Source organism: Lonchura striata, chromosome 4 (assembly GCF_050655825.1).
Source record: "Lonchura striata isolate lonStrDom1 chromosome 4, ASM5065582v1, whole genome shotgun sequence".
Taxonomy (NCBI): domain Eukaryota; kingdom Metazoa; phylum Chordata; class Aves; order Passeriformes; family Estrildidae; genus Lonchura; species Lonchura striata.
The window spans coordinates 1,828,334-1,950,229 of NC_140706.1; the positions used below are offsets into that span (position 1 = coordinate 1,828,334).

At 58.0% G+C, this 121,896-nt stretch overlaps 4 protein-coding genes across 13 annotated transcripts; 3 read left to right on the forward strand and 1 right to left on the reverse strand.

Moving 5' to 3' along the window:
* The first annotated feature begins 5,301 nt into the window (after positions 1-5,301).
* Positions 5,302-29,276, forward strand: SIGLEC1 (sialic acid binding Ig like lectin 1). 8 transcript variants are annotated; one of them, XM_085577389.1, is made up of 23 exons: positions 5,302-5,503; positions 6,242-6,541; positions 7,701-7,842; positions 8,301-8,660; positions 8,744-9,040; positions 9,274-9,537; positions 11,297-11,557; positions 12,161-12,460; positions 13,190-13,444; positions 14,040-14,342; positions 16,142-16,396; positions 17,398-17,691; positions 19,148-19,402; positions 20,058-20,360; positions 22,447-22,701; positions 23,584-23,889; positions 24,054-24,293; positions 24,496-24,795; positions 24,883-25,137; positions 26,388-26,684; positions 27,010-27,098; positions 28,045-28,117; positions 28,827-29,276. In XM_085577389.1, exons 1-23 carry the CDS (start codon positions 5,456-5,458, stop codon positions 29,189-29,191), a joined length of 5,817 nt encoding a protein of 1,938 aa, XP_085433515.1. In that variant the 5' UTR covers positions 5,302-5,455; the 3' UTR covers positions 29,192-29,276. The 8 variants fall into 8 exon arrangements, with proteins under 8 accessions (XP_085433515.1, XP_085433509.1, XP_085433513.1 ...); XM_085577383.1 differs by having other exon boundaries at positions 5,321-5,503; positions 7,752-7,842; XM_085577386.1 differs by having other exon boundaries at positions 5,322-5,503; positions 27,010-27,109; positions 28,827-29,069.
* Positions 29,277-42,729: 13,453 nt separating this feature from the next.
* On the forward strand, positions 42,730-71,453 carry VAX2 (ventral anterior homeobox 2). Of its 2 annotated transcripts, XM_021526802.3 has the most exons (4): positions 42,730-42,882; positions 43,323-43,595; positions 50,598-50,785; positions 68,837-71,453. In XM_021526802.3, exons 2-4 carry the CDS (start codon positions 43,325-43,327, stop codon positions 69,335-69,337), a joined length of 960 nt encoding a protein of 319 aa, XP_021382477.3. In that variant the 5' UTR covers positions 42,730-42,882; positions 43,323-43,324; the 3' UTR covers positions 69,338-71,453. The 2 variants fall into 2 exon arrangements, with proteins under 2 accessions (XP_021382477.3, XP_031360465.3); XM_031504605.3 differs by lacking the exon at positions 42,730-42,882 and having other exon boundaries at positions 43,210-43,595.
* Positions 71,454-73,959: 2,506 nt separating this feature from the next.
* Positions 73,960-104,286, forward strand: ATP6V1B1 (ATPase H+ transporting V1 subunit B1). Of its 2 annotated transcripts, XR_014954583.1 has the most exons (15): positions 73,960-74,300; positions 85,945-86,000; positions 88,567-88,665; positions 90,722-90,815; positions 95,182-95,259; positions 96,512-96,651; positions 97,602-97,703; positions 97,798-97,895; positions 98,709-98,832; positions 100,092-100,242; positions 101,620-101,702; positions 101,855-101,959; positions 103,317-103,446; positions 103,532-103,769; positions 104,262-104,286. XR_014954583.1 is itself a non-coding variant. In XM_021526847.3 (14 exons), the coding sequence occupies exons 1-14, from the start codon at positions 74,201-74,203 to the stop codon at positions 103,687-103,689; spliced, it is 1,518 nt and encodes a 505-aa protein (XP_021382522.1). In that variant the 5' UTR covers positions 73,960-74,200; the 3' UTR covers positions 103,690-103,864. The 2 variants fall into 2 exon arrangements, 1 of the variants encoding a protein (XP_021382522.1); XM_021526847.3 differs by lacking the exon at positions 104,262-104,286 and having other exon boundaries at positions 103,532-103,864.
* A 5,070-nt stretch (positions 104,287-109,356) lies between these two features.
* On the reverse strand, positions 109,357-121,622 carry TEX261 (testis expressed 261). Its single transcript, XM_077782672.2, has 6 exons — positions 121,466-121,622; positions 119,735-119,814; positions 116,406-116,556; positions 113,873-113,940; positions 112,287-112,389; positions 109,357-110,574 (listed from the first exon to the last, which is right to left on the reverse strand). Exons 1-6 carry the CDS (start codon positions 121,533-121,535, stop codon positions 110,459-110,461), a joined length of 588 nt encoding a protein of 195 aa, XP_077638798.1. The 5' UTR covers positions 121,536-121,622; the 3' UTR covers positions 109,357-110,458.
* Between the last annotated feature and the right edge of the window lie 274 nt (positions 121,623-121,896).

Below are 121,896 nucleotides of genomic sequence, written 5' to 3' on the forward strand. Positions count from 1 at the left end.
CTCAGGAAAGTTCTCATTCCCAGGTGGATGCTGATCCCAGGAGGATGCTGGTCCTCAGGAAAGTTCTCATTCCCAGGAAGGTTCTTGTTCCCAGGTGAATGCTGGTCCCAGGAGAATGGTGGTTCCCAGGAAAGTCCTCATTCCCAGGAAGGTTCTCATTCCCAGGAAAATTGTGGTCCTCAGGAAAGTTCTCATTCCCAGGTGGATGCTGGTCCCAGGAAGATGCTGGTCCTCAGGAAAGTTCTCATTCCCAGGAAAATGCTGATCCCAGGAGGATGCTGGTCCTCAGGAAAGTTCTCATTCCCAGGTGGATGCTGGTCCCACGAGAATGGTGGTTCCCAGGAAAGCTTTCATTCCCAGGAAGTTTCTCATTCCCAGAAAGATCCTGGTCCTCAGGACCATGCTGGCCCCAGGAGGGATCTGATCCCCAGGCTATGGCACAGCCATCCCTCCCTCCGCAGGAGGCACCCACGTGGTTTTCCATCCCTGTGTGACTTTTCCCCGATATTCCATTGATTTTAGCTTCCCTTTTCCTGCTGGTCCCACCCAGGTCCTGGAAAGAGGAACTGGACAGGGCCGTGCACAGCCCAGGGCTGGAGAGCTCCAGAAGCTCCCGAGCTTTTCTGGAGCTGGGACAATGTGGGCTGTCAACCTGGCATGGGATGAGACTCTGGGATGTCCTGGAAAGGGGTGCAGGTATCCAAGGAAAGGGACGGGGATGAGCCTTTCTCCATCTGGATCCCACTGCTGCCCACCACGGGAATGCCAGGAGATCCAGGGGTCCCATCCGGCTGGCAGCACCCAGAGCTCCAGGGAGGGCAACCGCAGGCCCCCGACTGTGCCAGGGCACCGCGGGCACGAGGAAGGGAAGGGGAGGCTCTAGAAGCGGGGGCAGAGAGCGGCTGGAGCTGGGTCAGGCTGCCCCAGCCCTTCCTGCCCAGGGCTGGGCATGGCCCCGGCGTGGATGGCACGGAGCTCTGCTGGTGCCAGGGCAGTGCACGGGGCTCCTGGCACAGGGACGGCACAGCTCCCAAATCCCGGAGCCCACCAGCGTTGGAACAGGTCCCAAATCCCAGAGCACACCAGCGTTGGAACAGGCCCCAAATCCCAGAGCCCACCAGCGTTGGAACAGGTCCCAAATCCCAGAGCCCACCAGCGTTGGCACAGCTCCCAAATCCAGGAGCACTGGGACTGACACAGTTCCCAAATCCAGGAGCCCACCAGGACTGGCACAGCTCCCAAATCCAACAATCCACCGTGACTGGCACATCTCCCAAATCCATGAGCCCACCAGTGTTGGCACAACTCCCAAATCCAGGATCCCTCAGACCTGGCACAGCTCCCAAATACAGGATCCCTCAGACCTGGCACAGTTCCCAAATCCAGGATCCTCCAGGTGTGGCACAATTCCCTAATCCAGGATCCCTCACACCTGGCACAGCTCCCAAATCCAGGACCCCTCAAACCTGGCACAGCTCCCAAATCCAGGATCCACCAGACCTGGCACAGCTCCCAAATCCAGGATCCCCCAGGTGTGGCACAGCTCCCAAATCCAGGATCCACAGTCATGGAACAGTTCCCAAATCCAGGATCCCTCAGACCTGGCACATCTCCCAAATCCAGGATCCCCAGGCGTGGCACAGCTCCCAAATCCAGGATCCCTCAGACCTGGCACAGCTCCCAAATCCAGGATCCCTCAGATCTGGCACAACTCCCAAATCCAGGATCCGCCAGACCTGGCACAACTCCCAAATCCAGGATCCCTCAGACCTGGCACAGTTCCCAAATCCAGGATCCCCCAGGCGTGGCACAGCTCCCAAATCCAGGATCCCTCAGACCTGGCACAGTTCCCAAATCCAGGATCCCCCAGACCTGGCACAGCTCCCAAATCCAGGATCCCCCAGGTGTGGCACAGCTCCCAAATCCAGGATCCACAGTCATGGAACAGTTCCCAAATCCAGGATCCCTCAGACCTGGCACAACTCCCAAATCCAGGATCCCCAGGCGTGGCACAGCTCCCAAATCCAGGATCCCTCAAACCTGGCACAGCTCCCAAATCCAGGATCCCTCAAACCTGGCACAGCTCCCAAATCCAGGATACCTCAGACCTGGCACAGCTCCCAAATCCAGGATCCCTCAAACCTGGCACAGCTCCCAAATCCAGGATCCCTCAGACCTGGCACAGCTCCCAAATCCAGGATCCCTCAAACCTGGCACAGCTCCCAAATCCAGGATCCCTCAGACCTGGCACAACTCCCAAATCCAGGATCCCCAGGCGTGGCACAGCTCCCAAATCCAGGATCCCTCAGACCTGGCACAGCTCCCAAATCCAGAATCCCTCAAACCTGGCACAGCTCCCAAATCCAGGATCCCCAGGTGTGGCACAGCTCCCAAATCCAGGATCCCCAGACCTGGCACAGCTCCCAAATCCAGGATCCCCCAGGTGTGGCACAGCTCCCAAATCCAGGATCCCCCAGGTGTGGCACAGCTCCCAAATCCAGGATCTCCCAGGCGTGGCACAGTTCCCAAATCCAGGATCACTCAGACCTGGCACAGCTCCCAAATCCAGGATCCCCCAGGTGTGGCACAGCTCCCAAATCCAGGATCCCCCAGACCTGGCACAGCCCCCAAATCCAGGATCCCCCAGAACTGGCACAGCCCCCAAATCCAGGATCCCTCACACCTGGCACAGCTCCCAAATCCAGGATCCCCAGGCGTGGCACAGCTCCCAAATCCAGGATCCCTCAGACCTGGCACAGCTCCCAAATCCAGGATCCCCCAGGTGTGGCACAGCTCCCAAATCCAGGATCCACAGTCATGGAACAGTTCCCAAATCCAGGATCCCTCAGACCTGGCACATCTCCCAAATCCAGGATCCCTCACACCTGGCACAACTCCCAAATCCAGGATCCCCCAGGCGTGGCACAGCTCCCAAATCCAGGATCCCTCACACCTGGCACAACTCCCAAATCCAGGATCCCCCAGGCGTGGCACAGCTCCCAAATCCAGGATCCCTCACACCTGGCACAGCTCCCAAATCCAGGACCCCTCAAACCTGGCACAGCTCCCAAATCCCAGAGCCCACCAGCGTTGGCACAGCTCCCAAATCCAGGATCCCCCAGGTGTGGCACAGCTCCCAAATCCAGGATCCCCCAGGTGTGGCACAGCTCCCAAATCCTGGATCCCCCAGACCTGGCACAGCTCCCAAATCCAGGATCCCTCAGACCTGGCACAGCTCCCACATCCATGATCCCTCACACCTGGCACAGCTCCCAAATCCAGGATCCCTCAAACCTGGCACAGCTCCCAAATCCAGGATCCCCACACCTGGCACAGCTCCCAAATGCAGGATCCCTCAGACCTGGCACAGTTCCCAAATCCAGGATCCCCCAGGTGTGGCACAGCTCCCAAATCCTGGATCCCCCAGACCTGGCACAGCTCCCAAATCCAGGATCCCTCAGACCTGGCACAGCTCCCAAATCCAGGATCCCCACACCTGGCACAGCTCCCAAATCCAGGATCCCTCAGACCTGGCACAACTCCCAAATCCAGGATCCCCACACCTGGCACAGCTCCCAAATCCAGGATCCCTCAAACCTGGCACAGCTCCCAAATCCAGGATCCCCAGGTGTGGCACAGCTCCCAAATCCAGGATCCCTCAGACCTGGCACAGCTCCCAAATCCAGGATCCCTCAAACCTGGCACAGCTCCCAAATCCAGGATCCCCAGGTGTGGCACAGCTCCCAAATCCAGGATCCCTCAGACCTGGCACAACTCCCAAATCCAGGATCCCTCAGACCTGGCACAACTCCCAAATCCAGGATCCCTCAAACCTGGCACAGCTCCCAAATCCAGGATCCCCAGGTGTGGCACAACTCCCAAATCCAGGATCCCCACACCTGGCACAGCTCCCAAATCCAGGATCCCTCAAACCTGGCACAACTCCCAAATCCAGGATCCCCAGGCGTGGCACAGCTCCCAAATCCAGGATCCCTCAGACCTGGCACAGCTCCCAAATCCAGGATCCCCCAGGTGTGGCACAGCTCCCAAATCCAGGATCTCCCAGGCGTGGCACAGTTCCCAAATCCAGGATCACTCAGACCTGGCACAGCTCCCAAATCCAGGATCCCCCAGGCCTGGCACAGTTCCCAAATCCAGGATCCCTCAGACCTGGCACAGCTCCCAAATCCAGGATCCCCAGGTGTGGCACAGTTCCCAAATCCAGGATCCCTCAGACCTGGCACAGCTCCCAAATCCAGGATCCCCAGGCGTGGCACAGCCCCACACCAGTGTTCCCAGTGGGGTCTGGCACCGTTTCCCGGTGGGCGGCGCAGCCGGGGGGGCACCGGGGGGCCGTGGGCATCTCCCTGCTGACTCAGCACCCCGCTGGCACGGCCGGGAGGGGCCGAGGTCCGGCCGGGCACTTTCCCACACTCCCGGGGCACAAGGTCGGGCGTTGACCCCGAGTGGTCACCACGGGCCACCAGTGCCACCACCCGGGTGTCTTTAGGTGGCAGAGCTTAGATCCGGATCAGCCTCTGCATCCCCAGAGCCGCGGTGTCCAGCTGAGAATTCCTTCGGGATTTCCGCTGGCAGAGATCTCTCCTGACTTTGGGGACACCTTCTACCACCCCAGGTGGATCCAACCCCGATGTCCAACCTGGCCTTGGGCACTGCCAGGGATCCAGGGGCAGCCACAGCAAATCTGGGAATTCCAGCCCAGCCAGGAATTCCCTGCCAAGATCCCAGCCCAAGCTCCCCTTTCCCAGTGGGAGCCATTCCCTGGCTCCTGTCCCTCTGTCCCTTGTCCCCAGTCCCTCTCCAGCTCTCCTGGAGTCCCTGCAGGCACTCTGAGCATTCCCTGGATTTTCCCTTCTCCAGGGGAACATTCCCAGCTCTCCCAGAGCTGAGGTGCTCCAGCATTCAGCATTCAGCATTCCCAGGACAACCAGGATCCATTTTGGTGATCCAGGGGACAAACACCATCACTCCAAACATTCCCCTTTCCTTCTTTTCCCATTTATCCTGGAGCCCCACGATCCAGGATATCCTGGGGGTGGGTTGGGATTGGTTTTCCCAGCCGTGTCACCCCCAATTCCCGTTACAACCCCAACCCCTTCCTGGCAGGGTGAGAGCAGAGCCGCCCTCAATTCCATCCAAGCCACAACAAAAAACATTCCCGAGTTATCAGCACAAATCCCAAACCGTTCCCAGAGGGAACAACACCAACCCTGCCCCAGCCCCACCAGCAGGACCCTAAACCCGGAGACCTTGGCGTGCTCCAAACCCACCCTGGCCCCAAAAACACGGAATTAGGGAAAAGCTGCCGCCGTCGCCACTTCCCAAAAATGAGAGCAGGGACACCGAAGGGGAAGTTCTGCGGTTTGGGGCTCCTCACCCTCCTCCCCCAGCCCATAAAGGGACGTCCCTGAGCACGGGGACAGGCGGCTTCCCGATGCCACCGCTCCCGAGGTGGCACTGCCGGAGCCGCCACCACCGCCAGGTACCGCCGTGGTTCTCCAGGGATGGGAAAGGACGGGAATTCTGGGGACAGGGGGTGAGGTCTGGGATGAGGGGTGGGGGTGGCTCGTGGGGGATCCCTTTGGGATGAGCCTCGTTCATCTCCTGCCAGGAGCCAGGGAAGTGCCTGGAATTCCAGGAATCAGATGCAGGCTTGGAGGGGGGGTCACATCCATCCCTTATCCCAAGGAATGGTGTCCCACCCCCCCACACCCCCCCACCATGGTCCCTGTTTCTCTGTTTTTTGGGATGTGATGGAGCTGAAGGGTCCCACACTGGGAATGTCCCCTCCCCGTGCTCATTCCTGCGCCAAAAAAAGTGACTTTTGAACTGCAGGGATAGGTGGGAGATGGGGAAAAAAATTCCTCCCTCTGAGGGTGGGATGGTCCTGGAATGGAATTCCCAGATTTGCTGTGGCTGCCCCATTCCTGGAAATGTCCAAGGCCAGGCTGGACAGGGTTTGGAGCCACCTCGGATAGAGGGAGATGTCCCTGCCCATGGGAATGAGATGAGATTTCAACCCCTCCCATCCCAACCCATTCCTTAAATCCCATTTAGGGACACCAGGGACACATCCCCATCCCAGGTGGCCCCAAGCCCCATCCAGCCCCACACCAAAAGTGTTTTCCTAGAAATCCTTGCAACCCTTGGAATTCCGAGCAGCAGGGCCCCACCACGGGCCGCTGTTCCTGCTGGGTTCCCATCCCGAGGGATCCCTCAGGGGCCCTCGGGAATCGAAACCGGGAGAAACCCGGAGAAGAAACGAAACTTGGCACCAGCACGAGTCGGGGCCTGGATCCCGGCTCTTCCTTCCTCTTCCGGCACAAATCCCGTGACAATCTGTGGCCTCACATCGTCCCCCCCCTTCCAAGCATCGACACCCAGGAGCCATCCCGGCCATCCTCTGTGCTCACAGTCTGGGAAAAAAAAAAAAATCCCAAGTAAAGCTCTCCGGAGCGGGAAATCCACCCCGAAATCCAAGGAGCAGCGAGGAAATTGGATACAGATGTGGGAAAAGGAGGTATGGGAGAAGGAGGGAATGGTGGAGAGGGAAAGGCCGGAGAGGGGGCTGGGAGAGGCCTCGCTCCTCAGGGAGAGACCCAGCAGGGCGCAGAGGAGGACGGAGCTCAGGCAATCCCGTCGCTGATTTTCGGGATATCGGGGAAAAGTTCAGGGCGAAATTATTCGGGTTTGTCATGGAGCGACGAGGGACGAAACGGAAAGGAATGTCAGGAGTTTGCCTGGAGCTGCAAAAAGCCGTAAAATGTTTTCAATAATTCTCTGTTTATTCTTTGTTTTCCTCTTCTTTTTTTTCTTGGTTTATTTTTCTTTTTTCCTTTTCCTTTTCCTTTTCCTTTTCCTTTTCCTTTTCCTTTTCCTTTTCCTTTTCCTTTTCCTTTTCCTTTTTCTTTTCCTTTTTCTTTTCCTTTTTCTTTTTCTTTTTCTTTTTCTTTTTCTTTTTCTTTTTCTTTTTCTTTTTCTTTTTCTTTTTCTTTTTCTTTTTCTTTTTCTTTTTCTTTTTCTTTTTCTTTTTCTCTTTCTTTTTCTTTTTCTTTTTCTTTTTCTTTTTTCTTCTTTTTTGACTTCTTTTTCTTCTCCTTTTTCTTCTTCTTTTTCTTCTTTTTCTTCTTCTTTTTCTTCTTCTCTTTTTCTTCTTCTTTTCCTCTTTTTCTCTTTTCTTTTTATATTTCCTTTTTTCTTTGTTTTTCTTTTTTTCCTTTTTCTTTATTTCCTCTTGCATCTTCCTTCCTTCCTTCCTTCCTTCCTTCCTTCCTTCCTTCCTTCCTTCCTTCCTTCCTTCCCTCCTTCCTTCCTCCTTCCCTCCTTCCATCCTTCCTTCCCTCCTTCCTTCCCTCCTTCCATCCTTCCTTCCCTCCTTCCTTCCTTCCTTCCTTCCTTCCTTCCTTCCTTCCTTCCTTCCTTCCCTCCTTCCTTCCTTCCTTCCTTCCTTCCTTCCTTCCTTCCTTCCTTCCCTCCTTCCTTCCTTCCTTCCTTCCTTCCCTCCTTCCCTCCTTCCTTCCTTCCTTCCTTCCTTCCTTCCTCCTTCCTTCCTTCCTTCCTTCCTTCCTTCCTTCCCTCCTTCCTTCCCTCCTTCCTTCCTCCTTCCCCTCCCTTTTCCCTTCCTGTTTTCCCCCCCCGTGTTGAGGCCTGTCCCGATTCCAGCAGGATTCTTCCCGCAGGGATCCATCCCACCAATTCCGAGGCCCTCAGCCACCTCCTCCTGTCCCCAGGGTTGTGACCCCGCGTCCCCGGTGTCCCCCAGCAGTGCCACCATGCGCCTGCCCCGCTGCCTCGTGCTCCTGGCCAGCCTCGTCCCGCCAGGTATGGGGACAGTGACACCCTGGGGCTTGTCCCCTCTGCGACTGGAGGCCGGGACTGGCCCCAGTGGGTGGGAGCAGGAGCCAGGCGGGAATTCGGGGGATCCCAAGGCTGCTCCTGGGGGGTTTGCCACGATCCCACACTCCTGACGGGCAGGGATGGGGTGACAAAGGGACAGCCAGGCCATGGGAGCAAGGACAAGGCGCCGGTGTGAGAAAATAAATTAGGGAGGCCAGGAGGTCGCCTTCCCTTTCTCCTCGTTATTTAGGCCCAAAAGATCCAGCTTTTCCCAGTTATCTCCCTCTTCTCCACCCCAGAACCTCCTTTTTGGGTGGGGGGTTCATCCCAAATCCCGCCTCCTCTCCCACCTTCCCCACCAAGCACAGGTGACGCGTCCCCAGCGTGTCCTGGGGGAAGCGGGGACACTTCTGGCTCCCTGATCCCGATTTTCCCTGGCACAGCCCTCGGCTCCTGGGGGGTCTCCTACCCCGAGTCGCTGCAGGCCAGCGGCGGGTCCTGCCTGGTTGTCCCCTGCACCTTCAGCTACCCCGCGGATGTGACAACCGCCGACGGCATCGTGGCCATCTGGTACAAGGACTACGACGGCCAGCGGACGCTGGTGTTCCACTCCGCCAGCCCCCAGGATGTGGATCCGCATTTTGGGGGTCGTGCCCAGCTCCTGGGGGACCCCATGGCCCGGAATTGCACCCTGCTGCTGCAGGGGGTGACGCCAGGGGACAGTGGCCTCTACAGGTTCCGCTTCGAGATCATCAATGGCGACCGCTGGTCGGCGTCGCGGGATGTGACCCTGAGCGTTTCGGGTGGGTAAAACACCGAAATTCCCCAAAAAATTCCCTTCTTGCCCATTCCGTGCGGTCATCCTGCCCTCCGCTCTCCATCCCAGAGGATCTGGAGCGTCCCAGTGTCACCGGCAGCGACGAGCAGACCGAGGGACAAAGGTCCGCCTTGGAGTGCTCCACGCCCTACGTTTGTCCCAGGGGTGACACCGTCCTGCGCTGGGAGGGCTACGACCCTCAGGTGTCCGAAGTGTCCAGCCACGTCCAGCTGGACACCAGCGGGGTCAGCCACCAGGTGACCCTGACCAGCTCCTTCACCTGGAAGGACCATTCCAAGAAGCTGCTCTGCGAGGTTTCCGACGGATCCAAGCGGGCGAGCACGGAGGTGGTGCTGCGGGTCAGGCGTACGTGGGGTGGGGACAGAGGACACCTCTGTCACGGCCACCGCAGCCAGGTTCCACTCCTGCCACCCCCCTCCTTCCCTGCAGCATTTTCCTCCCGCTTCTCCCTCCTTTTCCTGCTCCCTGGCCACATCTGTCCCTTAGGTGCCACCTCCTGTCACGCACCTCCCCTTTTCCGTGCCCCCGGGGTGGTGACAGCCCCCTGCGCCCACCACGTCCCTCTGTGTCCCCCGCAGACGCCCCCAAGGACACGCAGGCGTCGCTGAGCCCTTCCTCGGGGAACATCGGCGTGGGTGACACGGTGACCCTGAGCTGCCAGGTGGGCAGCAGCCACCCCCCGGTCTCGGGCTACCGCTGGTACAAGGACGGGGTGGCCGTGGCCACCGAGCGGGTGCTGGCCCTGCGGGGCGTGCGCCGTGAGGACCACGGGCGGTACCACTGCGAGGCCCAGAATGCCCTCGGCACCGGCGTGTCACCTCCTGTCACCCTCCACGTGTTCTGTAAGTGCCACAGGAGCTCCGCCGGGGTGGGACATCGCTGAGTGTCCCAGGCTGGGGTGGTGTGGATTGGGATGGAGGTGGCCAGTGCTGCTGGAGGTTTGGGAATTGGACTGGGATGGAGGTTGCCAGTGCTGCTGGAGGTTTGGGAATTGGACTGGGATGGAGGTTGCCAGTGCTGCTGGAGGTTTGGGAATTGGACGGGGATGGAGGTGGCCAGTGCTGCTGGAGGTTTGGGAATTGGACCGGGATGGAAGTGGCCAGTGCTGCTGGAGGTCTGGGAATTGGACTGGGATGGAGGTGGCCAGTGCTGCAGGAGGTCCGGGAATTGGACCGGGATGGAGGTGGCCAGTGCTGCTGGAGGTCCGGGAATTGGACCGGGATGGAGGTGGCCAGTGCTGCTGGAGGTTTGGGAATTGGACTGGGATGGAGGTGGCCAGTGCTGCTGGAGGTTCAGGAATTGGACTGGGATGGAGGTGGCCAGTGCTGCTGGAGGTTTGGGAATTGGACCGGGACGGAGGTGGCCAGTGCTGCTGGAGGTCCGGGAATTGGACTGGGATGGAGGTGGCCAGTGCTGCTGGAGGTCCGGGAATTGGACTGGGATGGAGGTGGCCAGTGCTGCTGGAGGTCCGGGAATTGGACTGGGATGGAGGTGGCCAGTGCTGCTGGAGGTTCGGGAATTGGACCGGGTTGGAGGTGGCCAGTGCTGCTGGAGGTTCAGGAATTGGACTGGGATGGAGGTGGACAGTGCTGCTGGAGGTTCAGGAATTGGACTGGGGTGGAGGTGGCCAGTGCTGCTGGAGGTTTGGGAATTGGACTGGGTTGGAGGTGGCCAGTGCTGCTGGAGGTCCGGGAATTGGACCAGGATGGAGGTGGCCATTGCTGCTGGAGGTTTGGGAATTGGACTGGGATGGAAGTGGCCAGTGCTGCTGGAGGTCCAGGAATTGGACCAGGATGGAGGTGGCCAGTGCTGCTGGAGGTCCGGGAATTGGACTGGGATGGAGGTGGCCAGTGCTGCTGGAGGTTTGGGAATTGGACCGGGATGGAGGTGGCCAGTGCTGCTGGAGGTTCGGGAATTGGACTGGGATGGAGGTGGCCAGTGCTGCTGAAGGTTCGGGAATTGGGGTGTCCATGCAGGAGGAGGGTGGTGGCCCCGTTGTGCCACACCTCTGTCCCTTGTCTCTGCGATCCCAGAAAACAGGGAGGGATTTCCAGCCAAGGACAGGCAGCAGAGCTGGGAAGGGGTTGGGAGCTCGTGGAGATCCAGAGCCATGGTGGGACAGGACCTTAGGGATCATTCCCACCCTTGCCATGGGCAGGGGCACTTCCCGCTATCCCAGGTGGATCCAGGCCATGTCCATCCTGGCCTGGGGCACTTCCAGGGATCCCAGCTTCTCTGGGAATTCCAGCCCAGCCCCTTCCCACCAGCTCCCGCAGCCAAGACAAATCCCAGCCTTCCCTGCCTGAGCTGGAGCCCCACAGGGAGCATCTCCCCCCAGATGGGTCCCTGTTCTCCCCCCAGATTCCCCCTGATCTCACCCTGAGGGGTGAAAGACCCTTCCCCACCCACCATGAGTTTGGCCCTCGGGGCTTTGCTCTAAATCCAGGTGTCCCCAGCTGGTGGCAGGGGACAAACCCAAATGTACCCCAGCTCTGTCGCTGGGGCTTCCATCTTCTCCCAGGCTCTGCAACGGGGGATTTGGGGCGGGCGCTCAGTTCTCCCGTCCCCAGGGCCATCCCGAACGTGCCCCTTGTCCCTCAGCTGCAGAGATCTCGGCCAGCCCCGCGGCCGAGGTGCGCGAGGGGACAGCCACCACCTTGTCCTGCGACGTGCCCGGGCGGGAGGGACATCCCGAGGAGCTGACCTACACCTGGTACAAGAACGGCGCCTGGCTCAAGGAGGGCCCGGCCCACACCCTCCTCTTCCCCGCGGTGGCCGCCGCTGACGCCGGCTACTACTCCTGCCAAGTGACCAACAGCCAGGGCAGCGACACGGCCCAGGCCATCAGCCTCAGCGTGACGTGTGAGTGCCACCAGCTCCTGCCACACGGGGCCGTGCAAACCCCCCAAAATCCAGGGGATCCCCCCAAAAAATTCATGGCAAAGCCTCTTTCTGAGCACCCCAAGGGTAGATGAGGGGGGGGTCAACCCTGCTGGTTAAATTTTATGGGAATACAACAAATTTTGGCCATGAGGCAAGTGTGAAGGTGACATTAAGTGACATTTGGGATGTGTCCATGGCAGCATCTCCCACTAATCCCCTCCATTCCGTAAGATCTGGGGAGGTTTTTCATGGAGAATCCAGCAGAATAAGAACACCTCAGGAGGTTTTCGGGGGGGGAAATAACCCAGCCACGGGTTGGTTGTGACAATTTTGGGGTAAGTCTGACCCGGTGACACACGGGACAAGCAGATTGCGACATCCAGGCTGAGTGGGAGGACATTTCCCATCCTTGGAAGTGCTCAGGGCCAGGTTGGATGGGGCTGGGAGCCACCTGGGCTAGTAGAAGGTGCTCATGGCACCAGCTGGGATTCAATGTCCCCTCCAACTCAAAGCGCTCCGGGATTGTCCCCGTGACCACAGCACGAGGACATCCCAACCTCAGCACCCTCTCCCATCCCACAGATCCACCCCGAATTCCCACCCTCACGCTCTTCCAGGAGACCCAGGGTGGCCGGCTGGTCATTGTCCGCTGCACTGTGGACAGCCACCCTCCGGCCACCTTGGCCATCGGCCGCGATGGCACCGTGCTGGCCACCAGCGGGGCGCAGGTGGCCCTGGGCCAGCGCCTCGGTGTCACCGCCTCCCGCAATTCCCTGCGGCTGGAAATCCGGGATGCAGGACCCCGGGACGGCGGGAAGTACGGCTGCACCGCCACCAATGTCCACGGCAACGCCAGCGCCACCAAGGTCCTGGTGACCCGCGGTGAGTCCCGTGGTGACACGGCTGCTCCTGGGGTCAGGGTGGCGATGAACCCCCCAAAATCTGGGGGACACGCAGCCCACAGAGCTGCGGGACCCCTGTGGTGGCACTGGGGGACATCGGTGTCCTGGGGGCTGTGTGGTGCCCCTTCCTTAGCAGGGTCAGAGCTGCTTTGGGAGCTGGAAAGGCTCCCGGGTTTTGTTTCCCAAAATGCCAAAGATCAGTAAATTTATGCAAATTTTTCTGCACCCATCTGTCCCCACCAGTCGCTGTCCCCTGCCCCCCAAGTCTGGATTGTTTGGGGTGACAGAGGCAGCAGAAGGAGAGAAAAGATCCACATTCAAGAGGAAAATCCTTTAGGATCCCAAAAAAAAAAAAGCCCAAAAGAGACACCAAAGTCCAATTCCAGAGAAACCAAACCTGTATTTGTGTGTCCCAGTGGGGAGCTGGCAGTCAGACAAGGCCCAGCCAGTGAGAAAAGGGGACAGGGTCTGTCCTGGGAAAAAGTCACCTGGATGAACCTGGCACTTGGAAAAAATGGGAAAAGGTCAGGAAAGGCCCCGTTTGCCTGTGCAGTGTTCCCAGGGAATGTCATTCCCCAAAAACCCACAGACCCCACGGGCTCCGGTGAGGAAGAGGACTCAAGGAAGCCCAGCAAGGAATTGTATCTGGATGGATCCATGGGAAGGATTTCCCTCCTTCCCTGAAATCCCTCTCCCACCTCTCCTCCAGCTGCAGGGCTCCTGGTCCAGCCCTCGGCGGAGGTGACGGAAGGGACCGCGGTCACCCTGACCTGCGTGGGGACAGGGGACATGGAGGAGGAGCTGCTCTACACCTGGTACAGGAACGGCCGGAGGCTCCAGGAGAGCTCATTCCCGACCTTGGAATTCCCGTCCGTCCGCGGGGACGACGCCGGCGCCTTCCAGTGCCAGGTCCGGGGCAGGAACGGCAGCGACACGTCAGAGGCTGTCCCGCTCCGAGTGCTCTGTGAGTGTCCCGTGGGAATTCCAAAGGGTCCTGAGCTGGGGGTGCTCCCACCCTGAGGTTTCCCCCATCCCCACCAGCCACAGCCAAGGAGCTCTTGGGCGGGAATGTGGGGAGGGTGAAAAATTCCCTCTGGCGGGTAAATCTGGGTGCTTTGTGGGAGGAGGAATTTGGAGAATTCCCACCTTCCCAAGAATTTCAAGAACAATAGGTGGTCAGAGAACCATGAATGGTTTGGGCTTGGGGGTCCTCATAACCCATCTCGTTCTGACCCCTCTGCCATGGGCAGGGCACCTCCCACTAGACCAGGTCCAACGTGGATGTCCGAGAGTTTCTCAGGCAGCATTGGGAGCATCGATCCCTTGGATTCCGAGGGTTTTCCCAATGGATCCAGTGGTGTTTTGTCCCCGGATTGGGTTGGGAGGGACCTCAAAGCCCTTCTCATTCCAAGCCCTCTTCCCTTGGCAGGGACACCTCCCACTGTCCCAGGTTCTTCCAAACTCCATCCAACCTGGATGATCAGGCAGTGCTGGAAGCATCAATCCCTTGGATTCTGGGAATTTTCCCAACCTCACGGATCCATTTTTTTCCCCCACAGACCCCCCGAGGCAGCCGGTGCTGAGCTCATTCCTGCAGAGCCAGGGTGGGCGCCTGGGCATCATCCAGTGCTCCGTAGAGAGCGATCCCGAGTCCAACCTCACCCTCCGGAGAGGGGACGATGCCATCGCCTGCACCCAGGGCTGTCCCCAAGCCACCAGCCCCAGAGTCCTCGTCACCAGGTCCTACAACAGCCTGAAGGTGGAAATCCGGGACGTGGTGGTGGAGGATGAGGGGATTTACGTGTGCCAGGCTGGGAATTCCCAAGGAAGCGCCAGCGCCACTGTGGATTTCAAGGCGGACAGTGAGTGGGGACAGGGGACAGGGGACGGGATTGTGGCACCTGGGAATGTTCTGAGGGAGGGGAGCGCGGGAAGGGAATGCTGGGGAAGGAGGCGAGCTCAGGAGATGGTGGCAGGAGGGGCAGAAATGTCACATGGAAATGCCACATGTCCGTGAAATCCAGACGTGGCAATGCCATGTGTCCATGAAATCCAGACATGGAAATGTCACATGTCCATGAAATCCAGATATGGAAGTGCCACATGGAAATGACACACATTCATGAAATCCAGACATGGAAATGTCACATGGAAATGACACACATTCATGAAATCCAGACATGGCAATGCCACATGTCCGTGAAATCCAGACGTGGCAATGCCACGTGTCCATGAAATCCAGACATGGAAATGTCACATGTCCATGAAATCCAGATATGGAAGTGCCACATGGAAATGATACACATTCATGAAATCCATACATGGAAATGCCACCTGTCCATGAAATCCAGACATGGAAATGCCACGTGTCCATGAAATCCAGATGTGGCAATGCCACGTGTCTGTGAAATCCAGACATGGAAATGCCATGTGTCCATGAAATCCAGACATGGAAATGTCACATGTCCATGAAATCCAGATATGGAAGTGCCACATGGAAATGATACACATTCATGAAATCCATACACGGAAATGCCACCTGTCCATGAAATCCAGACATGGCAATGCCACATGGCAATGTCACATGTCCATGAAATCCAGACATGGAAATGTCACATGGAAATGACACACATTCATGAAATCCACACATGGCAATGCCACATGTCCGTGAAATCCAGACATGGAAATGACACGTGTCCATGAAATCCAGACATGGAAGTGCCACATGGAAATGACACACATTCATGAAATCCAGACATGGAAATGCCACATGTCCATGAAATCTAGACATGGAAATGTCACATGTCCATGAAATTCAGACATGGAAATGTTGCATGGAAATGCCACATGTCCATGAAATCCATACATGGAAATGACACGTGTCCATGAAATCCAGATATGGAAGTGCCACATGGAAATGGCACACATTCATGATATCCATACATGGCAATGCCACATGGAAATTCCACATGTCCATGAAACTCAGACATGGAAATGCCACATGTCCATGAAATCCAGACACGGAAATGTCACATGTCCATGAAATCCAGACATGGAAATGTTGCATGTCCATGAAACTCAGACATGGAAATGCCACATGTCCATGAAATCCATACATGGAAATGACACGTGTCCATGAAATCCAGATATGGAAGTGCCACATGGAAATGACACACATTCATGATATCCATACATGGCAATGCCACATGGAAATGCCACATGTCCATGAAACTCAGACATGGAAATGCCACATGTTCATGAAATCCAGACACGGAAATGTCACATGTCCATGAAATCCAGACATGGAAATGTTGCATGGAAATGCCACATGTCCATGAATCTCAGACATGGCAATGCCACATGTCCACAAAACCCAGACATGGAAATGTCACATGTCCACAAAACCCAGACATGGTGGCTCCCCCATGACATTCCAGCCCCTGGTGGGGATTCCCTGGCTCTGTGTGACAGGAACACCGAGCAAAACGTGGCCAAGGGATGTCCCTGGGCTGGTGGCAGTTCCAGCCTCAGAGCTGTCCCCACCACGGCACTGTGGGATCAGCTGCAATTTGCCCGCTGCGGTAGCCACGCTGTCCTTTGGTGGCTTTGAGGGGTTGTCACCCCACCGTTGACACCAGACCCCATTTCCTCCTGCCCACAGCTGCCAATGTCACCGTGTCCCCCTCCCGCCACGTGCTGGAGGGTGACAATGCCACCCTCACCTGTCACCTGAGCAGCGGCTCCATGGCTGTCCCCAATGTCACCTGGTACCACAACGGGCAGCAGATCTCCACGGGCTCGGCCACGTCGCTGGAGCTGCGGCCGGTGCGCAGCAGGGACACCGGGCTGTACCGGTGCCAGGCCAGCACCGCCAGTGGCAGCCGGAGCTCTCCCGACGTCCTCCTGGACGTGCTCTGTGCGTCCCCTTCCTTTCCCCTTTCCCTTCTCTTCCCCTTCTCCACTTCTCCCCTTTTTCCTTTCCCTTCCCTTTCAATTTCCCCTTTTCCCTCCCCCCTTCCCTTCTGTTTCCTTTTTAACTTTCCATTCTCCCATTTTCCTTTCAATTTCCTCATTTTCCTTTTCCTTTCCCTTTTCTGTTTCCCATTCTCTTTCCCTTCACCATCCCCTTCTGTTTCCCTTTTCCCATTTCCTTTTCCCTTTCCCTTCCCCTTCTCCTTCCCTCTCTTCTTCTCCTTCTTTTCCCTTTTCTCTTTTCCCTTTTCCCCTTTCCCTTTTCCTTTTTCCTTTTCCCTTTTCTCTTTTCCCTTTTCCCTTTCCCTTTTCCATTTTTGCTTTCCATTTTCCCTTTTCCCCTTTCCCTTTTCCTTTTTCCTTTTCCCTTTTCTCTTTTCCCTTTTCCCCTTTCCCTTTTCCTTTTTCCTTTTCCCTTTTCCCTTTTCTCTTTTCCCTTTTCCTTCTTCCTTTCCACTTCCCTTTTCCCCTTCCCCCTTCCCCCTTCCCTTTTCCCTTTCCCTTTTCCCCCTTCCCTTTTCCCCCTTCCATTTTCCCTTTTTCCCTTTTCCCTTTTCCCTTTTCCCTTTTCCCTTTTCCCTTTTCCCTTTTCCCTTTTCCCTGTTCCCTTTTCCCCTTTTCCCTTTTCCCTTTTCCCTTCTCCCTTTTCCCTTTTCCCTTTTCTCTTTTCCCTTTTCCCCTTTCCCTTTTCCTTTTTCCCTTTCCCTTTTCCCTTTTCCCTTTTCCCTTTTCCCTTTTCCCTTTTCCCTTTTCCCCTTCCCTTTTCCCTTTTCCCCTTCCCTTTTCCCTGTTCCCTTTTCCCTTTTCCCTTTTCCCTTTTCCCCTTCCCCTTCCCTTTTCCCTTTCCCTCTCCCCCCACCCTTCCCAGACCCCCAGAGCAGTGACCCCTCCCCAGGACCCCTCTCCCGGTGGTGTTCCCGGCCTCTCACCCCATTCCCCCCACAGACCCCCCTCGGGACCCTCTCCTGGCGGCTTTCCTGGAGGCCGAGCAGGGCTCCCTGGCCATCTTCCAGTGCTCCGTGGCCAGCAACCCCCCGGCCCGGCTGGCCCTGCTCCGCGACCAGGAGCTGGTGGCCACCAGCGCCGGCGGGAGCAGCCCGCGGGTCAGCGTCTCCGCTGTCCCCAACTCGCTGCGGGTGGAGATGCGGGAGGTGACGCCAGCCGACGACGGCAGCTACCGGTGCACGGCCGCCAACGCGCACGGCTCCGCGGAGCGACGGCTCTACCTGCGCGTGCAAGGTGGGGAGACCGGGATTCGGGGATCTGAGCGGTCCATCCCATGGGAATGACCACGTGTCTGTGCTCCCAGTGCCACCAGATCCCACCCAGGGATCGGAGCGTCCCTTCCCATGGGAATGACCACGTGTCTGTGCTCCCAATGCCACCAGATCCCACCCAGGGATCGGAGCGTCCCTTCCCATGGGAATGACCACGTGTCTGTGCTCCCAATGCCACCAGATCCCTCCCAGTGCCACCAGATCCCACCCAAAGATCAGAGCAACCCATCCCATGGGAATGACACTGTGTCTGCAATCCCAAGGCCACCAGATCCCACCCAGGGATCAGAGCAGCCCATCCCATGGGAATGACCACATGTCTGTGCTCCCAGTGCCACCAGATCCCTTCTAGGGATCAGAGCGTCCCTTCCCATAGGAATGACCACGTGTCTGCACTCCCAATGCCACCAGATCCCACCCAGGGATCGGAGCGTCCCTTCCCATGGGAATGACCACATGTCTGCACTCCCAGTGCCACCAGATCCCACCCAGGGATCGGAGCGTCCCTTCCCATGGGAATGACCACGTGTCTGTGCTCCCAGTACCACCAGATCCCTCCCAGTGACACCAGATCTCCCCCAGTGCCACCAGATCCCACTCAGAGATCAGAACAACCCATCCCATGGGAATGACCACGTGTCTGTGCTCCCAGTGCCACCAGATCCCTTCTAGGGATCAGAGCGTCCCTTCCTGTGGGAATGACCACGTGTCTGTGCTCCCAGTGCCACCAGATCCCTCCCAGTGACACCAGATCTCCCCCAGTGCCACCAGATCCCACTCAGAGATCAGAACAACCCATCCCATGGGAATGACCACGTGTCTGTGCTCCCAGTGCCACCAGATCCCTTCTAGGGATCAGAGCGTCCCTTCCTGTGGGAATGACCACGTGTCTGTGCTCCCAGTGCCACCAGATCTATCCCAGTGCCACCAGATCCCTCCCAAGGTCACCAGATCCCTCCCAGGGATCGGAGCGTCCCTTCCCATGGGAATGACCACGTGTCTGTGCTCCCAATGCCACCAGATTCCTCCTAGGGATCAGAGAGCAACCCATCCCATGGGAATGACACTGTGTCCATGCTCCCAGTGCCACCAGATCCCTCCCAAGGCCACCAGATCCCACCCAGGGATCGGAGCGTCCTTTCCCATGGGAATGACCACGTCTGCACTCCCAGTGCCACCAGATCCCCCCTCCCAGTGCCACCCCCTGCCCATATTCCAACACCTCAGCCCTGGGCATCTCGAGGAGGAGCTGGGGACACCCTAAGGGGACAGGGAGCCCCAATATTGCATCGGAGCTGTCCCAAATCCTTGGACAGAGTGGGAATATCGCACCCCACAGGTCACGGAAGTGACGAGGGGACACCGGCAGTGCCGAGCTCTGCCCTGTCCCCTCTGAGCTGGCGCTGTCCCCACTCCAGCCGCCCGAGTCCTGATCTCACCGTCCTCGGAGGTGCTGGAAGGTGACAACGTGTCCCTGATGTGCCAGGTGGCCGGAGAGCCACCGGGTGACACCGTCTACTCCTGGTACAAGGACAGCAAGTGGCTCCAGGAGGGTCCCGACAGCGTCCTCGTGCTGTCCCCTGCCACCAGCGCTGCCACCGGGCTCTACCACTGCCGGGCCCGGGGCTCCGCGGGGACCAGTGTGTCCCCCGCTGTCACCCTGCGCGTCTGCTGTGAGCGGGACCCGCCAGGGGACGGGACGGGACGGGACGGGATGGGATGGGATGGGATGGGATGGGATATGATGGATGGATGGATGGAACAGAATTGGGATGGGAGGACTTGGGATTGATTTGGGATGGGATGGAATTGGGATGAAACGGGGTGGAACAAAATGAGATGGGGAGGAAATGCAATGGAATGGGACGGGACGGGACGGGATGGGACGGGACGGGACGGGACGGGATGGGACGGGACGGGACGGGACGGGACGGGACGGGATGGGATGGGATGGGATGGGATCCATGGGATGGGATCCATGGGATGGGATGGGATGGGATGGGATGGGACGGGACGGGACGGGACGGGACGGGACGGGACGGGACGGGACGGGACGGGATGGGATGGGATGGGATGGGATCCATGGGATGGGATGGGATGGGATCCATGGGATGGGATGGGATGGGATGGTGCCAATGGGATGGTGACGATGGGATGATACCGACGGGATGGTGCTGATGGGACGGGATCATATCACTGGAATGATGCCATTGGGATGGTGCCAAGTGGATGGTACCACTGGAACGGTGCCACTGGAATGGCACTGATGGGATGGCACCTCGCTGGGTGCCGGGGGTCTCTGGGTGCATCTCCCACCCTCCCTGGCAGACCCCCCACGGGTGCCGGTGCTCAGCACCTTCCTGGAGCCCCCGTCGGGCCAGCGCGGGATCCTGGAGTGCTCCGTGGACAGCTTCCCACCGGCACAGCTGGCCCTCTTCAAGGACGGGGCCCTGGTGGCCTCCACGGCGCTGTCACCTCCTGTCCCCCGGCCACGGCTCAGTGTCACCTCGGCCACCAACGCGCTGCGTGTCCTCGTCCGCCCCGTGCTGCTGCAGGACGAGGGCGAGTACCGGTGTGTGGCCACCAACGCCCACGGCAACGCCAGTGCCGCCGGGAACTTCTCCGGAGGAGGTGGGTCACTGGGATGGGATGGGATCCATGGGATGGGATCCATGGAATGGGATCCATGGGATGGGATCCATGGGACGGGATGGGATCCATGGGGTGGGATGGGATCCTTGGGATGGGATCCATGGAATGGGATGGGATCCATGGGGTGGGATCCATGGGATGGGATGGGATCCTTGGGATGGGATCCATGGAATGGGATCCATGGGGTGGGATCCATGGGATGGGATGGGATCCATGGAATGGGATCCATGGGGTGGGATGGGATCCATGGGATGGGATGGGATCTATGGGGTGGGATGGGATCCTTGGGATGGGATGGGATCCATGGAATGGGATCCATGGGATGGGATCCATGGGGTGGGATCCATGGGATGGGATGGGATCCATGGAATGGGATCCATGGGATGGGATCCATGGGGTGGGATCCATGGGATGGGATGGGATCCATGGAGTGGGATCCATGGGATGGGATCCATGGAATGGGATCCATGGAATGGGATGCGATCCATGGGGTGGGATCCATGGGATGGGATGGGATCCATGGGGTGGGATGGGATCCTTGGGATGGGATCCATGGGATGGGATGGGATCCATGGGGTGGGATGGGACCCTTGGGATGGGATGGGATGGGATGGGATGGGATGGGATGGGATGGGATGGGATGGGATGGGATGGGATGGGATGGGATGGGATGGGATGGGATGGGATGGGATGGGATGGGGTGGGATCCATGGGATAGGATAGGATCCGTGGAATGGGATGGTATGGGGTGGAGCAGGATCCATGGGATGGGATGGGGTGGGATGGGATCCATGGGATAGAAATGGGAATAGGGTGGGAAGGGGATGGAGAGCTGCAGGCAGCAGATGGAATGATGGGATTTGGGTTATGGTGATGAGGTGAAGGAATGGGGGAGAGAGTGTGGAGAGCAGCTGGAAAAGGATGGATAGGATGAAAACGGGGAATAAAAATGTGGAAAATCCATGTTTATGGGGATGGAGGTATTCCCAGAGAGCTGCAGGTGTCCCAGGCATGTGGCAAAGGGACACGGCTCCACTTGGATGTGGTTCTGGGAGCTGGCTTTGCTGTGTCCATCCATGGCACCGCCCTGCTGCCATCATCCCGGGAATCATGAAACCATGGAATGTTTGGGTTTGGAGAGACCTCAAATCCCATCAATCCCACCCCTGCCATGGGCAGGAACACCTTCCACTATCCCAAGCTGCTCCAAGCCCCATCCAACCTGACCTTGGACACTTCCAGGGATGGAGCACCCCAACAAATCCATGGGAACACCACGGGAATGGTGTCACCTGGGGGTTGTGGTGGCCGTTCCCCCTTTTTACTGCCCTGCAACTCCATGACTTTCCCACTCTGGAAAGTGAGGGATCTCCACTTTTTTCCCTGGAATTGAGGCATCCCCACTTTTTCCTGGAAAGTGAGAGATCACCACTTTTTTCTGGAAGTGAGGGATTGCCACTTTTCCCTGGAAGTGAGGGATCATTTTTTCCCTGGAAGTGAGGGATCCCCACTTTTTCCTGGAAGTAAGAGATCACTTTTTTCCCTGGAAGTGAGAGATCACCAATTTTTCTTGGAAGTGAGGGATCCCCACTTTTTCCTGGAAGTAAGAGATCACTTTTTTCCCTGAAAGTGAGAGATCACCAATTTTTCTTGGAAGTGAGGGATCCCCACTTTTTCCTGGAAGTAAGAGATCACTTTTTTCCCTGGAAGTGAGGGATCCCCACTCTTTCCTGGAAGTGAGGGATCCCCACTTTTTCCTGGAAGTGAGGGATCACTTTTTTTCCTGGAAGTGAGGGATCCCCACTCTTTCCTGGAAGTGAGGGATCACTTTTTTTCCTGGAAGTGAGGGATCCCCACTTTTCCCTGGAAGTGAGGGATCACTTTTTTTCCTGGAAGTGAGGGATCCCCACTTTTTCCTGGAAGTGAGGGATCACTTTTTTTCCTGGAAGTGAGGGATCCCCACTCTTTCCTGGAAGTGAGGGATCACTTTTTTTCCTGGAAGTGAGTGATCCCCACTCTTTCCTGGAAGTGAGGGATCCCCACTCTTTCCTCCCCTGCCGTGCAGCCGCCCGGGTCTGGATCTGGCCGTCCCCAGACGTGCGGGAAGGGGACACTGCCACCGTCACCTGCGCGGTGGCAGGAGGGGACCGGGACGTGCTGAGCTACACCTGGTACCGGAACCAGGTGTGGCTGGGCACCGGCTCTTCCCAAAATCTCACCTTCCCCGGGGTCACCACCTCCGACGCCGGCTCCTACCAGTGCTCCGTACGGACTCCGGCCCGGAACCACAGTGCCACTCCTGCCACCCTCAACGTCCTCTGTGAGTCCCCAGGTGACAGCTTCGTGTCACTTGGTGTCACTTGGTGTCACCCCTCGGTCGGTTCCCGTGGCTGGAGAGATGGGGCAGTAAGGCCTGGTTTAATCGGCGGGGATTAATTAATTAGGGGAGCTCAGAAAATGTATTCCAGAGGATCATTAAGCTCAGCTTCATACCCCAGACCTGCCTGGAGACCCCAAAACCTTCTCCAAGTTTCCCTGTGCTCCACACCAAACCCAGCAGGAAAATCCTTGGCTTTAATACTGGATTTAGGACTTTTTTGTTTTTATCCCTAACTGGGAAAATTAAAACCAGACTTTGCTTTAAAAAAAAAAAAAAGAAAAAGAGGGGAAAAAATGTCGTTGCAAATCAGAACATGAGGGGGGTTTTCCCCAGTTTTTTATGTGAAAAAAATGGTGTTAATTTATAAATTATAAATATTAGTGATGAATGTGAGGTGGAAGCTCTGGAGCATGAGGAATCCCTGGCATGAAGGGCTTGGAGCTCCAGGAGGGCTGAAGGAGCTGGGAAGGGGCTCAGCGTGGAGAAAAGGGGGATCAGGGGGGACCTTGTGGCTCTGCACAGCTCCTGCCAGGAGGGGACAGCCGGGGGGGGATGGGGAACGAGGGGCGGGACAAAGGGACGCAGCCTCAAGCTGTGCCAGGAGCGGTTTTGCTTGGATATTGGGAATTTTGGAGTTTTTCCCACCTGGAAAGTCCAGCGGTGGAGTTCCATCCTCAGGATGTGGCGCTCGGGGACGCGCTCAGCGGTGGCCTGGGTCAGCGCTGTGGGACCCTTGGACTCCGTGAGCTCCAAGGGCTTTCCCAACCCAACCAATTCCACGATTATCCCTAAAAATATCCCCATATTTTTCCCGTCCCACAGACCCCCCCAGGAACCTGCGGCTGCAATCCTTCGTGGAGAGCAGCCAGGGGACGGCCACCATCCTGCTGTGCGCCGTGGACAGCCACCCCCCGGCCCAGCTCACCCTGCTCAAGGGGGGACACCCGGTGGCCTCCAGCCCCCCCAGAGGAGGTGACACCCCCCGGCAGAGCATCCGTGTGTCCCCCTCTCCCAACGCGCTGCGCTTGGAATTCCGGGAAGCCTCCGAGGAGGATGAGGGTGAATACGAGTGCCAGGCACGGAGCGCCCTCGGTGACACCCACGCGTCCCTCACGCTCCGGGTGCAAGGTGAGGAGGGGGACAAGGGGCTTGGGGACACTGCCAGGGGCGGCGTTGAAGGGTGCAGGATTTGGGCTACCCAACTTTGGAGAGGCTGGAGGTTGGGGACACCAACTTGGGGCTGGGGGGCTTCAAAGGGAGAACGTGACCAAAATCCTCTCCGCTCCCCGCAGCCACCAGGGTGCTGGTGCGACCCTCGGCCGAGGTGGCGGAGGGGACAGAGGTGACCCTGACGTGCCAGGCCCCTCGCGCGCAGCCGGGGACCCTCTACACGTGGTTCAAGAACGGGCGGTGGGCGACAGAGGGACCCGAGCCCTCGCTGGGGCTCCGTGGCCACCGCTCCGACGCGGGGCTCTACGGCTGCCGGGCGGGCCGGGGGCCCCGCGCCACCCCCGTGGGCCTCGCCGTGCTCTGTGAGTGGGGGGCGACATCTCCGGGCTGGGGTGGGGGGACAGCAGGGGACACCAGGACACGCCGCCCCCGCGGGGACAGCGCTGCCCGGTCTGTGTCGACACGCGGCCACAGCGCAGCCCCTCCTCGGGGGGAAGGGGACACAAGGTGGGGGACACAAGGGGGGACACAAGAAGGGGACAAGGGCTGTCCTTGTCGCCGCAGATGCCCCGCAGGAGCCCAGCTTCGTGGCGCTGGTGGAGCCCCGCGGGGGGCGACAGGCGGTGCTGCTCTGCTCCGCCGACGGTGTCCCCCCGCCGGACATCTCCGTGAGCAGGGGACAAGGCCACCCACCCCTGGCCACCAGCCACGGCTCCCCTGACCCCCGCTTCGAGGTCCGGGCCACCCCCACGTCGCTGCGGGTGGCGATGGCGGGGCTGGAGCCCGGCGACGCGGGGCTCTACCTGTGCTCGGCCACCAACAGCCGCGGCTCGGCCACCGCGGCCCTGCGGCTGGAAGTGCCAGGTGAGGTGTCCCCGAGTCCCCAAGTGGCCGAGGTGTGGGGCTGTGACCTTCCCGGCCGCTCCTGGAGTCGCCAATGTCCCTCCTCAGGGGTGACGCTGGCGGTGGAGCCCTCGCAAGAAGTCCTCGAGGGCACCCGGGCCACCATGAGCTGCTCGGCCACCGCGTGGGGGGACAAAGGTGTCAACTACACGTGGTACCGCGACGGGCGGTGGCTTTGGGAGGGACCGAGCGGCTCCTTCGTCCTCGGCCGCGTGTCCAGCGCCGACGCCGGCTCCTACCGGTGCCAGGCCAGCGGGACATGGGGCACGGCCACCTCTGTCCCCCTCAGCCTCAGTGTCCTCTGTGAGTGTCCAAGCCGCGTGTCCCCATTCCCTGTCGCTTGTGTCACCTCCGCTAGGCCGAGGAGAGTTTCCTCCTCTTCCTCTTCCCGCCCTGCTTCCCTCCCTTTGGGGATTTTTGGGGATTTTTTAAAAGGCAGATTTGGGGCCAAAATGCTCCAAAATGGAGAAATTCTCTGGCTGGGTGTGGAATGAGGGGCTGAGGAACATGGGAAGCCACCAGGGCTTGCATGGATGGGGATGATCCACAATGGAGAAGGGATGAGTTAGAAAGCTCTTGGTGACCTGGGGAAGGGGATTTGGGTTTTTTTTAAAATGCAGATTTGGGGCCAAAATGCTCCAAAATTGAGAAATTCTCTCTCTGGGTGTGGAATGAGGGGCTGAGGAACATGGGAAGCCACCAAGGTGGAGATGGATGGGGTGGGGATGAACCAGGATGGAGAAGGGATGAGTTAGGAAGTTCTTGGTGACCTGGGGAAGGGGATTTGGGGTTTTTATAAATGCAGATTTGGGGCCAAAATGCACCAAAATGGAGGAATTCTCTGGCTGGGTGTGGAATGAGGGGCTGAGGAACATGGGAAGCCACCAGGGTGGAGATGGATGGGGTGGGGATGATCCAGGATGGAGAAGGGATGAGTTAGGAAGCTCTTGGTGACCTGGGGAAGGGGATTTGGGGCTTTTTTAATGCAGATTTGGGGCCAAAATGCTCCAAAACAGAGGAATTCTCTCTCTGGGTGTGGAATGAGGAGATGGACAACACGGGAAGCCACCAGGGCTTGGATGGATGGGGATGGTGCAGGATGGAGAAGGGATGAGTTAGGAAGTTCTTGGTGACCTGGGGAAGGGGATTTTGGGTTTTTTTAGGATTAATCCTTCAGAAGTTGGCTTTGGAGCCAAAAAGCTCTAGGCTGAGGGGTTCTGCAGCTGGAGGTGGAGCAAAGGGCTGGAGAGGGTGTGACGGTGATCCAGGCGGGAGGAGGGATGCGTTAGGACACTTTTGGGAAAGGGATTTGGGGTTTTTTTAGGATTGCCCCTCAAAAATCAGATTTGGAGCCCAGAAGCTCCAAATCAGGAAGATTCTCCAGCTTGGGGGTGGCACGACAAACACCAGAGAGGGTTTGAATCCCCCGGCTCCGGGACGAGCGGAGTGGGACAAATCCAGGGCCACTTTAAACCACTTCTGGTGGCCACCCAGGCCAGCTGGGGGCTGTCCCCGCCCGTGTCCCCACTGCCACCCTGGCTGTCCCCTCACAGACCCTCCTCGGGCCGTCTCGGTGAGCACCTTCCTGGAGAACCAGAACGGGCGCGGGGCCATCGTGCTGTGCACGGCCCAGAGCCACCCGCCCTCCTGGCTGGCCCTGCACCACCGCGGCCACCTCCTGGCCACCAGCCTGTCCCCCGCTGTCACCCCCGGGGTCCGGGCCACCCCCTCGCACAACGCCCTGCGCGTGGAGCTGGTGGCCGCGGGGACGGGGGCCGGGGGACGCTACGTCTGCGTGGCCACCAACGCGCTGGGCAACGCCACGGCCAGCGCTGACCTCGACGTCCACAGTGAGTGGGGCCGGACCTTCAACGGGGGCGTGGAAATCCTAAAAAAATTCCCTGGAAGTGGGGAAGGGGATGGGACAATGGAATGGGTCAGAGGGCAAAATAGGAGGGTGGCACTGGTGGCTGTGTTGGGGACATCTCCTGCCCACAACAGGGTGGCCTTTAGGACGGGGGACAGTGGCAGCTGTGACTTGCCCCCACGTGTGTCTTCACCCCAAATGCTGCCTGCCTGTCCCCCATTTTGTCACCCCAGGGTCCCCTTCACCCCTTTCGGGGCGCCCCGAGGTCTGGGGGGTCCTGCTGGCACTGACCCCACCTCTGTCCCCAGTTCTCAGCCACCTGTGGACCTTTCGTGTCCTGTCCGGGCTCCTCGTGGCCATCGTGGCCATCGCCATCGTGGCCCTGCTGGCCGTGAAGGTGTGGCCCAGGTGACGTCCTGGATGGGGCAGCGTGGGGGGACAGGGACACCAGGGTGGCACAGGGACCCCAGGGTGGCAGAGGGACCCCAGGGTGGCACAGGGACCCTGGGATGGTGGTCAGGGACACCAGGGTGGCACAGGGACCCTGGCATGGGGGACAGGGACACCAAGATGGCACAGGGACCCTGGGATGGGGGACAGGGACACCACGATGGCACAGGGACCCTGGGATGGGGGACAGGGACACCAAGATGGCACAGGGACCCTGGGGTGGGTGGACAGGGACCCCAGAGGGGGACAGGGACCCCAGGGTGGCATAGGGACCACAGGATCAGGGGACAGGGACACTGAGATGGTGGCACAAGGACCCTGGGGTGGGGGGACAGGGACCCCAGGGGAGGACAGGGACCATGGGGTCAAGGGACAAGGACCCTGGCATCAGGACAAGGGTCTTGGTGTAGGGACAGGGACCCCAGGGTGGGAGGACAGGGACCGCAAGGTGGTGGGACAGTGACCCCAATGTCATGGAAAGGACCCCAAGGGTGGCACAGGGATCCCAGAGTCAGGGGACAGTGACCCCATGGTGGGACAGGGACTCTGGGATGGAGGGACAAGGACCCCAGGTGGCACAAGGACCCTGGCACAGTGACAAGGACCCCGGGGTGGTGGGACGGTGACCCTGGCACGGTGACAAGGACCCCGGGGTGGTGGGACGGTGACCCTGGCACGGTGACAGGGACCTCGGGGTGGTGGGACGGTGACCCTGGCATGGTGACAAGGACACCTCGGTGGTGGGAAGGTGACCCCAGCACGGTGACAGGGACCTCGGGGTGGTGGGACGGTGACCCTGGCACGGTGACAAGGACTCCAGGGTGGTGGGACGGTGACCCTGGCACAGTGACAAGGACCCCGGGGAGGTGGCAGCTCCCTGTGCTCCCTGCCAGGATCAGGAAGTTCCGGAGCTGGTCCCGTGCCGAGGACACCCTGGAGCTGAGGAGCAAACAGGACCTGCCACAGGTGGGGACATCAGTGGGGACAGCCCTGGGGTCCCCTGGGCTCTCGGGGGGTCCTTTCCCCGCTGTGGGAATGGGATGTGGATTCGGGATCCGGCCCGGCCTGGTGGCCCCGTGGTGCCACCACTGCCATGGCTGTCACTGTCACAGGGACAGGAGGGACAGAGCCACGTGGGGACCCAAAATTCCCACCCAGCCTCATTCCAGAGGGGCTCCATGGCACAGAGGGATGGCAGCCCCTCCCGGGATGTCCTCTGTCCCCATGGAGTGTCCCCAGCCGTGGGCAGGGTGTCCCCAGACACAGACAAGGTGTCCCCAGCCATGGACAGAATGTCCCCAGCCATGGGCAGGGTGTCCCCAGCCATGGACAGAATGTCCTCACAGATAAGGTGTCCCCAGACACAGACAGGATGTCCCCAGCCATGGACAGAATGTCCCCAGAGACAGACAGGGTGGCCCCAGACACTGACAGAATGTCCCTAGACACAGATAGAGTGTCCCCAGCCATGGACAGAATGTCCCCAACCATGGGCAGGGTGTCCCCAGCCATGGACAGAATGTCCCCAGACACAGGCATGGTGTCCCCAGACACGGACATAATGTCCTCAGACACAGACAAAGTGTCCCCAACCATGGACAGAATGTCCCCAGACATGGGCAGGGTGTCCCCAGACACGGACAGGATGTCCCCAGCCTCTCCCACCCTTTTCCAGATGGATGGAGCATCCTGACCCGCTGGCTCTTGGACGCCAGGCCGGCTGTGGCCGCTGGAATTTCCCATTCCTGGCTGGATCCAGGGACTCCCCCGGGGATCCCCCAGCCCCATTCCAGCCCTTTGTCCCTTCCCGATGGACCCTTGTCACCACCTCACGTGCCAGGCGCCACCAGTGACACCTCCGGGCTGGGAAATCCCGGGACAAGAATAAAATCCAACCTCCCGGTGCTGGGAACGTCCTGTTTGTCACCAGCTGTCCCTTTTCCCTGCCATCCATCCCGGTGTCCCCTTGGAGAGGGGGACACAGGGGTCCCGATCCACTCGTGTCCCAAGCCACCCGTGTCCCCTCGGTGCCTGGAGTGAGGGGACCTGGGGCTGGGGACTCTGCTTGATGGTGGCAGCTGGCGGTGTCCCCTCTGGCCGTGTCCCCTCTGGCCGTGTCCCCGCTGCCATTAGAGGTCACTCTGCGGCCACCTTGCCACCAGACCTGGCCACGGCCGCGGGGATGGGGCTTTGGGATGTGGAGCTGGAGCTTCCCGGGAATGGGGCGGTTTTGGGATCGGGGGTCCCGTGGGTGTTTAATCCCCCACTGAAGCAGGGTGCTGGGCTGTCCCCATCCTTGTCACTGGTCCCTGTCCTTGTCCCCAGTCCTGCTCCCGTGTCAGCACTGGTGTCTGTCCCCATCCCCATTTCCAGCCCCAGGCGCCACCTCCGGTCCCATCCCTGTCCCCATCCCTGTCCCCATCCCCATCCGTGTCCCCATCCCTGTCCTCACCCTTGTCCCCATCCTTTTCTCCAGTCCCATCTCTGTCCCCATTGTTGTCCCCATTCCTGCCCTCATCCTTGTCCCCATCCTCATCTCCTGTCCCATCCTTGTCCCCACCCGTGTCCCCTCCTCTCATCATCCCCACCCGTGTCCCCATCCCTGTCCCCATTCCTGTCCCCTCTTCTCTCATTGTCCCTGTCCCTGTCCCCATCCCTGTCCCCATCCTCTTCTCCAGTCCCATCACTGTCCCCTCTTCTTTCATTGTCCCCACCTGTGTCCCCATCCCTGTCCCCATCCCTGTCCCCTCTTCTCTCATTGTCCCCATTCCTGTCCCCATCCCTGTCTCCATTGCTGTCCTCTCTTCTCTCATTGTCCCTGTCCCTGTCCCCATCCCTGTCCCCATCTCTGTCCCATCCCTGTCCCCTCTTCTCTCATTGTCCCCATCCCTGTCCCTGTCCCTGTCCCCATCCCTGTCCCTGTCCCTGTCCCCATCCCTGTCCCCATTCCTGTCCCCTCTTCTCTCATTGTCCCCATCCCTGTCCCCATCCCTGTCCTCTTTTCTCTCATTGTCCCCACCTGTGTCCCCATCCCTGTCCTCACCCATGTCCCCTCTTCTCTCATTGTCCCCACCCATGTCTCCTCTTTTGTCATTGTCCCCATCCCTGTCCCCATCTCTGTCCCCGTCCCTGTCTTTTCTCTCATTGTCCCCACCCGTGTCCCCATCATTGTCCCCGTCCCTGTCCCCACCCGTGTCCCCATCCCTGTCCCCACTCCGCCCACGGCCAGCAGCAGGGTGGTGGCAGGGTCACGAGCAGGGTGGCGGGGTGGTGGCAGCTCTCTGGCAGGGTGGTGACAGCACGGAGGCGACAGGGTGGTGTCACCAACCCTCCCCCCCGCGCCAGCGCCGCCTCCCCGCCGCCGTCCCCGCGAGCACCGAGGGGCAGCGGGGTCAGACTCGGTCACCTGCGCCCGCCCGGTGACACGGTGACCCGGCCGCTCCCCGCCCCGGGCTGGCGGTCACCTTTCCAGGGACCCTCCGCTGCGGAGCCACCGCCGCCAGCGCCACCACCGCGCGTCCTCCTCGGCCACCTGCGCCCGCCGAGCCCCGGCGCGGGGCCCGGCCCTCCTCCTCCTCCTCCTCCTCCTCCTCCTCCTCCTCCTCCTTCTCCTTCTCCTTCTCCTCCTCTTCTTCTCCTCCTCCTCCTCCTCCTTCTCCTTCTCCTTCTCCTTCTCCTTCTCCTTCTCCTTCTCCTTCTCCTTCTCCTTCTCCTTCTCCTTCTCCTTCTCCACCTCCTCCTCCTCCTCCTCCATCTCCTTCTCCTCCTCCATCTCCTCCTCCTTCTCCTTCTCCTCTTCCTCCTCCTGCTCCTCCTCCTCCTCTTCCTCCTCCTCATCCTCATCCTCCTTCTCCTTCTCCTTCTCCTTCTCCTTCTCCTTCTCCTTCTCCTTCTCCTTCTCCTTCTCCTTCTCCTTCTCCTTCTCCTTCTCCTTCTCCTTCTCCTTCTCCTTCTCCACCTCCTCCTCCTCCTCCTCCATCTCCTTCTCCTCCTCCATCTCCTCCTCCTTCTCCTTCTCCTCTTCCTCCTCCTGCTCCTCCTCCTCCTCTTCCTCCTCCTCATCCTCATCCTCCTTCTCATTCTGCTTCTCCTCCTCATCATCCTCCTCCTCATCCTCCTTCTCCTCCTCTTCCTCCTTCTCCTCTTCCTCCTCCTCCTCCCCCTCCTCCTCCTCTTTCTCCTCTTCTTTCTCCTTCTCTTCTTCCTCCTCCTCCTCATCCTCCTCTTCCTTCTCCTCTTCTCCTCCTCCTCTTCTTTCTCCCCCTCCTCCTCCTCTTCCCCCCTCTCCTTCTCCTCTTCCTCCCGCTTTCCTGGCTCGGGAATTCCAACCTGGATCCCTAATGGAGAAGGCTGGGGATTGGGATTGGGATTGGGATTGGGATTGGGATTGGGATTGGGATTAGTATTGGGAGTGGGGTTGGGAGTGGGAGTGGGAGTGGGATTGGGGTTGGGATCAGGAGCAGGATCGGAATTGGGATCATGGTCGGGATCCAGAGCAGGAGCAGGATTGGGACTGGGAGCGGGATTGAGATTGGGATTGGGATCGGGGTCAGGATTCAGGTCGAGATCCGGATTTGGATCAGGACCAGGATTGGGAACGGGATTGGGGTGGGGAGCAGGATGGGGAGTGGGGTTGGGATCGGGATCGCGATCGGGATAAGTATCGGGATTGGGGCGGGGAGCAGGATTGGGATTGGGATCAGGAGTGGGGTCGGGATCGGGAGTGGGATTGGGATCGGGGTCAGGATCAGGATCGGGATTGGGATTGGGATTGGTATTGGGATTTGGATTGGAATCAGGATTGGGATCGGGATTGGGATCGGGATTGGGATCGGGATTGGGATTGGGATTGGGATTGGGATTGGGATTGGGATCAGGATTGGGATCGGGAGTGGGGTCGGGATCGGGAGTGGCAGTGGGATTGGGATCGCGATTGCGATCGGGATCGGTATCGGGGCGGGGAGCAGTATTGGGATTGGGATCAGGATCAGGATCGGGATCAGGGTCAGGACTGAGATTGGGATTGGGAGTGGGATCGGGAGTGGGATCGGGATCAGGATCGGGATCGGGAGTGGGATCTGGATCAGGATCGGGATCAGGAGTGGGAGTGGGAGTGGGATCGGGATCGGGATCGGGATCGGGATTGGGATCGGGATCAGGGTCAGGATTGGGATCGGGATCGGGATCGGGATCGGGATCAGGGTCAGGATCGGGATCGGGATCGGGGCGGCTGCTGGGGGCTGCCGAGCCGGCCCCGGGAGCGGGAGGAGATCCCGGCTGTTCCCGGAGCGCGGGGGGATCCCGGGGTTTGGGGGGCTCAGGGAAGCGGCTTGGGGTGATCCCGGCGGGTCTGGGGTCTCCATCCGGCCTGGAGCTGCTCTAACCCGTGCCAGCCTGCAGGAATTGCAGTGCCAGGCTGCTTTAACCCGTGCCAGCCCTGCAGGAATTGCGGTGCCAGGCTGCTCTAACCCGTGCCAGCCCTGCGGGAATTGCGGTGCCCGGGTGTTTTATCCCGTGCCAGCCCTTCAGGAACTGAGGTGCCCACGTGGTTTAACCCGTGCCAGCCCTGCAGGAACTGAGGTGCCCGGGTGGTCTAACCCGTGCCAGCCCTGCGGGAATTGCGGTGCCCGGGTGTTTTATCCCGTGCCAGCCCTGCAGGAACTGCGGTGCCCGCGTGGTTTAACCCGTGCCAGCCCTTCAGGAACTGAAGTGCCCGGGTGGTTTAACCCGTGCCAGCCCTGCAGGAGCCGGGTTTCCCGGCTGCTTTAATCCGTGCCAGCCTGCAGGAATTGCGGTGCCAGGCTGCTTTAACCCGTGCCAGCCCTGCAGGAATAGCGGTGCCCGGGTGCTTTAACCCGTGCCAGCCCTTCAGGAACTGAGTTGCCCGCGTGGTTTAACCCGTGCCAGCCCTGCAAGAACTGAAGTGGCCGGGCGGTTTAACCCGTGCCAGCCCTGCAGGAATTGCGGTGCCAGGCTGCTTTAACCCGTGCCAGCCCTGCAGGAATTGCGGTGCCCGGCTGCTTTATCCCGTGCCAGCCCTGCAGGAGCCGGGTTCCCCGGCTGCTTTAACCCGTGCCAGCCCTGCAGGAGCCGGGTTCCCCGGCTGCTTTGACCCGTGCCAGCCCTGCGGCGGGCACGGTGCCAGCGGTTACCTCCGGGCGCTCTCTGAGCCGCGCTGAGCCAAATCCCCCGGTCACATGGAGCCCCGCGGGGCCGCGGCACCGGGGGTGAACCGGAGGCCACGGATTTGCCACCGGCGCCGGGAACGTGCTCGGCCCCGCCCGGTGCAGCGGGGCCGGGATTTGCCGCCCGCCCCTAATCCCGGACGGGCGGCGGGGGGGACAGGAGGGGACAGGAGGGGACAGCGGAGCTGGTGGCTCCTGGCGGGGCCGCTGCGCGTGTGGTGGTCCCATGGAGGGTGACAGCCGTGTCAGAGGGTCACGGTGTCCCCATGGAGGTGTGGCCCACTGTGAGTGGTGTCACAGTGTCCCCATGCAGGGTGAAGGATGTCACGGTGTCCCCACGCAGGTGTGACCCCCTGTGAGCAGTGTCACATTGTCCCCATGGAGGGTGACCTCTCTTTGAGCAGTGTCACAGTGTTCCCATGTAGGGTGACACACTGAGAGCACTGTCACATTGTCCCCATGCAGATGTGACCACCCGTGAGCAGTGTCACATTGTCCCCGTGCAGGTGTGACCTGCTTTGAGCAGTGTCACATTGTCCCCACACAGGTGTGACCCCCTGTGAGCGGTGTCACACTGTCCCCATGCAGGTGTGACCTGCTTTGAGCAGTGTCACATTGTCCCCACACAGGTGTGACCCTCTGTGAGCAGTGTCACATTGTCCCCATGCAGGTGTGACCTGCTTTGAGCAGTGTCACATTGTCCCCACACAGGTGTGACCCTCTGTGAGCAGTGTCACATTGTCCCCATGCAGGTGTGACCTGCTTTGAGCAGTGTCACATTGTCCCCACACAGGTGTGACCCTCTGTGAGCAGTGTCACATTGTCCCCATGCAGGTGTGACCTGCTTTGAGCACTGTCACACTGTCCCCACACAGGTGTGACCACCTGTGAGTGGTGTCACATTGTCCCCATGGAGGTGTGACCACCTGTGAGTGGTGTCACACTGTCTCCATGCAGGGTGGCCTCTGGGAATGGTGTCACAGTGTCCCCACAATGAGGTCCCCCGTGAGTGGTGTCACATTGTCCCCACACAGGTGTGACCACCTGTGAGTGGTGTCACATTGTCCCCATGCAGGTGTGACCCTCTGTGGGGACAATGTTGTGGTGTCCCCATGCAGGTGTGACACACTTTGAGCAGTGCCACAGTGTCCCCATGCAAGGTGACACACTCAGAGCAGTGTCACATTGTCCCGACGCAGGTGTGACCACCTGTGAGTGGTGTCACATTGTTCCCATGCAGGTGTGACCCCCTGTAGGGACAATGTTGTGGTGTCCCCATGCAGGGTGACACACTTTGAGCAGTGCCACAGTGTCCCCATGCAGGGTGACACCCGTGTGAGCAGTGTCACAGTGTCCCCATGCAGTGTGACACCCGTGTGAGCGGTGTCACAGTGTCCCCACCCCGATGTCACACCCGTGTCCCTCCCTGGGCCCCTCTGGATCCCAGCAGGGCGGGATGTGGAAATTCTCTGGGGACATCTGGGGACAACCCCATTGTCCCCTTTGGGGTCCCCCCAGGACTCCTCCGGCCACCACAGCCCGCCCGGGGTGTCCCCTCTGTGTCCCCTGCGTGTCCCCTGTGAGTCCCTTATGTGTCCCCTGTGTGACCCCTGCGTGTCCCTTGTGTGTCCCCTGTGTGACCCCAGCAGTGTCCCCAGCAGTGTCCACTGCGTGTCCCCTGCGTGTCCCCTGCGTGTCCCCTCTGTGTCCCTTGTGTGTCCCCTCTGTGTCCCCTTTGTGTCCCCTGCATGTCCCCTGCATGTCCCCTGTGTGACCCCAGCAGTGTCCCCAGAAGTGTCCACTGCATGTCCCCTGCGTGTCCCCTGCGTGTCCCCTGCGTGTCCCTTGTGTGTCCCCTCTGTGTCCCCTCTGTGTCCCCTCTGTGTCCCCTGCATGTCCCCTGCGTGTCCCCTGCGTGTCCCCTGTGTGTCCCCTCTGTGTCCCTTGTGTGTCCCCTCTGTGTCCCCTGCATGTCCCCTGCATGTCCCCTGTATGTCCCCTGTGTGTCCCCAGCAGTGTCCCCTCTGTGTCCCCTGTGTGTCCCCAGCAGTGTCCCCTCTGTGTCCCCTGCATGTCCCCTGCATGTCCCCTGCGTGTCCCCTCTGTGTCCCCTCTGTGTCCCTTGTGTGTCCCCTCTGTGTCCCCTGCATGTCCCCTGCATGTCCCCTGTGTGTCCCCTCTGTGTCCCCTGCGTGTCCCTGCGCGTCCCCTGCGTGTCCCCTGTCCCCACTCCAGCCCGCTGTGCCGTGGGAAGCGGGAGGAGTTCTGGGGGGGCTCTGTCCCCCCAAACCCTCCCAGATGTGAAGCGTGCCTCAGTTTACCCCTTCCACGGGATCCATGGGCAGTGAGGGGGTTCGGCCCCCCCCCGCTCCCCGCTCCTGGGGACCCTGGTGGCACTGCCACCGTGCGAGGGGACACGGGGGATCCTGGGAATCGGGGTGCTGCGGGAGGGGACCCCAGCTTTAGGATCCCAGTTTTAGGATCCCAGGAGTGGGATCTGAGGTTTAGGACCCCAGGTTTAGGACCCCAGGTTTAGGACCCCAGGTTTAGGATCTCAGGTTTAGGATCCCAATTTTAGGACACCAGATTTAGGATCCCAGGTTTAGGATCCCAGAATCGGGACGCCAGTTTTAGGATCCCAGGTTTAGGATCCCAGATTTAGGATCCCACTTTTACAATCCCAGGTTTACGATCCCAGGTTTAGGATCCCAGGTTTAGGATCCCATGTTTGGGATCCCAGGTTTAGGATCCGAGGTTTAGGGATCTCAGATTTAGGATCTCAAATTATGGATCCCAGATTTAGGATCCCAGGTTTAAGATCCCAGATTTAGGAACCCAGATTTAGGAACCCAGTTTTATGATCCCAGGATCAGGACCTCAGATTTAGGACGCCAGATTTAGGATCCCAGGTTTAGGACCCCAGTTTTAGGGATCCCAGATTTAGGATCCCAGGTTTAGGATCCCAGTTTTAGGATTGCAGATTTAGGACCCCAGGTTTAGGATCCCAGGAACGGGATCCCAATTCTAAAATTCCAGAATCGGGACCCCAGTTTTAAGATCCCAGTTTTAGGATGCCAGGAACGGGACCCCAGGTTCAGGATCCAACGTTTAAGATCTCAGGTTTAGGATCCCAATTTTAGGACCCCCGGTTTAGGAGCCCAGTTTTAGGATCCCAGGTTTAGGATCCCAGGTTTAAGACCCGAGGTTTAGGACCCCAGGAACGGGACTCCAGTTTTAGGATCCCAGGTTTAGCATCCCAGATTTAGTACTCCAGTTTTAGGATCCCAATTTTAGGACCCCCGGTTTAGGATCCCAGTTTTAGGGATCTCAGTTTTAGGAACCCAGGTTTAGGATCCCAGGTTTAAGATCCAAGCTTTAGAATCTCTGTTTTAGGATCCCATGTTTAGGATCTCGGGTTTAGGATCCCAGGTTTAGGATCCCAGGTTTAAAATCTCAGTTTTAGGATCCCATGTTTACGATCTCAGGTTTAGAATCCCAGTTTTAGGACCCCAGGTTTAGAATCCCAGGTTTAGGATCCCAGTTTTTGGACCCCAGGTTTAGGATCTCAGTTCTAGGATCACAGATTTAGGACCCCAGGTTTAGGATCCCAGGTTTAGGATCACAGGTTTAGGATCCCAGGTTTAGGACCGCAGGAACGGGACTCCAGTTTTGGGACCCCAGTTTTAGGGATCTCAGTTTTAGCATCCCAGTTTTAGGATCCAGGTTTAGGATCCCAGTTTTAGGGTCCAGGTTTAGGATCCCAGATTTAGGATCCAGGTTTAGGATCCCAGATTTAGGATCCAGGTTTAGGATCCCAGATTTAGGATCCCAGTTTTAGGACCCAGGTTTAGGATCCCAGATTTAGGATCCAGGTTTAGGATCCCAGTTTTAGGATCCCAGTTTTAGGGTCCAGGTTTAGGATCCCAGATTTAGGATCCAGGTTTAGGATCCCGGCCCCGCAGCCCCGCTCCCGTTTGGGGTGGGGGCAGCCCCGGTGGCGGCGCGGGCCGGGTCCCCCCGGTGCCGGCGGGCTCGGCCCCGGGCCCGGTGTCGGGGCGGGGGTGCCCAGGGGTTCCGCGGCACCGGGACCCCCCGATTTCGTTGATTCCCTTTTAATTTCGTTTCATTTCTTTTTATCGGGGCGGGCGCGGCCGGGCCGGGCCGGGAGCAGCGCGGTCACCCTCGGGACAGCCTGGCGGCCTTGGGGACAGCCACACCCGCGGCTGGGGTGTCCCCAAGGCGTGGGGGGGGTGTCCCCAAACCTCCCCCACCGGGGACACCCCGGATTCCCCGGGCGCGGCCGCTCCGGTAACGAAACCGGCGCTGCCCGGGCTCAGCGCGGGCCCGGCGGGCTCGGCGACACGCGAGGGTGGCCCCGGGGCTGCGACACGGTGACAAAAGGCACCCACCGTGTCCCTGCACGGTGCCCCGGTGCCACTCGCCCCCGGCCACCCTGGTGTCCCCAAAAGCCACCGAGCCACCCCAAACCCGCCACCCAGGGGACCCGGCACCCGTGGGCATTGCCCTGGTGTCCCTTGCTGTCCCCTCCCTGTCCCCCCGTGTCCCCTCACAGTCCCCCGGGCTTTTGCCCGATGTCCCCTCACAGTGTCCCCGTTGTCCCCTCACAGTCCCCTGGGTTTTTTTGCCCTTGTCCCCACACAGTTCCCATAAAATCCCCTCGTGTCCCCTCACGCTCCCCTCGTGTTTTCGTGCCCCGCGTGTCCCCACACAGTCCCCCCGTGTCCCCAAACATCTCTGGGTGTCCCCAAACAGCTCCGCACCGTCCCCCCCGCCCCCCCCCCCGTGTTTTTCACGGCTCCCCCGTGTTGTCCCCAGTCCCTCCGTGTCCCCACACGGAACCCCCGTGTCCCCAAACATCTCTGGGTGTCCCCACTCTGTCCCCCTCTGTCCCCGCACAGTCCCCCCGTGTCCCCGTGCAGTCCCCCAGGGTTTTCTCACAGTCCCCCCGTGTCCCCTCCCAGGCCCGTGTCCCCACGAGTCCCCTCACGATCCCCCCGTGTCCCCTCAGTGTCCCCCCGTGTCCCTTCCCAGTTCCCGGTGTTTCCTCACGGTCCCCCCCGTGTCCTTTCACGGTCCCCCTGTGTCCCTTCAAGGTCTCCGGTGTCCCCCACAATCCCCGGTGTCCCCTCAGCGTCCCCCCGTATTTTAACGGTCCCCCCGTGTCCCCTCACGCTCCTCCCGTGTCCCTTCACAGTCCCTCGTGTCCCCTCAGTGTCCCCCCGTGTCCCACAAGGCCCCCGGTGTCTCCTCACGGTCCTCCCGTGTTTTCACGGTCCCCCCGTGTCCCCTCACCGTCCCCGGTGTCCCCTCACGCTCCTCCCGTGTCCCTCCACCGTCCTCGGTGTCCCCTCAGTGTCCCCCCGTGTTTTTGCAGTTCTCCCGTGTCCCTCCACCGTCCCCCGTGTCCCCTCAATGTCCCCCCGTGTCCCTTCACAGTTCCTGGTGTCCCCTCACTGTTCCCGTTGTCCCCTCACGGTCCTCCCGTGTTTTCACCGTCCCCGGTGTCCCCTCAGTGTCCTCCCGTGTTTTCGCAGTTCCCCGGTGTCCCTTCACCGTCCCCCGTGTCCCCTCCCAGGCCCGTGTCCCCACGAGTCCCCTCACGATCCCCCCGTGTCCCCTCAGTGTCCCCCCGTGTTCCTTCCCAGTTCCCGGTGTCCCCTCAGTGTCCCCTCGTGTCCCTTCACGGTTTCCCCGTGTCCTTTCACCGTCCTCGGTGTCCTCTCTCAGTCCCCGGTGTCCCCTCAGTGTCCTCCCGTGTTTTCACGGTCCCCTCGTGTCCCTTCACGGTTCCCCCGTGTCTTTTCACCGTGCCCGGTGTCCCCTCACGGTGGCCGTGTCCCTTCAAGGCCCCCGGTGTCCCCTCACGGTCCTCCCATGTTTTCACGGTTCTCCCGTGTCCCTGCACGGTGCCCGTGTCCCCTCTCAGTCCCCGGTGTCCCCTCAGTGTCCCCCCGTGTTCCTTCCCAGTTCCCGGTGTCCCCTCAGTGTCCCCCCGTGTCCCTTCACGGTTCCCCCGTGTCCTTTTACCATCCTCGGTGTCCCCTCTCAGTCCCCGGTGTCCCCTCAGTGTCCCCCCGCGTTTTCACGGTCCCCCCGTGTCCCTTCCCAGTTCCCGGTGTCCCCTCAGTGTCCCCTCGTGTCCCTTCACGGTTCCCCCGTGTCTTTTCACGGTCCCCGGTGTCCTCTCACGGTGGCCGTGTCCCCTCAAGGCCCCCGGTGTCCCCTCACGGTCCCCCCGTGTCCCTCCACGGTTCCCCCGTGTCCTTTCACCGTCCCCGGTGTCCCCTCACGGTCCCCCCGTGTCCCTTCACGGTTCCCCCGTGTCCTTTCACCGTCCTCGGTGTCCCCTCTCAGTCCCCGGTGTCCCCTCACGGTCCTCCCATGTTTTCACGGTCCCCCCGTGTCCCTTCACGGTGCCCGTGTCCCCTCAGTGTCCCCGGTGTCCCCTCAGTGTCCCCCGTGTCCCCGCGGTGTCCCCACGCAGTCTCCCGGTGTCGCCGCCGCTGTCCCCGCTGCCGCCGAGGCCCCGCTCCGTTCCGGGCCCGGCCCGGGGGTCCCTCGGCGGGGTCCCCACCGGGGGCTGTCCCCGGGGCAGCCGTTCCTTGGCGGGGACAAGGCGAAATGTCCCCTCCCGGTGCCCTCCGAGCCCGGGCCGCACCGGGAGCGGCCGGTCCGGTCCCGGGGGAAGCCGCGGCTCCGCAGGCCCGGGGCCGAGCCGAGCGCCCCGAGCCTGGCCTTACCTCCACCTCCGGTGCACCGGGAGCAGCGGGGAGGGGTGCGGATCCCTCTCTAAAGCGGGAAAACCGAGGAATTCCGGTTTTTTCGGGATTTTTTTCCACCTCCGGAGCGGCGAGGAGCGGGGCGGGGGCTCGCCGGGAACGGGGATGCTCCGGGAGAACGCGGCCGCTCCCACAGCCCGGGCCGGGCTTGGCTGGGCTGGGTGTGCTCGGCAGGGCGGCGGGAGCGAGGAAAAAACGGGAATATTGATCATAAAATCAGCGATCAATCGCGCTGATATCGCCGATCGCGCTAATGACAGCGATAGGAAGGGCGCTAATAATGGCCAGGCTAATAGTGCCGCTAATAACGCTAATTGTAACGCTAATTAAAACAACAACAACGGCGCTAAAGCCGACCCGAAAACAGCAACAAGCTGACGATAAAAACGGGGATTTTTAAATTTGCGTTCTTTTTATAAAATTGTTGGTTCTGAGGATCTCGTCGCTTCCCTTTCCCGGCAGCTCGTAGCCGCTGTTTCCCCCTTTTCCCCGTTTCCCCTTCTCCCGGAGCAAATCCCTTCCCGTTATAATTCCCGTTAATCGTGGGGATAACGGGAAAACAACAACAACAAAAAAAAACACAAACAAACAAAACAAAAGGAAAATAAAAACAAACCAAAAAACAACCGCAGGAAAGGAGCGGGAGCCGGGAGGAGGCGGCGGGGGCTGAGCGGGCACCGGCGGCTTAGCGGGCACCGGCGCCGCTTCTCCGCCGCTCGTTCCGCGGCCTCAGCCGCCGCTCGGGGCCGGGGCTCGGCGAAAAGAGGATTTCCCGTTCCAGCAGCTCCCGGGCGATTCGTCTTCCCGGTGGGACCGGCCCGCAGCCTTTCCCCGCGGCCCTCGGGGGCTGAGGCCGCAGGGCGGGCTGCGTTTGGGGTAATTTTCCTCGTTTTCGTTAAAAATCCTTGGTTGGCGGCGCATCCACCGCCGGGCCCGGTGGCGGGGCACGGCGGAGCCCGGCTGTCCGGTTGTCCGGCTGTCCGGTTGACCGGTTGTCCGGCTGTCCGGCTGTCCGGTTGTCCGGCTGTCCGGTTGTCCGGTTGTCCGGCTGTCCGGTTGTCCGGCCCGGGCCCTGCCGCAGCCCCGGGAGTCGGAGAACCGGGAACGGGGAACGGGGAGCCGGGAATCGTTTCTGGCCGCCAGCACCTTCCCCGGAGCGGCGACTCCGTCCCCGCCCGCCCCTCCGGGCCCCGCAGAACCGGGGCTGCGGCCCGGGACCACCGGCCTTGAGCAGGGCCCGACCCCTGCGCTCTCCCCGCTCGGCCTTTTTCGTTCGCTTTATTTCCTTCCCTTTTCCCCCCTTTGGATTTAATTCTTTTTACTTTCCTTATTCCTACCGGGGTCTTTTTGTCGTTTAATTCGATTTTTTCCTTTAAAATTTTCTTTTTTATATTTTCCCTGCTGTTTTGCCCGTGCTGTTCCGGTTATTTCAGGGACGGGCCCAGGCCGCGGCAGGCTCGGACATCCAGCGGCCGCTCCAGCCCAAGGCCTTGAACTCCCGGTGTCCGCCAGAGCCTAAACCGGGCACCCCCCGCCTCTACCGGGCTCTACCCGGTGCCCGGGCCGTACCCAGACCCCTGCGGACCCCCCAACCCGTGGCGGTGCCCGGTACCGGGCCGTGGGTGCGGCGGAGCGCAGGGGGCTACGAAATCTCGGGGCTGCTTTTGCTTAAATTGAATTTATTTCTTTTGTAATCCGCCGCCGTTAGAACCGTTCCGATTCCAGGCAGCACCGGGAACGGGGGCGGCCACCCCCGGGGAAGAACCGCGGCCGCCGCCGCCGCTTTTTCCGCCCGGTTTTACCCCGGTGCGGCGACGGCGGCGGAACGGAGCCCCCCGAGGCGGGGGAGACCCCCGGGACAGCCCCGCACACACCGGCGCTGCCAGCTGGGAACCGGGAGCCGCCCCGCTCGGTGCCGGTGCCGGTGCTCGGGAGCGGCTGTGCCGGATCAGGGAATTTCGGGGGTCTCCCGCGGCGGCACTGGGGGAACCCCGGTAGCAGCGGGGACTCCCCCGGTAGCTGCGGGACAGCGGGACCGGAGCTCCCCGACCCCCGCCCGGCCCGGGGAGGGGCAGCGCCCACCGGGGCCGGGGGATTTCTTTTTTTTTTTGTTGCCACCTCTGGCGGCGCTGCCCGGGCTGGGCGGGGGTCCCTAGGGTGAGCCCCCCGAGAAGGAACCGGGAAGCGGAGCCGCCGCTCTCGGAGCCGGGCAGCGGCCGCCGAGGGGGCTCTTTGTTTACCAATCGGTGTCACAGACCGGGAGGGCAGGAAATTGCGTCTGTACCGAGCCGTTAATTTAAAATCGGCTTTTTCCCTCCCCTGCCGCTCTCCCCGCAGCCGCTCCCCGGTGCGGCGGGGGCTCGGCCGCTCGCTCCCCGGGGCCGGCTCCGGCGGCGGCCGCCGGGGGATGCGCAGCGGAGCGCGGCGGCGGGGGAGGGCCGGGCCGGAGGAATAAGGACCCGGCTTCTTCTCCGGTCCCACCCCCGGCCGCTTCCTCCGCAGCTCCCTCCCCTCGGCCTCCCTTTCCCCTCCCGAACCCCCCCACCCCGCCACCCCCGCGTCCCCGCCACCCCCCCTAAAATCATCGCCCCCAATCTCCCGGGATCGATTTCCCCCGCACGCCGATCCCGAGCGCGGCGCGGCGGAGCCCGGCTACCGGCACCGACAGCGGGAGCCGCACCGGTACCGGCGCTCCATGGAAGGGCAGCGGCCGCCGCCGGAGCGCCTGAAGTTTGCCCGGAGCGAGGTGCCGCGGGAGGTGGAGCTGGGGAGGGGGCGCGGTGGTGGTGGTGGCATTGGGGGGGGGGCTCGGCCGCCTGTCAAACTTTGAAACTCCTTTCGCACCCCCCAGCCTCGCAGCCTCTCGGGACGCCCCGACGGCTCCCCGCCACCCCCCGGTACCACCCCCGGCCGGCGGGGCGGGGAGGGGGCCGCGCTTTAAATGCCGGGTGGGAGAGGGCGACAGGCGACAGGCGACAGCCCCCGGCGGTCCCCGGCCATGGGGGTGAGCCGGGGCGCCGAGCCCCGGGGGGGCCGGGGAGGGGCGGGGAGGGGAAGGGGTCTGCGGAGGGTGGGTGGGGGGGGGGGCTCCCTCCCATCCCCCCCGCCCAGCCTTGCCTCCTCTCTCCCTCTCCCCGCGTCTCTCTCTCTGCCTCCCGATGTTTGATCCCGCCGCGGCGCCCGCAGGGATGAGCGATGGAGGGGCCGAGCCCGGCGGGAGCCCCGTGCTGCTGGCCGAGCCCGCGGCCACCGGGCGGGCCCGGGAGAAGCTGCCGACCCGGGCGGAGCTGGAGAGCGCCCTGCGCGCCGGCGGCGGCGGCGGCGGAACCGCCGGCGGCTTCAAGGACATCCCGGGAACGTCGGCGGTCAGCCCCGGCTCCTCCAAGCAGTGCGCCCCGGACACCGAGAGCCCGTCGGGGACCGGCGAGGCGGATTACTGCCGCCGCATCCTGGTGCGAGGTACGGACGCGCTCCCCGCTCCGCTTCCCCCGCCGGGGGTTCCCCTCCGGCCACGGGGCATCCCCGGCACCGCTTCCAGCGCATCCCGGGCGCTTCCCGGCCGCCACCTCCGGCATCCCGGCCCCGCCGCTTCTGCCCCGGCTGCGCTGAGCGCGGCACGGACCGGGCCCGCTGCCCCAGCCCGGCTCCGCCGGCAGCGCCCCCGGAGCGGGGCCGTGCCCGGCGGGCGGCCGGGAGGGCTCCGGGGGAACGGCCCCGGGGTCACGGAGCCGCCGGGCCGGCGGAGCCCCGCGGGGGACGCGCGGGCGGCGGGAGAGGGGGGACAGCATCAGCTCGGCGTTGGGAGCGATGTCGCAGGAGAAAAGCGTCACGGAGCGGCGGCGGGCGAGGGGGGGTTTATTTATTTTTTTTTTTTTTTTACCCTTTATAATGTCACCGGCTCGGCCCCGGCTGGGGCTCGGTGCTGCCCGGACCCGCCGCGTCCCGCACCCCTCATCCCGCCCCGCCGCCCGCGCTCGGTCCCCGCCGGCCCGGGACTCTCCGGGAGCGCTTCTGGCTTGTGGCGAACCCCGAGAAGTTCGGGGCGCCCTGGCGCGGCTGTCGCTGGCGGGCGGGTCCCGAGCGCTCCGCGGCTCCGGCATCCCGGCGATGCTCCGCGTTCCTCCGCCGCTCCTCCGCCGCTGGCGGAGCCCGGAGCGGCTCGGCGGCCGCTCGGCGATCAGGGCCGAGGCCTCCCGGTGCCCAGCGCAGCGCTCGGGCACCGGAGCGGCGGCTCCGTCCTCACCGCCGCGGGGCCGGGGGACACCGGAGCCCGGTCCCCGTCCCGTCCCCATCCCGGGCTCGGGCATTCCGCTCACCCGAGCTTCTCTGCCGCTTGTCGCGATGGGCGCCTTTCGCCGACAGCCCGGTTATCCCAGTCGGAACCGGGGACAGCGGCCGAGCAGCGGGCAGCTCTCGGGGCGAGCCCCGGGGTCCCGCCCGTGCTGTCCCCGCGTCCCCGAGGGTCGCCGAGCGGGGCCGTGGCCGGTCCCGCCGGGGTCAGGCTGGGGTCAGGCCTCTCCTCCGTTGGTTTCAGCCCCACCGAGGCCGCCCCGACGGTGCCGGCACCGGGAGAGCGGCGGGGGTCGGTGGCCAAGGCCGGAGCAGGGTCCCCGCGCCCACCGACCCCGGGGACCCTCACCGGGAGCGCCCGGTTTCACCATCTTGCCGCAGCCGCCACGGTGCGGACAAAATGGTGGCGGGGAGAAAACGCCGCAAATCACCGGGGTTGAGCCGAAACGAAGCGGGGGGAACGTGGAGGAACCAGCCGGGCTGCGGGGACACGGACCCGCCGGTCCCGGTCCCGCAGCCGGGCAGGGCCGGGACCGAGCAGCGGCTGGGCCCGGGCAGAGCCTCCCGGTCGGTTTTGTGCGAAGCGGAAGGTTAAAAATGTTCATTTTTATGTTTTAAAATTTATTTCTTTAAAATAATTTGAGTTTCATCCTCGCTGCTCGCCCCGGGAAAGCTCCGGCCTCGGTGAGGAGCGGCTGCGGCGGAGCTGCCGCCAGCCCCGGTGCTGCCCCGGTGCTGCCCCGGTGCTTTCGGTGAAGTCGGGGGGTCCTGGTGACCCCTCACATCGACGGGGTCTTCTCGGAATCTCGGTCCGCTCGCCGGTCCCGCCGTACCGGGGATGGTCCGTGCGGGACGGAGCCTCCCGGTCGCCTCCCGGTCGCCTCCCGGTCGCCTCCCGGTCGCCTCCCGGTCGCCTCCCGGTCGCCTCCCGGCCATCCCCGCCTCGTCGGGAGTGGCTCCCGGGCATAAAGGGGACATGGAAGGACCTGGGCAGTCCCGGGGCCGGTGTCACCGCGGCCACTGCAGCCCCACGGGGCTGGGGACACATCCCGGTCACCTCCCGGGGCCGGCCCGGCGCTGGGCCCGGTGGCCGAAGGGCACGTGGAGGGACCCCGGTGGCGCTTGGTGCCACCCCATGGCACTGAGGGGACATCCTGGGGGCTGCAGGGGTGGGGAGGGTGTGCCCCGAAAGGTCCTGACAGCTGGGGTGGGGTGGCAACCCAGGTGGGCATGGGGGTGCCAGTTTGGGTGTCCCTGTGGCAGTGTGGGGTGTCCCTGTGCCAGCGTGGGGTGTCCCTGTGGCAGCGTGGGGTGTCCCTGTGCCAGTTTGGGGTGTCCCTGTGCCAGTTTGAGGTGTCCCTGTGGCAGCGTGGGGTGTCCCTGTGCCAGTTTGAGGTGTCCCTGTGGCAGTTTGAGGTGTCCCTGTGGCAGCGTGGGGTGTCCCTGTGCCAGTTTTGGGTGTCCCTGTGCCAGTTTGAGGTGTCCCTGTGCCAGCGTGGGGTGTCCCTGTGCCGGTGTGGGGTGTCCCTGTGCCAGTTTGGGGTGTCCCTGTGCCAGTTTGAGGTGTCCCTGTGGCAGCGTGGGGTGTCCCTGTGCCAGTTTGAGGTGTCCCTGTGGCAGTTTGAGGTGTCCCTGTGGCAGCGTGGGGTGTCCCTGTGCCAGTTTGGGGTGTCCCTGTGCCAGCGTGGGGTGTCCCTGTGCCGGTGTGGGGTGTCCCTGTGCCAGTTTTGGGTGTCCCTGTGCCAGCGTGGGGTGTCCCTGTGCCAGTTTGAGGTGTCCCTGTGCCAGTTTTGGGTGTCCCTGTGCCAGTTTTGGGTGTCCCTGTGCCAGTTTTGGGTGTCCCTGTGCCAGTTTGGGGTGTCCCTGTGCCGGTGTGGGGTGTCCCCATGGATTTGGGTGCCCTCTGCACTTTCGGGGCATCTCAGCCCCAGCTGTGTCCTGGCTCCAGAGCCACCAGGTGTACCCCGTCCCCAAGAGGAGGATGTGCCACCAGCGAGGCCCAAGGCTCTGGAACCCTCCAGGCACAACCCGGGAATTTTTAGGGCTCCAGAAAAGGAAAAGATTCTCATCCAGGGCGTTCCAAAGGCTGGAATTGAGGGGGATGAGCACCCCAAAACCTACCCTGGGGAAGGTCAGGAGGGTGGGACGAGGCGTTTGGCGTCCCCTGTGCCGAGCTGGCACCGCGGCCGTGCCCTTTTCCCTGCCGCCCCTCCGGAGCTGCTCCAGCTGCCGGGGGAATAACAATAAATAATGCCCGAGCTGGAGCCGAGGCCGCAGCTGCGGCCCCGGATCCGGCGTTCCCGGCTGTTGTTGTCCCGTGGCCGTGGCGTGGGCACGGACGTGGGCACGGGAGTGCGGACGTGGCCCGGGCATCGTCACGGCCATGGCGCTTCCCACACAAAATGGTTCCTGGCGCTGATCCCGCCGGAAAAGCCGCTGATCCGCCTACAACTCCTTTCCTTCCCGGCAGCTCCGCGCCAGCCTGTGGGGTTTGGGGTGTGGGTCTGGTGCCACCACCCCCTGTGCCACCCTGGGTGTCCCCAAGCCCCTGGGACCCCTTCGGTGCGGCGGTCCGGGATGGCGCCTCGGCCGTGTCCCGCGGCTCCACGGTGGGAGAGCGGCTCCGGGATTGGGATCCCTTTCCCAAATCGGTGTTTGGTCCCCACTGCCATCCCGGTGCTGGATCCACCACCCTCATCCCAGTTCCTGCGTCCTCATCCCAGTTCCTGCGTCCTCATCCCAGCTCCTGCATCCTCATCCCAGCTCCTGCGTCCTCATCCCTGTCATCCGATCCACCATTCCAATCCCAGTGCCGCCATTCCAATCCCAGTGCCACCATTCCCATCCCGGTGCTGGATCCACCACCCTCATCCCAGCTCCTGCGTCCTCATCCCAGCTCCTGCGTCCTCATCCCTGTCGGCCGATCCACCATTCCAATCCCGGTGCCGCCATTCCAATCCCAGTGCCACCGTTCCCATCCCAGCACCCCCATTCCCATCCCGGTGCTGGATCCACCACCCTCATCCCAGCTCCTGCATCCTCATCCCTGCTCCGCCGATCCACCGTTCCAATCCCAGTGCTGCCAGTCCAACTCTGGTGCCACTGTCCCCATCCCAGTGCCACCATTCCCATCCCAGTGCCGCCATTCCCATCCCAGTGCCCCTGTTCCCATCCTAGCACCACCATTCCACTCCCAGTGCCACCATCCCAATCCCACTGCCCCCATTCTGATCCCAGCACCACCATTCCCATCCCAGCACCACCATTCCCATCCAAGCACCACCATTCCAATCTCGCTGCCACCATTCCCATTCCAGTGCCACCATTCCAATCTCGGTGCCACCATTCCCATTCCAGTGCCACCATTCCCATCCCAGCACCACCATTCCCATCCCAGCACCACCATTCCAATCTCGCTGCCACCATTCCCATCCCAGCGCCACCATTCCCATTCCAGCACCACCATTCCCATTCCAGCGCCACCATTCCCATCCCAGCACCACCATTCCCATCCCAGCACCACCATTCCAATCTCGGTGACACCATTTCCATCCCAGTGCCACCATTCCCATCCCAGCACCACCATTCCCATCCCAGCGCCACCATTCCCATCCCAGCGCCACCATTCCCATCCCAGCACCACCATTCCCATCCCAGCGCCACCATTCCCATCCCAGCACCACCATTCCAATCTCGGTGACACCATTTCCATCCCAGTGCCACCATTCCCATTCCAGCACCACCATTCCCATCCCAGCACCACCATTCCCATCCCAGCACCACCATTCCAATCTCGCTGCCACCGTTCCCATCCCAACGCCCCCATTTCCATCTCCACCATCCCCACTCCATCTCCACCACCCCACTCCCAGCTTTTCCTTGCTCTTTTCCTCCTTCCCACCCCAGGAATTTTGTAACCCCTTCATGCCCAACTCAGCCAGCGGGAGGGAGAACCATTGACCTCCAGCCGGGATCCCTCCGGAATTGGGATCCAGCATCCCAAAATCAGGGCTTGGAGAGACTTCCTGGCTGGATTTTAACCCTCTGGAAAAGCCCCTGGGAGCTCTGCAGGGAGGGCGTCCCCCAAACCGAGCCTGGATTTGGGATCTGGGGCAATCCCAATGGGTGATTCCCCAAGATCATTTTAATTCCTGCAACTGGGGCAGAATTCCTGTGGATTTTTTTTTTTTTTTTTTTTTGGTGGAGTTTCTCCTTTCCTGGTGGGAAGCGAAGCCACGGAGGCTCCTCTGGAATGGCCCCACGGCCAAACCCTCGAATTTTCTTTCCCAGGATATTCCCAACCTCATAAAATCCCCAGCCGGGAGCAGCTCGGCGCCCACGGCGCTTCCCAAACTTGTCCTTTAATAGGAAAACACCCCAAAATGGGAGCTGAGCTTTCCAAGGAAATATTCCTTCAGGGAGGATCATTCTGGAGAGATGGGAATTGTAATAGAGATGAATTTTTTCCAGTATTGCCAAGGAAGGACAGAAATCAAAAATTATATTGAAATTACAGGAGAAAAAAAAAAAATCTTTAATTCAAATTCTTCCTTGGTATAAATCTCCTGTTTCCTCCTGTCTTTCCAAATTAGTATTGCCAGGATTAAATGCTCCGTTTTCCCAAAAAAAAAAATTATGGATTCTATTTATGTATTTTTAAAAATCCTAAGTCATGGAGATCTGTCGTCTTTTCCTGGATATTTATAAACTCTCTGCATTTAGGGCCGGAGGCAAGAACCAAGCTGCAATTTAGCTCCAGATTGTGGGAATTCCATGGGTAATCCACACCCAGCCACTCTTTAATTCCATTTATTTTCCATTTCCCCCCTGCCAATTTTTTTGATTTTTGGACTGATTCCTTCAGTTTTGGCTTTTTTTTCCCCTGGTCCAATTCCTTCCATTTTGTTTTTTTCCCTTTTCTCCTTGTCAAGAATTATATAAATTGATTAAATTATGATTAAAATTACAGGAAAAAAAATCTAATTCGAATTATTCCTTGGTATAAATCCCCTATTTGCTCCAGGCTTTCCAAACTGTAATTCCCAGGATTAAATACTCCGTTTTCCCAACGCTCGCTAACCGCATATTTTGGATTTTTGGACCGATTCCTTCCATTTTATTTTTTTTTCCTGGTGGTTCTCCCCATCAAAAATTATATAAAAATTACAGAAAAAATAATCTTTAATTCGAATTCTTCCTTAGCATCAATATCCTGTTCACTCCTGGCTTTCCAAACTATAATTCCCAGGATGAAGTGCTCCGTTTTCCCAACGCCTGTTAACCACATTTTTTGGATTTTTGGACCGATTCCTTCCATTTTATTTTTTTTCCCTGGTGGTTCTCCCCATCAAAAATTATATAAAAATTACAGAAAATATAATCTTTAATTCAAATTCTTCCTTAGTTTAAATCTCCTATTGCCTCCAGGCTTTCCAAACTATAATTCCCAGGATGAAGTGCTCTGGTTTCCCAACACCCGTAAACTGCATTTTTTGGATTTTTTGACCGATTCCTTCCATTTTATTTTTTTTCCCTGATGGTTCTCCCCATCAAAAATTATATAAAAATTACAGAAAATATAATCTTTAATTCGAATTCTTCCTTAGCATCAATATCCTGTTCACTCCCGGCTTTCCAAACTATAATTCCCAGGATGAAGTGCTCCGTTTTCCCAACGCCTGTTAACCACATTTTTTGGATTTTTGGATCGATTCCTTCCATTTTATTTTTTTTCCCCTGATGGTTCTCCCCTATCAAAAATTATATAAAAATTACAGAAAAAAAATCTTTAATTCAAATTCTTCCTTAGCATCAATATCCTGTTCGCTCCTGGCTTTCCAAGCTATAATTCCCAGGATGAAACGCTCCGGTTTCCCAACGCTCGCTAACCACATTTTTTGGATTTTTGGACCGATTCCTTCCATTTTATTTTTTTTCCCTGGTGGTTCTCCCCATCAAAAATTATATAAAAATTACAGAAAATATAATCTTTAATTCAAATTCTTCCTTATTTTAAATCCCCTATTGCCTCCTGGCTTTCCAAACTATAATTCCCAGGATGAAGTGCTCCGTTTTCCCAACGGTTGTTAACCTCATTTTTGGATTTTTGGACCGATTCCTTCACTTTTCTGGGACTTTTTCCTGACCGTTTTTTCCCTGTTTTCCGCACAGATGCCAAAGGGACGATCCGGGAGATCGTGCTGCCCAAGGGGCTGGACCTGGACCGGCCCAAGCGGACGCGGACGTCCTTCACGGCGGAGCAGCTCTACCGCCTGGAGCTGGAATTCCAGCGCTGCCAGTACGTGGTGGGCCGGGAAAGGACGGAGTTAGCGCGGCAGCTCAACCTCTCCGAGACGCAGGTGAGACCCGCGGAGGCTCCTCGGGGTCGGGGACACCGCGGTGGCCGCGTCCCCGAGCCGGCGGCGTCGGGACGCGCGCGGCGTTCCCGGCGGTGGTTTTGATCATGGCGCCCTTGGAATGGTTGGGATGGGGTTGGGGGACAACTCCGAGGGGTCCGTGGGGACACCGCCAGCCTGTGGTGTCCCTTCAAATTTCCGGCAAAGGGTCGAGGTGAGGTTGGACAGGGGTTGGAGCAACCTGGAAAAATGGGAAGCGGCCCTGGATGAGCTTCGGGGTTGTTTCCAACCCAACGCGTTCCATGATCGCGGGAAAAGTTGGAAGAGTAAGGAGCAGGGGGTGACAGCGGTGACGTGGTGGGACATGGTGGGGATCGGGGCGTGTGGGGGCTGCTCCCGCTTTTCCTGCACCCCAATCCCAGCCATCCAGGAATTAACCCCTGGATCTCTTCTCCATTGCCTTCCTTGGATGATGGGAAGGGATTTTCCTGGTTTTCCGGTGCTGGGGAGATCCGGGAGAATGGATGGGGTGAGCTCTGATGTTGGTGCCCCTGATGGGGTCGTGATGGTTTTGGCTTAGAAATTTGTTATTAAATAGCAATCGTAATTAATTAAACAGTATTAATGATGGCATCAATATAATAATAATAATAATAATAATAATAATAATAATAATAATAATAATAGAATAATTATACATATTCTTCCTTGTCCACTCCTTCCCTGCCAGGTCTGGCAATGGCATTGTTTACCTTGATTTGCACAGGGAGTAATTCCCATTTTTCCAACCTTTTTTATGGAACAAACCCATTCCGGCCATGGGCAGCTGTCCCTGGCTCCCAGGGGTGGCATTTGGGGGGATCCATCTGGGGGGAAATCAGCATTCCGGGATGTTTCTGGTGGGGGATTTTGGTGAGGAGGAGGATTTGGGGCGGGATTCGGCCTTGGGTTCCCTGTTTCCGAGGTCCCCGTGTCACCTCCATGGTGCCACGAGGGTCACGGGTGACCGTGTCACCTTGTGGGGACAGCTTTGTTCGCTGGTGAGGGGTTGTCTTTTCCTGGAATTCCTCTTCTTGAGGTCCCTCTTCCCGGATTTCCGAGGTCCCTGTGTCACCTCCATGGTGCCACAAGGGTCACGGGTGACCGTGTCACATTGTGGGAACAGCTTTGTCCCCCTGGTGAGGGGTTGTCTTTTCCTGGAATTCCTCTTCTTGGGGCTCCTCTTCCTGGGATTTCTCTTCCCAAGTTCCCAGTGTCACCTCCGTGGAGCCAGGAGAGTCACAGGTGGCTGTGTCACCTTGTGGGGACAGCTTTGTCCCCCTGGTGAGGGTTCCCTTTTCCTGGAATTCCTCTTCTTGGGGCTCCTCTTCCCAGGAATTCTCTTCTCGAGGTCCCAGTGTCACCTCCGTGGTGCCACGAGGATCACAGGTGGCCTTGGCCGTGTCACCTTGTGGGGACAGCTTTGTTCGCTGGTGAGGGATTCCCTTTTCCTGGAATTCCTTTTCCTGAGGTTCCTCTTCCCAGGAGTTCTCTTCCCAAGTTCCCAGTGTCACCTCCGTGGAGCCAGGAGAGTCACAGGTGGCTGTGTCACCTTGTGGGAACAACTTTGTCCCCCTGGTGAGGGGTTCCCTTTTCCCAGTGTCCTTCCTGAGGTTCCTCTTCCCAGGAATTCTCTTACCAAGGTCCCAGTGTCACCTCCGTGGTGCCACGAGGGTCATGGGTGGCCTTGGCCGTGTCACCTTGTGGGAACAGCTTTGTCCCCCTGGTGAGGGTTCCCTTTTCCTGGAATTCCTTTTCCTGAGGTTCCTCTTCCCAGGAATTCTCTTCCCGAGGTCCCAGTGTCACCTCCATGGTGCCACAAGGGTCACAGGTGACCGTGTCACCTTGTGGGGACAGCTTTGTCCCCAGCACAGGCAGCGGCTGATGGCTCCCTCTTCCTGGGGTCGGTCCCTTTTCCCGGAATCCCTTTTCCCGGGATCCATCTTCCCGGGATTTCTCTTCCCGAGGTCCCAGTGTCACTCGCACGGAGCTGGCACTGTCACACTGCGGGGACAGCTTTGTCCTTTCCCCAGGGTCCCTGCTGCCCCTGTCCCGGTGTCACCTGCACAGATCCATGGGGAGCAGAGGATTCCAGGGAGCCGGAGCTGCACAGCCATTCCCTTTTCCCAGGATTGCTCTTCCTGGGTGTCACCTCCACAGAGCCGGGAGTGACAGGTGACAAGGGACAAGTTGTGTGTCCCCGGCATGGGATCCCTCTTCCCAAATCCCTCTTCCCAAATCCCCTTCCCAAATCAACATTTTCACATTCCCCTTCCCAATTGTCCCTTCCCAAATCCCAAATCCCCAATCCTCCTTCCCAAATCCCACTTCCCCAATTCCCCTTCCCACATCCCACTTCCCAAATCCCACTTCCCAGGATCTCTCTTCCTGAATCCTGCTTCCCAAATTCCTCTTCCCATATCCCAAATTGCCCTTCCCAAATCCCAAATCCCACTTCCCAAATCTCCCTTCCCAAATCCCAAATCCCCCTTCTCAAATCCCAAATCCCCCTTCCCAAATCCCACTTCCCAGGATCCCTTTTCCCAAATCCCTCTTCCCATATACCAAATCTCCCTTCCCAATCCCACTTCCCAAATCCCCATTCCCACACCCCCCTTCCCAAATCCCCCTTTCCCAAATCCCAAATCCCACACCCCCCTTCTCAAATCCCCCTTCCCAAATCCCCCTTCCCAAATCCCAAATCCCCCTTCCCAAATCCCCCTTCCCAAATCTCCCAAATCCCCCTTCCCAAATCCCAAATCCCCCTTTCCCGAATCCCAAATCCCCCTTTCCCGAATCCCAAATCCCACATCCCCTTCCCAAATCTCCCTTCCCAAATCCCCATTCCCACACCCCCCTTCCCAAATCCCCCTTTCCCAAATCCCAAATCCCCCTTCTCAAATCCCAAATCCCACTTCTCAAATCCCCCTTTCCCAAATCCCAAATCCCCCTTCTCAAATCCCAAATCCCTCTTCCCAAATCCCACTTCCCACATCCCCTTCCCAAATCCCAAATCCCAAATCCCCCTTCCCAAATCCCCCTTCCCAAATCCCAAATCCCAAATCCCAAACCCCCCTTCCGAGGCTCCCTCCTCGGTCTCGCCGTTTCTCCCCTGGGCAGGGGGGTGGTGCCCAGCAGGGTGCCAGGGCTGGGAGGTCACAGCCTGTCCCTAGGGATGAAATTCCCATTTTTTCTCTGGCGCCTGGCTGCTGCCTCCATCCCTGGGTGAGAAAATTCCCACCCCGTGGGCCGGCCGCTGTCGCTTCTCCTCCGCTCCCCCTTCCCGCAGCCTCTTCCCTCCTTCATCCCTGTCTCCTTAAATTCCTTTCCCTGCTTTTCACACCGATTTTCCTTCCCCGCAGCCAATTCCCAGTTTCCAGAACCTTCCCGGCTCCCCGCTTTTTCCCAGCCACCCAGAATTCCCAATTTTTCTTCTTCCTCTCTCCAAGGATAGTTTCACACTCGGGCATCCCCCCTTTCCCATCATTCCTGATTTTTCACGGCCAGGATGTTTTCCTCAGGAATTCCAAGAGCTTTAAACCGATTTTTCCAAGCCCCACTTTGGGTCTGGGAGCTGCTGGTCCCACCTGGATGTGACCTGGAGAGGGAAAAGTCACCTCCAGCCCCTCCTGTCCCCACCCAGCTCCTCCAAACCGGGATAAATCCGACTTTTCCAGCAATCCCAGGGTTTTGGCTGTTTCTGGGGATTGATTCACTGCGCATCTCCCAGAATTTAGGGAATTTTAGTGGGAAGATCCCAATCAACAGCATCTCCTGGCTCTTTTTTTTTTTCTTCTTCTTTTTTTTTGGGGACAGGGGACAGATCCTTTCCAACCCCTCCCTGGGCTGGATTTGAATTCCAAGAGGAATTCTTGGCGTTCAATCTTTAATTCCGAGGAAGCTGCTCCTGACTTTTTCCCCGTGGATGCGATGGGATCCCTGCAGGAAAGGGGCCACCAGGGTTGGGAATATTTTTTTTATTTTTTTTTGTGCCTGTGGATGTTTGGGAAGGGAGGGGGGAAGGAATGATTCATCCCGGCGAGGAGGGAATGTGACGAGATGGGAAGAGACGCGGTGTGATCGCAGCTGGAATGCTGCAGCATTCCCGGGAGCGGGGCTGGGACCTTGGAGAAATCCTGCTGGAAATCGAGAGGAAAAAACGGGATTTGATTGGTTTTACTTTGCTGGGAGCTGTTGGCAGAGTTGGAGGCGGGATGGGTTGGGGAGAGCAGGATTTGGGAATTTTTTTTTTTGGGCTCGGAGTCCCGCTCCAGGAGTGGGGGGATCAGGCAGGGAGAGAGGGATCGCCCAAAAAAAAGATGGGAATCGGCCAGGAGTGAGGGTGGGATCAGCCAGAAATTATGGGATCAGCTGGAAGTGAGAATGGGATCAGCCAGAAATTATGGGATCAGACAGAAATGATGGGAATCACCTGGAAGTGAGAATGGGATGATCCAGAAATTATGGGATCAGACAGAAATTATGGGAATCACCCAGGAATGAGGATGGGACGACTCAGAAATTATGGGATCAGGCAGAAATTATGGGAATCACCTGGAAGTGAGAATGGGATCAGCCAGAAATTATGGGATCAGCTGGAAGTGAGAATGGGATCAGACAGATTATGGGATCAGCCAGAAATTATGGAATCAGATGGAAGTGAGAATGGGATCATCCGGAAATTATGGGATCAGCCAGAAATTATGGGAATCACTGGGAAGTGAGAATGGGATCATCCAGAAATGATGGGATCAGACAGAAATTATGGAATCACCTGGAAGTGAGAATGGGATCATCCAGAAATTATGGGATCAGCCAGAAATTATGGGAATCACCTGGAAGTGAGAATGGGATCATCCAGAAATTAGGGGATCAGCTAGAAATTATGGGAATCACCCAGGAATGAGGATGGGATCATCCAGAAATTATGGGATCAGCCAGAAATTATGGAATCACCCAGGAATGAGGATGGGATCATCCAGAAATTATGGGATCAGCCAGAAATTATGGAATCACCCAGGAATGAGGATGGGATCAGCCAGAAATTATGGGATCAGCCAGAAATTATGGAATCACCCAGGAATGAGGATGGGATCATCCAGAAATTAGGGGATCAGACAGAAATTATGGGAATCACCTGGAAGTGAGAATGGGATCAGCCAGAAATTATGGGATCAGCCAGAAATTATGGGAATCACCCAGGAATGAGGATGGGATCATCCAGAAATAATGGGATCAGACAGAAATTATGGGAATCACTGGGAAGTGAGAATGGGATCATCCAGAAATGATGGGATCAGCCAGAAATTATGGAATCACCCAGGAATGAGGATGGGATCATCCAGAAATTATGGGATCAGACAGAAATTATGGAATCACCTGGAAGTGAGAATGGGATCATCCAGAAATTATGGGATCAGCCAGAAATTATGGGAATCACCCAGGAATGAGGATGGGATCATCCAGAAATTATGGGATCAGACAGAAATTATGGGAATCACATGGAAGTGAAAATAGAATCAGCCAGAAATTATGGGATCACCCCAAAATTATGGGAATCACCCAGGAGTGAGGGTGGGAACACCCATAAACGATGGGAATTTCCTGGAAGTGAGGATGGGATCATCCAGGGACAGGGATCTGCCAGGAGAGCGGGAGGGAATTTCGGAGCCAAAGTTGCTTCCATCCGTCCAGGGAATTTCTCTTCCTTCCCGGGATCCAGCCTCCCAGTGCTTTTCCTAATTAATCCACGGATGCAATTAACGTTCAACGAGTTTAATTAACCTGGGAAATGTTTCCATTGGAGAATATTTCCCTGGAGATGCCAAGGCGAGCTCTGAGGTCCTTGGGATGAGCTGGGAAGTGGCAGGAGCATCCCAAACCCATCCCAAATCCCGAGGGCAGCTCAGATCCACGGATCTGGCTTTTTCCGGGAAAACTTGCTGGAATCCTGAAGGGAAAAGTGCCCCTTCCCAGTGTCATTATGGGATGGAAAATCCCGGGCGGAGGAGGCAAAATGGGGACAGAGGAGGGGGGTGGAATTCCCATAAATCCCTCATGGGATTGGGATGGGATGGATGGAACAGAATTGGGATAGGAAGGGACTGGGATGGGATGGGATGGGATGGGATGGGATGGGATGGGATGGGATGGGATGGGATGGGATGGATGAAGGGATTTGCTCTCAGGGTCAGGAGTTCCATGCCAGGCTCAGGTTGAAGTGATCCCGGTGTTTTCCAGCCCTTGGGAGGTGACATTTGGGATGAGGGACAGTCCCAAGTTTTGCCAGGGAAGGTTTCGGTTGGATTTTTGGGAAAATTCCTGCATGGAAAGGGTTTCCCAACTGCCCAGGGCAGGGGTGGATCCCCATTCCTGGGGGGATTTGGATCCCCGTGGATGTTGCACTTGGGGACGTGGTGGTGGCCTGGGCGGTGTTGGGAGGAGTGGCTGGATTCAGGAATCTCCAAGGGTTTTTCCAACCAAAGTGATCCCATAATTCCATGATTTCTGCCTGCCTGGCTGCTGGCAAATCCATGGGATTCTCCAGGTGTCCCCATGAGCTCCATCCGACCTTGGGGACAATTCCAGGGCCACCCAACAACTCCATCACTGCCTGCGGCCCCACACCCTCCGGAGAGTCCCGGGATTCCCAACATGGAGCAAAACATCCGGGAAAAGCCAGGAAGGCCGGGAAGGTCTATTTATATCCTGGCAATTAAGAGGAGGCCGTTAAAAATTAATCACCTCGGCTTGTTAACGGCTTCCGGTCCCGCAGGGACAGAATGAGGGGACAAGGCTGGGGCTGCCACAGGTTTTCCACTCCTGGGAAGAGAAAAAAAGCAGGAAAGATGAGGTTGGGAAGAGCTGGGAGCCCCAAAACCCCGTGATTCCCATTTCCCTCTGGACTGGGACACGGTGGAAGTGACGGGATCCATGCCAGGTGATTTTGGAGCTTCCAAAGGGCAGGGTTTGGATCTTGGGAAGGAATTCCTGGTGGGGAGGGGCTGGGCTGGAATTCCCAGATTTGCTGTGGCTGCCCCTGGATCCCTGGCAGTGCCCAAGGCCTGGTTGGATCTACCTGGGATAGTGGGAATTGTCCCTGCCCTTGGAAGAAAAGCTTTAAGGTCCTTCCCAACCCAAACCAGTTGGGAATTTTGGGATTCAGTGGTTCTTTCATGAGGGGCCTCCATCCCTCCCTCCATCCGCTCTGCCAGAGATTTTTCGGGATGGGATGAACTCTCCCACCCCGTTTTCCTGGAGCACTTCCCTGACTCACTTCCAGGAGAGAAGGGGTGGGATCTTGGAAAAGAATTCCTGGTGGGGAGAGGTTGGGCTGGGCTGGAATTCCCAGATTTGCTCTGGCTGCCCCTGGATCACTGGCAGTGCCAAAAGCCAGGCTGGATATTGGGAATTGGATCCACCTTGGATAGTGGGAATTGTCCCTGCCCTTGGAAGAAAAGCTTTAAGGTCCTTCCCAACCCAAACCAGTTGGGAATTTTGGGATTCAGTGGTTCTTTCATGAGGGGCCTCCATCCCTCCCTCCATCCCTCCCTCCATCCACTCTGCCGGAGCTTTTTCGGGATGGGATGAACTCTCCCACCCCGTTTTCCTGGAGCACTTCCCTGACTCACTTCCAGGAGGGATCTGGGCTATTCCCGAGGATCTGGGAACATCATCCTGCAGCTGCCAAATCCTTGGGAACAGGCGCCGACGGGGAACGTCAGCCTGAACGATCCCACATTTAACGGGACCGGGTCACACCGGAATGCTGAAAGCACCCAGAAAGATCCCAAATCCTGGTACCCGCCAGAGATTCCTGGGATTTGGGCACCTCTAGCAGGTGCTGGATGCCATTCCCACATCCCAGCTCACGTGGCCCCAATAATCCCGGCCCTTCCTGGCAGCAGGGACATGGGGGGGACAATAAAGCCGGGCCTAAGCGGGGATATCGTGGTGGCAGGGCCAGGCTGGAGATCCAGCTGGAATCCCCGGAGATTCCGGAATCCTCCCAGAAACCTGGCTGTGGGGATAAATTCTGGATTTCTGGAGAGTGTTCTTAAAAAAAAGGAAGCGGGGAATCGGGGTTTGCTGTGGGATATTAGGGATCTCAAAATATCCAGGTGCTTCCAGGGTTCTCCGTGCACGGAGCGAAATGATTGATGTGGGGGAAAAAAAAAAAAAATTGGGAATAATTCACTGAGATTTGTGTCATTGAGGATTTACAATCCCCTCCCCCACCAAAAAATAAAATCCTGGGATTTCAGAATTTCTGAGGGAAAGTTTTGATTCCCGATGAAGCTGAACTGGGTGTTCCCAGAGCAATCCCAGAATCCTCCAAGTGGACGTCATTTAAATGTTTTCCTGCAAAAATGATGGGATTTGGGTTTAGTGATGGCTTCCTGAGTTTTGGAGCTGATCCCGATGGAATTCCTACCCATGGGTCCCATCCAGACCCCTCAGGATTTCATGGAGGTTGTCCCCACCCATCCCGGCGCTTCCCAAAACCCAAAAAAATGGGGAAATTCTCCTCCAGCTTCGCCAGCGTCTCCAAATTTTCAATTTCCAAAGCACCCGCGAGGTTTTCTGGATGCAAAGCTGGGAATATCCAGAATTTTGGGGCAGGAGCCGGACACGGGCCTGGCTGCTGGCTGGAATTTTGGATCGGCGGTGGGAAAAGGGCTGTGTTGGGAACGGGCTCCGGGATGAGGGTCAGGGACAATTCCCACCGCGCTGGTGGGCTGGAACCGCCTTCCCAAAGGCTGCGGCGGAGGGTTTGGAACGGTTGGGATGAGCTGGAATGGCAGCCGAGGGATGAACCCATCCGCTCGGAAAAAGGGAGAGGCAGGAGGAGGTCACGGAGGCGTCGTTCCGAAAGGCGCGGCTTCGGGCGGCGATCCCGGCGGATTACACAATGCCGGGATCCGGGATCCAGTGGGGCCAGAGGGAGGAGAACGAGGAGGGAAAAGAGGGAAAGGAGGAAAGGAGGAGGAGGAAGGCGGTGCAGAAGGATGGCGGAGCGTCAGCTGCCGGCGTTCGGGAGCTAATCCCGGCCAATTCCCACTCGGCAGCCAGGAATAGCGCGGGATGGAGGAGCCGGGGCCGCACGTGGGCCAGGAGCGCGTGACGGAGCCGGGGTCAGCGCCGGGGCACGGCCGCCCAAAACAAACGCGGCTGAAAACCCCAAAGGCGGCCCCGGAGCCGCGCAGCCGCGGAGCGCGGTCGGGATTCTCCGTGGCGGATAAAAACCGCTGGTTTTTGGGAATGCGGGAGTGACGGAGGGTGTGGTGGTGGTGTTCCCGGGAGATGGCTGGGTGGGGATGGGGTTTGGGATCCCAGGCAGGAGCGATTCCCAACACGGTTCGGCCCCAGCGCAGCGGGAAGCGGAGGATGAGGATGGAAAATGGGAGCTGTAATGAGAGCAGGAAAATTCCGGTTCTGTCCGAGCGGTGCTTTGGGATGGATGGATGATGGATGGATGGATGATGGATGGATGGATGGATGATGGATGATGGATGATGGATGATGGATGGATGATGGATGGATGGATGGATGGATGGATGGATGGATGATGGATGGATGGATGATGGATGATGGATGGATGGATGGATGGATTATGGATGATGGATGATGGATGGATGATGGATGGATGGATGGATGGATGGATGGATGATGGATGGATGGATGGATGATGGATGGATGATGGATGGATGGATGGATGGATGGATGGATGGATGGATGATGGATGGATGGATGGATGGATGATGGATGGATGGATGGATGATGGATGGATGGATGGATGATGGATGGATGGATGGATGGATGGATGGATGGATGATGGATGGATGATGGATGGATGGTTGGATGGATGATGGATGGATGGATGGATGGATGATGGATGGATGGATGGATGGATGATGGATGGATGATGGATGGTTGGATGATGGATGATGGATGGATGGTTGGATAGGTGTTTACTGGACCAAAAACCTGCACAAATCCCTGGATCACTGAGATCCATGGAATGATGAGCTCCCACCCTTTCCCTTCCCAGATAAGGAGTTTCCATCAGGATTCCCTTCTTGGGAATAATTCCTTTTGTGGCTCCGAGGTGTCTGGGGAAGAGCAGGGATGGGAGCAGCAGCCCTGAGTTTCTGGAGAAGAAATCCCGGGATTTGGCACTATTCCGAGGTGACAGCATGGAATTCCAGGGATCCAACCCCTCATAGGCTCCATCCCAAGGATTCCAGGGATCCAACCCCTCATAGGCTCCATCCCGAGGATTCCAGGGATCCAACCCCTCGTGGGCTCCATCCCGGAGATTCCATGGATCCAACCTCTCATGGTCTCCATCCTGGGATTCCCAGAGATCCAACCCTGGAGAACCGGGATGGAGCCGACGTCGCGGGCTCCGGATGATTCCGTAGGCTCCGGATAACGCCGCTTTCCCGTTTTAATTCCCATCTTCCCGCGCTGCTCCCCGCGCCCCGCCGCGGATCCGGGAGTCGGGATTCCGGGATCGCAGCTCCCGGAGCGCGGTGACGTTCGGGGTGACGTTCGGGGTGACATTCAGGGTGACGTTCAGGGTGACGTTCGGGGTGACATTCAGGGTGACATTCAGGGTGACATTCGGGGTGACGTTCCAGGCGCCAGGAGAAGTCAGGGATGAATCCTTAGGGAAAGGATCAGTGGGAGGAGGAGAAATCTGGGATCGCCGGGACTCGTTCCATCGTGGAATGAGAGAATGAAAGCAATGGGAAAAGAAAATTAAATAGAAAATATTACAATATAAAATATAAAATAACACTAAAAGTAACAATACAATATTATAAAATAAAAATATTATAGAAGAAAATAAATTTAAAATATAAAATATAAAATAAATATAAAATATAAAATATAAAATATAAAATACAAAATATAAAATATATAATATAAAATATAAAATATAAAACATAAAATATAAAATATAAAATAAATTTAAAGTATAAAATATAATATATGACTATGCAATATGCAATATGAAATATATACTATGAAATATAGAATATAGAATATAGAATATAGAATATAGAATATAGAATATAGAATATAGAATATAGAATATAGAATATAAAATATAGAATATAAAATATAAAATATAAAATAAATATAAAATATAACATAGCATATAACATATAAAATAAAATATAAAATGTAAAATATAAAATATAAAATACAAAATGTAAAATATAAAATGTAAAATATATAATAAAACATAAAACATAAAGTATAAAGCATAAAGCATAAAACATAAAACATAAAACATAAAACATAAAACATAAAACATAAAACATAAAACATCAAATATCAAATATCGAATATATATATAATATAAAATATAAAGAAAGCAAATTGTCTCAGGCAAAAGGTATATAGATGGGAAAATAAAATATAATAAACCAAAAATCAAATTGAGCAGGAGAGAACAAAATAAAATGAAGTAGAAGAGAATTCTTAAAATTTAATAGAAGATGAGAGAATAAAATATGAAGATAAAGTAAAATAAAATAGTAAAAATTAAATTAAATTAAATAATAAAATAAGGAAAAGCATCAACATCACAATATATAAATATATAATCTAAAAAAATTTTAATATAATATATAAAATACATTGTAATTACATTAAATACATTGTTTACTATATATGTACATTATGCATTATATATTAGTAAGTTATATTTTACAGTTGTATAATAATAATAGCTATTACTATGGTTATAAATTAATATAAAATATCTAAATTAATAAATTTAGATAAAATATATTGTGATAGAATATTTAATATATAACATAAAATGAAAACAATAATATAAAACAAAAATACAAAGTATAGTATAATAATACAAAAACAAAACTATAAAGATGGATTTCAATAAAATAGAGAAAACATCAGGATGCAATTCAATAAAATATAAAATAATAATTATATATTTATATACAATAAACTGTAAATTACATGTATATAATTTTGGATATATGTATCCATATATATTTTAATATAATTTTTAATAGATTTAGTTTTCCATTATTGTTATATTTCCCAAATATAAATATTAAAGTATTTTTCTTTCTGTATAATTTAATATAAATACTAAATTATTATTATTATTTAATATTTTACACAATTTTGTAGCTCCCCTTTCCCAGCTCTTTGGGACCTCTATGCCGCGATTCCTTTTTCCCATATTCCCATTGGTGGGCTGGGAGGGCTGGGAACGTTCCCCTGGAGAAGGGAAAATTCCAGGGAATTTCCTGGACAAGGGACAGAGGGACAGGAGCCAGGGAATGGCTCCCACTGGGAAAGGGGAGCTTGGGCTGGGATCTTGGCAAGGAATTCCTGGCTGGAATGGAATTCCCAGAGAATCCCTGGATCCTTGGGAATGCCCAAGGCCAGGTTGGACATTGGGGTTGGATCCACCTGGGATGGTGGGAGGTGTCCCTGAACTGGGATGGGGTGGAATTGTTGGGATGGGATTTAAGGTTCCTCCAACCCAAACCATTCCAGGACTCTGGAGCTCCTCTGCTCTGGGAGAGCTGGGAATGTTCCCCTGGAGAAGGGAAAATTCCAGGGAATGCTCAGAGTGCCTGGAGGGGCTCCAGGAGAGCTGGAGAGGGACTGGGGACAAGGGACAGAGGGACAGGAGCCAGGGAATGGCTCCCACTGGGAAAGGGGAGCTTGGGCTGGGATCTTGGCAAGGAATTCCTGGCTGGGCTGGAATTCCCAGATTTGTTTGGGATCCCTGGCAGTGCCCAAGGCCAGGTTGGATGGGCTTGGATCCACCTGGAGCAGTGGGATTTTGGAGCAGCTCCTGGTTTGGGGTCAGGGATGGGGTTTGGAGATGCCAAACCCGATCCACGGGCTCGTCGTGCCCATCCTCAGGGATTAAAATCCCACTGAGGGATTTTCCCGAATTCCTTCTCCACCTGAATTGCTGGATGCGGAATACTTGGAGTGAGAGTTCTGGGAATGTCCATCCCGTACGGGTTCACGCCGGCTCTTCGTTAAGGTGGCGCTAATTAGATGGGTCTTGGGGCTGCCTGGGTCCTCTTCGGTCCCACCACTGCGGGTTTGGGATCTGCAATTCCCAGGATTCGGCTGCTCCAGGGGATGGGACAATTCTGCGTCAGGTCACTGTGCCCAAAGCCATCCCAGTGGTCAGCAGGGAGTGACCAGTGGGGTCAGTGGCATGGGGACACCACTCTAGGGTCAGTGGCATGGGGACACAGACCTGGGGTCAGACATTGTTCCCAAAACCATCCCAGTGGTCAGCAGGGAGTGACCAGTGGGGTCAGTGGCATGGGGACACCGCTCTAGGGTCAGTGGCATGGGGACACAGACCTGGGGTCAGTGGCATGGGGACACAGATCTGGGGTCAGTGGCATGGGGACACCACCCTGGGGACAGTGGCATGGGGACACCAGCCCTGGGGTCAGTGGCATGGGGACACCACCCTGGAAACCTGGCTTTGTTCCCAACACCTTTCCAATGGTCAGCAGGGAGTGACCAGTAGGGTCAGTGGGATGGGGACACAGATCTGGGGTCAGTGACATGGGAACACCGCTCTAGGGTCAGTGGCATGGGGACACAGACCTGGGCTCAGTGGCATGGGGACACCAGCCCTGGGGTCAGTGGCATGGGGACACCACCCTGGAAACCTGGCTTTGTTCCCAAAACCTTTCCAATGGTCAGCAGGGAGTGACCACTGGGGTCAGTGGGATGGGGACACAGATCTGGGGTCAGTGGGACGGGGACACCAGCCCTGAGGACCCGGCTGTGCCTGGTGGCAGCGAGTGCCTTGATGTCCCCGCGCGGGTGTCACGGATGTCCCCGAGGGGAGGCACGGGCCGGCAGTGTCCGACGGTGGCGGGAGGCGATGTCCCCGCGGTGTCGGTGTCCCTGGTGTCCCTGCGGTGTCGGTGTCCCCGGTGTCCCCGGTGTCCCCGTGGTGTCGGTGTCCCCAATGACCCCACAGTGTTGGTGTCCCTGATGTCCCTGATGTCCCCGTGGTGTTGGTGTCCCCGGTGTCCCCACGGTGTCGGTGTCCCCAATGACCCCGGTGTCCCCACGGTGTCAGTGTCCCCACGGTGTCGGTGTCCCCAATGACCCCAGTATCCCCATGGTGTTGGTGTCCCTGGTGTCCCCGATGTCCCCGCGGTGTCAGTGTCCCCAATGACCTCGATGTCTCCATGGTGTCGGTGTCCCTGCGGTGTCGGTGTCCCCGATGTCCCTGGTGTCGCCACGGTGTCGGTGTCCCCAATGACCCCAGTATCCCCATGGTGTCGGTGTCCCTGGTGTCCCCGATGTCCTCGCGGTGTCGGTGTCCCCAATGACCCCAATGTCCCCACGGTGTCGGTGTCCCCACAGTGTCAGTGTCCCCGGTGTCCCCAGTGTCCCCGATGTCCCCAGTGTCCCCACGGTGTTGGTGTCCCCAGTGTCCCCGATGTCCCCGCGGTGTCGGTGTCCCCGATGTCCCCGCGGTGTCGGTGTCCCTGGTGTCCCCGGTGTCCCCGTGGTGTCGGTGTCCCCGGTGTCCCCGCGGTGTTGGTGTCCCCGGTGTCCCCGGTGTCCCTGGTGTCTCCGCGGTGTCAGTGTCCCTGGTGTCCCCGGTGTCCCCACGGTGTTGGTGTCCCCAATGTCCCCGATGTCCCCGTGGTGTCGGTGTCCCCGGTGTCCCCACGGTGTCGGTGTCCCCGGTGTCCCCGGTGTCCCCAATGTCCCCGCGGTGTCGGTGTCCCCGGTGTCCCCGGTGTCCCCGCGGTGTCGGTGTCCCCGGTGTCCCCGGTTCCCTCAGCTCCCCCCGTGCCCCACGCTCCGCTCGCTCCGCTCCTTCGTCACCGCCGTGTCACCGCGGGCCTGGCGTGTCCCAGGGAGCCGCCGCTGGCTCCGGGACGAGCCCGGCACCGCTGGCCCGGCCGCTCGGGGTCCCTCCGTGCTCTAACCCGAGTGTCTTCCCACCCGTGTCCCTCCTCACCCCCGTGTCCGTCTGTCCGTCCCTCCCTCCTCTCGCTGTCTCTCGCTCTGCCTCTCCTGCCCCTCTGCTCTGCCAGGGAGGGAGGGAAGGGGGGAGGCGCCTCCCGAGGGGGGTTCAGGGTGGGCAGGGCGGTTTTGGGGTGCGGGGCTCAGCCTGGATTCCCTCCTGACCTCGGCCAGGGGCGGTTTTGGGGTGCGGGTGTCCCCGGCTGGGTCTGTACCCAGCAGCTCAGGGACACCAGAAGCCACCCTGTCCCCTCACGCGTCACCCTGAGCCCCGGGAAGGGTCCGCAGTCGGGGACGGGAATTTGGGGTTCGGGAGAGTCCAGCCGGCCCCGAGCTCAGCATTCCCGGGAAAAGCAGCGCAGGGAGAGCCGAGCACGGCGCGGGGAGGCTCAGCCCCGAGCTCTAGGCTCCTTCCCCGGGCTCCCGGCCCCAAGGTCCCATCCCTGGGCTCCTGGCCCGAGTCCCATCCCTGGGATCCCATTCCTGAAATCCCATCCCTGGGATCCCAACCCTGGGCTCCTGTCCCACATCCCACCCCTGGGATCCCATTCCTGGGCTCCTGTCCCAAATCCCACCCCTGGGATCCCAACCCTGGGCTCCTGTCCCACATCCCACCCCTGGGATCCCATTCCTGGGCTCCTGTCCCAAATCCCACCCCTGGGATCCCAGCCCTGGGCTCCTGTCCCAAATCCCACCCCTGGGATCCCAGCCCTGGGCTCCTGTCCCAGATCCCACCCCTGGGATCCCAACCCTGGGCTCCTGTCCCAAATCCCATTCCTGGGATCCCAACCCTGGGCTCCTGTCCCAAATCCCATTCCTGGGATCCCAAACCTGGGTTCCTGTCCCAAATCCCATCCCTGGGATCCCATTCCTGAGATCCCATCCCTGGGATCCCAGCCCTGGGCTCCTGTCCCAGATCCCATCCCTGGGATCCCAGCCCTGGGCTCCTGTCCCAAATCCCATCCCTAGGATCCCATTCTTGGTTTTCCATCCCTGGGGTCCCATTCTAGGAACAGCAGCCTGGGGTCCTTGGGGTCCCATCCCTGGAATTCCATCCCTGAGATCCTGTCCCTGGACTCTGTCCCGATTTCTGTCCCTGGCATTCCAAACCTCTGTTTCCATCCCAAGTCCCATTCCTGGGGTCCCATCCATGGGGATTCATCCCCAGGCTCCCAACCTTGGACTTCTTTTCTGAGTCCCATCCCTGGAAACCCATCCCTGGGATCCCAGCCCTGGGCTCCTGTCCCAAATCCCATCCCTGGGATCCCAACCCTGGACTCCTGTCCCACATCCCATCCCTGGGATCCCAACCCTGGGCTCCTGTCCCAAATCCCATCCCTGGGATCCCAGCCCTGGGCTCCTGTCCCAAATCCCATCCCTGGGATCCCAACCCTGGACTCCTGTCCCACATCCCATCCCTGGGATCCCAACCCTGGACTCCTGTCCCAAATCCCATCCCTGGGATCCCAGCCCTGGGCTCCTGTCCCAAATCCCATCCCTGGGATCCCAACCCTGGGCTCCTGTCCCAAATCCCATCCCTGGGATCCCAACCCTGGGCTCCTGTCCCAAATCCCATCCCTGGGATCCCAGCCCTGGGCTCCTGTCCCAAATCCCATCCCTGCAATCCCATTCCTGAGGTCCCATTCCTGGGGTCCTATCCTAAGTCCCATCCCTGGCATCCCATTTCTGGGGTCCCATCCCAGTAACAGGAGCTTGCAATCCCATTCCTGAGGTCCCATCCCTGGGATCCCATTTTTGGGGCCCAATCCCTGAGGTCCCATCCTTAGTATCCCATCGCGGGGTTCCTGTCCTGAGTCACATCCCTGGGGTCCCATTCCCAGGTCCCATTCCCAGTCTCCAATCCCAGGTCCCGTTCCCGGCCTCCAGTCCCAGTTCCCATTCCCAGTCTCCAATCCCAGGTCCTGTCCCTGGACTCAAATCCCAGGTCCCATTCCTGGTCTCTAGTCCCAGGTCCCATCCCTGGTCTCCAATCCCAGGTCCCATTCCCAGCCTCCAGTTCCCAGGACCCATCCATGGTCTCCAATCCCAGGTCCCATTTCCGGTCTCCAATCCCAGGTCCCATCCCTCATTTCCAATCCCAGTTCCCATCCCTGGTCTCCAATCCCAGTTCCCATTCCCAGTCTCCAATCCCAGGTCCCATCCCTCATTTCCAATCCCAGGTCCCATCCCTCATTTCCAATCCCAGTTCCCATCCCTGGTCTCCAATCCCAGTTCCCATCCCTCATTTCCAATCCCAGGTCCCATCCCTCATTTCCAGGCCCAATTCCCATCCCTGGTCTCCAATCCCAGTTCCCATCCCTGGTCTCCAATCCCAGTTCCCATTCCCAGTCTCCAATCCCAGGTCCCATCCCTCATTTCCAATCCCAGGTCCCATCCCTCATTTCCAATCCCAGTTCCCATCCCTGGTCTCCAATCCCAGTTCCCATCCCTGGTCTCCAATCCCAGGTCCCATCCCTCATTTCCAGTCCCAGTTCCCATCCCTCATTTCCAATCCCAGTTCCCATTCCCAGTCTCCAATCCCAGTTCCCATCCCTGGTCTCCAATCCCAGTTCCCATCCCTCATTTCCAGGCCCAATTCCCATCCCTGGTCTCCAATCCCAGGTCCCATCCCTGGTCTCCAATCCCAGGTCCCATCCCTCATTTCCAGCCCCAGGTCCCATTCCCAGTCTCCAATCCCAGTTCGCATCCCTCATTCCCAGGCCCAGTTCCCATCCCGGTTCCCTCATTCCCGTGTCCCCCCGCAGGCTCGGGCCCCTCTCCGCTGTCCCCGCGGGAATTCTCCCTTGGGATTGGGATCCCCGGGCGGGCGGGTCTCGCTTGGCCGCTCATTCTAACCCATCTCTCTCTCTCTCTCGTACCTCTCGCTCTCTCCTGCCTCTCGCCTCTCTCCCCCGGCTCCCCGCGCTCTCTTTCCGTCCGTGCCTCCCCTTTCCCCCAAACCCCCAAACCCCAACCCCCAAACCCCCAAACCCCCAGGTCAAGGTGTGGTTCCAGAACCGCCGCACGAAGCAGAAGAAAGACCAGAGCAGAGACTCTGAGAAACGCTCCTCCGGCACCTCCGAGTCCTTCGCCACCTGCAACATCCTGCGGCTGCTGGAGCAAAGCCGCCTGCTGTCCGTGCCGGCCCCGCCGAGCCTCCTGCCCGCCGCCCGCAGCCCGGTGCCGCTCGGCAGCCCCGCGCCCGGCCGGGCCCCGCCGCGCCCCGCGGCCCCGGGGCCGGGCGGCGGCGGCAGCCCGCCCGCCCCGCCGCCCCTCGGCCGGCTCCCGCCGCCCCCGGCCGCGTCCTTCTCCTCCGCATCCTCGTCCTCGTCGCCGTCGCCGCGGCTGCCGGGGAGGCCGGTGTGTTTTTTGGGGGGGGTGTTGGGTGGGCTGCGCGATCTGCCCGATTCTTGCCCGGCGGGAGCGTCCGCGTTCGAGCCTTACACGCGGCTGGAGAGGAAGGACGGTTCTGTAGACAGCAAGAAGCCGAGCCCTTAAAACAAAAACAAAAACAAAAATAACAAAAACAAAAACAAACAAAAAAAAACCAAAATCAAAAACAAACACAAAAACAAAAACAAGCACAAAAACCCAAAAACAAAAACAAAAAACAAAAACACAGAAACAAAACCAGAAACACAAAAACAAACACAGAAACCCAAAAACAAAAACCCAAAAACAAAAACAAAAACAAAAACCCAAAAACAAAAACCCAAAAACAAACACAAAAACCCGAAAACAAAAAACAAAAACCCCAAAAACAAAAACAAACACAAAAACAAAAACCCAAAAACAAACACAAAAACCCGAAAACAAAAACCCAACAACAAAAACAACAACAAAAACAACATTAAAAAAAACCCAAAATCCCCAAACAAAACCAAAAACCCCAAAACAAAAGCAGAAACAGAAACCCAAAAACAAAAACACAAACAACAAAAACAACAACAACAACAAAGAAACAAACCCCCCCCAAAAAAATCCAAACCCCCCCAAAAAACGGTGTCCAAAATTGTCCCTTTCCCCCCGCCGCCCCCCAGCCCAGATCGCTCCTCCCCGAGCTGGGAATTCCCGCTGGGAATGGCCGCTCCCCCCTGGCCGCGGGTGTCGCCGGTGTCGCTCCGAGGTGTCGCTGTCCCCGGGGACAGCAGCGGTGGCTCTGTCCCCGCGGTGTCCTCGGAGAAGCGCCGTGCCTCAGTTTCCCCGCCGGGCTGAGGTCACCGCGGCGAGCGCAGGGCGGCGGCGCTGCTCCTCGGGGTGGGGTGGGGGGTTTGTCCCCAATTTGGCCTGGGTGATGTCCCCAGGTGTTGTCCCCGGGCTGCCGCCACCCCTGGGACACCCCCAAACCCCGCCCTGTCCCTTTCTGGGGGCTGTCCCAGCCTGGCGGACCCCACAGGGAACCCCCCCCGAGGGGCTGTGGGTCACTGTCACCCCTCCGGGTGACAGCTGGGGACAGCGGTGGCGGTGGCATCCCAGGGGGTCTTTGCCAGCAGCGCCCCCAGACCCACCCTGGGGTGGCACCGTCCTGCCACCGGCACCCGCCACACCCCGCTTGTCCCCTGTCGCACCAGGGTCCCGCTCCCAGGGGGTGACAGTGGCTTCCTGCGGGGCCACCCGGGCTGAGGGTGGCGCTGGGGACCAGGGGGACCTGGCATGAGGTGGCGCTTGGGGACAGGAGCAGCTACTGGGGGGTGTGAGCGTCGCCTTGGCGGGACACGCTGGGGTGGCGCCACCTTGGCACCAGGTGTCCTGAGGTGGCATCACTTTGTCATCCCGTGGTGGCATTGCCTTGCGGGGACGCCCTGCGGTGTCACCACCTTGTCAGGGTGTCCTGTGGTGTCACCACCTTGCCGGGACACCCTGCAGTGTCACCACCTTGTCAGGGTGTCCTGTGGTGTCACCACCTTGTCCAGGTGTCCTGAGGTGTCACCACCTTGTCCAGGTGTCCTGCAGTGTCACCACCTTGTCCGGGTGTCCCGCGGTGTCACCACCTTGCCGGGACAACCCGTGGTGTCACCACCTTGTCCAGGACACCCTGCGGTGTCACCACCTTGTCCAGGTGTCTTGTGGTGTCACCACCTTGTCCAGGACACCCTGCGGTGTCACCACCTTGTCGTGGTGTCCTGCGGTGTCACCACCTTGTCCGGGTGTCCCGCGGTGTCACCACCTTGCCGGGACAACCCGTGGTGTCACCACCTTGTCCGGGTGTCCCGCGGTGTCACCACCTTGTCATGGTGTCCCGCGGTGTCACCACCTTGTCCAGGTGTCCTGCAGCATCACCACCTTGTCCAGGTGTCCTGTGGTGTCACCACCTTGTCCAGGTGTCCTGCAGCGTCACCACCTTGTCCGGGTGTCCCGCGGTGTCACCACCTTGCCGGGACACCCCGAGCCCCCTCCCCACACCCAGACCCTGCCCCGGGGGCTCCCCCCACACCCCCAAACCCGCTGCCGTTGATTAATTAACCGATTCATTAATGAACAATGATCATTAACACTGAGCATCCCCCTTGCCCTCCACCCCCGGGCTGCTGCTCCCGATGGGGCCGCATCTCCCGGGCCCCGAATTCCCAGGATTTTGCAGGGAAATATTTAAAATAAATGATTTTATGAGAAACTTTCCGTCAATTTTTTTTTTCTTTTTCCCCCTTTTTTAGGGAATTCTTATTTATTGCTCCGCTCCCTTTGGAGCGTTTTAAAGGGACGGCTCGGGCGGGGAAACTGAGGCAGGGACAGGTGACAAGTGACAATCCTGTCCCCCCCCTCCCCCACCACCCGGCACAAGTCGCCTGGAATTTCTCCAACGATATTTGGGATTTTTCCTCCTCTCTTCCCCTAATCCTTTAATTTATTCTTGATCCCGCCTCTTCCTGAGCCAGGTGGAGCCAGGACAGGGAAGTGGCCGCGTCGCCACCTCTGGAATTCTGTCCCCAACCCCACCCGGGTTTCGCTTTTCCCTCCTGCCAGCCCCACTCCAGCGGGGATTTAGGGATTTTTTTTCCAAACTGGAAAATCCCGGAGGGCATCTGGGGACATTCCGGGTAAAACAAAGCCCGGGAATTAGGAATTAGGAATTAGGAATATGAATTTGGAAATATCTTTGGGGTTTTCCTGCCTGCTCCGGTGATCCTGAAAGATCCGCGGGAATCCCGGCGCTGCTCCTTTTGCCCGTTTGACCCCAAAAATCCCAAATCCCATCCCAAGTTTTTTTTTTTTTTTCCAAAGCTCCTTTCTCCAAAGCGAAGCTGTCGCGGGGTTCGGGGACAGTTTGGGGACACCCCCAGTTTGTCCCGCTCGGTGCCAGGGGCTCCTCCAGACTGGGATGACTGGAAAACCAAGGCTGGATGTCAAATTTTGAGGAAAAACGCGGGGTTTTGATGGTTTTTATTGTTAATAAAAGTCGCGCCCTGCCTCCTTCCGCCTCCTCCTCCTCCTGTGGGGCCCCTGGCCCCGCTCCGGGTGTCCTTGTCCCCGTGGGTGACAACACAGGGTGACATTTCCGAGGCCACCGCTGCCTCAGAGCCCCCGAGGAGCCGCGCAGCCCCTTTTCCCTATCCTTATTCCTTATCCCAATCCTTTATCCCGACTCACTTTTCCTTATCTTTTATCCCTACCCCGATCCCCATCCCCTATCGCTGTCCCTTATCCCTATTCTTATTCCTCATCCCTATCCCAACCCCTTATCCCTATCCCTACCCCCATCCCTATCCCGATCCCTATCCCATATCTACATCCCTATCCCTTATCCCAATCCCTTATCCCTATCCCATTCCCTTATCTCTATCCCTTATCCCAATGCCTTATCCCTACCCAAACCCCTCATCCCTATCCCTAATCCCATCCCTATCCCGACCCCTATCCCTTATCAACATCCCTATCCCTTATCCTAGACCCTTTCCCTATCCAAATCCCTTATCCCAATCCCTTATCCCTATCCCTATCCCTATCCCTATCCTAATCCCTTTTCCCTATCCCATTCCCTACCCTTTATTCCTATCCCTATCCCTATCCCTTATCAACATCCCTATCCCTTATCCCAGACCCTTTCCCTATCCCATTCCCTTATCTCTATCCCTTATCCCAATGCCTTATCCCTATCCTAACCCCTTATCCCTATCCTTAATCTCTCATCCCTACCCCTTATCCTTATCCCAATCCCTTATCCCAATCCCTTATCCCAATCCCTTATCCCTATCCCTATCCTAACCCCTTATCCCTAGCCCTTATCCCTAACCCCATCCCTATCCCGATCCCTATCCCATAGCTACATCCCTATCCCTTATCCCAGCCCCTTTCCCTATTCTTTTCCCTTATCCCTATCTCTTATCCAAATCCCTTTTCCCTATCCCTATCCCAATCCTTTATCCCGGTCCCTATGCCTTTTCCCTATTCTTATCCCTTGTCCCTCCCCCTTGTCTCTCTCCCATTTCCTATCCCATTTCCTATCCCATTCTCATTCCCATTCCTGTTCCCGTTTCCCTTCCCATTCCCACTCCTCTTCCCATTCCCATTCCCATTGAGTCCCCATCCCCATTCCCGTTCCCGTCCCCGTTCCCGTTCCCCATCGCTGTCCCCGTCCCCGTTCCTTTCCCCATCCTTCTCCCATTCCCTTTCCCATCCCCGTTCCCGTTCCCATTCCTTTCCCCATCCTTCTCCCATTCCCATTCCCATTCCCTTTCCCATCCCCGTTCCTGTCCCCGTTCCTGTTCCTTTCCCCATCCTTCTCCCGTTCCCGTTCCCGTTCCCATTCCCATTCCCGTCCCCGTTCCCGTTCCCGTTCCCGTTCCCGTCCCCATCCCCATTCCCATTCCCGTCCCCGTTCCCATTCCCCATTGCTGTCCCTGTCCCCATTCCTTTCCCCATCCTTCTCCCATTCCCATTCCCGTCCCCGTTCCCGTTCCCATTCCCATTCCTGTCCCCGTTCCCGTTCCCGTCCCCATTCCCGTCCCCGTTCCTTTCTCCATCCTTCTCCCGTTCCCGTTCCCATTCCCATTCCCGTTCCCGTTCCCGTCCCCATTCCCGTTCCCGTTCCTTTCCCCGTCCCTCTCCCGTTCCCGTTCCCTGCCCCCATCCCGGCTCCCGCGATCCCGCCTCCGGCCGCTCCCTCCCGCTGTTTACAGACAACACGGTGCCACCCCTGTCTCCGGTGTCACCTGTGTCACCAGTGCCACCTCTGTCTCTGGTGTCACCTCTGTCTCCGGTGTCACCTGTGTCGCCGGTGCCACCTCTGTCTCCGGTGTCACCTGTGTCGCCGGTGTCGCCTGTGTCGCCGGTGTCGCAGCTACAAAACCCGGGGCGCTGCCGTGTCCTGCCCGGCGGGACCGGGACCGTGACGGGGACAAGGACAGGGACAGGGACAGGGCCATGGCCGCCACCAAGGTGACAGCAGCGGCGACAGAGCTGGCGGCCGCCCGCGAGCACGGGCTGGCCGTGACCCGCGACTTCCACAGCAACCCCCGGCTGAGTGAGTGCGGGACACGGCGGGGACACCGGGGGGACACCGGCGGGACACCGGGGGGACACCGAGATGGGGGACAGGGGAGGGAGGGACATCCCTCTGTCCCCGAGCACTGGTGGCAGGGACGAGGGGGTGACACCGGGCAGGAGTGCGTGGGTGGCACTGGAGCGGGTACAGGGACAGAGGGGTGGCACTGGGACAGGCAGGGGTGACAGGGACAGAGGGGTGGCACTGGGGCAGGCAGGGGTGACAGGGATGGGTGGGTGGCACTGGGACAGGCAGGTGGCACTGGGACAGGCAGGGGTGACAGGGATGGGTGGGTGGCACTGGGACAAGCAGGGACTGGTGGGTGACACCGGGTCGGGAAGGGACAGAGGGGTGGCACTGGGACAGGCAGGGGTGACAGGGACGGGTGGGTGGCACTGGGACAGGAAGGGACAGAGGGGTGGCACTGGGACAGGCAGGGGTGACAGGGATGGGTGGGTGGCACTGGGGCAGGAAGGGACAGAGGGGTGGCACTGGGACAGGCAGGGGTGACAGGGATGGGTGGGTGGCACTGGGACAAGCAGGGACTGGTGGGTGACACCGGGTCGGGAAGGGACAGAGGGGTGGCACTGGGACAGGCAGGGGTGACAGGGATGGGTGGGTGGCACTGGGACAGGCAGGGGTGACAGGGACGGGTGGGTGGCACTGGGACAGGCAGGGGTGACAGGGATGGGTGGGTGGCACTGGGACAGGAAGGGACAGAGGGGTGGCACTGGCACAGCCAGGGGTGACAAGGATGGATGGGCGTGTGACACTGCTTCAAGAGGGGACAGCTGGGTGGCACTGCGACAGGCAGGATGGCACAGGGGCCACGTGTGTCTCTCGTGGGGACAGGGGGACAGTGTGGCTCTGCGGGGCTGTCCCCTCCTGGGGACCGCGACCGGGGAAGGTGTCCCCACGCAGGGGACACCCGTGGGGAGCCGTGGTGACACTCCCGAGGTGCCAGGGCGCCCTTCCCGCTGTGTCCCCACCCCACGGCGACATCGGGACACCTGGCACCGCGCCGGCGCCACACGGGGCTGGACGATCCCCTGTCACTTTGTCCCCAAGCCCCCGCTGCCACCGGGGGCGTCCGTTGTGACCTTTGTGCCTTCGCTGGCGGGGCCGGGCAGCTCGGAAGCCACCTGGCCGGGATGTCACCTCGTCCCCAAGCGGGTGGCTCCGGTCCCTCCCGAGCCGAGCTGGCCCTGCCCGGCCACCCGCCGTGTTTGCTGTCAACAGCGGCCACCCGCGGGTGGCTCCTGCCCGGGTCACCTGGCGGAGCGCCAGCCCTTGGCTCGGGTGTCACCCGCGTGTCCCTTTGCCAGGAAAAACCGCCCCGCTTTCTTCTCGCTGGTCGCCTTTGTCCCCTCGAGGGACGCGTTTGTCACCCCCCTGTGCCCAGCTCGGCACGGCCACCCATGCGGGGACAAAGCGCTGTCGCCGGTGTGTCCCTGCCAGCCAGGTGGGGACAGGCGGGTCCCAAAATGTTCCGGGAGGTGACAGTGAAGGTGGCAGGAAGGACAGAGGGGGGGTGGCACAGCTCGGGGGGGGCCTGGCGGTGACACTCGGAGGGGTGGGGACATCCCCTGAATATGGGGAAGGGGAAGCAGGACCCCCAGCTCCGGATCCAGTTTGGGGTCCCAGTTTGGAGTCCCAGTTTGGAGTCCCACCTCGGGGTTCCAGTCTGGGGTCCCAGTTCGGGGTCCCTGTTTGGGGTCTCTGTTTAGGGTCCCAGTTTGGGGTCCCAGTTCGGAGTGTCAGTTTGGGGTCCCCTTTTAGGGTCCCTGTTTAGGGTTCCAGTTTAGGGCTCCAGTTTAGGTTCACACTGTGGGGTCCCAGTTTAGGGTCCCAGTTGATGGTCCCAGTTCGGTGTCCCAGTTTAGGGTCCCAGTTTGGGATCTCTGTTTAGGGTCCCAGTTCAGGGTCTCAGTTCAGGATCCCAGTTTATGGTCCCAGTTTGGGGTCCCAGATTGGGGTCCCAGTGTGGCACTGGGTACAGGAGTGGTGTCACTGTCCCCAGCCATGATGGATGGATGGATGGATGGATGGACAGACAGACGGATGATGGATGAATGGATGATGGATGGATGGATGGATGGATGGATGGATGATGGATGGATGGATGGATGATGGATGGATGATGGATGGATGGATGGATGATGGATGGATGGATGGATGATGGATGGATGGATGATGGATGGATGGATGGATGGATGGATGGATGGATGGATGGATGATGGATGGATGATGGATGGATGGATGGATGGATGGATGGATGGATGGATGGATGGATGATGGATGGATGGATGGATGATGGATGGATGGATGGATGATGGATGGATGGATGATGGATGGATGGATGGATGGATGGATGGATGGATGGATGGATGATGGATGGATGGATGGATGGATGGATGGATGGATGGATGGATGATGGATGGATGATGGATGGATGGATGGATGGATGGATGGATGGATGGATGGATGGATGATGGATGGATGGATGGATGATGGATGGATGGATGGATGATGGATGGATGGATGGATGGATGGATGGATGGATGGATGATGGATGGATGGATGGATGGATGGATGATGGATGGATGGATGGATGATGGATGGATGGATGGATGGATGGATGATGGATGGATGGATGGATGGATGGATGGATGGATGGATGGATGATGGATGGATGGATGATGGATGGATGGATGGATGGATGGATGATGGATAGATGGATGGATGGATGGATGGATGGATGGATGGATGGATGGATGATGGATGGATGGATGATGGATGGATGGATGGATGGATGGATGGATGGATGATGGATGGATGGATGATGGATGGATGAATGGATGGATGGATGATGGATAGATGGATGGATGGATGGATGGATGATGGATGGATGGATGGATGGATGGATGATGGATGGATGGATGGATGATGGATGGATGGATGATGGATGGATGATGGATAGATGGATGGATGGATGGATGGATGGATGGATGGATGGATGATGGATGGATGGATGGATGATGGATGGATGGATGGATGGATGATGGATGGATAGATGGATGGATGGATGATGGATGGATGGATGATGGATGGATGGATGGATGGATGGATGGATGGATGGATGGATGGATGATGGATGATGGATGGATGGATGATGGATGGATGGATGGATGGATGGATGATGGATGGATGGATGGATGATGGATGATGGATGGATGGATGGATGGATGGATGGATGGATGGATGATGGATGGATGGATGGATGATGGATGGATGGATGATGGATGATGGATGGATGGATGGATGGATGGATGATGGATGGATGGATGGATGATGGATGGATGATGGATGATGGATGGATGGATGGATGGATGGATGATGGATGGATGGATGGATGGATGGATGGATGGATGGATGGATGGATGATGGATGGATGATGGATGGATGGAGGGATGGATGATGGATGGATGGATGGATGGATGGATGGATGGATGGATGGATGGATAATGGATGGATGGATGGATGGATGGATGGATAATGGATGGATGGATGGATGAGGAAGCAGCACACCCAGTTTTTGCCGCACAGCCCCAGCCCAGCAGCCATTTTGTTGGCTCACTGCCACATCCCAGTTGTCCCCATTACCCGTGACACCTCTCCTGCTCCAGGCGTGGGATCCTGCCTCTGGAATCTCCTCCTGGTGCCGTTTGGGACACGGGCAACAGCAGAGGAGCATCCAGGGACACTCCCAAGCCTTGGCCACATTTCCCGGGGGGGCTGCGACCTCACTGCCCCATATCCCTGTGCCCCACCAGAACCTCCCACCCTCGAACCCCCATCCTTTAGGATCCCTCCCTTCATCCCTGTTTTCCTTCCACCAGCAAAACCCACGAGTGAATTTTCCTTTTTTTTTTTTTTTTTGGTTTTTCCCCCTTTTTGTTGTTTTTTTTTTTTCCACGCTTGGCTGCGGCCGCCTTTTCTCGGGCTGCCCCCACATGACTGTGCAGGTGTGTCTGGGAACCCGCGGCCGCTGGGCCCTAATTAGTGTAATTAGTGGCATAGAGTGTGACCCCCCGCCGGGCTTTTCACGGCCCCTGCCAGCCCCGGGCCAGCCCCGCGGGGTTGACAGCGCGGCACAAAGTGACACATGCCACAATGGGCAGGTTCAGGAGGCGACCGGGGCCGGCAGCCGTGGGGGAAGCGGTCACTTAGGGATGGTCGGAAAAGTCCCAGGGTGGGCTCGGGGCTGACAGGGATTTGGAGGAGGAGGGGAGGCGGGGGGTGGATTTGTGATGCGGCTTTTGGAAATCGGGCATTCCTGGGATCGTTCAAATGCCGGATTTTGGGTTGGGAGGGAGGTTAAATCCCACCCCTGCCATGCACGGGGAGCCCTCCCGCTGTCCCGGGTTGCTCCGAGTCCTGTCCCTGTCCCTGTCCCCTGCCAGGGGTGGGGGATGCACCCAGCCCCACCCAGAGCTGCTGCCCGGCACCCTCAGGGGTGGAGGGGTGGGGTCCCCCCTCTGTGCCCTGGGGGACACCGGGGACCCTCCCTGCGCCCCAGGGCGGCTCAGGGTCAGCCCTGGAGCTGCTGGGGTCAGCTCTGGGACTGAGCACTGGGGGGTTGGGGGCTGTTTATCCTTCCTGCTTCCCAGCCCTGCTCCAGGTGTCCCCATCCCTTCCCAGCTCTGGAATTCGGGGCGGGGGCTGAGCGTCGCGCGCCGCACAGAGGATGAGGTGACAAAAAAAAGGGGAATGGCTTCCCGCTGGAAAAGGGGAGATTTGGGTGGGATTTTGGGAAGGAATTCCTCCCTGCGAGGGTGAGGAGGAGCTGGGCTGGAATTCCCAGAGAAGCTGCGGCTGTCCCTGGAAGCGCCCAAGTCCAGTTTGGATGAACCCGGACCCACCTGAGCTGGCACAACACAACACCCCTCGAGCTCCTTTCCCACCCCAACCATCCCCCGACCCCAAGACCCCCTCGGAGGTGGCAGCGAGCCCCCGGCGCACTTTGCAGCCGAGCCCTGCGGGGCCGCGGAGGGCAGGGCGGGCGAGCGGGAGCAATTAGCGGCGGGTGGAGCCGGCCCGGGTCCCCTTTGTCACCGGGGGCCGCGCTGGGCAGCAGTGCGTGAGTGTCAGCGCTGACGGAGATCGCATCTGACAGCAGCTGTGAATTTGGGGCTGGGGGTGTGCAAAGGCCACGTTGAAAGGCTTCGCTTTCCCCTCGGCCCCGCTGCCGCCGCCCTCCTCCTCCCGCCCCCCGGCCGTGCCCCCGGCCCACCCAGCCCGCCGCGGCCGCGGTGCGGCTTCATTAGCGCTGCTGGGGCTTTCCGGGGCTCCCCTGCGCTTCCCGGCCCTCCTCCTCCTCCTCCTCCTCCTCCTCCTCCTCCTCCTCATCTCGTTCTTCTTCCCCTCCTCTTCCTCCTCCTCTTCTTGTTCTTCGTCCCCTCCTCTTCCTCCTCCTCTTCTTCTTCTTCTCGTTCTCCTCTTCCTCCTCTTCTTGTTATTCTCTTTGTCCTTTTCCTCCTCCTCCTCTTCCTCCTCCTCCTCTCGTTCTTCTTCCCCTCCTCTTCCTCCTCCTCTTCTTCTTCTTCTCGTTCTCCTCTTCCTCCTCTTCTTGTTATTCTCTTTGTCCTTTTCCTCCTCCTCTTCCTCCTCCTGCTCCTCTTCTTGTTCTTCTCCTCTTCTTCGTGTTATTCTCCTTCTTTTCTTTCTCCTCTTCCTCCTCCTCTTCTTCTTCTCTTTATCTTCCTTCTCTTTTTCTTGTCCTCCTCATCCTCTTCCTCCTCCTCCTCCTTCTCCTCCTCATCTCGTTCTTCTTCTCCTCCTCTTCCTCCTCCTCCTCTTGTTCTTCTTCTCGTTCTTCTTCTTGCTCTCCTTTTCCTCCTCTTCTTGTTCTTCTCTTTGTCCTTTTCCTCCTCCTCTTCCTCCTCCTCTTCTTCCTCTTCTCCTTTTCTTTCTCCTCTTCCTCCTCCTCTTCTTGTTCTATTTTTCCTTTTCCTCCTTCTCCTCTTCCTTCTCTTCCTGTTCTTCTCTTCCTCCTCCTCCTCTTCTTCTTCTTCTTCTCTTTCTCTTCCTTCTCTTTTTCTTGTTCTCCTCCTCCTCCTTCTCCTCCTTCTCTTCCTCATCCTCCTCCTCCTCTTCTTCCTTTTCTTCTTCTTTTCCTTCTCTTCCTCCTCCTCTCAGTGTTCTTCTATTCCTCCTCCTCTTCTTGTTCTTCTCTTTGTCCTTTTCGTCCTCCTCCTCTTCCTCCTCCTCTTCTTGTTCTTCTCCTTCTCTTCCTCCTCCTTTTTCTTCTCCTTCTCCTCATTCTCCTCTTCTTGTTCTTCTCCTCCTCCTCTTCCTCCTCCTCCTCCTCTTCTTCCTCCTCGTCCTCCTCTTCCTCCTCCTCTTCTTCTTCTTTTCCTTCTCTTCCTCCTCCTCTTCTTCTTCTTCTCTTTGTCCTTTTCCTCCTCCTCCTCTTCCTCCTCCTCTTCTTTTTCTTCTCCTTCTCTTCCTTCTTTTGTTCTTCTCCTCATCCTCTTCTTCCTCTTCCTCCTCTTTTTCCTCGTTCTCCTCTTCTTATTCTCCTCCTCTTCCTCCTTCTCTTCTCTTTCTCCTCCTCCTCCTCATCCTCCTCCTCCTCCTCATCCTCATCTTCTCCTCCTCTTCTTCTTCTCCTCATCTTCCTCGTCCTCCTCTTCTTCTTCTCCTTCTCTTCCTTGTTCTTCCCTTCCTCCTCCTCTTCCTCCACTTCTCCTCCTCTTTCACATCCTTCTCCTCCTCTTCCTCTTCTTCCTCTTCTCCTCCTCTTCTTCTTCTTGTTCTCCTCGTCTTCTCCTCCTCCTCTTCTGCTTCTTCGTCTATCTTCTCCTTTTTATTCTTCTCCTCCTTCCTCTCCACCTTCTCCTCTTCCTCCTCGTTCTTCTTCTCCTTCTTTTCCTTTTTCTCCTCCTCCTCCTCTCTTCCCACCCCGTTCCCTTTCCGGGCTGTCCCTCAGCATCGCTGTCGTGACTTCCCCTCTGTCACGACAGAACGTCCAGAGCCGGGCATGGATGAGGGGCTGGGATGATCCCTGGAATGTCCAAGGCCAGGCTGGACACTGGGGCTTGGAGAAACCTGGAATGGTGGAAGGGATCCTTGATGGAACCAGGTGGGATATGAGGTCACTCCCAACCCAAACCATTCCAGGATTCCAGAGGTCCCAGCCCATGGTTGGATGATGGATGGATGATGGATGATGGATGGATGGATGATGGATGGATGATGGATGGATGATGGATGGATGATGGATGGATGATGGATGGATGGATGATGGATGATGGATAATGGATGGATGATGGATGGATGACGGATGGATGGATGGATGATGGATGGATAATGGATGGATGGATGATGGATGGATGGATGATGGAGGGATGGATGGATGGATGGATGGATGGATGGATGGATGGATGATGGATGGATGGATGATGGATGGATGATGGATGGATGGATAGATGGATGGATGATGGATGATGGATGGATGATGGATGGATGGATGATGGATGATGGATGATGATGATGAAGGATGGATGGATGGATGGATGATGGATGATGGATGGATGGATGATGGATGGATGGATGGATGGATGGATGGATGGATGGATGGATGGATGGATGGATGGATGATGGATGGATGGATGGATGGATGGATGGATGGATGATGGATGGATAATTGATGTAGGCCAGATTAAGAAGTGATGGATGAATGGAGGGATGATGGATGATGGATGAATTTCATATCATCCAAGAGCTCAGCCAATGACCGATGTCACCCCTAGTGCCACCTGCACTACGAGTGGCTCCCACATTCCAGGTGGGAAGAGCCATCCCATGAAACCGCCGGACAGCCACCAACGTCCCCAAGGGCATGGCAGCCACCGGGACCACACTGGACACCCCGTGCCAGGACAAGTGACACCCCAATGTCCCTGTCCCACACGGGTGACCCCGGGGCTGCCAAGGGGGAGAAGAAAAACTCCCCAAAATTCCTGTCGGGGGGGAAGGGAAGCGGGAGAGCTTCGGGAGGGAGCGGGAACGGGAATAAAAGGCCGGATGGTCACTTTGGGAAGAAAGGGGACAAAAGGCCAGGAGGACGCTCCCGGTGTGCCGGCCCCTCCGCAGGCTGAATGGGCGAGCAGCAGGAACCCGCCTCATTGGGGAAGGGCAGAGAAGGCTAATTAGTTAATTAGCAGTGGGGCTGGGAGAGCCTCGTGGGGCTCAGCAAGGCCAAGGGCGGGAGAAGCTGGGATGGGGCACAAATCCAGGCTGGAGGAGGTGATGTTGGAAAGTTGGGAATTCCATCCCTGTGGGACGCCGCCTGCAGAGCTGCTCCAGCTCCTGGATCCCAAATTCAGGCGGGTGTGGAGCTGCTGGAGGAAATCCAGAGCAGATTCCAGAGCTGTTCTCAGGGCTGGAGCCCCTCTGGAGCCAGGCTGGGAGAGCTGGGAATGTTCCCCTGGAGAAGGGAAAATTCCAGGGAATGCTCAGAGTGCCTGGAGGGGCTCCAGGAGAGCTGGAGAGGGACTGGGGACAAGGGACAGAGGGACAGGAGCCAGGGAATGGCTCCCACTGGGAAAGGGGAGCTTGGGCTGGGATCTTGGCAAGGAATTCCTGGCTGGGATGGAATTCCCAGAGAATTCCCAGGAATTCCCAGCTGTGGCCGCCCTTGGATCCCTGGCAGTGCCCAGGGCCAGGTTGAACACTGGGATTGGATCCACCTGGGACAGTGGGAGGTGCCGGGGTTGGAATCCCTGAGCTTGAAGGTCCTTCCCACCCCAGACCAGTCTGGAATTCCGTAATTCCAATTGCTGAAATCCCGGGATCGCTGGCACCACCCCGGCCGAGGCAAGGGGACACCGAGGGTCCCGCTGTGCCACCGGGGTGACCCCACAGAGCCCCGTGGGGTGTCCCCGGTGGGAGTGGGCTGTGAGAAGCGGGAGCCATCCCTAGGGACGCGCTCCCGGGGGCTGTCCCAGCCGGGGGGACAATGCCACCGTCGGCACGGGGACATCCCGGGACCCCGTCCCCTCTCCGATCCCGTTAGGATCAGTGGGAATGAGGGTGAGGAGAGGGGCAGGGCGGGAAGGGCCGGGGGGGCAGCGGGGCCGGGGCCGCGCTCGGGAGGATCGAGGCCCGGCTTTGGGCCGGGTCAGCTCCCCAAACCTGCGCCCGCCGGGCCGATCCCAATCCCGGAGTTCCCGGGAGATGATCCCATTCTCAGAGTTCCCGGGAGATGATCCCAGTCCCGGCACTCCCGGGAGATGATCCCAGTCCCGGAGTTCCCGGGAGATGATCCCAATCCCGGAGTTCCCGGGAGATGATCCCAGTCCCAGCACTCCCGGGAGATGATCCCAGTCCTGGAGTTCCCGGGAGATGATCCCAATCCCGGAGTTCCCGGGAGATGATCCCAGTCCCGGCACTCCCGGGAGATGATCCCAGTCCTGGAGTTCCCGGGAGATGATCCCAGTCCCGGAGTTCCCGGGAGATGATCCCAGTCCTGGAGTTCCCGGGAGATGATCCCAGTCCCGGAGTTCCCGGGAGATGATCCCATTCTCAGAGTTCCCGGGAGATGATCCCAGTCCCGGCACTCCCGGGAGATGATCCCAGTCCTGGAGTTCCCGGGAGATGATCCCAATCCCGGAATTCCCGGGAGATGATCCCAGTCCCGGAGTTCCCGGGAGATGATCCCATTCTCAGAGTTCCCGGGAGATGATCCCAATCCCGGAGTTCCCGGGAGATGATCCCAGTCCCGGAGTTCCCGGGAGATGATCCCAGTCCCGGAGTTCCCGGGAGATGATCCCAATCCCGGAGTTCCCGGGAGATGATCCCAGTCCCGGAGTTCCCGGGAGATGATCCCAGTCTCGGAGTTCCCGGGAGATGATCCCAGTCCCGGAGTTCCCGGGAGATGATCCCAGTCCCGGCACTCCCGGGAGATGATCCCAATCCCGGAGTTCCCGGGAGATGATCCCAGTCTCGGAGTTCCCGGGAGATGATCCCAGTCCCGGCACTCCCGGGAGCTGATCCAAATCCTGGTGATCCCCAGAGCCGATCCCAATTCTGACACTCCCGGGAACCGATCCATATCCTGGTGATTCCCAGAGCTGATCCCAGTCCCAGCAATCCCAGGAGCCGATCCCGGTCCCGGCACTCCGGGAAACCGAGTCAAATCCCGGCATTCCCAGGATCCAATCCCGATATCGGAATTCCCAGCATCTGATCCCAATCCCATTATTCCCAGCATCTGATCCCAATCCCATTATTCCCAGGATCCCATCCCAGCTCTGGAATTCCCAGGACCTGATCCCAGTCCTGGCATTCCCAGGACCTGATCCCAATCCTGGAATTCCTACAGTCCGATCCCAATCCCATAATTCCCAGGATCTGATCCCAATCCTGGCATTCCCAGGATCCCATCCCAACCCCAGCATTCCCAGGATCCCATCCCAGTCCTGGAATTCACAGGATTTGATCCCAATCCTGGAATTCCCAGCATCCAATCCCTATCCGGAAATCTTCAGGATCCCATCCCAATCTCAGGATCTGATCCCAACCAATCCCAACATTCCCAGGATCCCATCCCAATCCCAGGATCAGATCCCAATCCTGGCATTCCCAGCATCTGATCCCAATCCCATAATTTTCAGGATTCCATCCCAATCCCATTATTCTCAGGTTTCCCATCCCAATCCTGGAATTCCCGGGATCCCAATCCCGCCATTCCCAGGTTCCCATCCCAATCCCGGAATTCCCGGGATCCGCTGCCTCTCCCTGTGTCCCCACCCAGCTTCACGCCCGTTTGTCACCCTTGTCCCCTGTCCCCGTTTGTCACCCTTGTCCCGGGGTTGTCCCCGCGAGGTCACACCCTCAGCACCCCCCGTGTGTCACCCCCGCTGTGTCCCCAGGGCCACCAGGGTCCCCCCAGGGCCACCAGGGTCCCCCCAGCACCGCGGGGACTTTGGGATCCTCGGGCAAGGCGTGGCAGGGAGGTGACAACGGGACATCTCCCTGGTGGCACTCCCAGAGGTGACATCCCTGTGGTGGGGACACCTCCGGGAGGTGACACTGGGACACCTCCCTGGTGGCACCCCTAGAGGTGACATCCCTGTGGTGGGGACACCTCCGGGAGGTGACACTGGGACATCTCCCTGGTGGCACCCCTAGAGGTGACATCCCTGTGGTGGGGACACCTCCGGGAGGTGACAATAGGACATCTCCCTGGTGGCACCCCTAGAGGTGACATCCCTGTGGTGGGGACACCTCCGGGAGGGGACAATGGGACATCTCCCTGGTGGCACTCCTAGAGGTGACATCCCTGTGGTGGAGGCACCTCCGGGAGGTGACACTGGGACATTTCCCTGGTGGCACCCCAGCGGTGACATCCCTCTGGTGGGGACACCTCCGGGAGGTGACACAACCCCTGAGTGCCAGGAAGCCACCGCTGAGTGACATTTCCTGCAGGACACCGTGTCCAGCTGGGCCACCGCTGGTCACTGGGGTTGTCACCGGGACAGGGACACGGGAAGGGACAGGGTGGCGGGGTGTCACCCCCTGGGTGGCCCCGTGGCTCTGACAGTGTCCCCTGCCCCAGCCTACAGGACCGTGTGCGGTGTCAACGGGCCACTGGTGGTGCTGGACAACGTCAAGGTAGGACCTTGGGGTGACATGGGGACAGCGTGGCGGTGGCACCTGGGGCTGTGTGGGGACCCCAGTGCTGAGGGGGCGATGGAGGGAGTGTGTCCCTTGTTCCCTGTCACCTGTCCCCTGTCCCCTCCCTCCTGTCCCCTGGGCTGTCCCCTGTCCCTGTCCCATCCTCCTGTCCCTTGTCCCCTGGGCTGTCCCCTGTCCCTGTGCCATCCTCCTGTCCCCTGGGCTGTCCCCTGTCCCTGTCCCATCCCTCCTGTCCCTTGTCCCCTGGGCTGTCCCCTGTCCCTGTCCCCTGTCCCTGTGCCATCCTCCTGTCCCCTGGGCTGTCCCCTGTCCCTGTCCCATCCCTCCTGTCCCTTGTCCCCTGGGCTGTCCCCTGGGCTGTCCCCTGGGCTGTCCCCTGTCCCTGTGCCATCCTCCTGTCCCCTGGGCTGTCCCCTGTCCCTGTCCCCTCCCTCCTGTCCCCTGGGCTGTCCCCTGTCCCTGTCCCATCCCTCCTGTCCCTTGTCCCCTGGGCTGTCCCCTGGGCTGTCCCCTCCTCTCTGGGGTCCGAGCTCCCTCCTCTGGACACGCTCGGCAGCAGAGCCCTGTCCCCGCCTGTCCCCGTGTCCCCGCGCGGGTGGCGTGTCCGCCGACACTGGGGACACGCGGGACACTGCGTGGGACACTGCGTGGGACATGCCTGCGCTCGGTCCGGGCACCCTGTCCCCCATTGTCCCGTGTCCCTGCCCGAGCTCAGCCCCTGTCCCCTGCGTCCTTGTGCCCTGTCCCTTGTGTCCCTGGCCAAGCTCTGTCCCCTGTCATCTGTCCCCATCCCCTGTCCCCTTTCCCAGCTCTGTCCCTTGTTCCCCATCCCCTGTCCCAGCTCTGTCCCCTGTCCCCCATCCCCTGTCCCCTGTCATCTGTCCCCATCCCCTGTCCCCTTTCCCAGCTCTGTCCCTTGTCCCCTGTCCCAGCTCTGTCCCCTGTCCCCCATCCCCTGTCCCCTGTCCCAGCTCTGTCCCTTGTCCCCTGTCCCCTTTCCCAGCTCCATCCCCAGTGCCCCTGTCCATGCTCTGGCTCCTGTTCCTTGTCACCTGTCCCCTGTCCCCTTTCCCAGCTCTGTCCCTTGTCCCTTGTCCCCTTTCCCAGCTCCATCCCCTGTCCCCCATCCCCTGTCCCCTGTCCCAGCTCTGTCCCCTGTCCCAGCTCTGTCCCTTGTCCCCCATCCCCTGTCCCCTTTCCCAGCTCTGTCCCCTGTCCCAGCTCTGTCCCCTGTCCCTTGTCCCCTGTCCCAGCTCTGTCCCCTGTCCCAGCTCTGTCCCCTTTCCCAGCTCTGTCCCTTGTCCCCTGTCCCAGCTCTGTCCCCTGTCCCCCATCCCCTGTCCCCTGTCCCAGCTCTGTCCCCATCCCCTGTCCCAGCTCTGTCCCTTGTCCCCCATCCCCTGTCCCCTTTCCCAGCTCTGTCCCCTGTCCCACATCCCCTGTCCCAGCTCTGTCCCCTGTCCCAGCTCTGTCCCCTGTCCCTTGTCCCCTGTCCCAGCTCTGTCCCCTGCCCCAGCTCTGTCCCTTGTCCCCTGTCCCAGCTCTGTCCCTTGTCCCCCATCCCCTGTCCCCTTTCCCAGCTCTGTCCCCTGTCCCTTGTCCCCTGTCCCAGCTCTGTCCCCATCCCCTGTCCCAGCTCTGTCCTCTGTCCCAGCTCTGTCCCCTGTCCCTTGTCCCCTGTCCCAGCTCTGTCCCCTGTCCCCTGTCCCCCATCCCCTGTCCCCTGTCCCAGCTCTGTCCCCTGTCCCCATCCCCTGTCCCCTGTCCCCTGTCCCAGCTCTGTCCCCTGTCCCAGCTCTGTCCCCATCCCCTGTCCCAGCTCTGTCCCTTGTCCCCTGTCCCAGCGCTGTCCCCTGTCCCCTGTCCCAGCTCTGTCCATGTCCCCAGCGCCACCTCCCGCAGGGACCCTGCTCTGAGCGGGGCCACTCCACAACCCCCGTGTCCCCTCGCTGTCACCCTCCCTGTCCCGCTCCCCGCTCTCCTGGCTGGGCTGGCGCCACCCGGGTGACATCCGGGGGGGTTTTGTCACGCGGTGTCGCGTTGCCACGTGGCCCTGTCATTTATTAATTAATCAGCTCAATTAAAGAAGGAGAAGGAGGAGGAGAGCCCTGAGCGTGCTGGGCAGCAGCGACATCGGCCATTGTCGCCAGAGCAGGAAGTGTCCCCTCAACACAAACGTCCCCTCCGTGTGCCCCGCGGTGTCCCCACGAGTGCCACGAGTGCCACTCGTGCCCGTGGCCCCAGCCTCGGTGACGGTGGCAGCCTGGTGGCTCTGGCTGTGACAAATGCCCTCGACATCGGGGAAACTGAGGCACGGAGCAGTGCCACAGCCCGGGGCCAGCTCCAGGATGCGACAGTGACAATGACAGCCAGCGCCACCCCTTTGCTGCGCGGTGTCCCCCCACTCCCCCTCAGCCTTTGGTGGCTTCAGGGGAAACTGAGGCAGCAGCAGCGGAGCAGGCGGGGCTGGGGGGGACAGGGGCGGGCTGAGGGGACAGAGGGGACACTGCCACCCCATTTGCCCGGGTCGCTGTCCCCACAGTTCGCCCAGTACGCCGAGATCGTGAACTTCACGCTGCCCAACGGCACCACCCGCAGCGGGCAGGTGCTGGAGGTGATGGGCGCCAAGGCCGTGGTCCAGGTGAGCGCGGGGACACGGCGACACCGCGGGGACACGGCGACACCGCCACACGGCGACACCGCCACGCGGGGACACGCGGTGGCTGCATGGCCCGGGGCCCGGGGTCCCTTTCCCAGGGTCTGTCCCGGGTCCCTGTCCCCAGAGCTCTGTCCCCTGTCCCTGTCCCGGGTCCCTGTCCCCGGAGTTCTGTCCCCGCTCCCTGTCCTAGGGTCTGTCCCCAGTCCCTGTCCCCAGAGCTCTGTCCCCGGTCCTGTCCCGGGTCCCTGTCCCCGGAGTTCTGTCGCCGGGTCCCTGTCCTTGGGTCTGTCCCGGGTCCCTGTCCCGGGTCCCTGTCCCCGGTCCTGTCCCGAGTCCTTGTCCCCGGTCCCTGTCCCCGGGTCCCTGTCCCCGGTCCTGTCCCGAGTCCTTGTCCCCGGTCCCTGTCCCCGGGTCCCTGTCCCAGGGTCTGTCCCGGGTCCCTGTCCCCGGGTCCCTGTCCCCGGTCCTGTCCCGAGTCCTTGTCCCCGGTCCCTGTCCCCGGGTCCCTGTCCCAGGGTCTGTCCCGGGTCCTTGTCCCAGGGTCTGTCCCGGGTCCTTGTCCCATGTCCCTTTCTCGGATCCTTGTCCCCGGAGCTCTGTCCCCGGTCCCTTTCCCGGGTCTGTCCCCGGCCCCTGTCCCGGTCCCTGTCCGGGCTCTGTCCCGGGGCTCTGTCCCCCTCCAGTGGTGGCTGTCGGGCTCGTGTCCCTGCGCTCTCTAGAGGTGGACAGTGTCCTGGGGTGGGACACGGGACACGGGACAGTGTCCTGGGATGGGACATGGGACAGTGTCCTGGGGTGGGACACGGGACACGGGACAGTGTCCTGGGATGGGACACGGGACAGTGTCCTGGGATGGGACACGGGACATGGGACAGTGTCCTGGGATGGGACATGGGACACGGGAGAGTGTCGTGGGGTGGCCTGGAGTGTCCTGGGATGGGACATGGGACAGTGTCCTGGGGTGGGACACGGGACATGGGACAGTGTCCTGGGATGGGACACGGGACAGTGTCCTGGGATGGGACACGGGACACGGGACAGTGTCCTGGGATGGGACACGGGATATGGGACAGTGTCCTGGGATGGGACATGGGACATGGGACAGTGTCCTGGAGTGTCCTGGAGTGTCCTGGGGTGGTCTGGATTGTCCTGGGACAAGTCATGTCCCCCTCCCGTGACCCCCCCTCCATCCCAGGACCACATTGCCACCCCCCAAAGCCACCAGCCCTGGGACCGCCGGGGTGTCCCCAAAGCCACCAGCCCTAGGACAGCCGGGGTGTCAGGGTGTCCCCAAAGCCACCAGCCCTGGGACAGCAAGGACCACCGGGGTGTCCCCAAAGCCACCAGCCATGGGACAGCCGGGGTGTCAGGGTGTCCCCAAAGCCACCAGCCCTGGGACCGCCGGGGTGTCCCCAGAGCCGCGAGCCCCGGGGCTGTTTGGGGTCAAACCCCTCCTAATTAGCCCGGATCCCCCCCAGGTGGCCCCGCGGGGGCTTGGGGGGTCCCGCAGCTGCCCCAAAGTCGCCGCTCTGATGCCACCTGCGCCTCGGGGATGCCCTTTTAATCCTATTAGAGAGCCCGGCTCGGGCAGGGGGGAAAAAAGGGGGAGAACGGGATGAAAGGAAGGGAAAAAAGGGAGAAAATGGGATTTTTGCAGCCTCAGCCTTGTTGGGGGTGACCCGCAGCCCCCGCACCCACCTTTGGGGGGGCTCCCAGTGTCACCTGCCACCGTCCCCACATCCCCCTGCTCCCAGCGGCCACCTGGCTCTAATTAAAGCGGCGAGCCGGGGGTTCATTAACGCAAATGATGTCAAATATTATCGGGATCAAAAGGCTTTCCCCGCGGGTGCGGCATTCACCGTCCATCCCCCCAAAAAAAAATCCCCCCGAAGCCCCTCAAGAGAGGTTTTTAACCCCAAACTTTGTCCCTTCTTTTATGTCCCCTCCCAGGAGGGGGTTTGGGGTGAGCGGGGGTCACGTCACGCTCCTCAAAGCCTTAATTAATCCTCGTTAATTGCTCTCCCCGGGCACTCCGCAGGTGTTTGAGGGCACGTCGGGCATCGATGCCAAGGCGACAACCTGCGAGTTCACGGGGGACATCCTGCGCACGCCGGTGTCCGAGGACATGCTGGGTGAGCCCGGGCACGGCTGGCACCGAAATTTGGGGGGTTTGGGGGCTTCGGGGTTCAGCTCTGCGGCTGAGAACGTCCCTGGGTCACCTCCGAGCTGTGACAGTCACCTGGGACGGGGCTGGCCCCGTCCGCGCCTCCTCTGGGCGCGGAAGGGTGAGGTGAGGTGGCAGCTGGAGGTGTCACCCTGTCCCTGGAAGTGTCACCCCATTCCTGGCGGTGTCACCCCGTCCCTGGCAGTGTCACCCTGTCCCTGGCGGTGTCACCCCGTCCCTGGAAGTGTCACCCCATCCCTTGAAAACGTCGCCCCGTCCCTGGCGGTGTCACCCCATCCCTGGTGGTGTCACCCAATTCCTGGAGGTGTCACCCACTCCTGGCAGGTCACCGCTTTAATTCCTGGTGGTGTCACCCCGTCCCTGGCAGTGTCACCCCACCCCTGGTGGTGTCACCCCACTCCTGGTGGTGTCACCCTATTCCTGGAGGTGTCGCCCCACTCCTGGCAATGTCACCAGTCCCTGGAAATGTCACCCCGCTCCTGGCGGTGTCACCCCACACCTGGCAGTGTCACCCTGTCCCTGGCGGTGTCACCCCGTCCCTGGAAGTGTCACCCCATCCCTGAAAACGTCACCCCACTCCTGGCGGTGTCACCCCATCCCTGGCGGTGTCACCCCGTCCCTGGTGGTGTCACCCCACCCCTGAAAACGTCACCCCATCGCTGGCAGTGTCACCCCACTCCTGGCGGTGTCACCCCGTTCCTGGCAGTGTCACCCCACCCCTGGTGGTGTCACCCTATTCCTGGAGCTGTCGCCCCACCCCTGGCACTGTCACCCCACTCCTGGCGGTGTCACCCTATTCCTGGCGGTGTCACCCCACCCCTGGCGGTGTCACCCCACTCCTGGTGGTGTCACCCTATTCCTGGAGGTGTCGCCCCACTCCTGGCAATGTCACCAGTCCCTGGAAGTGTCACCCCGCTCCTGGCGGTGTCACCCCACACCTGGCAGTGTCACCCTGTCCCTGGCCGTGTCACCCCGTCCCTGGAAGTGTCACCCCATCCCTGAAAACGTCACCCCACTCCTGGCGGTGTCACCCCATCCCTGGCAGTGTCACCCCGTCCCTGGTGGTGTCACCCCGTCCCTGGTGGTGTCACCCTATTCGTGGAGGTGTCGCCCCGTCCCTGGCAGTGTCACCCCATCCCTGAAAACGTCACCCCACTCCTGGCGGTGTCACCCCATCGCTGGCAGTGTCACCCCATCCCTGGAAGTGTCACCCCGTTCCTAGAAACGTTGCCCTGTCCCTGGTGGTGTCACCCCACCCCTGGCAGTGTCACCCCACTCCTGGTGGTGTCACCCCGTTCCTGGCAGTGTCACCCCATCCCTGGAAGTGTCACCCCACTCCTGGCGGTGTCACCCCATCCCTGGCGGTATCACCCCGTTCCTGGCAGTGTCACCCCACCCCTGGTGGTGTCACCCTATTCCTGGAGGTGTCACCCAGTCCCTGGCGGTGTCACCCCACCCCTGGCGGTGTCACCCTATTCCTGGAGGTGTCACCCCACCCCTGGCGGTGTCACCCCACCCCTGGCGGTGTCACCCTATTCCTGGAGGTGTCACCCAGTCCCTGGCGGTGTCACCCCACACCTGGCAGTGTCACCCCACTCCTGGCGGTGTCACCCCGCCCCTGGCGGTGTCCCAGGCCAGCCTGGACAGCACCCGAAGCCACCTGGCACAGCGCAAAGTGTCCCCATGGCAGGGAGGTGACACCGACGGGATTTGAGGTCCCTTCCCCCCCAAAACCACTCTGGGATCCAGCTGTGACCGCCCCCGCCCGTCCCCCCACGTCCCCCAAAAACCCCGCGGGGTCACTCGGGGTGGGGGGTGGCCCTGTCCCCGCGCTGTCCCCTCGCTGCCGCTCTCGGTGTCCCCCGGGAGTCGCCGCTGACCTTTGGTGCGCTGCCATCACCCTGATGCGCTGTGACACCGCCGCCGTGTCCCCGCACCGCCACCGCGTCCCGGGAGGCGAGCTCGGGGAAGCGTGGCGGTGTCGCGATCGATGCCACCACCGCGGCCCCGATGAGGCTGCGAGGGAGAGGGGAGGACGCGTCCCCTCCCTGGGGACACTTTGGGGATGAGGGGGGGGCGGTGTCACCCCGCTGAGACGGGCACGGCGAGGGGGGAGTGGTGGGGACATCGTGGGGACACGGGGACAGAGGGAGAGGGTGATGGGACACGGGGACAAAGGGACACGGGGAGAGGGTGATGGGACATGGGGACAAAGAGAGAGGGTGATGGGACATGGGGACACGGGGACAAAGAGAGAGGGTGATGGGACATGGGGACATGGGGACATGCGGACATGGGGAGAAGGTGATGGGACATGGGGACACGGGGAGAAGGTGATGGGACATGGGGACACGGGGACATGGGGACATGGGGACACGGGGAGAGGGTGATGGGACATGGGGACACAGGGACAAAGAGGGTGATGGGACATGGGGACACGGGGATATGGGGACACGGGGACACGGGGACACGGGGAGAGGGTGGTGGGACATGGGGACACAGGGAGACGGTGATGGGACATGGGGACACAGGGACAAAGAGAGAGGGTGATGGGACATGGGGACACGGGGACACAGGGAGAGGGTGATGGGGACACGGGTAATGGGGATGTGGGGACATGGGGACAGGGCAGTGGGGACAGGGTGATGGGGACAAAGGGACGGGGTGATGGGGACATGGGGACACGGGGACAGTGATGGGATATGGGGACATGGTGATGACAGTGATGGGGACACAGGGACAGGGTGATGGGACATGGGGACACGGGGACAAAGGGAGAGAGTGATGGGACATGGGGACATGGGGACATGGGGACACGGGGACAGAGGGACAGGGTGATGGGACACGGGGACAAAGAGAGAGGGTGATGGGACACGGGGACATGGGGACACGGGGACAAAGGGAGAGAGTGATGGGACATGGGGACAAAGGGACACGGGGACACGGGGATATGGGGACAAAGGGAGAGGGTGATGGGACACGGGGACACGGGGATATGGGGACAGAGGGACACACTGAGAGGGTGATGGGACATGGGGACACGGGGACAAAGAGAGAGGGTGATGGGACATGGGGACAAAGGGACACGGGGAGAGGGTGATGGGACACGGGGACAAAGAGAGAGGGTGATGGGACACGGGGACACAGGGACACGGGGACACAGGGATATGGGGACATAGGGACACACTGAGAGGGTGATGGGACATGGGGACACGGGGACACGGGGACACGGGGACACGGGGACACGGGGAGAGGGTGATGGGACACGGGGACATGGGAACATGCGGACACGGGGAGAAGGTGATGGGACATGGGGACATGGGGACATGGGGACATGGGGACATGGGGACACGGGGAGAGGGTGATGGGACATGGGGACACGGGGACAAAGAGGGTGATGGGACATGGGGACACGGGAACATGGGGACACGGGGATATGGGGACACGGGGACACGGGGAGAGGGTGGTGGGACATGGGGACACGGGGAGAGGGTGGTGGGACATGGGGACACAGGGACAAAGAGAGAGGGTGATGGGACATGGGGACACGGGGACACAGGGAGAGGGTGATGGGGACACAGGTAATGGGGATGTGGGGACATGGGGACAGGGCAGTGGGGACAGGGTGATGGGGACAAAGGGATGGGGTGATGGGGACATGGGGACATGGGGACAGGGTGATGAGGGTGATGGGGACACAGGGACAGGGTGATGGGACATGGGGACACGGGGACACGGGGACAGGGTGATGAGGGTGATGGGGACACAGGGACAGAGTGATGGGATATGGGGACATGGTGATGACAGTGATGGGGACACAGGGACAGGGTGATGGGACATGGGGTGATGGGGGTCATGGGGACATGGGAACAGGACAATGGGGTTCATGGAGATAATGGGCACATGGGGACACAGGGACAGGGTGATGGGGACAAGGTCCTGTCCCTTGTGCCTGTATGGGGGAACCCAGGACCCCAAGGGGGAGGTGACAGAGGTGGCTGTGGGCATGGGGACGTGGGGACAGGGTTATGGAGGTGGCTGGGGACATGAGGGGGACACGGGGGTGTTGTCCCCATGTGCTGGCATCTTCCTGCCACAGGAGCGGCGGTGTCACCCAGCCCGCAGGTGACACCGCCGCTCCTGTGGCAGGAAGATGCCAGCACATGCTCCACAGCCCCCGGACCCTGTGTCCCCTCTGGGGGTGGGAGGCGTGTCCCGGGATCGGGATGGGACCGTGCCCCAGGGCCATGGGACCAGCAGGTGCCACCGCCGGCTGGTGGCCTCAGGCAGGGACAGTCCCTCTGTCCCCACAGGCCGGGTGTTCAACGGCTCCGCCAAACCCATCGACAGCGGCCCCCCGGTGATGGCCGAGGACTTCCTGGACATCAACGGTGACGGCTCCGGCTTTGTGGGAATGCGGGAGGGGCTTGGGGGTGGCCGGGAGTTGGGGGTGTCACCATGCCCTGTGGTGTCACCACATCCGTCTGTCCATCCGTCTGTCCATCAATCCATCCATCATCCATCATCCATCCATCCATCATCCATCCATCCATCCATCATCCATCCATCATCCATCCATCCATCCATCATCCATCATCCATCCATCATCCATCCATCCATCCATCATCCATCATCCATCCATCATCCATCATCCATCCATCATCCATCCATCATTCATCCATCCATCATCCATCCATCCATCATCCATCCATCCATCCATCATCCATCATCCATCCATCCATCATCCATCCATCCATCATCCATCCATCCATCCATCATCCATCCATCCATCATCCATCCCTCCATCCATCATCCATCCATCATCCATCCATCATTCATCCATCCATCATCCATCCATCCATCATCCATCCATCCATCCATCATCCATCCATTTATCATCCATCCATCCATCCATCCATCATCCATCCATCCATCATCCATCCATCCATCCATCCATCCATCATCCATCCATCCATCATCCATCCATCCATCCATCCATCCATCCATCCATCCATCCATCCATCATCCATCCATTTATCATCCATCCATCCATCATCCATCCATCCATCCATCCATCATCCATCATCCATCATCCATTCATCATCGATCCATCATCCATCCATCCATCCATCCATCCATCATCCATCCATCCATCCATCCATCATCCATCCACCATCCATCCATCCATCATCCATCCATCCATCCACCCATCCATCCATCATCCATCCATCCATCATCCATCCATCATCCATCCATCCATCCATCCATCCATCCATCCACCATCCATCCATCATCCATCCATCATCCATCCATCATCCATCCATCCATCCATCATCCATCCATCATCCATCCATCATCCATCCATTCCCACCAGGTTGCTCCAGGAGGCTCCAGGCACTGGGACGGTTCCTGTCCCACCCAGATCTGCTCCCTGCTCATCTCCAGAACTTCTTCCCAATTTTTCCCACCACCCAGGGCAATCCCTGCATCCTCTTCCACCCCATCCCTGCAAGTGTCCAAGGCCAGGCTGGACAGGGCTTGGAGCACCCTGGAAGAGCGGGAATGGTCCCTGGGTGGGACTGGATGCCTTCAAGACCCCTTCCAACCCCAACCCTTCCATGATCCCTCCTTTTCCCGCTCCAGGCCAGCCCATCAACCCCCATGGGCGCATCTATCCCGAGGAGATGATCCAGACCGGGATCTCCCCCATCGATGTCATGAACAGCATCGCCCGCGGCCAGAAAATTCCCATCTTCTCGGCCGCCGGGCTGCCCCACAACGAGGTGGGATTGCAGCAGGAGGAGCATGGAGGGATTTGGGAAGGTTGGATCCCCACTCTTGGTGCTGGGAAGCTGCCGTCAGCTCGTGCCTCAGTTTCCCCGCTGGCACAGCAATCCCTTTGTGCTGTTGGGAGGAGGAGCTGGGCTGGTTTGGGGTCCCGAAATCCAGGGGTTGGGGGGCTCCAGATCCTTCTGATGTCCCCACGAGGGGGGGTGGGGCAGGAGGGGCTGGAAATTCCAGAGGGGGATGGGGTCGGGATTGGGGTTGGGATGCAGTGGGGTGGGATGGGATGGATGGGATCCATGGCCTGGGATGGGATTGGGATTGGGATTGGGATTGGGATTGGGATTGGGATTGGGATTGGGGTTGGGGTTGGGATTGGGATTGGGGTTGGGATGGGATCCATGGTGTGGGATGCGATTGGGATGGGATGGGATCCATGGGATGGGATGGGATGGGGATTAGGTTTGGGGTTGGGATGGGGATGGGATGGGATTGGGATCCATGGGATGGGATCCATGGGATTGGGATGGGATCCATGGGATTGGGATGAGGATGGGGATGGGATGGGATCCATGGGATTGGGTTGGGATTGGGATGTGATTGGGATGGGTTGGGATCCATGGCCTGGGATGGGATGGGATGGGATGGGATGGGATGGGATGGGATGGGATCCATGGGATGGGATCCATGGGATGGGATGGGATCCATGGCCTGGGATGGGATCCATGGGATTGGGATGGGGATGGGATCCATAGGATGGGATCCATGAGATGGGATGGGATGGAAACCATCCCTGACCAACCAGAAGTGACCACGAGCACGGCAGGACGCAGCGAGGGGGGGACACCCCCCTGGCCCCTGCCCCATGGGGCCATGTCCTGGTCCCAGCGGGGCCGTGGCCACTCCGGGGTGTCCCTGCTGCCACCCCCGCCCCTGTCCCCTCCCTCAGATCGCGGCGCAGATCTGCCGCCAGGCCGGGCTGGTGAAGAAATCCAAGGACGTGGTGGACTTCCACGAGGACAACTTCGCCATCGTCTTTGCGGCCATGGGGGTGAGTCGGGGACATGCTGGGACGTCCCAGGTGACCCCAGAGCCGCCGTGTCCCCACGTCCCCACCCGCTGACCGCCTGTCCCGCCCGCCGCAGGTGAACATGGAGACGGCGCGGTTCTTCAAGTCGGACTTCGAGCAGAACGGCTCCATGGAGAACGTGTGCCTCTTCCTCAACCTGGCCAACGACCCCACGTCAGGCACAGCCCTGCCTCCTCCTCCTCTTCCTCTCCTTCTCCCTCCTCCTCCTCCTTTCTCCTCTTCTCTCCCTCTTTTGTCTCCTCCTTCTTCCTTCTCCCTCCTTCTCCTATTTTTCTCTTTCTCCTCCTTTTTTTCTCCTACTCCTCTTCCTTCTCCCTTTTTTCCCCTCTCCCTTTTCCCCTCTCCCTTTTCCCCTCTCCCTTTTTCCCTCTCCCTTTTTCCCTCTCCCTTTTTTCCCTCTCCCTTTTTCCTTTTCCCTTTTTCCCTCTCCCTTCCCCTTTCTCCTCCTCCTCCCTCCTCTCTTATTTTCTCCTTCCTTTTTCTTTTCTTCTCCCCTTCTTTCTCCTCCTCCCTCTCTCTCCTCCTTCCTTTCTTCTTTTTTCCTTCTTTATTCTTTTCCTTTCTACTTCCCCCTTCCCCTTTTCCTTCTTTCCCTTCTCCCCTTCTCCTTTCTCCTTTTTTCCTTATTTCGCTCTTTTTTTCTCTCCATTTTCTTCCATTTTCCTTTTCCTTCCCTTTCTCCCTCCTTTTCCTCCTCCTTCTTTCTCCCCTCTCCTTTTCTCCTCCATTTTCCTTCTCCCTCTCCCCTTCCTTTCCTCTTTCCCCTTTCCCTCTCCTCCCTCTCCCTCTTCCCCACCAGGACCCCCCAATCCCACCCGGATCATTTTGGGGGGACTCCCCTGACTCCCCCTGGGGCTCCCCACCCTCCCTGAGGAGCCCACACCAGGCTGGGCTGCACCGCGCGCCCCAAACCTGCCCTGCGGGGGGCTAATTAAGCTAATGGTGCTAATTGGGGGTGTCGCGCAGGATCGAGAGGATCATCACGCCGCGGCTGGCGCTGACCACGGCCGAGTTCCTGGCGTACCAGTGCGAGAAGCACGTGCTGGTCATCCTGACCGACATGAGCTCCTACGCCGAGGCCCTGCGCGAGGTCAGCCCCAGGGGCCTTGGGGTGCTCAGGGTGACAAGGACACCCCAGGGTCCTTGTGGGGTTTGGGGTGACAAGGACACCCTAGGGTCCTTGTGAGATGTTTGGGGTGACAAGGACAATCCAGGGTCATTGGGGTGCTCAGGGTGACAAGGACAGCCCAGGGGCCTTGGGGTGCTCGGGGTGACAAGGACAACCCAGGGGCCTTGGGGTGTTTGGGGTGACAAGGACAGCCCAGGGGCCTTGGGGTGCTCAGGGTGACAAGGACAGCCCAGGGGCCTTGTGGGGTTTGGGGTGACAAGGACACCCTAGGGTCCCTGTGAGATGTTTGGGGTGACAAGGACAATCCAGGGTCCTTGGGGAGCTCAGGGTGACAAGGACAGCCCAGGGTCCTTGGGGTGCTCAGGGTGACAAGGACACCCCAGGATCCTTGGGGTGCTCAGGGTGACAAGGACACCCTAAGGTCCTTCTGAGATGTTTGGGGTGACAAGGACACCCCAGGGCCCTTGGGGTGCACAGGGTGACAAGGACAATCCAGGATCCTTGGGGTGCTCAGGGTGACATGGACAGCTCAGAGTCCTTGGGGCGCTCAGGGTGACAAGGACAATCCAGGGTCCTTGCGGGGTTTGGGGGCTCCAGGGTGACAAGGACAACTGGAAGTGACTTCCCATGTTTTTTTGGGGTCTTTGGGGTTCCTGGGGTGTTTGGGGTGTCTGGGTTGCCCCGGATCCTCAGCACACCCGGGGTTTCCACGGTTCTTGAGGTTTTTGGGGCGTTTGGGGTGTTTAGGGCATCCAGCACATCTGGAGTTTTTGGGGTTGCCCGGGCTGCTCAGGACACTCGTGTCCCTTGTACCTCCCGTGGTTTTTGGGGTCTTTGGGGTGCCTGGAGTGTTTGGGGTGCTCAGAACCCTCAACACACTTGGGGTTTCCAAGGTTCTTGATTTTTTGGGGGTGTTTAGGGCATCCAGCACATCTGGAATTTTTGGGGTTGCCCGGGCTGCTCAGGACACTCGCGTCCCTCGTACCTCCCGTGGTTTTTGGGGTGTTTGGGGTTCCCAAGCTTTTTGGGGTGTTTGGGGTGTCTGGATTGCCCCGGATTCTCAACGCACCTTCGGTTTCCACACTTCTTGAGTTTTTTGGGGCGTTTAGGGCATCCAGCAGATCTGGAATTTTTTGGGGTTGCCCGGACTGCTCAGGACACTCGCGTCCCTCGTGCCTCCCGTGGTTTTTTGGGGTGCTCTGACCCCTCCAACCCCACAGGTGTCGGCGGCCAGGGAGGAGGTGCCGGGCCGCCGCGGCTTCCCCGGCTACATGTACACGGACCTGGCCACCATCTACGAGCGCGCCGGGCGCGTGGAGGGCAGGAACGGCTCCATCACCCAGATCCCCATCCTCACCATGCCCAACGACGGTCAGCGGGACCGGGAACACCGGGAGGGAACGGGAACACCGTGGGAGATCGGGATTTTCCCACTCCGGGATGGGAAATCCCGAATCGCTCCGGTTTTGGGGAGCTCCTGGGGTGGTGACGCTGCTGGGGTGATTTAGGGTCTGGGATTTCCATGTGTCCCCAGCAACACCTCCTGTTCGGGGTCCCAGCTCCAGGACACGGAGGTCACCCCAAAACCCCTCTAAGCCACCCCAACCACCCCATCCCCTCCCATTTGGGATCCCAGCTCCAGGACACGGAGGTCACCCCAAAACCCCTCTGAGCCACCCCAACCACCTCATCCCCTCCCATCTGGGGTCTCTCCAGGATGAGGAGGTGACCCCAAAACCCGTCTGAGCCATTCCAGCCATTCCATCCCCTCCCATCTGGGACCCCTGGCTCAAGGATGAGGAGGTGACCCCAAAACCCCTCCCAATCACTCTATCTCATCCCATTTTGGATCACTCCGTGACAAGGGGGTCACCCCAAAACTCCTCTGAGCCATCCCAACCACCCCATCTCTTCCAATGTTGGATCACTCCAGGACAAGGGGGTGACCCCAAAACCCGTCTGAGCCACCCCAACCACACCATCCCTCCCATTTGGGATCTCTCCAGGATGAGGAGGTGATCCCAAAATCCCTCCCAATCGTCCCATCCCCTCCCATGTGGAATCACTCCAGGACAAGGAGGTCACCCCAAAACCCCTCTGAGCCATTCCAACCACCCCATCCCCTCCCATTTGGGGTCCCAGCTCCAGGACAGAGAGGTGACCCCAAAACCCCTCTGAGCCACCCCAACCACCCCATCCCCTCCCATCTGGGGTCCCAGCTTCAGGAAAAGAGGGTGACCCCAAAACTCCTCTGGGCCACCCCAACCACACCATCCCCTCCCATGTGGGATCCCAGCTCCAGGACAAGGGGGTGACCCCAAAACCCCTCCCAATCACTCCATCTCATCCCATTTTGGATCACTCCATGACAAGGGGGTCACCCCAAAACCCCTCTGAGCCATCCCAACCACCTCATCCCCTCCCATCTGGGGTCCCAGCTTCAGGAAAAGAGGGTGACCCCAAAACTCCTCTGGGCCATCCCAACCACCCCATCCCTCCCATTTGGGGTTACTACAGGACAAGGGGGTCACCCCAAAACCCCTCTGAGGGACCCCAACCACCCCATCCCCTCCCATTTGGGATCCCAACTCCAGGACAGGGAGGTGACCCCAAATCCCCCTTGCTGACCCCGGTGGGGTCTGCGCTGCCCCGGTGACCCCCCAGATGTCCCACAGCGGTGTCCCGTGTCCAGCTGAGCTGCCAGCCCCACTGTGGGGGCCTCACAACCCCTTTGTCCCCCCACCCCAGACATCACCCACCCCATCCCCGACCTGACGGGGTTCATCACCGAGGGCCAGATCTACGTGGACCGGCAGCTCCACAACCGCCAGGTCCGTTCCCAAACCCCTTCCCATCTCCAGGGATGGATCCCGGGATGGATCCAGCACCCACCGGGGCTGGGAACCACCCGGACGGGGGTGCCGGGGCTCGGGGTGGGGTCCCCCAGGGCTGGCTGGACATTGGGGTCGCTCTCACCCCACAGATTTACCCCCCCATCAACGTTCTGCCGTCCCTGTCCCGGCTGATGAAATCGGCCATCGGAGAGGGAATGACCAGGAAGGACCACGGGGACGTGTCCAACCAGCTGGTGAGGGCTTGGGGACACCCGCGGGGGGCGTTTGGCACGTGGGGACCCTCCTGTCCCCCCAGAGTTCCCAAGATTTTGGGGATGTTTGGGGTGTCTGGATTGTCCCGGATCCTCAGCGCACCCGGGGTTTCCACGGTTCTTGAGGTTTTGGGGACATTTGGGGTTTTGGGGGCATCCAGCACATCTGGAATTTTTGGGGTTGCCCGGGCTGCTCAGGACACTCGTGTGCCTCGTGCTGGAATTGCTGGAGCAATTCCAGAGGAGGTTCTGGAGATGCTCCAAGCGCTGGAGCTGCTCTGGAGCCAGGCTGGGAGAGCTGGGAATGTTCCCCTGGAGAAGGGAAAATCCAGGGAATGCTCAGAGCCCCAGGAATGGCCACGGGATTCCAGAGGTTCAGGATTGGATCCCACTGAGCTCCACGGGGTGTCCTAAATCCCAAATCTTCAGCTGCCTTCATTGGGATGTGAGGAGAATCCAGGGAAAGTGAGAGCACCTGGGAATGCTGGGGCTGCCCCAAATCCCTGGGAATGCCCAAGGCCAGGTTGGACAGGAAAAACCTGGGAGAGGGGAAGGTGTCCCTAAACATGGATGGGGTGGAATGGGATGGGATTTAAGGTCCCATTCCAGGATTCTGGAGCCCGTCTGCTCTGGGAGAGCTGGGAATATTCCCCTGGAGAAGGGAAAATTCCAGGGAATGCTCGGAGTCCCTAAAGGGGCTCCAGGAGAGGGACAAGGGACAGAGAGACCCAGGGAATGGCTCCCACTGGGAAAGGGGAGCTTGGGCTGGGATCTTGGCAAGGAATTCCTGGCTGGAATGGAATTCCCAGAGAATCCCTGGATCCTTGGGAATGCCCAAGGCCAGGTTGGACATTGGGGTTGGATCCACCTGGAATGGTGGGAGGTGTCCCTGAACTGGGATGGGGTGGAATTGTTGGGATGGAATTTAAGGTTCCTCCAACCCAAACCATTCCAGGATTCTGGAGCCCCTCTGCTCTGGAACCAGGCTGGGAGAGCTGGGAATGTTCCCCTGGAGAAGGGAAAATTCCAGGGAATGCTCAGAGTGCCTGGAGGGGCTCCAGGAGAGCTGGAGAGGGACTGGGGACAAGGGACAGAGGGACAGGAGCCAGGGAATGGCTCCCACTGGGAAAGGGGAGCTTGGGCTGGGATCTTGGCAAGGAATTCCTGGCTGGAATGGAATTCCCAGATTTGCTGGGGCTGCCCCTGGATCCCTGGAGTGCCCAAGGCCGGGTTGGGATGGATCTTTGATGCACCCTGGGCTGGTGGGAGGTGTCCCACCGGCCGGGCTGTGGGGTCCGTGCCCATCCCGATCCATCGCTGGAATCCCGGGATCCCGCAGTACGCCTGCTACGCCATTGGGAAGGACGTGCAGGCCATGAAGGCCGTGGTGGGCGAGGAGGCCCTGTCCGCCGACGACCTCCTCTACCTGGAGTTCCTGCACAAGTTCGAGAAGCACTTCATCTCCCAGGGTGAGCCTCCGGTTCCAAAATGGGGATTTGGGATCTGGGAGAGCCTCTCCCGAAGCCCGAAGCCTCCGGCCCGTTCCTCGTGCAGGGCCCTACGAGAACCGGAGCGTTTTCGAGTCGCTGGACATCGGCTGGCAGCTCCTGCGCATCTTCCCCAAGCAGCTCCTCAAGCGCATCCCCGAAAACGTCCTGGCCGAGTTCTACCCCCGCGAGGCCAAGGCGCCCGCGCAGGGCACGGCCCTGTGACCCCGAATCCCAACAAATCCCCTTTTCCCGACAATCGGATCCCCCTTTTTGAGAATCAAATCCCCCTTTCCGACAATCGGATCCCCTTTCTACAATCGGATCCCCTTTCCTACAATCAGACCCCCTTTCCAACAAACGGATCCCCCTTTTTGAGAATGGGATCCCCCTTTCTGACAATCAGATTCCCCTTTTTGAGAATGGGATCCCCCTTTCTGACAATCAAATCCCCCTTTCCTACAATCAAATCCCCTTTCTACAATCAAATCCCCATTTCCTACAATCGGATCCCCTTTCCCACAATCAAATCCCCCTTTCTGACAATCAAATCCCCCTTTCTGACAATCGGATCCCCCTTTCCTACAATCAGACCCCCTTTCCTACAATCAAATCCCCATTTCCTACAATCAAATCCCCTTTCCTACAATCAGATCCCCTTTCCTACAATCGGATCCCCCTTTCCTACAATCAAATCCCCCTTTCCTACAATCAGATCCCCTTTCCTACAATCAAATCCCCCTTTCCTACAATCAAATCCCCCTTTCCTACAATCAAATCCCCTTTCCTACAATCAAATCCCCTTTCTACAATCAAATCCCCCTTTCCTACAATCGGATCCCCTTTCCTACAATCAAATCCCCTTCCTACAATCAAATCCCCTTTCCTACAATCAAATCCCCCTTTCCTACAATCGGATCCCCCTTTCCTACAATCAAATCCCCTTTCCTACAATCAAATCCCCCTTTCCTACAATCGGATCCCCCTTTCCTACAATCAAATCCCCTTTCCTACAATCAAATCCCCCTTTCCTACAATCGGATCCCCCTTTCCTACAATCAAATCCCCTTTCCTACAATCAAATCCCCCTTTCCTACAATCGGATCCCCCTTTCCTACAATCAAATCCCCTTTCTACAATCAAATCCCCTTTCTACAATCAAATCCCCTTTCCTACAATCGGATCCCATTTTCCAACAATCAAATCCCCTTTCTACAATCAAATCCCCCTTTCCTACAATCGGATCCCCCTTTCCTACAATCAAATCCCCCTTTCCTACAATCAAATCCCCTTTTCCAACAATCAAATCCCCTTTCTACAATCAAATCCCCCTTTCCTACAATCAAATCCCCCTTTCCTACAATCGGATCCCCTTTCCTACAATCGGATCCCCTTTTCTGACAATCAAATCCCCTTTCCTACAATCAGATCCCCATTTCCTACAATCAAATCCCCTTTCCTACAATCGGATCCCCTTTCCAACAATCAAATCCCCCTTTCCAACAATCAGATCCCCATTTCCTACAATCAAATCCCCTTTCTACAATCAGATCCCCCTCCCCAAAACTGGATCCCCCTTCCCTAAAATCGGGAAAAACCCCTTTGTTTGTATTGAATAAACACCCGCCGTCACCCAACCCCTGCCGCCCTCCGACGTCTCCTTCCACGCCCGTGGAATTCCCACCCTGGGGAACCCCTGGAGCAGCAGCTCCTGAGCCCAGCCCGCGTTCCAGCTCCCCAAAATCCCGTCATCCTGTGTTTTGGGGGAGAATCCCGACATCCCGCCGCGTTGGGATCGGGCTCCCTCGGGAGGAGGGAGGGGAGAGGGAGGGGAGGGTGGTTTCCCTTCCCTGCGGGGAGAGGGAGGCCCCCCAAAATCTCGGGGGGGGTTTGGGGGGTCCTGAGCATGGCCTGGCTTGGGGACGGCGTCGGGGGACACCTCAAGGGTCGGGGGGAACCCGTGGGGGATTTTCGGGGGGTCACCAGCGGGGTTTGGGGGGAGCGAATTGGGGGGTCTGGGGGGGGGATTGGCTCGGGGAGAGGGTCCAGCCCCGGTTCAGATTCCCGAGCGCGTTCCCGGCCGGATCGGGGATGGCGGGAACGGGTCAGGGCGATACGAGGGATGTCCCCAATGCCACCGCGGGGACACCGGGGCTGTGTCCCCCTCGGGGGTGGCCGGGACCATCCTGTCCCCCACGGTCACCCCGGTGTCCCCGCGGCCATCCTGGAGCCGAGGAGGAGGAGGAGGAGGAGGAGGAGGCAGGCCCTGCACAGGAATCACTTCCAGGCTCCCTTTCCATCGGATTTCCCGTTCCGGATCCCGTAAATCAGGAATCGGGGTGGGTGAAGGGGGGGTGCCCCGTGCCCGGATTCCGGGGGTGACGCGGGCACAGCGTCCCCGGTGCTGGGGGTGTCCGGGGGGATCGGGGCTCACCAATGGAATTCCAGTGGAATGCCAGCGGAATACCCCACTGGGTCACCCCATCCCAATGGAATTCCATCCCAGTGGAATTCCATCCCAATGGAACTCCATCCCAATGGAACTCCATCCCGAGGGCCACCCCATCCCAATGGAATTCCATCCCAATGGAATTCCATCCCGAGGGCCACCCCATCCCAATGGAATTCCATCCCGAAGGCCACCCCATCCCAATGGAACTCCATCCCAATGGAATTCCATCCCAATGGAACCCCATCCCAATGGAATTCCCTCCCAATGGAATTCCATCCTGAGGGTCACCTCATCCCACTGGAATTCCATCCCACTGGAATTCCATCCCAATGGAATTCCATCCCAATGGAATTCCATCCCAAGGGCCATTCCATCCCAATGGAATTCCATCCCGAGGCCATGCCATTCCCAATGGAAGTCCATCCCGAGGCCATGCCATTCCCAATGGAATTCCATCCCAATGGAATTCCATCCCAAGGGCCGTTCCATCCCAATGGAATTCCATCCCGAGGCCATGCCATTCCCAATGGAATTCCATCCCAATGGAATTCCATCCCAAGGGCCGTTCCATCCCAATGGAATTCCATCCCGAGGCCATGCCATTCCCAATGGAATTCCATCCCGAGGCCATGCCATTCCCAGTGGAATTCAATCCCAATGGAATTCCATCCCAAGGGCCGTTCCATGCCATGGCAATGCCGTGCCGTGCCAACACAGTGACATTTGCCACGGCCACGCCGATGGAACTCCACGGCGATGGAACTCCGTGCCAGTGGAATTCCATGCCAAGCCAACGCCGCATTCCCGTTTTTCCCACCGCAGCACCTGGCCCTGGATCCAGTGGCAGATGACACCGAGACTCGGCTGGCCCGGCTGGAGCAAGGTGAGCCCTGTCCCCTCCCGGTGTCCCACCCCGGTGTCCCATCACCGTGTCCCCTCCCGTATCCCATCCCAATGTCCCATCACCGTGTCCCATCCCATATCCCATCCCATTGTCCCATCCCAGTGTCCCACCCCCATGTCCCATCCCAGTGTCCCATCACCGTGTCCCATCCCAGTGTCCCACCCCAGTGTCCCACCCCCATGTCCCATCCTGGTGTCCCCTCCCCACACTGTCCCCACGGTGTCCCTATGATGTCCCCACACTCTCCCCTCAGTGTCCCCTTAGTGTCCCCATGGTGTCCCCCTTGCTGTCCCTTTGGTGTCCTCATGATTTCCCCATGGTGTCCCCACACTGTTGTCGTGGTGTCCCCTTGATGTCCCCTTGCTGTCCCCCTCAGTGTCCCCCTGGTGTCCCCATGGTGTCCCCACACTGTCCCATGGTGTCCCTTTGGTGTCCCCTCAGTGTCCCCCCGGTGTCCCCCTGGTGTCCCCCTGGTGTCCCTGGTGTCCCTTTGGTGTCCCCGGTGTCCCCAGGTGCCCTGCGGAGGCCGAGCCGGAGGCGCCGGGAGCAGCAGCCGGGATCGGCCCCGGAGCTGGGATTGGTCCTGGAGCGGCGGCGCCGGGCCCTGGACGCTTCCGTGGGGAATTCCATGGGAGATTCCATGGGGGATTCCATGAGGAACTCCATGGGGGATTCCATGGGGGATTCCATGGGAGATTCCATGGGGGATTCCATGGGAGATTCCATGGGAGATTCCATGGGAGATTCCATGGGGGATTCCATGGGGGATTCCATGGGGGATTCCATGGGGGATTCCATGGGGGATTCCATGGGGAACTCCATGGGGAACTCCATGGGGGATTCCATGGGAGATTCCATGGGGGATTCCATGGGGGATTCCATGGGAGATTCCATGGGGGATTCCATGGGGGATTCCATGGGGAGCTCCATGGGGGATTCCATGGGGGATTCCATGGGGAGCTCCATGGGGGATTCCATGGGGGATTCCATGGGGGATTCCATGGGAGATTCCATGGGGGATTCCAGGAGGAACTCCATGGGAAATTCCATGGGGAACTCCATGGGGGATTCCATGGGGAACTCCATGGGGAACTCCATGAGGAACTCCATGAGGAACCCCATGAGGAACTCCATGGGGAACTCCATGGCAGATTCCATGGGAGATTCCATGGCGGATTCCATGGGGGATTCCATGGGGAACTCCACGGGCACCAATTCCATGGAGAACCATTCCAAGGCCACCAATTCCATGGGGAATTCCATGGGAAATTCCATGGGGAACTCCACGGGCGCCGACTCCACAGGACACGGAGAAGGACACGGAAAAGGACACGGAAAGGGACATTTTCCACCCTCAGATTCCCAGGATTTTCCTGACTCCTTCCCTGGGATTTCCCGGGAATTTTCTGCCTCCTTTCCCAGGATTCTCCTCCCCTTTTTCCCAGGATTTTTCCAGGAATTCCCGTCCTCATTTCCCAAGATTTTCCGACCTCCTTTCCCGGGATTTCCGCCCTTATTTCCAGGATTTTCCACCCCTTTTCCCCAAGATTTTCCCACCTTCAATTCCCAAAATTTTGCCACCCTTCTTTCCCAAGATTTTCCCAGAATTTCCCACCCTCAATTCCCAGAATTTCCCACCCTCCTTTCCCAAGATTTCCCACACTCAATTCCCCAAATTTTCCCACCCTTCTTTCCCAAAATTTTCCCAGATTTTTCCAATTTCTGGAAAATTGGAGGTTTTTTCCCCAGAAATCTCAAATTCCTGGAACTTTCTAGGAGTTTTTCCCAGATTTTTCCCAAATCCTGGAGTTTTTTCCTGGATTTCTCCCAATTCCTGGAACTTTCCCGGAGCTTTTTCCCGATTCCTGGAAATTCAAGGTTTTTTCCCCAAATTCTCCAAATTCTGGAACTTTCTTGGAGTTTTTTTTTCCAAGATTTTTCCCAAATCCTGGAGTTTCTTCCCAAATTTCTCCAATTCTTGAAACTTTCCTGGAGGTTTTTCCCACATTTCTCCAAATCCTGAAGTTTTTTCCCAGATTTTTCCTAAATCCTGGAACTTTCCTGGAGATTTTTCCGGAATTTCTTCAAATCCTGGAGTTCTTTCCCAGATTTCTCCAATTCCTGGAGTTTCTTCCCAGATTTTTCCTAAATCTTGGATTTTTTCCCCGAATTTCTCCAATTCTTGGAATTTTCCTGCAGTTTTTTCTGGGATTTCTTCAAATCCTGGAACTTTCCCGGAGTTTTTTCCGGGATTTCTTCAAATCTTGGGAGTTTTTTCCCGTATTTTTCCAAATTCCAGCTTTTTTTTGGCCTCTCCCTGCTGCTTCCAAGGAAATTCCAGGGATTTCCTTGTCCTGCCCTTTCCAGATCCAGGAAAATCCACGATCCCACGGGATGGGAATCCACAAATTCCCCCCAAAATCCTGGAATTCCCACGGCAAAATTCCACCCAAATTCCCCAATCCCAGCTCCAGCCCGGCCTTGGACACTTCCAGGGATCCCCAAAAAATCCAAATCCCAAGAAAAACCCTCAAAATTCCCAAGGAAAATCCAGGATTTTTCCACTTTATTCATCAATTCCTGCCATTCCCGGCGTTTCTGGGAATGTTTTATTCCCAAATTTCCGGGGGTTTCATCCCAAATTTCCTTCTCCTGGTTAAATATTGATGGAATTCCACGATTTCCCTAAAATCCGATTCAGCTCCTGGAAACCCAGGCTAGAAAAATAGGGAAAAACGGCTGGAAAAATTCCCAGGAAAATCGGGATTCAAAGGAATCAGGAATTCCTGATTTTCCTCATTCCCATCCTGGAATTTTCCAGGAAATCCAGAGGGGAAAAAAAAAAAAAAATTTAAAAATACGGTGAGAAAACTCCAATCCAAGAGGTCTTGGAGCAAAATTCCAGCTTTTCCAAAGGAATTTTTTTGGGGGAATTCCTGAAAAAAATCCTCTGGATCAGGAATTCCCGAGGCTGGCTGGGGTGGGAATGGGAAAATCCGGGAAAAAAAAAAAAACAACAGGAATTTTCTCATGGGAAAGAAAAAATCTGCAGCTCCCTCGGAGGATTTTCACCCTTTGGAAAAGGAGGAAGGAAAAAATTTGGGAATTCTCAACATTCCCCCCCCCTCGTCTGCAGGATCAGAAAAATCTGGAATTCTGGGAATTCCCTGGAAAAACGAAATTCCCATGGAAAATCCCTTCCCATCCACTCCTTCCCAAGGTTTTGCTGGAAGGAAAAACGGGAATTTCCAGGATTTCAACCACCCAAATCCTGATTTTTTTTGTTGTTGTTGTTTTTTTTGGGAATCATTCCCTCTGGAAAAACCGGGACGAAGGAACAACGTGGAATCTTCCGGATTTCTCCCGATTTTTCCCATTTTTTTTGGAATTCCCGGGCTCTGTGCAATCCAGGAGCAGCTCCAAAAAAACCGGGAAATTCCCAAAATTCCCAACATTTTCCCCAGGAAACATTCCCAAGGGAATCAGCAGGAACAAACCCCCAAACGTGGTCGGCACCTCCAGGAGTGTCCAAGTCTCTGAATTCCCAAAGAATTCCCGGCTGAAAGAGGCAAAAATTTGGGATCTTCCGGCCGGGGATCTCCTGGATATTCCCCAAAATTGCCCAAAATTGGGGAATTTCAGTAAATTTTCTGCCTGCTGGGCAGGATGGCTTCCTTGAGAAAGGAGAAAATCAGGAGAATCCCGGAGCGCTTCCCTCGCTTCCCTTTGGTGAAATAATTGGAGACGACGTCGTCTGCGGAAAAACGGGAACGGCGTCGGAATTCCCGGCGGGAATTCGGGGGGATTTTTGGGGGTGGAATTCCTAAAGTTAGGAACGCGGGATCGGGGTGTCGGGGGATGCAAAAATCCATGGAATTCTCAGAGGTTTTGGAGGCCAAAAATCCCAAATTTTTGGGGATTTTTGGAGATTTTTTGAATTTTTGATTCCTGGGATATTCGGAGCCCAAAAATCCCGAATTTCTGGGCCTTTGGGGCTCCAAATCCCGGGGATTCTCTGAGCCTTTGGGGATCCCAAAAATCCCAAATTTTTTGGGATTCTTTGACCTTTTGGGATCTCAAATTTCTGGGATATTCGGAGCCCAAAAATCCCAAATTTTTGGGACGTTTTGAGCCTTTATGAAGCTCCAGGAATCCCAAATTTTAGGGATTCTTTGAGCCTTTGGGACCACCAATTTCTGGGATATTCGGAGCCCAAAAATCCCAAATTTTTTGGGAATCTTGGAGCTTTTGGGATCTCTGATGCCTGGGATATTCGGAGCCCTTGAGGATCCCAAAAATCCCGAATTTCTGGGCCTTTGTGGCTCCCAATCCCGGGGATTCTCTGGGCCTTTGGGGACCCCAAAAATCCCAAATTTCCGCGACATTGTCACCCTCGATGGCCCCAAAATCCCAAATTTCTGGAGCATTCTGAGCCTTTATGAAGCTCCAGGAATCCCAAATTTTTGGGATTCTTTGAGCCTTTGGGATCGCCAATTTCTGGGATATTCGGAGCCCTTGAGGATCCCAAAAATCCCAAATTTCTGGGACGTTTGGAGCGGGATTTGAACCGGACAAGCTCAAAATCCTTTCTGCCCAATCCCATTCCTGACCCAATTCCCAATCCCAATTCCCAATCCCAATTCCCAATCCCAATTCCCAATCCCAATTCCCAATCCCGACCCCGTTCCCACCTCCAGGCTGCACCGTGGAGTTCAGGACATTCAACCCTTGGGATTCTCCAGGGGCTCAATGACCCCCAAAAATCCCAAATTTCTGGGGCATTCCGAGAGTTTAGGAAGCCCCAGGAATCCCAAATTTTTGGGATTCTTTGAGCCTTTGGGATCCCAAATTTCTGGGACGTTCGGAGCGGGATTTGAACCGGAGGAGTTTGAAACCCTTTCCCGCCCATTCCCAATCCCGATCCTGATCCTGATCCCGATCCCAATCCTGATCCCGATTCCGTTCCCAATTCCCGATCCCGATCCCAATTCCCAATTCCCGATTCCCAATTCCCGATTCCCAATTCCCATTCCCATCCCATTCCCATTCCCATTCCCATTCCATTCCCATCCCAATCCCATTCCCCATTCCCATTCCCATTCCCATTCCCATTCCCATTCCCATCCCAATCCCATTCCCATTCCCCATTCCCATTCCCATTCCCATTCCCATTCCCATTCCCATCCCAATCCCATTCCCATTCCCATTCCCATTCCCATTCCCATTCCCATTCCATTCCCATTCCCATTCCCATTCCCATCCCAATCCCATTCCCATTCCCATTCCCATTCCCATTCCCATTCCCATCCCATTCCATTCCCATTCCCATTCCCATTCCCATTCCCATTCCCATCCCATTCCATTCCCATCCCATTCCCATTCCCATCCCATTCCCATTCCATTCCCATTCCCATTCCATCCCCATTCCCATTCCCATTCCCATTCCCATCCCATTCCCATTCCCACCTGCGGGCTGCACGGTGCAGGGCAGGACGTTCTCCCCGGCCGACAGCGACACGAAGAAGGCGAAGGGGATCAGCCAGAGGCAGAAGGTGAAGTAGGCCAGGACCTGCGGAATTCCCAACATTCCAACGGCAATTCCCGAAATCCCGGCGCCGAAATCCCGACATTCCGACCCAAACACCCCCGAATTCCAGCCCAAACACCCCAAAATTCCAGCCCAGAATTCCCAAAATCCCGGCGCCGAAATCCCCACAATCCGACCCAAACACCCCCGAATTCCAGCTGGAATGCCCAAAATTCCAGCCCAAACACCCCAAAATTCCAGCCCAGAATTCCCGAAATCCTGGCGCCGAAATCCCAACAATCCACCCAAAAACCCCCAAATTCCAGCTGGAATGCCCAAAATTCCAGCCCAAAACCCTCAAAATTCCAGCCCAGAATTCCCAAAATTCCAGCTGGAATGCCCAAAATTCCAAACGAAAACCCTCAAAATTCCAGCCCAAAAAGCCCCGAAATCCCGGCTCCGAAATCCCGACATTCCGACCCAAAAACCCCAAAATTCCAGCCCAAACACCCCAAAATTCCAGCTGGAATGCCCAAAATTCCAGCCCAGAATTCCCAAAATTCCGGCTCAGAAATCCCGACATTCCGACGCAAACCCCTCAAAATTCCAACCCAAACACCCCAAAATTCCATCCGAGAATTCCCAAAATTCCATCTAAGAATTCCCCAAAATTCCAACCCAAACACCCCAAATTCCAACCAAAAAATCCCAAAATTCCATCTGAGAATTCCCAAAATTCCAACCCAAAAAACCCCAAATTCCAACCGAAAAAACCCCAAATTCCAACCGAAAAATCCCAAAATTCCAACCAGAGTTCCCACTCAGAAATCCCAAAATTCCAGCTTAGAATTCCCAAAATTTTCCAGCCAGAATTCCCAAAAATCCCAAAATTCCAACAGAAATTCCCAAAATTCCCAGAATTCCTGAGGGAAAATTCCACCTCACCCCTTTTTTGTGAGATCCAAAAATTCCCAATTTTTTTGCTCTTCCTGGATTTGAATTCCCAAATTTTAATTAAAATTTTAATGAAGGATTAATTGAAGGAAAATTTTAATTAATTCCATTAAATCCACAAGTTAAAAATAATTAAATTCATGGAAAAAAACAAAAAAATTTTGGGAAAAATTGGATTTTCCCGAGTTTTTTATGGACTCAGAAATGGGAATTCCCAATAGGAAAAAATTTGGGTTAAAATTGGTTAAAAAATTTGGAATTTCAATTTTTTATTTCGTGGTTTTTCCTAAAATTTCCGAGAATTCCTGAAATTTTTGGCATTTTAGGGAGAAATTGGGATTAAATTCCACATTCCTGGAATTTTTTGGGGGGAAAATCCCAAATTTTGAAGCTGCCCGGGAATTTCAGAACCTCAAGAAAGGCTCCGAAAAAAATGGGGAAAAATAAAAATTTAATTTTAAAAAATTAAAAAATTTAAAATTTTATTTTTGTTTTAAGGAAATTCCCAGTTCCCGACCCAAAATTTGGGATTTTTCCCACGGGGAAAATTCCGGAATTTTTGGGATCTCACCTCGGAAAAAAGGTAAAATTCCTCGGAGAAATATTGGAAGGCCAGGTAGTGATTGAGCACGACCAGAACTGCGGAAAAATGGGAAAAAAATCGGGATTAGAACGTTCCAGAAGGAAAATCCCAAATTTTGGAGCCCTCCCAAAAATCCCCCCAAAAAATCCCCAAAAAAATCCCAAAAATTCCCCAATAAATCCTCAAACTTTTCTCAAAAAATCCTCAAAAAATCCTGAAAAAATCCTCCAAAAATCTATTGAAAATCCCTAAAAAATCCAGAGAAAAAATTTAAAAAATCAAAATAAATAAAAAAAAAATCCTGAAAAAAATCCCAAATAATCCCCAATTTTTCCCCTGATTTTCCCCCAATTTTCCCCCAATTTTTCCCCAAATTCCCCCCAATTTTTCCCACATTTTTCCCCACTTTTCCCCCACTTTCCCCCCAATATTCCCCCACTTTCCCCCCAATATTCCCCCAATTTTTCCCCAATTTTCCCCCAATATTTCCCCAATTTTCCCCCAATATTTCCCCAATTTTCCCCCAATTTTCCCCCAATATTTCCCCACTTTTACCCCAATATTTCCCCAATTTTCCCCCAATATTTCCCCACTTTTACCCCAATTTTCCCCCAATTTTCCCCCAATATTCCCCCAATATTCCCCCACTTTTCCCCCAATTTTTCCCCAATATTCTCCCAATTTTTCCCCAATTTTTCCCCAATTTTTCCCCAATTTTTTCCCAATTTTCCCCCAATTTTCCCCCAATTTTTCCCCAATTTTTTCCCCCATTTTTCCCATTTTTTCCCCATTTTCCCGTGCTCACGGCAGGCGAGCAGGGCGGCGGGCGAGGCGGGCAGCAGCCCCGCGTACACCAGGCTCCTGAGAATCCCCAAAAAAATCCCAAAAATTCCCCCAATATTTCCTCCAAATTTTCACAGAAAAATCCTCCAAAAAAACCCTCCAAAAATCCATTTAAAATCCCTAAAAAAATCCAGAAAAAAATCACCAAAAATCGGAATAAATCCCAAAAAAAATCCCAAAAAATCAGCAATTTTCCCCCAATTTTTCCCCCAATATTCCCCCACTTTTCCCCCAATTTCCCTCCAATTTTCCCCAATATTTCCCCAATTTTCCCCCAATTTTCCCCCAATTTTTCCCCAATTTTCCCCCACTTTTCCCCCAATTTCCCCCCACTTTTCCCCAATTTTCCCCCAATTTTCCCCAATTTTCTCCCCAATTTTCTCCCCAATTTTTCCCCAATTTTCCCCCAATTTTCCCCCAATTTTCCCCCAATATTTCCCCAATTTTCCCACATTTTTCCCCCATTTTTTCCCCATTTTTCCCCATTTTCCCCCTTTCCCGTGCTCACGGCAGGCGAGCAGTGCGGCGGGCGAGGCGGGCAGCAGCCCCGCGTACACCAGGCTCCTGAGAATCCCCAAAAAAATCCCAAAAAATTCCCCAATATTTCCTCCAAATTTTCACAGAAAAATCCTCCAAAAAACCCTCCAAAAATCACTTTTAAATCCCGAAAAAAATCCAGAAAAAAATCACCAAAAATCGAAATAAATCCCAAAAAAATCCCAATTTTTTCCCCAATTTTTCCCCAATTTTTCCCCAATTTTTCCCCCAATATTCCCCCACTTTTCCCCCAATTTCCCTCCAATTTTCCCCAATATTTCCCCAATTTTCCCCCAATTTTCCCCACTTTTCCTCTAATTTTTCCCCAATTTTTCCCCAAATTCCCCCCAATATTCCCCCAATATTTCCCCCAATTTTCCCCCAATTTTCCCCACTTTTCCCCCAATTTTTCCCCAATTTTTCCCCAATATTCCCCCAATTTTCCCCCAAATTTCCCCCAATATTTCCCCAATTTTCCCCCAATATTTCCCCAATTTTCCCCCAAATTTCCCCCAATATTTCCCCAATTTTTCCCCAATTTTCCCCCAATATTTCCCCAATTTTCCCCCAATATTTCCCCAAATTTCCCCCAATATTTCCCCAATATTTCCCCCAATTTTCCCCACTTTTCCCCCAATCTTTCCCCAATTTTCCCCAATTTTCCCCCAATTTTCCCCCAATTTTTCCCCACTTTTCCCCCAATATTTCCCCACTTTTCCCCCAATATTTCCCCACTTTTCCCCCAATTTTCTCCCAATTTTCCCCCAATATTCCCCCAATTTTCCCACATTTTTCCCCATTTTTCCCCCATTTTTTCCCCCTTTCCCATGCTCACGGCAGGCGAGCAGGGCGGCGGGCGAGGCGGGCAGCAGCCCCGCGTACACCAGGCTCCTGAGAATCCCCAAAAAATCCCCAAAATTCCCCAATATTTCCTCCAAATTTTCACAGAAAAATCCTCCAAAAAAACCCTCCAAAAATCCATTTAAAATCCCTAAAAAAATCCAGAAAAAAATCACCAAAAATCGAAATAAATCCCAAAAAAATCCCAATTTTTCCCCAATTTTTCCCCAATTTTCCCCCAATTTTTTCCCCAATTTTTTCCCAATTTTTTCCCCATTTTTTCCCCTTTTCCCGTGCTCACGGCAGGCGAGCAGGGCGGCGGGCGAGGCGGGCACGCCGGGGAAGGCGGGCAGCAGCCCCGCGTACACCAGGTTGGTGAGGAGCCCCGAGGCCACGAGCAGAGCCGGGAAACGCTCGAACAGCAGCAGCCCCACGTGCACCACCGAGGAGAACTGGGAACAACGGGAACAACGGGAATGGGATGGGATTGGGAATGGGAATGGGAATGGGAATGGGAATGGGAATGGGAATGGGAATGGGGAATGGGGAATGGGGAATGGGAATGGGGAATGGGAATGGGAATGGGAATGGGAATGGGAATGGGGAATGGGGAATGGGAATGGGGAATGGGGAATGGGGAATGGGGAATGGGAATGGGAATGGGAATGGGGAATGGGGAATGGGGAATGGGGAATGGGAATGGGAATGGGGAATGGGATTGGGGATGGGAATGGGAATGGGAATGGGAATGGGGAATGGGAATGGGGGAATGGGGAATGGGGAATGGGAATGGGGGAATGGGGAATGGGGAATGGGAATGGGAATGGGAATGGGGAATGGGAATGGGGAATGGGAATGGGGAATGGGAATGGGAATGGGAATGGGGAATGGGAATGGGGAATGGGGAATGGGAATGGGAATGGGGAATGGGGAATGGGAATGGGGAATGGGGAATGGGGAATGGGGAATGGGAATGGGAATGGGAATGGGGAATGGGGAATGGGGAATGGGGAATGGGAATGGGAATGGGGAATGGGATTGGGGATGGGAATGGGAATGGGAATGGGAATGGGGAATGGGAATGGGGAATGGGGAATGGGGAATGGGAATGGGGGAATGGGGAATGGGGAATGGGAATGGGAATGGGAATGGGGAATGGGAATGGGGAATGGGAATGGGGAATGGGAATGGGAATGGGAATGGGGAATGGGGAATGGGAATGGGAATGGGGAATGGGGAATGGGGATGGGGAATGGGGAATGGGGAATGGGGAATGGGAATGGGAATGGGGAATGGGAATGGGAATGGGAATGGGAATGGGAATGGGAATGGGAATGGGAATGGGAAATGGGAATGGGGAATGGGAATGGAATGGGAATGGGAATGGGGAATGGGAATGGGAATGGGAATGGGAATGGGAATGGGAATGGGAAAATGGGAATGGGGAATGGGAATGGGAATGGGGGAATGGGAATGGGAATGGGAATGGGGAATGGGAATGGGAATGGGGGAATGGGGAATGGGAATGGGGAATGGGGAATGGGAATGGGGAATGGGAATGGGAATGGGGATTGGGAATGGGGAATGGGGAATGGGGAATGGGAATGGGAATGGGAATGGGGAATGGGGAATGGGATTGGGAATGGGAATGGGGAATGGGAATGGGAATGGGGGAATGGGAATGGGAATGGGAATGGGGGAATGGGGAATGGGGAATGGGGAATGGGGAATGGGAATGGGGAATGGGGGAATGGGGAATGGGGAATGGGAATGGGGAATGGGGGAATGGGGAATGGGGAATGGGAATGGGGAATGGGGGAATGGGAATGGGGAATGGGAATGGGGAATGGGGAATGGGGAATGGGAATGGGAATGGGGGAATGGGAATGGGGAATGGGGAATGGGAATGGGAATGGGATTGGGGAATGGGGAATGGGAATGGGAATGGGAATGGGGAATGGGAATGGGAATGGGAATGGGGAATGGGAATGGGGAATGGGGAATGGGGAATGGGAATGGGAATGGGGGAATGGGAATGGGAATGGGAATGGGAATGGGGAATGGGGAATGGGGAATGGGGAATGGGGAATGGGAATGGGAATGGGGAATGGGGAATGGGGAATGGGGAATGGGAATGGGAATGGGAATGGGGGAATGGGAATGGGAATGGGGAATGGGGAATGGGGAATGGGGAATGGGGAATGGGAATGGGAATGGGAATGGGGAATGGGAATGGGGAATGGGAATGGGAATGGGGGAATGGGGAATGGGAATGGGAATGGGGGAATGGGGGAAATGGGAAAAATGGGAAAAATGGGAAAATGGGGAAAATGGGAAAAATGGGGTTAACAGGGGGAAATGGGGGGAATGGGGAAAATGGGGGGAAATGGAAGAAAATGGGATTAGCGGGGGGAAAATGGGGAGAAAATGGGGGTAAATCAGGGGAAAATGGGATTATTGGGGGGAAAATGGTAAAAAATGGGGGGAATCGGGAAAATGGGATTATCGAGGGGATTTGGGGGCAAAATGGGATTATCGGGGGGATTTGGGGGGAAATCAGGGGGAAAATGGGATTATTGGGGGGAAAATGGTAAAAAATGGGGGGAAATCGGGAAAATGGGATTATCGGGGGGATTTGGGGGGAAATCAGGGCAAAATGGGATTATTGGGGGATTTTGCGGGAAAAGTGGGGGAAAATGGCGGACAATAGAGAAAATTGGGATAAAAGGGGGGAAATGGGGAAAAATATGGGGATAAATGGGGGAAAATGGGGAGAAAGGAGATTAAAGGAGGAGAAATGGGGTAAAAGTGGGGAAAATGAGGATTTGGGGTTTCTGTGTTTGGGGTTTCAGGGATTTGGAGTTTTGGGGATTTGGGGTTTCTGGAATTTGGGATTTCGGGATTTGGGGTTTCAGTTTTTGTGTTTTCAGGATTTGGGGTTTCCGGGATTTGAGATTTCGGGATTTGGAGTTTTGGTGCTTTGGGGTTTCTGGCATTTGGGATTTGGGGTTTGGGATTTGGGATTTCAGGATTTGGGATTTGGGATCGGGGTCTCACCCAGATGAGGGATTTAGGATTTAGGATTTCAGGATTTGGGATTTGGGATTTCAGGATTTGGGATTTGGGATTTGGGGTGGGGTCTCACCCAGATGAGGGATTTGGGATTTGGGATTTGGGGTGGGGTCTCACCCAGATGAGGGATTTGGGATTTGGGATTTGGGATTTGGGATTTTGGGATTTTGGGATTTGGGATTTTGGGATTTTGGGATTTGGGATTTGGGATTTGGGGTGGGGTCTCACCCAGATGAGGGATTTGGGATTTGGGATTTGGGGTCTCACCCAGATGAGGGATTTGGGATTTGGGATTTGGGATTTGGGATTTGGGGTCTCACCCAGATGAGGGATTTGGGATTTGGGATTTGGGGTCTCACCCAGATGAGGGATTTGGGATTTGGGGGATTTGGGATTTGGGATTTGGGATTTTGGGATTTGGGGTGGGGTCTCACCCAGATGAGGGCTTTGGGATTTGGGATTTGGGATTTGGGATTTGGGGTCTCACCCAGATGAGGGATTGGGGATTTGGGGGATTTGGGATTTGGGGGATTTGGGATTTGGGATTTGGGGTCTCACCCAGATGAGGGCTTTGATCACTCTCCGGGTGGTCACCGTGTACTCCTCGATCAGCTCCGCCAGGTAATAGAGCCCGGCCGCTGCGGGACAGGACACCTGGCACCGCGGGCACCCAGGGGACACCGCGGGCACCCACACGGGCACCCATGCGGGCACCCACACGAGCACCCACATGGGCACCCACACGAGCACCCACATGGGCACCCACACGGGCACCCGCACGGGCACCCACACGGGCACCCACACGGGCACCGCGGGCACCGCGGGCACCCACACGGGCACCGCGGGCACCCACACGAGCACCCAGGGGACACCCACACGGGCACCCACACGGGCACCGCGGGCACCCACACGGGCACCCACACGGTCACCCACACGGGCACCGCGGGCACCCACACGGGCACCGCGGGCACCCAGGGGACATCACAGGCACCCACACGGGCACCCACACGGGCACCGCAGGCACTGCGGGCACCCACACTGGCACCCACGTGGGCACCAACACAGGCACCCAGGAGACACCACTGGCACCCACACGGGCACCGCGGGGACAATGGGGACACCGCTGACACCATGGGGACACCGCTGGCACCAACATGGGCACCACTGGCACCATGGGGACAACATGGGCACCATGGGGACACTGCTGGCACCACGGGGACACTGCTGGCACCAGCCATGGTGGCTCAGGGACACGCAGGGACCCCAAATCTTGGGGACACTGGGAAGGTTTGGGGACACGCAGGGACCTCAAATCTTGGGGACAATTTAAGGGCTTGGGGACACCCAGGGACCCCCAAAGTTGGGGACACTTTGAGCCCCCAGGGGCACCCAGGGACCCCAAAACTTGGGGACACTCAGAGCCCCTGGGGACTCCCAGAGACCCCCAAATTTGGGGACACTGGGAGGGTTTGGGGACACCCAGGGATCCCCAAATCTTGGGGACATCCTGAAGAGTTGGGGACACCCAGAGACGCCAAATCTTGGGGACACTCCATGAGCTTGGGGACACCAAGGAACTCCAAATCTTGGGGACACTCTGAGGATTTGGGGACACCCAGGGACCCCAAATCTCAGTGACGTTCTAAGGGTTTGGGAACACCAGGGAACCCTAAATCTTGGGGACACTGGGAGCCCCTGGGGACACCAAGAGACCCCCAAAGTTGGGGACATTTTAAGGGCTTGGGGACACCCAGAGACGCCAAATCTTGGGGACATCCTGAAGACTTGGGGACACCAAGAGACCCCAAATCTTGGGGACACTTGGAGCCCCCAGGGGCACCCAGGGACCCCCATACTTGGGGACATCCTGAAGACTTGGGGACACCCAGAGACCCCAAAACTTGGGGACATCCTGAAGAGTTGGGGACACAGAGGGACTCCAAATCTTGGGGACACTCGGAGCCCTTGGGGACACCAGGGACCCCAAAACTTGGGGACACTTGGAGCCCCGACAACCAGGGACCCCAAATCCCTGGGACAATTTAAGGGCTTGGGGACACCAAGGAACCCCCAAATCTTGGGGACAATTTAAGGGTTTGGGGACACCCAGGAACCCCCAAATCCTGGGGACACTGGGAGGGTTTGGGGACACCAGGGACCCCCAAATCCTGGGGACACTCTGAGGGTTTGGGGACACCAGGGACCCCCAAATCCCGGGGACACTCCGCGCCCTCGGTGCCACCGCGTCCCCCCCGCTCCCCGTTCCCGCGGCGCCCGGGGCGCGCTCACCGATGGCCAAGGTGACGAAGGCCACCTGCAGCAGCAGCGACAGCCAGCTCAGCACGTACAGGAACCACATGGCGCCGCCGCTCCCGGCGCCGCTCCCGGGGCCCCGCGGAACCGGCGAGACGCGGCACCGGAAGCAGCGAGAGGCGGCACCGGAAGCAGCGAGAGGCGGCACCGGAAGCAGCGAGAGGCGGCACCGGAAGCAGCGAGAGGCGGCACCGGAAGCAGCGAGAGGCGGCACCGGAAGCAGCGATACGGGTGTGGGGACGCACAGCGCCCCCTGGCGGCCCGGGGGACTCCAGTGGCCAAATGGGGGCCCAAGGGCGGGGGGGGACCCCAAAATGGGAGGGGGGACCCCAAAATTGGTGGGGGAGGCGCTAATATGGGAGGGGGGACCCCAAAATGGGCGGGGGGACCCCAAAATGGGCAGGGGA

What these genes read in the sequence shown, in the direction of transcription:
- ATP6V1B1 (XM_021526847.3), top strand. Translation starts at nt 74,201, where the DNA reads ATGGCCGCCACCAAGGTGACAGCAGCGGCGACAGAGCTGGCGGCCGCC. An exon ending in CCGGGCTGCCCCACAACGAG is followed by an intron (nt 96,652 to 97,601) that starts GTGGGATTGCAG and finishes CCCCTCCCTCAG; the next exon opens with ATCGCGGCGCAGATCTGCCG. An exon ending in GAAGCACTTCATCTCCCAGG is followed by an intron (nt 103,447 to 103,531) that starts GTGAGCCTCCGG and finishes TTCCTCGTGCAG; the next exon opens with GGCCCTACGAGAACCGGAGC.
- TEX261 (XM_077782672.2), bottom strand. Translation starts at nt 121,535, where the DNA reads ATGTGGTTCCTGTACGTGCTGAGCTGGCTGTCGCTGCTGCTGCAGGTG. An exon ending in TGATCAAAGCCCTCATCTGG is followed by an intron (nt 116,557 to 119,734) that starts GTGAGACCCCAA and finishes CGTTGTTCCCAG; the next exon opens with TTCTCCTCGGTGGTGCACGT. An exon ending in AATTTTACCTTTTTTCCGAG is followed by an intron (nt 112,390 to 113,872) that starts GTGAGATCCCAA and finishes GGAATTCCGCAG; the next exon opens with GTCCTGGCCTACTTCACCTT.
- SIGLEC1 (XM_085577389.1), top strand. Translation starts at nt 5,456, where the DNA reads ATGCCACCGCTCCCGAGGTGGCACTGCCGGAGCCGCCACCACCGCCAG. An exon ending in TGTCCCGCTCCGAGTGCTCT is followed by an intron (nt 13,445 to 14,039) that starts GTGAGTGTCCCG and finishes TTTCCCCCACAG; the next exon opens with ACCCCCCGAGGCAGCCGGTG. An exon ending in CGTCCTCCTGGACGTGCTCT is followed by an intron (nt 16,397 to 17,397) that starts GTGCGTCCCCTT and finishes TTCCCCCCACAG; the next exon opens with ACCCCCCTCGGGACCCTCTC.
- VAX2 (XM_031504605.3), top strand. Translation starts at nt 43,295, where the DNA reads ATGTTTGATCCCGCCGCGGCGCCCGCAGGGATGAGCGATGGAGGGGCC. An exon ending in CCGCCGCATCCTGGTGCGAG is followed by an intron (nt 43,596 to 50,597) that starts GTACGGACGCGC and finishes TTTTCCGCACAG; the next exon opens with ATGCCAAAGGGACGATCCGG. An exon ending in TCAACCTCTCCGAGACGCAG is followed by an intron (nt 50,786 to 68,836) that starts GTGAGACCCGCG and finishes CCAAACCCCCAG; the next exon opens with GTCAAGGTGTGGTTCCAGAA.